The 114374-nt window shown below is 39.9% G+C and overlaps 5 protein-coding genes across 5 annotated transcripts in view; 3 read left to right on the top strand and 2 right to left on the bottom strand.

The window, feature by feature from the left end:
• Positions 1-13050: 13050 nt before the first annotated feature.
• LOC116521791 (vomeronasal type-2 receptor 26-like) lies at positions 13051-53189 on the bottom strand. The gene is made up of 10 exons (XM_032236446.1): positions 53101-53189; positions 42618-42745; positions 41440-41538; positions 41177-41274; positions 40941-41002; positions 25487-25772; positions 18034-18876; positions 17133-17201; positions 15198-15324; positions 13051-13949 (listed from the first exon to the last, which is right to left on the bottom strand). The coding sequence occupies exons 1-10, from the start codon at positions 53187-53189 to the stop codon at positions 13051-13053; spliced, it is 2700 nt and encodes an 899-aa protein (XP_032092337.1).
• A 2109-nt stretch (positions 53190-55298) lies between these two features.
• LOC116521790 (vomeronasal type-2 receptor 26-like) lies at positions 55299-66495 on the bottom strand. Its single transcript, XM_032236445.1, has 4 exons — positions 66278-66495; positions 65612-65897; positions 56348-56438; positions 55299-56194 (listed from the first exon to the last, which is right to left on the bottom strand). Exons 1-4 carry the CDS (start codon positions 66493-66495, stop codon positions 55299-55301), a joined length of 1491 nt encoding a protein of 496 aa, XP_032092336.1.
• A 12916-nt stretch (positions 66496-79411) lies between these two features.
• LOC116521789 (vomeronasal type-2 receptor 26-like) lies at positions 79412-89910 on the top strand. Its single transcript, XM_032236443.1, has 5 exons — positions 79412-79606; positions 81538-82011; positions 85342-85548; positions 86844-86970; positions 89009-89910. Exons 1-5 carry the CDS (start codon positions 79412-79414, stop codon positions 89908-89910), a joined length of 1905 nt encoding a protein of 634 aa, XP_032092334.1.
• A 6887-nt stretch (positions 89911-96797) lies between these two features.
• On the top strand, positions 96798-104738 carry LOC116521788 (vomeronasal type-2 receptor 26-like). The gene is made up of 4 exons (XM_032236442.1): positions 96798-97625; positions 103214-103441; positions 103630-103756; positions 103840-104738. Exons 1-4 carry the CDS (start codon positions 96798-96800, stop codon positions 104736-104738), a joined length of 2082 nt encoding a protein of 693 aa, XP_032092333.1.
• Positions 104739-113411: 8673 nt separating this feature from the next.
• LOC116521787 (vomeronasal type-2 receptor 26-like) overlaps positions 113412-114374 on the top strand; it is a 7927-nt gene continuing 6964 nt past the window's right edge. The window contains exons 1-2 of the mRNA XM_032236441.1: positions 113412-113434; positions 114352-114374. The exon at positions 114352-114374 is cut by the window's right edge and continues 263 nt beyond it. Of these exons, the coding sequence (XP_032092332.1) occupies positions 113412-113434; positions 114352-114374 (46 nt within the window). The remainder of the gene's footprint in view (positions 113435-114351) is intronic.

The raw sequence follows: 114374 nt of genomic DNA, 5'->3' as shown, positions 1-114374 counted from the left end.
TGGAGACTCTAGAAAGAGTGCAGAAAAGAGCAACAAAGATGATTAGGAGACTGGAGGCTGAAACATATGAAGAACGGTTGCAGGAACTGGGTATGTCTAGTTTAATGAAAAGACGGACTAGGGGAGACATGATAGCAATCTTCCAATATCTAAGGGACTGTGATAAAGAAGGGGAGGTGACAGTTTAGCTTCTAAAGCAGTTGAAGGCAGAAGAAGAAGCAATGGGTGGGAATTAATCAAGGAGAGAAGCAACTTAGAACTAAGGAGAAATTTCCTGACAGTTAGAACAATTAATCACTGGAACAACTTGCCTCCAGAAACTGTGAATGCTCCAACACTGGAAGTCTTTAAGAAGATGTTGGATAACCATTTCTCTGAAGTGGTGTAGGGCCTCCTGCCTGAGCAGAGAGTTGTACTAGAAGACCTCCAAGGTCCCTTCCAACTCTGCTATTATATTATATTATATTATATTGTATTGTATTGTATTGCATTGCATTGCATTGCATTGCATTGCATTGCATTGCATTGCATTGCATTGCATTGCATTGCATTGCATTGCATTGCATTGCATTGCATTGCATTGCATTGCATTGCATATATTAGGCATATTCTAACCAGGGTTTCAAATAGTAATCTTTTAATAAGTACATATGAGGATTGTGAGAGGCCACATACAAGAGGACTGATTGAAAGATTTAGGAGCCAACATACAGTATTTCTAGGCTTGGCTCCCTCTCACAGTAATTTTTTTCTATCTCTCTTTCTTGCCTTTAAATAATTTTACCTTCTTTTGCCAGCAGTTCCTCCTCCTGGTTCATAGCCTGACATATTCATTAAAAGTAGCAAACATTTTTCAGCACTCTAATTTGTAGACTAAGAACAAATCTAAATGAATCTCATTTAATCAGTGAGGATATGAGTTGAAATGATGTGTGTGTGTGTGTGTGTGTGTGTGTCCATCCGTCCGTCCGTCCCCTGGTATATATGCATCTTTCTATATTGTTTAATGCTATTCCTACTATTCCAGTTGACTGGATTTACGTATGATCTCAGAAAGATCCATTTTTGCTGTTCTTTCTTCTATCTCTCTTCTGACACCCTCTGCATGTCACCTTTGCTGATGAACGTATGGCCCATTTGTTTGTTGCTGAGTCCTCTCCTGTGCCTTTCCATCCAACAACTTAGTAGTTTCCAGGAATATATGAGCCTTTGCCTTATAAACATTTTAGGAACATTTTCCTCACTTCATCTGGATTTAGAGAAAGTCTACAGTGAAAGCAACTAGAACTGTGTAAGTTCATTGCACCCATCTACTAGTCCTTCACATTAAAGCCAAACTCTTTCTCTTCTTAAAATTGTCTCCAATGATAATTAAGTCAACATAGATATTTTATGGGGCTGGAGCTTAAAGCTTATGAAGAACAGATGCAGGAATCATTTATCTAGTCTAGTGAAAAGGAGGACTATGAGTGAAATGATAGTGTTCCAATATTTGAGGGGCTGCCACAAAGAAGAGGGGGTCAACTCTTTTCAAAAGCACCCAAAAGCAAAACAAGAAACAATGGATGGAAACTAATGAAGGAGAGAAGCAACCTAGAAATGAGGAGAAATTTCCCAACAGTGAGAACAATTAATCAGTGGAACAGCTTGCCTCCAGAAGTTGTGAATGCTCCAACACTGGAGGCTTTTAAGAAGAGACTAAACAGCCATTTTTCTGAAATGATATAAGGTGTCCTGCTCATGCAGAGGCTTGGATTAGAAGACCTCCAAGGTCCCTTCCAACTCTGTTATTCTGTTAAGGTTTTTCTTCTTTTGCCAATTTCACATCTGTTGCCTATGAATCTCTAGAACTATTTCCTATAGGAATCTAAGACATTGCTTATTATCAGTTCCTAACCCAGAACAGAGATTTAGTACAAAGCTGATTGTGGTGTTTCCATAGATGCAGGAATACATAAAAAGCTAGTGAAATAGCAATAGCACTTAGACTTATATACCATTTCATAGTGCTCTTACAGCCCTCTCTAAACGGATTTACAGAGTCAGTATATTACCCCCAACAATGTGGGTACTCATTTTACCAATCTCAGAAGGATGGAAGACTGAGTTAACCTTGAGCCTGGTGAGATTTAAACTGCCGAACTGCAGCTATCAGTCAGCTGAAGTAGCCTGCAGTACTGCACTCTAACCACTGTGCCGCCTTGGCTCTTGCTATAGCAAAGATTCATCACAAGGATGCTTCAGAACAATACTATTTATTATGAACAGGCGAGTTTTACAGTATACATATTGATTGCATATTTTTTTAAAAAAATAGTGGTGGGCCAAATGCAGTATGTGTAACACAGGTTGGAACTAATTGTTCAATTGTTAATTTGATATTTTATAGATATTCTAAATAGGAACATAATGTCTTCTGACACTGAATCTAAATTATTGGGGAAGTCACTCCCTCTGAAACAGGGGGATGAAGGAGGAAAAATGAGCACCTCTAATCTTGTAGATACTAAAGTCATTCCCCACATACAATTACTAAGCATCCTCTTCAAAAGATCCCTTCTCCTGTCACATATATGTATGCAATTTGCTTTCTATCTGTGTGCTACAATTCAGCTATTACAGGCTGATGAATGGGATGGGATGGGATGGGATGGAATGGAATTGAATGGAATGGAACGGAACAGAACAGAACAGAACAGAACAGAACAGAATAATAGAATTGGAAAGGACCTTGGAGGTCCTCTAGTCTAACCCCCTGCTTAGGCAGGAGGCCATACACCACTTCAGACAAATGGCTATCCAACATCTTCTTAAAGACTTGCGGTGATGGGGCATTCACAACTTTCGGAGGCAAGCTATTCCACTGATTAATTGTTCTAACTGTCAGGAAATTTCTCCTCAGTTCTAAGTTGCTTCTCTCCTTGCTTAGTTTCCACCCATTGCTTCTTGTTCTACACTCAGGTGCCTCGGAGAATAGTTTGACTCCCTCTTCTTTGTGGCAACTCCTGAGATATTGGAACACTGCTATCATGTCTCCCCTAGTCTTTCTTTGCATGAAACTAGAGAAAGAGAGAGAGAGTCACAGAGAGGCAGACAAGTGGTCTATCTTTAGATTGATATGAATGAAACCTGGAAGAAACTATTTCTGAAAATAAATAACCATCATTTTGTTCATGTATAGATATAGTAGAAATCCTTCAAAACTAGTTTTTCAGGTGGAAGGATCACTAAACCCTTAATGCCTATCACCATACTGACACATTTTCCATGCTCCTTTACTTCATCTTTTTCATTTTCCAAACACAAGAATGGCAATCTCATGAAAACTGACATTTATATTCTGAATCTTGGATTACCTGTGGAATTTTGTAGATGCTCAAAATGTTTGCCATGTGAAGGCAGATGTCAGGTCCTCCAATTGCTGCTACAGGAATGTTTCCAAAGCCACACTTGTAGTTTGGGATGAATGTGCTGTGTGTGAAGAGAAGTTCCATTGAGGCCAAGAAAGTCCTACTTGGACTGAAATTACTGTTATAGATATTGAACCCAAATGTGAGGTTAGGTAACATCTGAAGGGTTTCATTGATCTCCTCCACAGCAAACACCAGGGCTAGAACATTTTGATAACTCTGAAAGAGAACCCTGCCATGAAAATTATCCTTGGTTTTGTTTTATTAAATAATGCAATACTTGTTTTCAATTTTGTTTCAGTATCATTTCATAAAGTGTGTTTTACTATGCTGTGAACATACAAAATTAAAATATAAAAAGAAAATATCGGTATGATTCCAGGAAATAAATAAAATATAAACAAATAAATAAGTTCAGCAGACATGCTTTTGGTTTTCTCTGCACCAGGAAAAAATGGCTTTGCCTTTAGTTTAGATGAATTCATGTTCCCCAAACCAATTTCAAAATAGAGGTTTCTGTTTAAAGCAGTTAAAGAAGTTTTGGTAGCTTGAAGTCAGGGGAAAAAAGTGACTTCTGACAATGGGATCTTTAGATTACAGTGACTGTTACAGACAGCTAAATTCAGTTGACCACATTTGTTCATTGATTATTCTAAGATTAACATAGTAACCTGACAGTTGTTAATAATAAAAAGTCACAACTGTAAGTTGGGCAGCCAGAAATGAATAATGAATAAGTCAATAAGAATTAGCTAATTAAACCAAGTGAGAAAAGAAGATATTTTAAAACAGACGAAGGCGCATGTGAATATAATATATTCTGACATTTGAAAGTATATTACCCTTGTATTGGGTGAATGACTGTTGGAGCAGAATTCATTTCACAGAATAAAAGAGAAGCTTACATCACTTCATCTTGAAGTTCATTTGAAGGATGACGGTCAAAGAGAATTGGACTGGAAAAAGTGTAGACTTGAGAGACAATTCCAGCAATGATGATATCTCCAGGATGACTGTACTTGTGAAGAATAGGAAGAGGCTTAATAATGTTGCAGTTAAGAATAGGAAATTTGCATGTTGTTTCAGGCATTGATACTAATATTGAAACCATGGTCATCACCATCTTGCGTGACATTCTTCTGTTGCATACTAAAATTATCTTTTGCATTGGCATTTAATTTTGTGCCTTTGTGTAGCGCAGTCTGCTGTCACTCAACACTGTGCTAGAACCTTAGTTGTTTGCCTCTTATGAATAGGTGGCAGAAATTGTTGCAACTGGAAATTGGGTATGGAAGGACACCAACAACCAGTGTTGAACAGAGTTTTATAAACGACATAACCCGATATCTACAATTTGAGCATCACCAAATACCATGTCTTGACAAGTTTGGTTGAAAACAGAATGTTACTCTCTTCTTTATCAGTGGTGAATCTGATAGAGCATTCAGATCCAGATTTGATTGTTGTAGTAAATAATAAACTCAATTTGGCACCTGATAATCTGGAGATCTAGTGGGAATCATAGTTAATCTGATAATTATAGAGGAGATAGTCATATGTGTCTCTTCAGCTAAAGGAAATAAGTAACATGAAAAGAATGTTATTGGGTCTCCTTTACAATGGCAGAGAATGGGCTATAAAAAGTAGTGAAATATTATTTTTAAAATATTTATTTATTATTTATTTATTAGAATTTGTCAAACAAAAATGAGAACAAGAATAAAAGAAAAATATATAATGACAGGGACGATAGACACGTTAGTGCACTTATGCACACTGCCTCTAAAGGTAAAGGTTCCCCTTGCACATATGTGCTAGTCATTCCCAACTCTAGAGGGCAGTGCTCATCTCTGTTTCAAAAGCCAAAGAGCCAGCACTGTCAGAAGATGTCTCTGTGGTCATGTGGCTGGCATGACTAAATGCCAAAGGCGCACGGAGTGCGGTTACCTTACCCCCAAAGGTGGTTCCTATTTTTCCACTTGCATTTTTACATGCTTTCAAACTGCTAGGTTGGCAGAAGCTGGGACAAGTAATGAGAGTTCATTCCGTTATGTGGCTCTAGGGATTCAAACCGCTAAACTGCCGACCTTTCTGATCGACAAGCTCAGCATCTTAAATATGAAGTAAGAACCATGGAAGTCAATTTGCAACTGAAACTTTGAAAATATGTAGCTGAGGCAATAGGATCAGGTAGAGCATTCCAGACTTTAACAACTATATATACATGCTTAGATAAAAGCACAAAGACAGAAAAATTAAGACATAGAATGTGTGATATTTATTAATTTGATATAGGTGAACCATGATTAGTGTAGGTTTAAATAATCTGATAAATGAAATAGTGTGGATTATATATTTTTTAAAAGAAATTCTATTAAAGTTCATTATAGGACAAAATACAAATACAAACTAAAGATAAGACAAATAGAGAAAGAAAAAGAAAAGATGTTAAGATAAGAAACTACCAACTTTTTGCAGTGAAGTAGAATACAAAAATATATACAACTTCAACATTTTGCCTTACATTTTAGTTAATTCAATCAATTTGTTTCACACAAAGTCAATCTAATTATCAAAAGTTAAAAAACAAAGTTTCTGGTTTAACAGAGGAGTTTACTAAATGACATGTGTTGTGTACTGAGATCGGTGGGTAAAGAATGGTGGTGAAATGGAACATAAAGCTAACAGGGTTTATTTCTAACCAATGGTTGCTGAATGAGGCAGCTAACACATGGCCTCTCAGCTGTCAGCAACAGCTCTTTGTATATGGAACTGTCAGATGGTTTAATCAATCAGAATGCAGTGTGCACTGGTGGACCAGAGTGGAGACTGTTAGGAATATAATCAAATGGTTGGGTTGGCAATATATAAATCATGTAACAATGCTGTACCTGTTTCTTTAAATCATTTTGTAAATGTGATTGGTTGCTGTTTCCTCAATTGGCCATAAGATGGAGCCAGAATCACTGTTAGATGCTGATCTGATCTGAGTGTTTGGAAGCTGGCTGTTAAAAGTGCCATATAGTGATCAGTGTGAGCTATTGTAAGTTTTGCAATTGCTAGCAAACTTTGTATACTGGACTGTTTGTATGATTATGGACTATGTTATTTAGATTATCCCTTAACTGAAAGACGTTGATGACTGACTGTCTTAACTGTGTATGACTTGGACTGTTTGATGGATTCCTCTATTTCCACAAAAGTAAAAGCCTATTTAAACTGCAGTGTCTCTGTATGCTGGTTTGTGTGTTCTCCAACACTACTCTCACAACGCTTCACTCGCTCTCCCAACGAGGAGCTTACCTAACAGAGACTATGTACTCAGCACTTCTTCCCACCTAGCATCGCACATGCATAGTCCTTTAGATATTCCGGGTGATTCTGGACTTGCCTGGATCTTCTTAGTCTGCCTTCAGTGGTCGGCAAAGATGATTGGACTGGTTCCAATCCTGGATCAGATGGAGTCTGCATCATTACTGCTGCAGCAGGCACTGAAGTTGGCAAGGCCTGGCACAGGTCTAATGGTAAGTCTCCACTGCACCCTTCCTTGTCAGTTTCAATGGCTCTGATGGGTTTGTGTCTGTGGCGGTTGTCAATAGAGCATGCTGGGGCCTCGGTGGCTGGGCCTCTTCTTGTTGCTACCAGGGCCTGGTGCTGCTTCAATTCTGGAGTTGGTCCACAAGCTGTTGCAAGATCCTGCCATTTTCTAGTTCCACCTTATAGGAGTACGACCCTGTAATTCCTATAATTGGGCCCAGTAGCCACAATGGGCTGCCAGCATAGTTTCTGGCATAAATTGTAACCCCTGTGGCAAACTCCCATATCCTTCTCCCTAAGTTCTGGAGTTTCTCCTGGGCATAATTGAGGTGCAACTGATCTAAGGTTGTTCTTAGTTGGTGGCCCATTAGAACCATGGCAGGGCTGTGATTTGTTAGGGGGCACGGTGTCATGTGCTGCAGTAAGAGGTACCAGGCCATATTGGTATGCCCATCCCCTGGACCCATTTTCCCTTAAAGAGTCCTTGGCCAAATGCACTGTTCCTTCAGCCTGTCCATTACTGGATGGATGGAAAGGAGTTGTTACAGTGTGGCGGATTCCCTGGGCTGCTAAAAATACTTCCGCAAGGCCTGGGTTATGGCTTCCGAGGTTGTAGAGGCCATGAGGACAACTTCCACCCATTTAGAGAATGCATCCACTAGAACTAGGAAATTCTGTCCCTGGAAAGGGCTGCCAGGTCCATGGTCCCCGAGGGGTTTCCCAATTCCTAACGGAGGCCCTGGGGGTTGCTGGTCTGGCTTCCTGGCATTGAGAGCACTCTGAAACCCACTCAGTTATGGCCTGGTCCATGTTGGGCCACCAGGCGTAGCTTCAAGCCAACACCTTCATCCTTACAATTCCAGGCTGACCCTCATGTAAGGCTGTCAGAATTGCCTGTTGTAATGTCACGAGTACAATGACTTAGTTTCCCCATAGCAGGCATCCCTGATGCACTGAGAGTTCATTCTACCTAATTTTAAAGGGTTGAAACTCTGAGTTTACTGGTCCATGTGGACACCCACTTTTAACCTCAACCCAGTCAAGTACATGGGACAACACATGGTCTTTCATTGAGGGCTTTGTGATGCCCTCTACTGTTACTAGGTTGCATAGCTCATCAATCAGAAACATGTTGGAGTGTTACAACATCCTAAAGGAGTCCTAAAAATTCTACCCAAGGAACTGCAAAGTGGCACATTCCCCTTTTCAACTTGAGCCCTATGTCCTTAAACCGACCTAGCACTAGCCTCAGGTGCTGTAGGAGGTCTGTGCGATTGGCAGTGGAAACCAGGATGTGATCAAAATAAGAGATGGTGCCTAGTATCCCCTGCATCAACCTTTTCATGAGACTCTGGAATATCCCTGGAGCCACATGGACTCCAAATTGGAGTCAGCGGCACCTGAAGGCTCCCTGGCGCATGACTATCATCTGAGCTTCAGTGGTAATGTCATCCACAGGGAGCTGCTGGTATGCCTGGGCCAAATCTAACTTTGTGAAAAATTTCCCTTTGCCCAGTGAGTGCAACAGGTGTTGCACCACTGGGAGTGGGTAAGCACTCTCTTTCAAACCAAGGTTGAGTGTGCACATATAATCTGTGCACAAGCATACTGACCCATCAGCCTTTAGAGGCATGACAAGGGGCATCTCCCACTTTGTGTGGTCAGTGGGCTCTAGGATGCTTTGGGCTATAAGCCATTCACTTTTCCGCAGAGCGTGAATGGCACCTGATGTGGCTTCAAATGTATAGGGGTGATTTGGGGGTCCAAATTGAAGGTGATGGGGGTCCTGTATATTTACCCATGCCCCCTACGAAAACAGTAGCAAATTCTTTAGTAAGCAAATCCAATTCTGAGTGACTCCACTGATACCAAGTCCCAGGGACCTGAATCAGTTGAGACTCAAAAGGATAGGGAAGGTTCCTTTGACTATAACAATCTGAAGTCGGCCCACAAAATCTTTAAATTCCTCTTTAAATTTGTAAGTGCCAAGGATGGGAATTTCATTTCCCTGATAGTCTCTAAGCCTCAACAAACACGGTTTCATCCATCTCTTTGATATCCTGGGCACCAGCCTTTTAATGGTGCTACAGGACAACAAGGCTGAACCCGAATCAACCTCCATATGACAGGGCACTCCTTCAATTTGCACTGTCAAGTAAATCTTTTTCCCTGGAATTAGGCTTGCTTGGCCAATGACTGTTTCAGCTGGCTCCTTTACAATTGCAAAACAGTCCTCACTACACTTGGGGCTATACCTTTGCTGTCTTTTGGGGACAGTTTTACCCCCGGGAAAAATGGTGGCTGGTTGGGCAGCCTTACAGAATTTTGCTAAGTGATCTTTCCACCACATCATAGACAGCTAGCATTTTTATACCTGCAAGCTGTCCTAAGGCGATTCCTCCCACAGCATCAACAGGGCATTTGATTAAAGTTTTTCTCACCAAACTGACCCTTCCCTGGTGCAGCCTTGAGGTGGTTGAGGTCCTCATCTGTCAGGACTCCGGGGTTGCTTCTTCGTAATGCCCATCAATAGGCTTGAAAGATGTGGTGGAGCTGGTCTTCCTTTGGAGTTTAGCCAGTGACAGTTCTGACATCTCTGCAGCTCAGGCTTCATCCAGCACAGCCTGGATCATCAGGTCTGGCTTAGCCAGAAGGTGGCATTGTAGGTGGAAGTCTCTCACTCCACAGACAACTCTATCTAAAAGGAAATCCCTAAACTGAAAATACAGGGCTGCTGATCTGAGAGCTGCCACAAATTGGCTGATAGATTCGCTCTCAGCCTGGTTCCTATGATGAAGTGCATGTCTGTGGGCAATGTGAGATGGAGCTGGTGCATAATGGTCCCTCAGCTTGGACAGTAATACATCCCAGGGCCCTGAAACCACTAGTTGTGGGGCAACTAGAGCCCAGGCTGTCTCAAGTATTTCACTGCCACAAACGCTTAGAATATAAACTTGTTTACGGGTATTAGGCAGCTCTTCATAGTTGTTGGCTACTAAAAAAAAAAAAATCAAAGCGCACTATATGACCATCCCATGTTTCAGCAGTTGGGTTAAATGCCACAAACATATTTATCATAGCCATGCTGATGGCTTGGAAGTTTAAACTGATCTGTCTGAGGGGAAAACATTTGACAGGCACAACTTCTCATCATTAATTGAATGATTCATTCAGCTCTTCTTGTGCTTCAGCTCTCAGATTGTCAGTGAATTGTCTTACTCAGCTCGTTCAGTTCGTCCATTCTGTTGCCTCATTCATGATCCCACCTTCATCACCTGTTGTTGTGTACTGAGATTGGTGGGTAAAGAAAGAAGACAAAATGGAACATAAGGTTAATAGGGTTTATTTCTAACAAATGGTTGCCAAATGAAGCAGCTAATACATGGCCTCTCAGCTGCTGGCAACAGCTGAGCTGCTGTTTGACAGTTCTTTATATAGGGAGCTGTAAGATGGTTTAACCAATCAGAATGCAGTATGCACTGAGAGAGGAGGAGCCAACGTCACAACGAGATGATGTGTGATCTCAATGCTCTGAGATCGCCGCCAACACTTTTGCTGCTGGGTGGTCCAAATGGACCTAAACTGTCCCGCAGAGATGGTGAATGGGAAGAATACGTCCTGCTGATCTCAGGGAAACTGCAAAGTCCCTGATTGATCCAGGAGAAGTTCTTTTAGCTGGCGACAAAAGCACAGCCCCCAGGATGATGAGGTTGAGACGGCTCCGAAATGGAAGGAAACGGAAAGAGAAAGTTTTTTCAGCTGATACAAAAGGAAACAAAGAAAATTGTAACAACAGAGGGAAAAACAACACTGCTACTCGGAGGCTGGAGGTTTTTTGTATTGGAAACAAAACACTTTTACTTTCCTCACTGATTATTCTGGCTTGGCACTTCAAAGCCTCACTATTTGTTTATAGAGAGTGATAAGAAGAAAAGCATACAGATGTTCCTTTGAAGTATATCTTTAACCAGAGAAAAGTGAAAATTAGACCTTATTGTGAATTTATGCTTAATCTTGTAAAAACCTTCCAAGCCAGTCCAGCAGTGTTTGTCAGCTGGATATAATGGCACAATTTCAACAGCAGAAAGAAGTTTACAAAAGATAATGTTTGAAATTCAGAAATTATTAAATACATCTGAGAGAATGGAAAAGAAGTTGGAAAACCTAGAGCATTTAACAGCAAAATATGATGAAGAAGTTGGAGATGTTTATCAAGTGGAAAAAGTGGAGGTTACAGTCCTAAACACCAAAGAGAAAAATGATCATCGATGGTGAATGGTCTGTGTCTGGAAATGGAAAGAGTGGAATATGGAAATGGGGAGTTAGATGGATGGGAACTCTACCTCAGATGGCAAGACATAGAAGAAAAAGAAAAAAGAATTTATGGATTTAAAGAGAGAAATGTTATCAGTAACATCATTGATAATACCACAGATAATTAAAGATAAGCTGATCCATGAAACAGAAGAAGAGTATCGAAATTATATGAGGGACTTAATAAGCGAAGAGCTGCAAAGAGAAGTCCATGCAAATTTGATTAAGGAGATGATTAGAGGACTGATACCACAAATGGCAGAAAACATGAGACTGTTTTCCTACTACAAAGATACAGGTTGATAGAGGAAAGTGTATAATCAAAAACTAGTTAAACTTAGTGAAATTTAGTGGCAATAGATATATTTAAATAAATAATTGATAATTATAATAATGTATACATATGTATTGCTATGATAAGTAATAATTGGATATGAATATTGAATGATACCTATGAAAGGAAGATTAGAAATTTTTTGGATATATATAAAGGTTAATTAAAAAAACGAAGTTAAATTTAGTTAAGCTTTGATTATTAGGGGGGAAATGTTATGATAAAGGATACAGTCAAATAAAGGAGGGATAATGATAACAATGTATGTGTGTGTGTGTGTGTGCGCGCGTGTGCGCGCGCTTGCATGTGTACACCATAAGGAAATTGGATGTAAATTGTAAACAGTGATTTGGAAAGGAGAAATTTTTGTTACTAAATATTATGGATGTTTAACCAGAATAGGCCATAAGGATTTAGTGTTATTAAAGGATATTAGAAATAGCAAATGAAATGCCAGTATGTGGTTATGTTTTAAATTTTGGTATATTTTAGGATGAAGGATGTTTAAACAACTATAGTCAAATGAAAATGGAGATATGATGACGGTAACATGTATAAATATCTGAGTTAAAATACTTGAGTTAATATGAATTATGCTTGATGACTGTGGAAGAGATGCACAAAAGTCTTTTGTAACCAACTGATACACTTTCTACAGTATGTAAAGAAGAAGAATTCTTTATGTTGTGTTTGTTTTTAAAATTTTAAAAAATAAAAAAAGAATGCAGTGTACACCGATGGACCAGAGTGGAGACGATGTTCACAGCAATATGGAGGGTTTGATTTGATTTTTGATTTGATTTGATTTGAAGTTTATTTGTATGCCGCCCTTTTCCCTGGGGGGACAAACTTTTAACATATAAGACAATACATAATTAAAAATACATAATTAAAAAACACAACATTCATACCATTTGGACGGGTTACAATCTTAGCTCCAGGCCTGACAGGATAGCCAGATTCTGAGGGCTGTGCGGAAGGTCTGGAGGGTGGTGAGGGTACGAATCTCCACGGGGAGATCGTTCCATAGGGTCGGAGCTACCACCGAGAAGGCTCTCCTCCGGGTTTATTCAAAAAGAAAATAAAAAAATCAAAGGTTGGGGGCTGCAAAGAGGCATTGAGGGAGAAGACATCGAGGTAGGCTGCGACTTTGGTGAGAGAAAGAACAAGAGCTGAGCAAAATTGAGATGGGAGCTTCTTGCAACTGTCTGCAGGACTGGGGCCAAGACATGATTTCCCTCCCTGCCAGTCAGGCAGTGAGTGACTCGGAGGGGAGGGCCAGTTTCAGCCAGTTCTCCAAACTGAACAAAAAGTTAGTTACCAGTTCTACCAAACTAGTACGAACTGGATGAATCCCATCACTGCATTCCACTATGTAATTGCACATGCCATAAGCTCTCTGGTTTAAATGTATACATGAAAAAAGTATCAGACACACATATAAAGAGGGATGATTTATAATTTTCTTTTCATTAACTGATGCTTATCGTTCAGTTCAGGTCTAATTACAATGATAAAACACTTTGGGAAAAAGATACACACTAATAATCCAGCACTGGAGGAGATCATGGAGAAGATCTCCACAGCCAACATATATTTTCCCCTAGTGCTTAAATAAGTTGGAACAAAGCAAAGCCAAACACTGCAAAAGACCAACATGCTGAAGGTGATGAATTTGGCTTCATTGAAACTGTCAGGTAACTTCCTAGCTAGAAAAGCAGCAGAGAAGCTGATCATAGCCAGGAGGCCCATAAATCCCAAAACGCAGTAGAACATGATCGATTCCTCATTGCACTCCAGGATGACTTCTTCAGACATTGACTTCATATCAACATCTGGGTATGGTGGAAAAATTGTCCACCATACTATGCAAATAGTGGTTTGAACAAGGGAGCAGGAAAAAAGAATAAAAGTGACCATTCTTCCACCCACCCATTTCCTCATTTTGGAGCCGGGTTTGGTGGCCATAAATGCTAGAACCACTACAAAGGTCTTGGACAATACACAAGAAACTGCCACAGAGAAGATGAGCCCAAAAGCTGGTTGACGAAGGAGACACAGAATTTTGTTGGGTCTCCCAATAAATAAAAACACACAAAGGAAGGAAAGTAGGAGAGAAACAAGAAGCATGTAGGTGAGATTCCGGTTGTTGGCTTTAACAATAGGAGTATCTTTATGTTTAATGATAATGTTAAGCACCAAAGTGGTCATAAAACAAAAACAAAGAGAAAGGGCAGTAAGACTGATCCCCAGGGGTTCTTCATAGGATAAAAAGCTAATCTGCTTTGGAAGGCATACATTTCTTTCAGGGTTTGGATAATAATCATCTGGGCACAGAGAGCAATCAGCCATGTCTGGAAAAGAAGAAAAGAGAGATGTACGTAAATCTGGCTTATAGACAGTTTCATACTGAACCCTTAATTCATTCTCAATTGAAATTGTCCATTCTGATCTTCATCAGGGCCATTTCAAGGCCAATGGGTATAACTATAATAGCAGTGGTATGATTCAAACAATTTAACAAACAGTTATCTTCCCTAATGACCAGGTGAGTAGGTGACTTAACATGTGACTTAGTGGGCGTGCCCAATGTGACTCAACCACATCAATGGAGCCTCGCCTCAGGCGGCATCTCACCTGGCATCCTGGCCAATTGCCTCACCTTCAAATTTTTTATGCAAAATGGAATTGCTTGAGAAACTGGGACTCCAAGACACTTGGGTTTAAATCTGATTTAAACTCATCTAATCCACCTCCATGAGTCAGGTATCAAAGTTCTACACAACTTTCTTTAATTGTACCAACCATATCCTGTTACTACCATCTATTAGAACTCCACAGATAATCCTCAACTTGCAACCACAATTACAACAGCACTTTTGTTGCTAAGTGAGTCAGTCATTAAATGAGTTGTACCCAATGTTATGACCTATTTTGTCACAGTTGTTAACAAAACTTGGTTGTTAAGTGAATCCACTTTGCTTGTTGGAAGCCAATTGAAGACGTCACAAATGATAATCATTTGACCCAGGACACTGCAACCACCATAAATGCATGCTGGTTGGCAAGTGTCTAAATTTTGAACACACAACTGCAGGTCTTCATAAGTGTGAAGACCAATCTTAAATCACAATACAACATCCTGAGAAAGGCTAAAATGAAAATAATAGTAGATGAAACTGCAGAAGGTAGGGATAATGTGATAAGTGAACAGCAATTTCAGCTACTCCAAATTTATTCCAATGATAATATAATTTGTTTCTACTAAATAATAAAAGAAGTCTTCTGATGTACTTATGCTACAAGTGTCCAATTTAAAAATATCTAGTTGTGGGAAATATGGAACATAATATTCCGATTACTTATGATCAAACTGGTTTCTGGATGCTTTTCCTTCTAGACAAATCTTCTTTCCCACCGGCAATCCTTTGTAAAACTTCAGTGAGTTCTCCGAACTGCACAAAATGTTAACAACCAGATCACCCGAATCGCACTTCTCACTGAGAAGTGAGATTCAGCTGGTTCGCACTGAACCAGCTGAATCTCACTTCTGTATAATAGGTACTATATGCTTATCCCCATTATATTATGAATCTCCCTACCCTTCTCCTTTGATATTTTCCCCTCTGGACATGGAAGACAATCATAACAGCAAAATGACTCCCCTTCTTTCTTGACCTTGCTGTATCCTGCCTGACAAGGATCATTACATAAAGAAAAAGGTGGTGCCTATCAAGAAATTTTTTAAAAAAAGCTTTTTGATATAGAAATTTCAAGCATTATAAAAATTAAAATGCAAAGCAATCAAGAAATATTCAACCTATATCATTCATAAAGATAAGTAGAATTTATTTTCACACAGTCAGAGCCCCAAATTTGTCTTGGAACCAGGTTTTGTAGTCTCAAAGAAGGCCAGCATAATTTTGGCTGACCTCCAGAGAAGTTCCAGCTGAAGGGTACTAGAGCATAAAAGGAACATTTTATAGGCTTTAAGCATTATTTGGCTGATGGAACTTGAATCATTGAATTGAATTGAATTTCCTTTATTTGTATTACGCCCTTTTCCCTGGGGGGACTCAGGGCGGCTCACAATTCAAAAAGGGAATATTCCCTTTGTCTCATATTCCTTCTGTCTGCCTGGAATGGATTGAAATAAGTGAGGAGAGATGATATCTCCATTAATCATGTTTGAAGCCATGAAGGGCTTTAAAGGTTGACACCAACACCTTTAAGTGTACATCATAGCAGACTGGCAACCACAGAATAGTCATATTACATATGCCAAATAATCTCGTAGTCATTTACTAGATGCTCTGCTTCATTCTGCATTAGTTAAAACTTCTGAATTTTCACCAAGGGCAGCTTCATATCAAGGTATAATCCATAGGACAGGTCATGAGGATAACTGTGACAGTTATTTCTATACCAAATATCTCAAATGTAAACATTCAGAGAGGTCCTTTTTTCCCTTTCCTCATGGGATTTCTACAGATAGTGCTATGAATTTTCCATAAAAAATGTGACATTTTTATGCTGTATAAATGAAGGCAGAGAAACCAAGATTCATACATCTAACCTGAGGAAATCCTATTGGCCACCTAATGGAATCCAGAAAGATATTGAAGAATTTGTCAGGTGGAGCTGTTGGATCTATTCTTCCAACTTTGACCCTACGAAAGGACTGGTTTGGGAATGTGATCCAGTTGATAATATCAAATCCGCCAATGAATTCTCCATTTTCATTAAAAGTGATCTTTTCACCAACACTGTTGTTGAATGAGACACTTCTTAGAAAGGAATGAAGCTGTAATACATGATAGAGATAAAAAGAGGGAGGGAGGGAAGGAAGGAAGGAAGGAAGGAAGGAAGGAAGGAAGGAAGGAAGGAAGGAAAAAAGGAAGGATGGATTTACACTGGATATTGCTGGTTTGCTTTTATTTCAGTTGTAAATTAGGATCAAACAATACAACAATCATTTGAAAAAAGTATAGAAGCAAAAATTAATAAATACAATGAAATGATAATGTATGAACATAGAATATAAATATATCTATACCTATCTATCTACACACACACACACACACACACACACACACACAAACACACACTAGCACAAACATATTACTCATAATCACCTCACTTAGAGGTTATTTCTGTTCAATCATAATTCAGATAATTCAATCATAAATCAGGTCCAGGTAGTTCTAATTCTTTCTTTTGACTGGCTATGATGTGGGGAAATTTCAACATCTCAGAGGTGACCCAAAGTGATCCAAAATTTCAATTTCCTCCTCACCAAGTTATTTTACTATATCACAGATCATTCCCTACAAATGGTTAGAAAGGAGGGCATTATAACAGGCAAACTTTTTTTGCATTTAGGGACTATCTGTATTGATAAAGTGCATAATGTGCAGATGCTTCTGTTCTTTAAACATATTTGTTTCATTACAATCTTTACAATCATTACAAATAAATTTGACAATTTCATCAGGACTTTTTCACTGTATCATACTGCATCCTTCATTCCCACTTACTGACAGATTATTCAGGAAAAATAAAGGGTAGCAGTTACTAAATATGTCCAACATATTTTCTGTTTCAATCTAGAATAAACAGGAGTTATCAAGGACTCCTAGAATAAACAACATAGAACCATGGATTTTAGAGACATAAAAGCAAAGTCTGATTAAGTTTTCAAAAATTGATTTCTGAGTATAGAATAAACCTGGCATTGAGAAATAATGAGTAGAACAGCAATGCAAGTGAACCTTAATAGAAGGTCTATGATGAGATTCATGAAGAACATCTTCATCAGGAAATGCCTTGAAAAGTTGGCATACAAAAAAGTCTGTGTGATTCACTGCAAACATTCCAATCAAATCTTCTAGAACAAAAGGTTACCAATCCTCTGATCCAGCACGTAATGGAGAGAGAGAGGATGATCTCCTTCCATCTACTTATAGACTCATCTTTATGACAGCTAGTTTGATGGACTGAAGAATATTCAAAAGGTTCTTGCAGGAGTTTTGTAGAATGCCTATTATAATTTTAATATGAACAGATAGATAGATAGATAGATAGATAGATAGATAGATAGATAGATAGATAGATAGATAGATAGATAGATAGATAGATAGATAGATAGATGATAGATACATACACACATACACACATACACACATACACACATACACACATACACACATACACACATACACACATACACACATACACACATACACACATACACACATACACACATACACACATACACACATACACACATACATACACATAAACACACACACACTCAGATGTATGTATGTGTGTGTGTGTATGTATGTATATTCCAATTCAGTAAGTCATAGTCTATTTCGCTTTTAGAATCATATCATTGTCCTAAAATATGGTGCAGTTCTCTGCTTTAGATCTTACCTGCCATAACACTTGATTTGGAAACTGCTGCCTTCTTTCTTTCACTAATATTCTTTGCCTGGACTTTGATAAATACAGAGATTGCAAAGAATGTGCCACAGCAAGTACTGCATTGTAAATATTATAGCTCTGGCCACTCATGCGTGTTTCAAAGACAGATGTGGGAAGGGTCTCAAGTCTCTCCTGCCCAGTACATTTGTTCTCTGTTTCAGGACCGGTGAAGAAACAGTTGAATGCCTGTTCCCAGAAATCTTTCCTAAAATAATCATGCTGGTTGTTGATTGGACTTATGCTTTCAAGAAACTTTGGAAAGTCTTCAATCTCCTTTGTGTGAACTGCAAAGGATAAAGCACCTTGCAAGAAATGGATATCCCACGATTTATGAAAGGATATCAAAGTGTACTCTGTCTGAGCTGTTGTCACCCAGATTTTTGTCTTCTTTGGTATATCATCCACTTCTGCCAATTGCAAGTACATTCTCAGAAAAGTTATGGACCTACTTTCACCATATAAGACTATGACATTGGCTGTGCTCCTCATTAGAACTTGGTATATTTGGAATCCATCATCTATTACTTGGTTATAATCAATGTAAAAAGCTACATAAGGAAAGTCTTGTATGAAATCAAAGCAGATGCCATGCTGAGAAAACATGGGAAGAACCTGCTGGACAAATTTCTCTCCATTGTCATCATTCACAGCAAGAACTCCAATCCAGATCCACCTAAAATGCAACAATAACTGGAGAAGAGCCGTATGCTGGTGGGATTCATTTGGAAACATTTGTTGGAGGAAAACTGCTTGAGTCTCTTCATCCATCACTGGTGCAGAACCATATGTCAGCTAAAGGAAGTAAAAAACAAAGATTGTTGTGAGCCTCTGAAACTGTGTACATACAATTGAATCGTAGGGTGTCCTTGAGCTTATATACTAAAACATGCTTCAAATATTTGCATTTATTTCCACATCTTTATGGAACAAAAAGGGAAGGGGCAGCGTGTAGCAGAGTTTAATGTGTGGCTAAACGAGTGGTGTAAAAGGGAAGGCTTTGATTTTATTAGTCACGATGTCTGAAGCTGGTCCAATGAAAAAGTGTACAAAAGAGATGGTTTGCACCCTTCCAAGAAAGGGACTGAGTTACTTGGCATGAAATTCACAGATTTTCTGGATAAACATTTAAACTGAACAGCGGGGACAGAGAATTAATTGATACAGAACATTTCTGTCTCCAGCAATCTAAAATGCATAGGGTTATCAGTGCATGTAACATAGATGTTTGTGCGGGTAAGATTTTCAGTCCTGCTGCCAAGCAAAACCAAGCATTTAATAGTGAGTGCCATACCATGTGCACAAATCATATAAATGGCAAGAAAATAGGGGCAGTCAGGCATAACATAGGTTATGTAGACAGTAAACACAGGGTCAGTCAGAATGGACTCAAATGTCTAAACACCAATGCACGATGAGGAAAAAACATGGTGAATTAGAAATTCAAGTAAATGAGGGCAGATATGATATTGTTGCCATTACAGAAATTTGGTGGGGTGAAACCCACAAATGGAACATACAGCTAGAAAGATTTAAACAATTTAAAAGAAATAGACCAAATAAAAGATGAGGTGGAGTTGCACTGTATATAAGAAATAACTACATCTCTACAGAAATGGAGCATAACAATGATGAAAACTATCTTGAATGCATTTGGGTCAATATTAAAGTGGGGAGGTAAATGACATTGCCATATGTCTATACTATATACCGAACCAAGCAGAGGAAGTAGATGAACTTTTTGCTAGTCAGCTAACTAAGGTATGTAGGAAGCACACCACAATAGTAATGGGGGATTTTTTAGCTGGGAATCAAACTCTGCACCAAGTGGAAGATCCAACAGGTTCCTAACAAACCTAGCAGACAACTTTATTTCCCCAAAAGTAGACAAGGGGACAGGGGGATCAGCCATTTTGGATTTAATTTTCACTAACAGGGAGGAAGTGATAGAAGGTGTTTAAGCTACAGGAACTTTGGGGAAAGTGATCATGCAATATTGGAATTCAACATTAGGCAAAGACAAGTAGTAGAACAAAGTCAAACTAGAATCTTGGGCTTTAAGAGAGCTAATTTCAATAAACTTAGAGAGAGCTTCGTAAGGATTCCATGGATGAGAATCATCAAAGGGAAAACAACTCAAGAAGTTTGGGAAATTTTGAAAAATGAGATTATAAAAGCCCAGTCTAGCACAATAATAATGAAGAAGAAAAATAACAGATCCTCAAAGAAACCAGCATGACTGCATAAAGAACTCTCTGACAAATTGAAAGACAAAAAGGATAAGAATAAAAAGTGGAAAGAGGGGGACATAACTAAGGCAGAATATCAGCAAATAGCCCGAGACTATAAAGATGAACTGAGGAAAGCTAAGGCTCACAATGAAGAAAGGCTAGCCAAAAAAGTAAAAAATAACAAAAAAAGCTTCTTCCAACATGTTAAAAACAAGAAAATAGTTAAGGAAACAATTGGTCCATTGCTGGGAGAAAATGGCAAGAAGGTTGACAAGCAACAGGGAGAAAGCAGAACTATTTAACTCATTTTTTTGCATCTGTCTTTACACAAAGAGAAAATACAGTCCAACCCATCAAAAACAGCACCACAAAAATCAGATTAGGAACACAAGTAGGAAAGAAAATGGTAAGTGAGCACCTGTCTACCCTAGACGAGTTCAAATCACCAAGACCGGATGGATTACACCCCAGGGTTCTGAAGGGACTGGCAGATGAGATATTAGAACCACTGCACTATATCTTACAGAGATCCTGGAGGACCAGGGAACTGCCAGAGGACTGGAAAAGAGCTGATGTGGTTCCCATCTTCAAAAAAGGAAAAAAAAATACATCCAGGAAACTACAGACCTATCGGCCTGACCTCAATACCAGGGAAGATTCTGGAAAAGAAAATCAAACAACAAATTAGCAAACACCTAGAAGTAAACAAAGTAATAGCCAAAAGCCAATATGGGTTTGTCAAAACAGATCATGACAGACTAATCTTATCGCATTCTTTGACAAAGTGACAAAATTAGTGGACCAGAGGAATGCCATCGATATAATTTACTTGGACTTCAGTAAGGCATTTGATAAAGTAGACCATAACCTACTACTAGATAACGTAGAAAAAAAGTGGGTTAGACAGCATCACCACCAGATGGATTCGTAACTGGCTGACTAACCACACTCAATGAGTAGTCCTCAATGGAACTGCATCTACATGGAGGGAAGTATGCAGTGGAGTATCCCAAGGCTCTGTTTTAGGCCCAGTACTCTTCAACATCTTCATCAATGATTTGGATGAGGGGATAAATGGGAAACTCATCAATAGCAGTAGACTTATAGCAGTAGACTTATATACCGCTTCATAGGCCTTTCAGGCCTCTCTAAGCGGTTTACAGAGAGTCAGCATATTGCCCCCAACAATCTGGGTCCTCATTTTACCCACCTCGGAAGGATGGAAGGCTGAGTCAACCCTGAGCCGGTGAGATTTGAACCGCTGACCTGCTGATCTAGCAGTAGCCTGCAGTGCTGCTTTTAACCACTGCGCCACCTTGGCTCTTTGGCTCTTTGCTCTTTGCTGCTTTTAACCACTGCGCCACCTTGGCTCTTTGCAGATGACACCAAGCTGGCAGGAATAGCCAACACTCCAGAAGATAGGTTTAAGATACAAAAGGATCTTGACAAACTTGGGCACTATCTAATAAAATGAAATTCAATGGTGAAAAAAGTAAGGTTTAGGCAAGAAAAACAAAATGCACACGTACAGTATGGGTGGTACCTTGCTCAATAGTAGTAACTGTGAGATGGATCTTGGAATCCTAGTGGACAACCATTTAAATATGAGCCAGCAGTGTGCAGCAGCTGCCAAAAAAGCCAACACAGTTCTAGGCTGCATAAACAGAGGGATAGAATCAAGATCACCTGAAGTGTTACTACCACTTTATAATGCCTTGGTAAGGCCACACTCGGAATATTGAATTCAGGTTTGGTCACCATGATGTAAAAAAGATATGGAGACTCTAGAAAGAGTGTAGAGAAGAGCAACAAAAATGATTAGGGGATGGGAGGCTAAAACATATGAAGAACGGTTGCAGGAACTGGGTATGTCTAGTTTAATGAAAAGACGGACTAGGGGAGACATGATAGCAGTGTTCCAATATCTCAGGGGCTGCCACAAAGAAGAGGGAGTCAAACTATTCCCCAAAGTACCTGAGGGTAGAACAAGAAGCAATGAGTGGGAACTAATCAAGGAGAGAAGCAACTAAGAACTGAGGAGTAATTTCCTGACAGTTAGAACAATTAATATGTGGAACAGCTTGTCTCCAGAAGTTATGAAAGCCCCAACACTGGTAGTCTTTAAGAGATAGAGGGAGTAAATAGCTGATGTCGTGACGACACAATGTGCGATCTCGGAGCCCCAGTCGATACTTTTGCCGCTGGATGGTCCATCTGGACCTAAACTGTCCCGAAGAGACGGTGACAGAGAAGATTACATCTTGCTTATTTCAGGGACATTGCAAAGTCCCTGATTGATCCAAGAGAATCTCTTCTTGCCAGCAACAAAAAGCACAGCTTCAAGCTGCTGAAGTCAGGACAGCTCCACAACAGGAGGAAAGCGGAAAGAGAAAGCATGTCCATCTGGAGAGGAAATTTTATTTTTATAAAAGACTGCCAAAAAAAGATTGAAGTTAAATCAAATTGGTAAAGAAAAGGAAATAAGCGATGGAATCAGCATAATTGGACAGTGTTATCTTTTTTTATTTTTTTCTATTGATGGAAGTTTTGCAAATATTTTTTTACTTTTACTTGGATTTTCTTCTTCTATTTCTTTTTATCTATGGATTAATTTTTTTCCTTTACTTCTACAATATTGGTTGGGATGGATTTTTTCTTTTTATTTGGTTTCATTTAAGAACTTAATTTCTTCCAAGCCTGAAACATAAGAAGATTTAAAAGGTATATCAATAGGGTAGTAATGTGAGCGGGGAAAGAAGTTACACTGCCACTTGGTGGTTGGAGGTTGGAAACATTGTTTTTTTTCTTTTTACCCTTTGATCATTTTGACCTTGCACTTCAAAGGCTTCAGCTTGTTTATAAAGAAGGGCATGGATTGTTTACGCAGGTGCTCTCTGGATGTTTGTTGCTAGCTGGAAAGAAGTAAAAACAAAGATTTGTTTTTAAACCAGAGTGGCTGTGTTTATTAATTGGAAGGATGACACAAATTGAAAAAAACCCATAACATTGCAACAGATTATGTCTGGAATTCAAAGGTTATTAGAAACAACAGAGAGAATTGAGAAGAGATTGGAAAATGTTGAAAATATAAACTTTAATGTGGCAAAACCTGATGGAGTAATGGAAGATACTAAGCAAATAGAAGATATTCAGCAAATGGAAAAAGTGGAGGCTGGAGTCCTAAAAACCCACGGGGGAGATGAACAAAGAGGCAAGATAACCGTGGATATTGACAGTGAACTGAGTGTGGTTGGAGATAGAAAGAGTGGAATAAGGAAAGGGAGGATAGATGGAAAGGTGTTTTACTACAGATTTCAAGATATAGAAGAAGAAAAAAGAGAAGAATGGATGGATTTAAGGAGAGAAATTTTGATCAAAACATTACTGATAACCAAAGATAAACTGATTAAGAAGCTGATGGAGGGTTTTGAGATTTTACAAGATATGTAATAAGCAACAAGTTGCGAAGAGAAGTCCAAACAAATTTGATTAAGGAAATAACTAGAAGACCAACTTCACAAATGGCAAAAGAAACAGGACTACACTATTACTGGAAAGACACGGGTTGAGATATGAAAGTTAATAATAAAGCACTAGTTAAATTTAGTTAAAATTAGAGCTTTATGTTAAAAATGTAGTGATAATGATAAAGTTAGGTAAATAATTGATAATGATAACAGTGTACACATATATATTGGTTTGACAAGAAGAAATTTGGTATACATTTTTAAAAGGTGAAAAAAGGGGAAAAAGTAAGTTAAACATAGTCAAACTATCGCTAAATAAATGACTGATAATGATAATAATGTAATAATTTGTATTGATAAGATAAAAGGGAAAATTGGATATAAATTGTATACAATGATTAAGAAAAGAGGTTTAAAAATTTTGTCAAAATTAGAGCATTATGTTAAAAATGTGGTGTTAATGGATAAAGTTAGATAAAGGATAACAATGTATATATATTGATAAGAGGAAATTTGGTAAATATTTAAATGGTGAAAAAAAGGGGGGGAAAGTAAGTTAAACTTAGTCAAACTATTGTTAAATGAATGCCTGATAATGATAACAATGTAATAAATTATATTAACAGGATAAAAGGGAAATTGGATATAAATTGTAAACAATGATTAAGAAAAGAGGTTTATTTTTTTTTGTTATTAAATATAATTATTATTATTTTTATTTTGAATGTGTTATAAAGGTATAATGTGGTTAGATGATATTGAAAATAGATAAGGGAATGCCACTATGTGGTTTTGTTTTAATTTTGGAATGTTTGTTATAAAGGGATGTTAAAATAACTATAATCATATAAAGGATGAGGTATGATGATAACAATATATGTGTGTGATGTAAAATAGATAATTTGATATGAATCAGAGGTGATGACTGAGGAAGAGATGCACAAAAATTCTTTGTAACCAATTGACATACTTTCTATAATTGGTAATGGAGAATAATTTTGTTTGTTTTTTATTCAAAAAATTAAAAAATGGGAAAAAAGAAGATGTTGGATAGCAATCTGTCTGAAACAATATAGGGCTACCTGCCTAGGCAGGGGATTAGACTAGAAGACCTCCAAGGTCCCTTCCAACTCTTGTATTGTATTGTATTGTATTGTATTGCATTGCATTGCATTGCATTGCATTGCATTGCATTGCATTGCATTGCATTGCATTGCACTGCACTGCACTGCATTGCACTGTATTGTATTGCATCATACTCATCAAAGATGCTTTTTCAGCTCTGACTGGATGGTGAGGAATATACTTCTTGCATGCAGCTAAAACATGGCACAACATAGGAGAACAAAAACATCAGGACTAGAGTCGTCAGTCCATCTGCATTTAGAAGACGAAAGGCCACTCTTTTGAAGGTAGCAAAGTTCACATTTTGGACAAAGAGAACCACTGGTTTGAAAAATGGGCCAAAGAGGCTACCTATGTCAAAAGCCATCTCTCAACAGAGAGGGAGGGATGCAACATCATCTGTCTCCAAGCTACAGCCCAGTCCTCTCAACAATTCCAAGAAAGCTCCACACCCATTTGCACCACTCAGGTGACCCTGATGGCCACAGATAAATCTCCAGGTGGCCTTAACACCTCACTAAAAGAATGCAAATGACCAGCTGTCTGCAAGGAGTATATAACCTAGTCAGTCTTCACTCTTACCTGAGGAACTTTGTAGATGCTCAGAATAGTTGCACCATGGAGACTGATGTCAGGACCCACAAGGACAGCAGCCAGATTTTTCGGTACCCCACATTTGTAGTTAGGAATGAATCTGCCCTGGGTGAAGAGAAGCCCCATGGAAGCGAGGTAAGTCCAACCTGGACTAAAATTGCTGTTGTAGATGTGAAAGCCCAGTGTGACATTGGGCAGCATCTGAGGATTTTCATTGATCTCCTTGAGAGCAAACACTAAAGCCAGAATGTGCTGGTAGTTTTGATAAAATATTCTGTAACAAGAATTACATAATGCATTGAAAAGAGTCTGCTTCAGATGATGGCATGTCCAATCTTCTAGATCTATATCTCAAAGAAAGAAACTAAATTTTCCTACAATTATATCAATTTAAATATTAATCATCGGTAATAGTTCCCTCAGATATTATTTGTTTGCATCATGCTCAGAAATTTATATTCTCGACCTAGACTGAATTAGATATAGTTTGTCATAATGGATTTATAATCTGCTTTCATGCGGCAATTAAATGTACATTGAAAATAAATCAAAGTATCCTATGTTTGAGAAAATGGTATTTCTGGGTATTATAGCTCAGAGGAAAAAATCTTGAGCATCATATAATTAAACAATTGGACTCAGAGCTGGAAAAATCAATCAATTAGAAACATACATAAGTCCGTCTTGAATTTCCTCAGAAGGATGTCGACTGAAATCAGTGGGATCAGAAAATGACAAGAACACAGAAATGATGCTACCAATGCTAACCTCTCCAAGCTGATGATATGTGTGATGGATAGGAACAGGTTCATCATGGTCGCATTGAATATTAGGATTCTGGCATGCCACTTGAGGCATTACTATCAACAATGATACCATCAATGCTACCATCATCCATAGAAGTCTTCTTTTGGTATACAAATGTTCCTGTCTGCAACATGATTCTTGAAGGTGTCCAAGTAGAACAGTCTGACATGGCCTCATCAGCTGTTTTGCAGGCAGTGATAGACAGTAATATCTACCACTGTTTATACTCACAGAGTTGTAAGGGCTTCTAGTTTGAATGTCATGGAAAACATTGCCAAAGCTGTCATGGTCGGCTTATTGTTTTGCCTTGGAGTCCCATAGGATTTGGAAGTTAATTTCATAATAATAGAGAGACAAGTATCTGTATGGAGATTTCTTATATTCACAACTCCCCCCCCCCAAAAAAAATGACAGCCCTCTGAGAGATGAAGTGATGGAAAAAAATAAACAAAAGCACTATATATCTCAGTGTAGAAATGTGGAAACAGAAATAGAAGTAGATAATAATAATAAAAGTAGATAAGAGTAGATGATAATCCACCAGTTGCTGTCGTAACTAGTTGACCAACTACGTTCAACATGTGGTCCTCAATGGAACTGCATCAACATGGAGAGAAGTATGCAGTGGGGTACCCCAAGTCTCTGTTTAAGCTCCAGTACTCTTTAACATCTCTATCAAATATTTGGACAAGGGGATAGATGGGGAACTCATCAAATTTGCAGATGATGGCAAGCTAGCAGGAATTGCCAACACTGTAGAAGATAGACTTAAGATCCAGAAGGATCTTGACAGACTTGAACATTGGATGCTATCTAACAAAATGAAATTCAATGGTGAAAAAAGTAAGGTTCTACATTTAGGCAAGAAAAACAAAATGCACAGGTACAGTATATGTGGTATCTTGCTCAATAGTGAGGGGGGGATCTTGTTCTCCTAGTGGACTCAAATGTGAGACAGCAGTGTTCTGCAGCTGCCAAAAAAGCCAACATAGTTCTAGGTAGAATTAACAGAGAGATAGAATCAAGATCAGGTGAAGTGTTAATACCACTTTATAATACCTTGAAAAGGCCACACTTGGAAAAATGCATCCAGTTTTGGTCACCACAATGTAAAAATTTTGTTGAGACTCTAGATAGAATACAGAGAAGACCAACAAAGATGATTAGAGGAGTGTAAAACATATGAAGAACGGTTAAAGGAACTGGGTATGTCTAGTTTAACGAAGAAAGGACCAGGGGTGACATGATAGCAGTTTTCCAATATCTCCGGGGCTGCCACAAGGAAGAGGGCGCAAAGATATTCTCCAAAGCACCTGAGGGCAGAACAAGAAACAATGGATGGAAACTAATCAAGGAGAGAAGCAACTTAGAACTAAGGAGAAATTTCCTGACATTTAGAACAATTAATCAGTGGAACAACTTGCCTCCAGAAATTGTAAATGACGCAACACTGGAATTTTTTATGAAGACACTGGAAAACCATTTGTCAGAAGTAGTTTAGAATTTCCTGCCTGATCAGGGAGTTGGATTAGAAGACCTCCACGGTCCCTTCCTACTCTTTTATTCTATTCTAAGATTGATTCTATTGTAATAAAGCTGACACAGATTTAGGAATAGAACTAAGAATTACAAAAGTAGAAGACAGGATGTTTTTTGAAATGTGTTTGAATATTAATAGCACGGTTTGGTAGTTAGGCTATTGGTTTTAATCTCTAAGCTTGGCAATTTGGTTCCAAACTTTTCATCACCATTAGAGAAGACATTGTTAGTGCCTTTTCAATTTTGAATTCAAAACACACTGATGCAGGGGGAAGAAGGCGGGGCTTAGCAGTGAGAAGATGGAGTTTCAGGCTACTCCTGAAATTCCTCTATACCAAAGGATTTTTGGACGGGTTCTTTGAACTCTAGCTGTCCCGGAGATGACAGTGAAGGTGGGGAGAGACCCAGGACCCCAGAGATATCCGCAAATCTCTGGGGGGGGGTATTAACTCCTCGTGCCAATTCCTTTTTGGATTAGCTGCGTGCTAACTGAAACTGCAGGTTGCCCCTAAGAATGGAAGAAGTGATGTCATCTGGTAAGCTGATTTTATTATCCAAGAGAGACTGTTCGTGTTAAAAAATTAAGCTAACTGAAACCAAAGAACAGGAAGATTTAGCGGCGAATTGGCTCTTTCTAATGGATTTATGACTGGTGGTTACTTTACTTCTTAAATGCTTCAAGAAACTCCGTGACATCCTCCCCCCTCTGAATCTCCCTAAGTGGATCGTAAAACCTATCTCCTACTAATTAGCCTGTCACGATTCGACATTTTTATTACTTTACTACCTAGTTCTGTTTACAACTAGATAAGACTGACACCCTGTAAGAGACTAAAAAAAAAGTGCTTCGAAGCCTGTGGGGGGGGGGGAAAAGAGAGCTTCTAATTTTTAACTACGACACATCATGGCGTCCCAAAATACCTCTAAGATTTCATTTCAGGCTCTTTTCTCTGCGTGTAGAGGACTCTTTGATTCTTACCAAAAACTGGAAAGAAAACTTGACCAACTGATTCTAAAATATGAAGTTAAAACTGAGATCGTTGAATGCTTAAATGTTCCTGAAACACAAATGGAAAATGTGAGAAATGGTGTCTGGTCTATCTCAGAGGAAGAGAGGAGTGGGGGAGCTATAAAGACGACTCATTTAAAGAGACAGAGTGCAGGAGGAATGGAAAATCCACCCTTGAGAATTAAAGTTAATTTGGGAAATTTTATAAGCCTAGGACAACATTATTATTTCATCACCGACATTCAGAATCCAAAGGTGCCGAAATATTTTTGTTTGGATTTGCTTATGGAAACATTTGGTAAATTTATCCAACAAATGGCTATTGGACTGAGGAAATCTTGTTGTTGGAGGGACACAGGCTGACAGATGGGACAATACAACCTAAAATTAGCTAAATCGGATTACTTCAATTTGTAATAGATATAGCTGAATAATGACTGATATGGATAGCAATATATATAATTTGGAACTGGCTGATAGATTGATGAATACAATTGAAAACTAGTTAAACCTAATTGCTTTTTCTTGTAACAGATATTGCTGAATAATAATTGATATTGATAGTAATGTATATAATGTGGAGTTGATATGATAACTAACAAGTGGGTATGAGAAAACACCTTTAGATTATACATAAAGAGTATTAACTATAATAATTAGCACTATTAAAAAAACTAAATAAAATTCATACAATCAAATGTTAATCAATACTGGGGAAATGTTATGATATATGGCATAATTGAATACTATGGATGTTTAGCTAAAATAGGATATGAGGATTTGATGATAATAGAGGATTTTACAAATAAGTAAATGAATTGCCAGCATGTGTTATGGATTAATTCTTTAGCATAGCTAAGGATGAAGGATGTTTAAATAACCATAATAATTAAAACTGGAGGTATAATGATGTTGATATGGTAAATATTCGAGTTAAGATATCTGAATTAATATGAATTAACGGAAGAGAAGCACCAAAACATGTTGTAACCAGTTGATATACTTCTTTTTTTTTCATAATAGACACCTGTGTTTTGTTTTGTTTTCCTGATTGTCGTTTTTGTCTTTTTTTGTATTATCTACTATCTTTTATTTTAATTTTTATTTTCTATTTGTCCTTTTTTCTTTTTTCTTTCTTTTCTTTTTTGACTTTTCTCCCCTCCCATCGGTGTGGGTAGGTATTGTTCAAGATTATTACTCCTACCAATACTTATAAATAATAATTACAGTTAAATGAAAATGGATATATAATAATGCTTGAATTAATATGAGTTATGTTGGTTGACTGTGGAGGAGATGTACCAAAACTTATCTGTAATTGATTGATATATTAAGAAAGATGCTGTACCCGTTTTAAACTAAAATTAAAAAACATTTAATAAAAAAAAAAACACACTGATGCAGTCTCTTCAAATGGTGATGAAACATTTGCAATCAAGTTGCCAAGCTCGGAGCTCAAACCAACAGCCTAATATGATTATTTTAATTATTAATTAAAACTACTCTTTCACTCCCCAGGCCTGACAGCTCATATTAACAGAGATAACTTGCAATTTAACTGTAATATAGAAAGTCATTTTTCCAGTTTATCTTCTTGAACTGAAGTGATTCTTTAGTAATTCTTCCAGTTTATAATATTATATATTTAGAAAATTAGAAAATTATGATAGGCATTGTCAAGAAAAAGAAAAAATAAATTAAAGCCAAATAAATATAAATTAATTTTGCTGTTTGATATGTAGGAAACACATCATAGTAGTAAAGGGTGATTCTAATTATTTGACATCAAACTGGAAAACAAACACTGCATCTAGTGGGAGATCAACACATTCCTGACTAACTTACTGACAACTTTGTCATCCAAAAGATAGAGGAGGGAACTAGAGGGGCTGCCATTAATGGATCTAATGAGCCACAATGGGACAGTGGTTACAGTGCAGTACTTCAGGGTACTTCTCCTGACTGTCGGCTGCTGGCTGCCTGAACATTGGCAGTTCAAATCTCACCAGGCTCAAGGTTGACTCAGCCTTCCATCCTTCCATGGTGGGTAAAATGAGGACCCAAAATTGTTGGGGACAATATGCTGACTCTCTAAACCCCTTAGAAAGGGGCTGTAAATCACTGTAAAGTACTATCTAAGTCTGTTCTATTGCTATTGCTAATTCTTACTAACAGAGAAAAAGGTGGTCTTAGAATGGGTTAAAATTGCCAGAACTTTGGGTGAATGTGACCATGTCTTATTGGAATTGAATATAATGCAAACACAAGCAACAGAACATAAACCTTTTCTCAGACTTTAATCCAATGCAAATAAAAAAAAAATCCAAGGTACCATGCAATAAATAATGTAACTAATTAACATCTGGGAGAAAACTCAGTTCTTCACATCCTTGAAGAAGATAAAAATCATACAGAGGGAGCTTTTTCATAAGGTGGACACTGAAACCGATAAGTCCTACGTAATGAATCTAGGAAAACTTGTCGCAGCTAACTTGCTGCAGCCAGGTGATGATAGGAAAATTCCAAGCAAGACAAGAACTACACTAATATGGAAGAAATAATGGAATAGGATAATTAAACAAAGGAGTGACAAATGAAATGCAAATGGTAAAAATTAAAATATTTTAAAATTACTTTAAATATGCCCCATGCATCTATGTAGTAAATTATACATTTGTCATGTATTTTCACATTATAAGCTATCTGGGCATCAGATATAACGTATAAACCATTTGTTAATTTGGCAGTAATCCTATTACCTTCTTTTTCAATTATACAGTTATCTCCCCTAAGGGTTACTACATAGCCAATATTAACTAGAGCCCTTATTGATAATAAATTAAATTTCAGTTTAGGTACATATAACATTGGTAACTTCACCTTTAGGAATGAACAACATGCATTACCTTCACCAGCCGCCTTCACCTTCCATCCTTTTGCTGAACATACATGTTCCTTGCTCGTGGTCATTTTTACAAATCTTTTTCTATCTCTAGCAATGCACTGTGATGCTCCACTATCAATAACCCATGAATCATGGTTTATAGGTGCATTGCTAGACATAGCCAAAGTAGACATCGCTAAGTTGACATTAGCATTTTTTCTAGCCCTTCCGACATTCTGTTGTTTTGCCTTTTTACAGAACCTAGCTATATGTCCCTTAGCCCCACAAGAATAACATTTTTGAACAATATAGGCAGTAGAAGGTGACTCCTCATGTTGTGTTGGCTTCTATTTCAATTGTTCCCTCTCCATCCTTCTTGACTCTTCCAAAAGTCATACAGTAATTTCAGTCAAGGTTAGTTCATTTCGGGTTAGGACTTCAAGAGAAGATATAAAAACATCATAACTCTCATCCAGTGAGGAGAATATGATATAAACTTGATGTAGCTCAGAAAAGATTAGTTCTTTTTCATGTAGCTCCTGAAAAACCCCTTTCATAAAGTTTAAATGAGCTAACATATCTTCACCTTTCAGAAGACGTGCCCTAAACAGTTTTCATGTAAGATGTATGTGTGCACCTACAGTGTCATGTACATAACTCCTCTTCAAATTCTCCCAACATCTTACAGCAGAATTTTCCCCGCAAATATAAATTAATTGTTGGTCATTCAGTGTTAGACCAATAATATACAACGCCTGTTCACTGCATCACTGAAAATCTGCTATTTTCTTGGCATCATAATCATTATCTGGATTCCAAGCAGTTACATCGGGTGGATTCTGTACAGCATCCCATAAAGCTTCCCTATGCAGGAGTACACTACATTTCATAGACCAGGAAACATAGTTTGTTCCATCCAACTGGGTTATCATCAATAGAGTTGTTGATGGGTTGTTCGCCATCTTCTCCAGGATAGTAACAATCACTAAGATAAACAGCTGTCTGTATGCGGTATTGGGTATCAACACCAACTCTACTTTAGCTACGTCTGGTACATTCTGCGTCCATAACCAATATTAGGTAAGCTCCCCGTTGGGAGAGTGAGTACGTACAGAGAAATGTTATGGGAGTTGTGTTGGAGAACACACAAATCAGCATATAGAGACACTGCAGTTTAAATAGGCTTTTAATTTCATGGAAATAGAGGTATCAGAGTCCATCAAACAGTCCAAGTCATACACAGAAGAGACAATCAGTCTTCAATGTCTTTCAGTTAAGGGATAATCCAAATAACATAGTTCAGTATCATATAATCAGTTCAGAAATCAAAGTTCGTTAGCAGTTGCAAAACTTACAATAGTTCACGGCACTCAGATCAGATCAGCCCAGCATCTAACGAACAGAGAGCTAACAGTCATTCTGGCTCTCTCTTATGACCGATTGAGGAAAAACAGCAACCAATCACATTTTAGAGTATGCTTTAAAGAAACAGTTACAGCATTGCTGTATGATTTATATATTGCCAACCCAAACGTTAGATTATATTCCTAACAATATTTAAATTGAATAGTTGATTTGGCCCCCAGTGAACTGTCCTGTGGTGAGTTGGACATTGTGAGTTGTCCTACAATGAGTTGACTGTAACAAATGACTGTGGCACGTTGGCTGTCCCATTCCGCTATGTAATTGCACATGCTGTATACTCTCTGGCTTAAAATTATCAGACACACATATAAAGAGGGATGATTTATGATTTTCTTTCATTAACTGATGCTTATCGTTCAGTTCAGGTCTAATTACAATAATAAAACACTTGGGGAAAAAGATACACACTAATAATCCAGCACTGGAGGAGATCATGGAGAAGATCTCCACAGCCAACATATATTTTCCCCTAGTGCTTAAATAAGTTGGAACAAAGCAAAGCCAAACACTGCAAAAGACCAACATGCTGAAGGTGATGAATTTGGCTTCATTATAACTGTCAGGTAACTTCCTAGCTAGAAAAGCAGCAGAGAAGCTGATCATAGCCAGGAAGCCCATAAATCCCAAAATGCAGTAGAACATGATCGTTCCTCATTGCACTCCAGGATTACTTCTTCAGACATTGACTTCATATCACATCTGGGTATGGTGGAAAAAATTGTCCACCATACTATGCAAATAGTGGTTTGAACAAGGGAGCAGGAAAAAAGAATAACAGTGACCATTCTTCCACCCACCCATTTCCTCATTTTGGAGCCAGGTTTGGTGGCCATATACAAGAAACTGCCACAGAGAAGATGAGCCCAAAGCTGGTTGACGAAGGAGACACAGAATTTTGTTGGGTCTCCCAATAATAGAAAAAACACAAAGGAAGGAAAGTAGGAGAGAAACAAGGAGCGTGTAGGTGAGATTCCGGTTATTGGCTTTGACAATGGGAGTATCTTTATGTTAATGATAATGTTAAGCACCAAAATGGTCTTAAAACAAAAACAAAGGGAAAGGGCAGTAAGACTGATCCCCAGGGGTTCTTCATAGGATAAAAAGCTAATCTGCTTTGGAAGGCATACATTTCTTTCAGGGTTTGGATAATGATCATCTGGGCACAGAGAGCAATCAGCCATGTCTGAAAAAGAACAAAAAGAGTTGTATATTCTGGATTATACAAACTGACATACTCAGTGACGTGCGGTAAGCTTTATGGCTGGTGAGGCAAGCGGGCAAAAGCCACCATATGTCTACCACCCTATGTCTGCCAGCACTGGGACTTCGGCGGGGCTTCCTGCTCTATGGTGGACACAGCGGCAGGGCTTTAAAGCCCTGGCGCTGTGTCTGCCATACACGCGGGACGCATCCTGCTCTATAGTGGACACAATGCTGGGGCTTCGGCGGGGCTTTCCAAAAGGGCAGCATTCCGAACGCAGCATAAGCTGCGGCCAGGGCAGAGGGGAAAGCGGCGGCAACGGAGGAAGCAGCAGCGGCAGCCAATGAAGTTCCTGTGACGCAAAGTGTCCCGCCACTGCCGATGCCACCGCCCGCCTGCTGGCCCAGCCTGCAGCCAGACCAGCATGGTGCTGGGCTGGCTGCAGGCTGGGCAGCAGGCTGGCGGTGGCATCGGCGGTGGCATGAATGTCGGCTGTGGTGGCGGCATGAATGTCGGCCGCGGCGGGCAGCATGAATGTCGGCCGCGGCGGCTCCGGGCCACATTGCGTCGTGGGAACTTTATCGGCCACTGCTGCCATTTCCTCCGCTGCCGCCACTTTCCCCTCTGCCCTGGCCACAGCTTATGCACGTTCGGGAGTGCTGCCCCTTCAGAAAGCCCCATCGAAGCCCCAGCATTGTGTCTGGGTTGCAGGACACTGTTGTGCTGAAAATGTGGCACAAGGGAGCCTGGTGCGACCCCTTGCAACCCCATTTTTGCTGCCAGAGAGCTGCAGGATGACCCCCGAGCCCTATTTTGGCTGCCAGAAGGCACCTTGGACCATTGAGTTTTTAGGCCAGCATCTGGTCACTTTGTAACTTATGGACATGCATATGCAAAGTTTAAATGATCCCTGCCCTGGCTGCGGCTTATGCCGCTTTCGAGTGCTGCCCTTTTGGAAAGCCCCGCCGAAGCCCCAGCATTGTGTCCGCTATAGAGCCTGCAGTCAGCCCAGCACCATACCCGGGTCTGCAGCAAAGGAACTTGGCAGCTCTCACCATGCAAAGTGGAGAGTTGAACTTGCTCGGAGCATGACCTTTTCCAACAGAGGAGCGTTTTACAAGCAAGGCTCCTGTTGCTAGATTGTGCAGTCGCTCAACTGCAAGGCATGATTCACTGCCCCAGATCAGGAGGCGGGAGAATCACGTACCTCTTTGGCATACGAAATTTTTTCACTTTTTAACCCTTGCTTAACTCTTAAAAGGCAAGAGTTATGCAAAGGAGGCCCATAGTTCTCTCGCCTCCTCTCCCTACAGTTAAACACCAAGCAGACTCAAAGTCCTTGTGACTTGGAATCTGGCTGGCAGCAACTAACCTTGGCCTTTTAAATTAGTTTTTAAAAAAATCTTTAAAAATTTTTCCTTTTCCTCATGACTGGTGAGGCTATGCCTCCCCTGCCTCTAGTGACTGCACGTCCCTGGACATACTGAACCCTTAATTCATTCTCCCTTTCGATCTTGAGGTGGCAATTGGTAATTGGCTACAATTACAATAGATACTATAACCTTATCCTCATTATATCTTGAATCTCCTACCCTTTTCCTTTGATATTTTCCCCTCTGGACATGGAAGACAATCATAGCAGCAAAATGACTTATCTTCTTTCTTGACCTTGCTGGTACCCTGCCTGACAAGGTTGCGTTACATAAGAACAAGGTGGTGCCTATCAAGAAATACAAAGAATAATATTTTTGATATAGAAAAATAAATGCAAAGCAACCAAGAAAAATTACAATTATATCACTCATACAACTAAGTAGGGTTTCACTTCACATGGTACAAGCTCCAGCAGTGGCATAAAACCAGAGGTTTAGGGTCCTAGAAAAGGCCAGCATGATTGGGGCCATCTTGACCTCCAGAGAGAGAAATTCCAGTTGAGGGGTACTAGAGGAGAAACTCTCTTGAAGGGCAGCTCCATGTTGAGGCATTAGCCATATGAGATGTCATGATGAAAACTGATAAATAATTCTATACCAAATATTTCAAATGTAAAAGTCTTCTTCTTTTTACATTTTCCCAGTGGATTTTTACAGGGCTTAACCAAGAGATGATCCTATGAATTTTCCATCATAGAGGGAGACTTTTTCTGTATAAATGAAGCATAGAAACCAAAAATCATACTTCTAACCTGAAGAAATCCTACTGGCCACGTGATGGAATCCACAGAGATACTGAAGAATTTGTCAGGTGGAGCTGTGGGATCTATTCTTCCAACTTTGACCCTAATAAAGGAATGTTTGGAAATTGTGATCCAGTTGCTAATATCAAATCCATCAATGAATTCTCCATTTTTGTCAAAAGTGATCTTTTCGCCAACACTGTTGTTGAATGAGACACTTCTTAGAAAAGGAATGAAGCTATAGTACACGATAGAGATAAAACGAGAGAGGGGAAGAATTATACTGGATATGGCTCAATTTGCTTTTATTTATTTTAGTTGTAGATTAGGACAACAAAATAATACAACAATCATTTGGAAACAAAGAATAAGCAAAAATTAATAAATACAATACATTGAAAATGGATACACATAGAAGATTATGCTGGACTTGTTGTATTCGGGTCTTTTTCCCATGTAAGATGACATTGTCTTGGCAATGTTTTGGCGAGGTCTCATTCGCCATCTTCAGGCTAGTGTTTTTTGGCTTAAAGCTCTGACCACGCTTTAAGCCGAAAACACCAGCCTGAAGATGGCGAGTGAGACCTCTCCGAAATGTTGCCGAGACAGTCCTCAATCTTACATGGGAAAAGACCTGAATACTACAAGACCAGCACACCTACACCCAAACATAGAAACACAACACAAATGTAACAAAGGCAACAGTAAAAATAATGGCTTTCTGTCATGATGGTCTCTTGCAACAAGCCGATAGACAGAGAATGGAAGCAGTAGCTTCCTCCCATATTTGGGCCTACCGGGTTGTGACACTAAATACATACCTATTTCCCTGGCTCAGCTGATAAAGGAGGAGAAACTGTGGCTTAGTGGTTAACACAACTGCTTAATATGTAATACAAGCACAAGTTCAAATCCCAGTAAAGGTATGGCTAGCTGATGAGAGCTAAATAGCTTGAAATAGATCTATTTTAGTTCTCCCTTATGTATTTATCAGCACAAATGCAATATATATATATAGATCTATACTAGTCTCCCTTATTTATTTATCAGCACAAATGCTATATATATATATATATATATATATTATATATATATATATATATATATGTGTGTGTGTGTGTGTGTGTGTGTCTGTGTGTGTGTGTGTGTGTTCGTGTGTCTGTGTGTCTGTGTCTGTGTGTGTGTCTGTGTGTGTGTGTGTGTGTGTGTCCTGTTGTGTGTCTGTGTTCTGTGTGTCTGTGTGTTTCACTCCTTTACTCATTGTCAATTAACCACATATACATAATATCTATCTATCTATCTATCTATCTATCTATCTAGCTATCTATCTATCTATCTATCATTGATTTTTATCACAATCATCTCACTTAGAGGTTAGGCCCAGCTAGTAGGAAACAGGTATTTGTAATTCTTCCTATTGCCTGGTTATATCTCAGAGGTGACCCAAAGTGACCCAAAATTTCAATTTCCTCTCTCACCAAGTGATTTTACTATGTCAGAGAACAATCCCTACAAATGGTTAGAAAGTAGGGCCTTATAACAGGCGAGCTGTTCTAGCGCCTTTAGGGACTATACATATTGATAAAGTGCATAAAGTGCAGATTTTTGTGTTTTCCTTTTTTTTTCCTTATAATCTTAGAAATTTGACAATTTCATCAGGACTTTTCAGGTGGCAATTGGAGGCAAATATATATCAGATATGCAAAAGTGTTTGAAAATGATCAGATAAATTAATACTTTCCACAAAATCCATAAATTACATTCTAAAACCATGCTTGTTTTCTACAAGTATCCACTACCTCCTTGTTCCCCTTACTAACACTTTATTCAGGAAAAAACAAGAGTAGCTATTACTAAATATATTATAATAATGAGAACAGAGAATGTAAAAAGAACACATCCAACACATTTTCTGTTTCCTTCTAACAAGGATCCGTAAACAACATAGCACAATAGATTTTAGTGGCATGAAAGCAGAGTAAATTTAAAAAAAAATGACTTCTGAGTGAAGAATAAGCCCAGGCAGAAAGAAATAAAGAGCAGTACAGGAATGAAAGTGAGCTTTAATAGAAAGTCTATGATGTGATTCATGAAGCACATCATCATCAAGAAATTTCTTGAAAAGTTGGCATACAAAAAGGTCTGTATGATTCATTGCAAACATTCCAATCAAATCTTCTAGAACAAAAGATTATCAGTCCTCTGATTCCAGCACATAATGGAGAGGGAGAGAGCGATCTCCCTTCATCTACTTATAGACTCATCCTTATGACAGTTAGTTTGATGGACCTGAAGATTATCAAAAAGATTGTTTTTGTAGAATGCTTATTATAATTTTAATATGAGCATAGAAATATTCTAGTTCAGTAAGTCATATAGTCTATGTCACTTTTAGAATCATATCAGTTTATAAAATATTATTTACTAGCTGATAACCCAGTGTTTGCCCAGGTATTTATTTATCCTAATTCTGTATTAGGTTGGAGCCCCCTTGTGAAGTACTGTGAAGCCATTATCATGGCAACTCCACTGTGCTGTACAGTAGATGTCATTTTAAGGCACAACAGGCTGTATCCTAACACCATACTAATCATACTAATGCACACTATCATTGGAAAAAAGTACTGTGATTTGACACTAGATATATTTCATTCCTTTTCATTTCAGTGGTCCAGGCGTTCCAGAGTTATGTTGGAACACACATAAACAGAGAAACAGTTTCTCTGGCCTTCCAGCTCCAACGGTCCTTGGAGGAAGCAAACTACCTAGACCCCTTCCAGTCAGGCTTCAGACCCGGCTGCAGCACAGAAACCGCTTTGGTCGCATTGATGGATGATCTCTGGAGAGCCAGAGATGAAGGACATTCCTCCATCCTGGTCCTCCTTGACCTCTCAGCGGCTTTCGATACCGTCGACCATGGTATCCTTCTGACGACTGCGGGAGGTGGGAGTGGGAGGCAACGTGCTACGGTGGTTCTCCTCCTACCTCTCGGACAGGTCGCAGTCGGTGTTAGTGGGGGGGCAGAGATCGTCCCTAGGCCCTAAATTATGGGGTGCCTCAGGGTTCGGTCTTATCCCCTACTATTCAACATCTACATGAAGCCGCTGGGAGAGATCATCCGCAGGCACGGGATTAGATACCATCAATATGCGGATGATACTCAATTGTATCTGTCCGCCCCGTGCCAACTCAATGAAGCGGTAGATGTGATGAGCCGGGGTCTTGAGGCCGTTATGGGCTGGATGAGGGCTAACAAGCTTGTGCTCAACCCAGAAAAGACCGAGTGGCTGTTATGTTTCCCTCCCAAAGATCTGACTAGTATACCATCACTCAGGCTGGGGGGTCAAATTGTATACCCCTCAGAGAGGGTTCGCAACTTGGGAGTCCTCCTGGATCCGCAGCTGTCATTTGACCACCACCTAACGGCTGTGGCCAGGGGGGCATTCGCCCAGGTTCGCCTGGTGCGCCAGTTGCGACCCTACCTGAATCGGGAGGCGCTCACAACAGTCACTCGGGCCCTAGTGATCTCCAGGCTGGAATACTGCAATGTGCTCTACATGGGGCTGCCCTTGAAGAACATCCGGCGACTTCAGCTAGTGCAGAACGAGCCGCGCGAGTGATTGGGGTGTACCTCGATTCACCGCATAACACCTATCCTCCGCGAGCTGCGCTGGCTACCTGTCGATCTCCGGATGCGCTTCAAGGTGCTATTAATCACCCATAAAGCCCTACATGGCAGTGGATCTGGATACTGAGAGACCGCCTTCTGCCAATTACATCCCTGCGACCAATAAGATCACATAGATTAGGCCTCCTCCGTATACCATCGGCCAGCCAGTGTCGGCTGGCAACCACAAGGAGGAGGGCCTTCTCAGCAGTAGCCCCGGCCCTTTGGAACGAGCTCCCTGTGGAGATTCATACCCTCTCCACCGTCCAAGCCTTCCGCACAGCCCTGAAGAACTGGCTCGCCCGTCAGGCCTGGGGATAAGGATAGTTGCCCCTCCCGAATGTTGTATGGATGTTGCTTACTATTTTTAGTATATGTCTCTATTTTGTTGTCTGTATCCCCCTTTCCTAGTTTTATGTGAGCCGCCCTGAGTCCCCTCAGGGAAAAGGGCGCCTACAAATTCTAATAAAACTAAAAAAAAAAAAAAAAAAAAACAGACAGACACACATGCACAGACACTGAGGGGTGTTAGGGGTGTCTTATCCCTACAGTATTTATTTTCAGAGAGTAAGTCATCTGTGTACCAAGTTTGGTTGAAATTGCTCAAGGTGTTCCAGAGGTATGCTTGAACATACACGCACACACAATACACACATTTTACTTATATAAATTAAGATTTATGAACATATGTTGATAATACACATATGGTGGCATTCTCTGCTTTAAGATCTTACCTGCCATAACACTTGATTCGGAAACTGCTGCCTTCTTCTTTCACTAATATTCTTTGCTTGGACTTTGATAAATACAGAGATTGCAAAGAATGTGCCACAGCAAGGACTGCATTGTAAATATTATAGCTCTGGCCACTCATTGCGTGTTTCAAAGACAGATGTGGGAAGGGTCTCAAGTCTCTCCTGCCAGTACATTTGTTCTCTGTTTCAGGACCAGTGAAGAAACATTTGAATACCTGTTCCCAGAAATCTTTCCTAAAATAATCATGCTGGTTGTTGATTGGACTTATGCTCTCAAGAAACTTTGGAAAGTCTTCAATCTCCTTTGTGTGAACTGCAAAGGATAAAGCCCCTTGCAGGAAATGGATATCCCACGATTTATGAAAGGAAATCAAAGTGTACTCTGCCTGAGCTGTTGTAACCCAGATTTTTGTCTTCTTTGGTATATCATCCACTTCTCCCAACTGCAAGTACATTCTCAGAAAAGTTATGGACCTACTTTCACCATATAGGACTATGACATTAGCTGTGCTGTTCATGAGAACTTGGTATATTTGGATTGCATCATCTATCACTTGATTATAATCAATGTAAAAAGCTACATAAGGAAAGTATTGTATGAATCAAAGCAGATGCCATGCTGGGAAAACATGGGAAGCACCTCCTGAACAAATTTCTCTCCAATGTCATCATTCACAGCAAGAACTCCAATCCAGATCCATCTAAGATGGCAGCAATAGCTGGAGAAGAGCCGTATGCTGGTGGGATTCATTTGGAAACATTTGTTGGAGGAAAACTGCTTGAGTCTCTTTATCTCATCACTGGTGCAGAACCATAATGTCAAGCTAAAGGAAGTAATAAATAAATATTGTTGTGAGCCTCTGAAGACTGTGTACATACAATTGAATCAGACAGGGTGTCCTTAAGCTTACATACTAAAACATGCTCCAATATTTGCATTATTTCCGAATGTCTATGGAGATTCTCAAACATCCAGGACATGGTTTCCCAAAGTTGCTTTTTCAAAAGGTAACTGGACTTTCTGGCTTTTCTTTGAAGACGTTTCACTTCTCATCCAAGATGCTGCTTCACTCTGACTAGATGGGGGGGAATATACTTCTTGCAGACAGGTTAACTCATAGCATAACATAGGAGAACAAAAACATCAGGACTAGAGTCATCAGTCCATCTCCATTTAGAAGACAAAAGGCCACTCTTGTAAAGGTAGCAAAGTTCACATTTTGGACAAAGAGAACCACTGGTTTGAAAAATGGGTCAAAGAGGCTACCTATGTCAAAAGCCATCTCTCAACAGACAGGGAGGGATGCAACATCATCCGCTTCCAATCTACAGCCCAGTCCTCTCAACAATTCCAAGAAAGCTCCATACCCATTTGCACCACTCAGTTGACCATGATGGCCACAGATAAATCTTCAGGTAGTCTTAACATCTCACTAAAAGATGCAAATGACCAGCTGTCTGCAAGGAGTATATAACCTAGTCAGTCTTCACTCTTACCTGAGGAACTTTGTAGATGCTCAGAATAGTTGCACCATGGAGACAGATGTCAGGGCCCCACAAGGACAGCAGCCAGATTTCTGGGCACCCCACATTTGTAGTTAGGAATGAATCTGCCCTGAGTGAAGGGAAGCCCCATGGAAGCAAGGTAAGTCCAACCTGGACTAAAATTGCTATTGTAGATGTGAAAGCCCAGCGTGATATTGGGCAGCATCTGAGGATTTTCATTGATCTCCTCGATGGCAAACACTAAAGCAAGAATGTGCTGGTAGCTTTGATAATATATTCTGTAACAAGAATTACATAACACATTGAAAAGAGTCCGCTTCAGATGATGGCATGTCCAATCTTCCAGACCTAGCTCTTGAAGAAACACAATTTTCCTACCAGTAATAGCAATTTAAATATTAATCATAACTAAAAAGTTCCTTCAGATTTAGTTGTATGTACATCATATACACAAATCTATATCTCTACGTAGAATGAATTAGTTATAACATGTCATAATAGAGTTTTGATCTACATTGAAAATACATCAAGGTATCCTATTTTTCAAAAATGGGTGTTTCTGGATTTTGTTATTATACTTGAGATTGAAAAAAAAAATGAGCATCATATAATTCACCAGTTGGAATCAGAGCTGGAAAAATCAACCAACTAGGAACCTACATAAATCCATCTTGAACCTCCTGAGAAGGATGTCGACTGAAATCAGGGGTATCAGAAAATGGCGAGATCACAGAAATGATGCTACCAATGCTAACGTCTCCAAGTTGATGATATGTGTAATGTATAGGAGGAGGCTCATCATGTTACATTGAATATTAGGATCCTGGCATGCCACTTGAGGCATTCCTGTGAACAGTGATACCATCAATGTTACCATCATCCATAGATGGCGCAGTGGTTAAATGCAGCACTGCAGGCTACTGCTAGATCAGCAGGTCAGCGGTTCAAATCTCACCGGCTCAGGGTTGACTCAGCCTTCCATCCTTCCGAGGTGGGTAAAATGAGGACCCAGATTGTTGGGGGCAATATGCTGACTCTCTGTAAACCGCTTAGAGAGGCCTGAAAGGCCTATGAAGCGGTATATAAGTCTACTGCTATTGCTATAGATGGAAGCATTCAGAGAAGCATTGTGAGAGTAGTGTTGGGAACACACAAACCAGCATATAGAGGTACTGCAGTTTAAATAGGCTTTACTTTCATGGAAATAGAGGTATCAGAGTCCATCAACATCCAAGTCATACACTTGATAAGGACAGTCAGTCATGCAATGTCTTTCAGTTAAGGGATAATCCAAATAACATAGTCCATAAACATACAAACGTCCGGGACCAAAAGTTTGCTAGCAGTTGCAAAACTTACAATAGAGCACGGCACTTTCTAACAGCCAACTTCCAAAGCACGCAGATCAGATCATCCAGCATCTAACAAACATAGAGCTAAAAAGTCATTCTGGCCCCTCTTGTTGGCCGATTGAGGAAAACAGTAACCAATCACATTTACAGTATGATTAAAGAAACAGGTACAACATTGTTACATGATTTATATATTGCCAACCTAACCATTAGATTATATTCCTAACAGAAGGAAAATTGCCCTGTCTGCAACATGATTCTTGAAGGTGCCCAAGTAGAACAGTCTGAAATTACTTCATCAGCTGTTTTTCAGGCAGAGATAGAGAGTAATATCTACCACTGTTAGTACTCTCAGAGGTCTAACGGCTTCTACTTTGAATGTCATGGAAAAATTACCAAGACTGTCATGGTCAGTTATTAATTTGCCTTGGAATCCCATAGGATTTGAAGATACAAAAGGATCAATTTTATAATGATAGAGAGACAAGTATCTGTATAAAGATTTTTTATATTCAAAACTAAAAAAAAATGAAGGACTTCTGAGGGAGGGAGTGATGGGAAAAATCAATGAAATCACTATATATATGACATACAAATGGAAAAAGAAATAGTAGTAGATAACAATAAAAGTAGATAAGAGTAGATGATAATCCACCAGATGGATTTGTTACTGTCTGATCAACTGCACTCAATGTGCAGTCCTCAATGAAGGCAGGCCTCATTGTGTTCACATAGAACATTGTGATCCTGGGATGCCACTTGAGGCATTACTGTCAACAGTGATACCATCAATGTTACCATCATCCATAGAAGTCTTCTTTTGGTATACAAATGTCTCTGTCTGCAACATGATTCTTGAAGGTGCCCAAGTAGAACAGACTTGACATGGCCTCATCAGCTTATTTTCAGGCAGAGATAGACAGTAATATCTACCACTGGTTATACTCACAGAGTTGTAAGGGGCTTCTAGTTTGAATGTCATGGAAAACATTACAATGCTATCATGGTCGGGTTATTGTTTTGCCTTGGAGGCCCCATAGGATTTGGGAGATACAAACAAGTTAATTTCATAATAATAGAGAGAGAAATATTTGTACAGAGATTTCTCATATTCACAACTCAAAAAAAAAAAAAAGGAGAGAGTCCTCGGAGAGATGAAGTGATGGAAGAAATAAACTAAATCACTATATATCTCAGTGTAGAAATATGGAAACAGAAATAGAAGTAGATAATAATAATAAAAGTAGATAAGAGTATATGATAATCCACCAGTTGCTTTTGTAACTAGTTCACAAACCATGTTCAACATATAGTCCTCAATGGAACTACATCTACATGGAGAGAAGTATGCAGGGGGGTACCCCAAGTCTCTGTTTAAGCTCTAGTACTCGTTAACATCTTCATGAAACATTTGGACAAGGGGATAGATGGGGAATTCATCAAATTTGGTGATGACGGCAAGCTAGCACGAATTTCCCAACCTGCAGAAGATAGACTTAAGATTCCAGAAAGATCTTGATAGACTTGAACATTGGACACTATCTAAGAAAATGAAATTCAATGGTGAAGAAGTATGGTTTTACATTTAGGCAAACAAACATTAAGCAAACAAACAAACCCCGAAATGCACAATGTATATAGTACCTTGCTCAATAGTGGTGACTGTGAGGGTGATTTTGGTCTCCTAGTGAACAGTCACTTAAATATGAGCCAGCTGTGATCAGTAGCTGCCAAAAAAAGCCAACACCAGTTCTAGGCTGCATAAACAGAGGGATAGAATCAAGATCACATGAAATGTTAATATTACTTTATAAAGCTTGGTAGGCTACACTTGGAATACTCAATCCAGTTTTGGTTGCCAGGATGTAAAAATTATGTTGAGACTCTAGAAAGAGTGCAGAGAAGAGCAACAAAGATGATTAGGGGACTGGAGGGTAAAATATATGAAGAAGCATTGCAGGAACTGGGTATGTCTAGTTTAATGAAAAGGAGGACTAGGGGAGAGCTGATAGCAGTGTGGCGATATCTCAGGGTCTGCTACAAAGAAGAGGGTGTCAATCTATTCTCCAAGGCATCTGATTAGGTATAGTAGGTAGAATAGAAGCAGTGGGGGGAAAACTAATCAAAGAAAGAAGCAACTTGCTTCCAGAGGTTGTGAATGCTCCAACACTGGAAGTTTTTAAGATGAGATTGAATAACCATTTGTCTGAAGTGGTATATGGGTTTCCTGTCTAAGCAAGGGGTTGAACTAGAAGACCTCCAGGGTCCCTTGGTTGGTTGGGTTTGGTTTATTGGATTTATATGCTGCCCTTCTCCCAAGGCACTCAGGGTGGCGTACAACTATTAAAAAAACACGTATTACAAAAGTTAAAAAAAAATTAAAATAGAATATCACAAACAAATCCAATTAGGATTAACAATAACATTTTTAAAAAATCGATTAAAATTAACAATGATCAATAATTTGTTTTGTTTTGTTCCAGCCAGGCTGGCTTGCTGGAAAAGCCAACTTTTTAGGGCAGTGTCAGAAGGACTGGAGGTTGGGGATTATACGAGGCTCCAGGGGTAGCTCATTCCAGAGGGAATGGCACTCCCACAGAGAAGGCTCTCCTCCTGGGTGGTCGCTAGCCGACACTGTCTGGCTGACGGCATCCTGAGGAGGCCAACTCTGTGGGATCGCACTGGACGGTGGGGAGGCTAACCGGTGGCAGTAGGTGGTCTTGCAGGTCTCGCAGGTATCCTGGGCCTAAGCCATGGAGCACTTTAAAGGTCATAATTAGTACCTTGAATCGCACCCGGAAGACAACCGGCAATCAGTGCTGCCTAAAAGGGGTGTAACATGGAGCACCTAGGTGCCCTTATGATACCCATGCAGCCGCATTCTGGACCAGTTGAAGCCTCAGGGTGCTCTTCAAGAGCAGCCCCATGTAGAGAGTGTTACAGTAGTCCAGGCGAGAAGGACAAGGGCATGAGTGACTGTGCACAGAGCATCCCGATCCAGGAAGGGGCCCAACTGATGTACTAGGTGAACCTCCCATTATCTCCCATAGACTGGGCTGGCGACTCCCCGGGGGAGAGCCTTCTCTGTTGCAGCTCCAGCCTCTGGAATGAACTCCCTGTGGAGATCCGGACCCTTACTACCCTCCCGGCCTTCCGCAAAACCACCAAGTCCTGGCTGCTCCAGCAGGCCGAGGGGCTTGTGAAACATCCAGCCCACGGAAATTGTGAATGTTGCGTCTTTTTTTAAAGTGTTGTCTTTGTCTATTTATCCCCCTTCCCTTGTCTGTTGTGAGCCGCCCGGAGTCCTCTGGGAGTGGCGGCATACAAGATAAATAAAATGAAATGAAATGAAATGGTAAAAGGACCCCCTTTTACCAGGTTCGCCTGGTCAGGTGTTCTTCTAAACTAAGCCGCGTATCCAGGAGGACGCCCAGATTGCGGGCCCTCTCTGATGGGGCTAAAATTTCTCCTCCTATCATCAAAATGGAACAAGATGCAAAATCAGGATGATGGAAACCACAAACACTCAGTCTTGGAGGGATTGAGCTTGAGCCTGTTCCTCCCCATCCAGATCCACATAGTCTCCAGGCATCGGGACATCACGAGGGCATCGTTTGGGTGGTTTGGGGTAGAGATGAAAAGTTGGGTATCATCAGCATATTGACGATACCATACCCCAAAACCATGGATGATATCACCAAGTGGCTTATATATGTTGAACAGGAGGGCGAGAGAACCGATCCCTGAGGCACCCCACAAGTGATGCGCCTTGGGGTCGATCCCTGCCCTCCAGTAAACAAAACTGCAACCGATCCGACAGGTAGGAGAACCACCATAAAACAGTGCTCCCCACTCCCAACCTCCTGAATCTTTGCAGTAGGATACCATGGTCGATGGTATCGAAAGCCACTGAGAGGTCTAATAGGACCAGGACACAGGAGCAGCCCCTGTCCCGGGCCCGCCAGAGATCATCGACCAACACGACCAATGCCATCTTTGCTGTATCTGTGCCTGAAACCCGAATGAAACAGATCCAGGTAGACAGCTTCATCCAGGTACTGGGGAAGCTGACATGCTACCACACTCTCAACAACCTTCGCTACAAAGCGAAGGTTGGAGACCGGATGATAGTTGGCTAAAGAAGCTGGGTCCAGGGAAGGCTTCTTAAGGAGGGGCCTCACCACCACCTCCTTCAAGGCAGTGAGAAAGAACCCCTCTCTCAATGAAGCAATTCGCAATTCACAATATAATGAGCTTATATACCGCCCAATCCTGGAGGACTCCGGGCGGCTTACAAATACGAAAATAAAATAGCTTCTGGGGGAGGAGCCTGTCGCCGACGGGAGCTCAACGGAGCTCCTCTCAGAGTTCTGGTCTGTATATCTTATAAGATCTATAGATATCTCCCCTTTCTGGCAGAAAGGGGCAGGGAGAAGGTCAGTCGTTAGGATCTCTTTGTAATTCACAGCCTTTTTTTCCGCTGTGAATGGAGAAGAGGTTCAACATTAGCTGAGCTTTTACTCCAGCCAGTTCTTCGCAGCTGCTTTTTTGCAGCCCTAGGCAGATTGCCCCCCCCCCCCAGGACAAAGCTAAGCTATTTAAAAATTAATCCGGGCGGGGACCATTCCTGAGGAATTTCTTCTATTACTATCCAAAATACCAGCTTCAATTTTGTAAAAGGCTCCCTTTTCTAGCTGCGTCACAAGATGGCGATCTTATAGCTTTTGTGTTTGATGTGACGTACTTTGTCAGCTCTACTCTTCTGAAGGCTTCTCCGTATTAACTGTTAAAAGATTAACTGAGGGGAGCAGAGACGTTGATTGTTGGCTTGCTTGATTGCTTGTTTTTATTTTTATTTTTTGGAATGGCTCCCAAATCTAAGCAGAAGCGCTTCCTTAATAACACATCTCAAAAAATTGCTATGAAGTCGCTGCCCTTGCCTCCTACGCCCTCCACTGGAGATTTGTTAACACAAGAATTTCTTCTCAAAACGAATAATTTCAGACAGGAATTAATCAATTGATATCGGATTTATATGATCAATTTGATGCTAAAATTGCTCAAGCAAAGGAGGATATGATCGGAGTAATGACAGTTATGACAGATTATATTGCTGAAACGGAGGATAAATTGGAACTTTTGGAAGAAACCAACTCTAATTTGACATCCAAAATCCAAACGTTACAACAGGAAATTGAAAATGCTCAAAAACAACTTGTCATGATAAATTATAATAAGACTGCGTTTGCAATAAGAGTTAGAGGACTGCGTGAAAAGGAACAGGAGAATTTGAAACAGATCTTCTTTGAGGCTCTTAGCCGCTCGTGGGAAGTCCGGGACTTAACTTTGATTGGCAGATCCAAAAAAATTACCGCCAGAATTCGTGGGTAGCAAAACAGCGACAGCTTCCGAGGGACATAATTATATATTTCACCACAAGGGAATCCAGAAATGTGATAATACAGAGGCTTTACAACAAGAGGCTGAGAATTGATGGACAGGACTTGATTGTTTTTAAAGAAATACCATCTCAAATATTAAGAGCAAGGAGAGACTACATTTTCTTAACTGAAGAACTCAGAAATTCTCAGATTCCATACAAATGGGAAGTCCCTGCTGGCATTACAGTTACATTTGAGAATCAAAAACATCGCTTTAACTCTGTCTGTGAAGCCCGAGAATTTTATTACAAGACTTTGAAGGCGGGACTTCCTGATTCATCCGGACCTGGAGAGAGACAAGGAGAAGGAGAAGACAAGCAGCGGGACACGTGGCCACAAGGCGGAGGGTGTTGCTTTCCTCTTCCGGAAGGGCAGAAGAGTAAAGAATAAAGACTTAGCGATGCTTTTAAAACTTCATGATTTCTGCCTGGTATAAAATGGAAAAGTTGTACATCGATGATGAGATATGGAGGCTGAAAGAAGCGCTGCTGATTGTGGACATATATGTATATAAGATTTGTTTGAACTCTAACTCAAATTGCGCATGAATTATTTTCCTAGGCGAGGAGAGCGGAGATCGCGATCTTCTTGAGTTGTGGTTTGGAACGAACGGAGTTGGGAGCTGCGTGGGAGATGGAAGGGTAGCGAAAGCTTAACTAGACTACTTGGGGCTAGAATGCAAGCTGATGTTTGTATGAATTGCTATTTCAATATAAGGTTAAGAAAGATTAGTCAGAGAGTCTCCAGGAAGGTGGAGTAAATATGTGAGGAGCAATGGATGCGGATAAAATATTATGTGGACATGGGTAAAGGCAGGGTGGAAGGTAAAAAATTTACACGTGGATGTGGGTAAGGACAGAATGGGAGGTGTTGGAAATGAAAATGAAAATAAAATAAAATTACACACAGGGGAGAGAACATACATAGTTAAAACGCACAATAGACAGTTGGCTTTACTGGGGGTTGAACCTGGTTTAAAAAAATCAGCAACCCCAGCCTGTCGAAACAGCCAGGTCTTGTGGCTTTTTGGAAGGCCACGAGAGTGGGAAGGGTCCGGATCTCTGCTGGTAGCTCGTGCCACAGAGCCAGAGCAGCTACAGAGAAGGCTCTCCCCCGAATGGTCACCAGCTGGCATTGTCCGTTGACTGGCACCCGGAGGAGGCCTAGTCTGTGAGTTCTTATCGGACGTTGGAGGGTGGTACCAGGAGGCGGTCTCTTCAGATATCCAGGTCCAATGCCATGTCCGGCTTTAAAGGTGATCACCAGCACTTTGTAGCGGCGTCCTGGAGACCAATAGGGGGCCAGTGCAGCTCGCAGAGGATAGGTGTAACATGGGTGTACCAAGGTACACCCGATATCGCTCGCACAGCTGCATTCTGGACCAACTGTAGTCTCCGAACACTCTTCAAGGGCAGCCCCATGTAGAATGCGTTGCAGTAATCGAGACTTGAGGTGACGAGGGCATGAGTGACCATTTGAAGTGCCTCCCAGTCCAGATAGGGCCACAACTGGTGCACCAGGCGGACCTGGGCAAAGGCCCCCCTGGTCACAGCTGACAGATGGGGTTCTAATGTCAGCTGTGGATCCAGGAGGTCACCCAAGTTGCGGGCCCTCTCTGAGGGGTGCAAGCTTTCACACACCTCCCAGGCTAATAGATGGAGAGTCTGGACTGTCCTTGGGAGGAAACATCAATAGCCACTCGGTCTTGTCTGGATTGAGTGCTAGCTTATTTACTCCCATTCAGACCCTAACAGCCTCCAGGCACTGGCACATCACTTCCACTGCTTTGTTGGTAATCGCCTGGAGCCAGGCTCGTATCACCTCCCGGGAAGCCGAGACTAACCAAATGAGACACGGGTCCAGCACACAAGTGGCAGCACTGAGTCTCCCCATAATCCTGCCCATGCCCTTGGGGGTCACAGGGTCAAACTCATTCCAGATGGTCTCCACAAGATTCATCGCCATCAACTCACCCGAATCTATCCTGTCAGAGTCCAAGCCTGTCCAAATCTGAGTGATTTTATCCTGCAGATACTGAACAAATTCTTCAGCCCTACCCTACAAGGGGTCTTTCCCAGTTCCTTGGTTAAGTAAGGAGCGTGTCACCCTAAACAGTGCGGCTGGGCAGTTATCTGCAGACGCGATAAGAGCAGGAAAATGTTGCCATTTTGCCGCTTTTATCGCCACTAAGTAGTATTAATATGAATCTTACTAGTGTTTCGATCAGATTCGGACCGGCTAGCCCTCCAACCACTCTCTAGGCATCTTTTCCAGCGTTTCATCTCCCGGAGCTCCTCGGTAAACCAGGGAGCTACATGGGATCAACACCGTGTCAGAGGCCGCAAAGGCACAACGTGATCCAAAGCCCCAGTGGCCGCCCTATCTCAGGCTTCCACTAGGGCTTCGGTCGAGTTGTGAGCAAGGGATTTAGGAAAAGTCCCAAGCTCATTCAGGAACCGTTTAGGGTCCATCAGGCGCCTGGGGCGGAACCATCTAGTCGGTTCCACCTGCCTGCGGTGAGGGGTAGCAGTATGGAAGTCAAGCCTGATGTGGAAATTATCTGACCATGACAAGAGTTGGATAGAAATATCCCCTAAATCTAGATCATTCATCCATTGCCCAGAGACAAAAATCAGGTCGAGCGTACGTCCCCCATTATGGGTGGGGTCTTCAATTAACTGAGTTAGGTCCATAGCCATCATGGAAGCCATGAACTCCCAAGCTGACTCAGATATATCACCAATGGAAGGCAGACTGAAATCCCCAAGGATCATAAGCATGGGGAAATCAACCGCCAACCCAGCTAACACATCCAGCAGCTCCAGCAGGGCCAATGAAACGTAGCAGGGAGACAGGTTCATAACAAAAAGGCCCACCTGAACTCCAAGACCCCATTTCACAAAAAGGGACTCACACCCATCTATCTGAGGCACAGTGACCTCATGAGGTCTGAGACTTTCCCTAATAACTACTGCCACCCCCACGCCCCTGCCCTTGGCTCTCAGGTGGTGAAATGCCCAGAAGCATGGTGGGCATAATTCACTAAGGAGAACACCCCCCTTATGGCCCAACCAGGTCTTCATAATGCATGCCAGGTCTGCTCTACCCTCTTGTATGAGGTCGTAAATGAGGGGAGCCTTATGTACCATGGACCTGGCATTAAGCGACACCAGCCGGAAACCAACCGCCCCATTTCACTCAGGATGTTCCGGCTATGAAGCAGTAAATCGCAGCTCAGGGGTATCCCTGAGGTCCCAGGAAGTTCTCATAGCTAGACCTGGAACCAACGATGGGATAGGGTACCCCCTGCAAGCCCTGAGAAGCACAATCATCTCCCCGAAGCTCTCCTCAAATGCAACAGGACATCATCTTGGGCATGCCAACTCTTCCAACTCTTTAATACTATTCTAAGATTGATTCTATTCTAATAAAGCTGACACAGCTTTAAGACTAGAACTAAGAATTACAAGGATAAAAGACAGGATGTTTATTAAAATGTGTTTGAATATTAATAGTCAGGTTTGGTTGTTAAGCTGTTGGTTTGACCTCTGAGCTTGGCAATTTGGTTGCAAACATTTCATCACCATTTGAGGAGACATCGTTAGTGTATTTTCAATTTTAAATTCAAAACCCACTGATGTAGTCTCTTCGAATGGTGGTGAAAAATTTTCAATCAAATTGCCAAGCTCAGAGCTCAAACCAACAGCCCAGGGATGATCGTTTTAATTTTAATTTCTAAATTCCCTCGTGTAATCTACATTATATAGTCACTTAGAATATAATAATATTTACAAATATATACAATGTTGTCATATTTGTTGTAGATAATACAATTCTTACACAGTATTTTTGTGTCCATTGTCCAACCATTTATACCCTCTATCCCACACTTTATAATACTCCAATTCATCTCTATCCTTCAGTTCCATGGTCAACCTATCCATCTCTGCACACTCAAGTACCTTTCTTATCATTATTGCATCTGAAGGGATATTATTCTGCTTCCAATTTTGAGCAAATAAGATTCTTGTTGTGGTTTGTATATGTAATATATATATATATCGATTGTTTTCCACATTTTTTCACCTAATATGCCCAATAAGAATAGTTCAATTTTATCTTTTGTTCTGTAATTTGTTTCATTTCTTTATTTTAAGCCAATACTTTCTGGTTTTGGTACAGGTCCACCACATATGGTAGAAAGTTCCTTGTTTATAGCTGCATCTCCAACATTCAGGTGAACAATTTGGAAACATTTTGACCAGTCTCGCTGAAAGGAAATGCCAACAGTAAAACATTTTATATAAATTTTCCTTACAGGCTGTTGACATTGTCAATTAGTAATTTTTCTCCCATAATTTATCCCAGTGAGCTAATTCAATACTATAGCCAAAGTTTCTTGCCCAACTTATCATCATCTCCTTCTTCCATTTTACGTATATCTTAGACATTAAATGTATGCGTTAGTAATCATTTCCCCCTGTCTCTTGCAATATCTTGTCCAATTCCATTTGTTTTCCATAAAAGCCATGCTGTTCTACATATATTTTATATCTTCTCTTAATTTGGAGACAGAGCCCTCACCCTATCTCTATTCCTTGCTTTTTAACTCCTGCTCACATTTTACTTCTCCTTGATTATTTTTAATTATTAATTTAATTTAAATCTTTAATTTAAAACTACTCTTTCATCCTCCAGATCTGACTGCTCATATTAACAGAGATAACTTACAATTTAACTGTAATATATACATAGAAAGTCATTCTTCTAGCTTATCTGTGGAAGTGAAGTACCTCTTCAGTTACTCTTCCAGCTTATAATATTATTTATTTAGAAAATAAGAAAATTATGATAGGCATTGATCAAGAAAAAGAAATAAAGAAATCATAGCCAAATAAATAAAAATAACTTTGCTAGTTGGTTAACTAAAGTGTGTAGGAAACATAACACAGTAATAAAGGGTGACTTTAATTACTTGACATCAACTTGGAAACATCAAGTGAGAGATCAACACATTCTGGACTGACTAACTTTGTCTTCCAAAAGGTAGAGGAGAGAATAGAGGGGCTGCCTTAATGGACCCAATGAGCCACAGTGGCACAATGGTTAGAGTGCAGTACTGCAGGGTACTTCTCCTGACTGCTGGCTGCTGGCTACCTGAAATTTGGCCGTTCAAATCTCATCAGGCTCAAGGTTGACTCAGCCTTCCATCCTTCCAAGGTGGGTAAAATGAGGACCCACAATTGTTGGGGACAATATGCTGATTCTGCAAATCCCTTAGAAAGGGCTGTAAATCACTGTAAAGCACTAAATAAGTCTGTTCTATTGCTACTGCTAATTCTTACTAACAGAGAAAAAAGTGGTGGTAGAATGGATTAAAATTACCAGAAATTTGGGTGAATGTGACCATATCTTATTGGAATTGAATATAATGCAAACACAAGCAAGAAAACATAAACCATTTTATTAGACTTTAATCCAATGTAAACAAAAAAATCCAAGGTATCATGCAATAAATATATGTAACAAATTAAACATCTGGGAAAAAATCAGTTCTGTCACATCCTTGAAGAAGATAAAAAGGTCAGAGCCATCTTTATCATACAGAAGAAGCTTTTTCATAAGGTAGACACTGAAACCTAGAAGTCCTATGTAATGGGTCTAGGACTACTTGTTGCAGTCAACTTGCTATGGCCAATTCACCACAACCTACTTGCCCCAGTCAACTGGCCATGGGAAAACTCCCAGACGGACAAGTATTACACTAATATTGAAAAAATAGTGGAATAGAATCATTAAAGAAAGGAAGAACAAAATGAAATGTGAATGATAAAAATTAAAATATTTTAAAATTATTTTAAATATTTAAATTGAATATTTGATTTGGCCCCTGATGAGTTGTCCCACAATGAGTTGACTGTAACAAATTGGTTGAGGCTACATGTCCCATTCTGCTATGTAATTGCACATGCTGTATACTCTCTGGCTTAAATGTATTCTTAGAGAAATTATCATCCACATATGTAAAGAAAGATGATTTATAATTTTCTTTTCATTAACTGATGCTTATCGTTCAGTTCAGGTCTAATTACAATGATAAAACACTTGGGAAAAAAGATACACACTAATAATCCAGCACTGGAGATCATGGAGAAGATCTCCACAGCCAACATATATTTTCCCCTAGTGCTTAAATAAGTTGGAACAAAGCAAAGCCAAACACTGCAAAAGACCAACATGCTGAAGGTGATGAATTTGGCTTCATTAAAACTGTCAGGTAACTTCCTAGCTAGAAAAGCAGCAGAGAAGCTGATCATAGCCAGGAGGCCCATAAATCCCAAAACGCAATAGAACATGATCGATTCCTCATTGCACTCCAGGATTACTTCTTCAGACATTGATTTCATATCAACATCTGGGTATGGTGGAAAAATTGTCCACCATACTATACAAATAGTGGTTTGAACAAGGGAGCAGGAAAAAAGAATAACAGTGACCATTCTTCCACCCACCCATTTCCTCATTTTGGAGCCGGGTTTGGTGGCCATAAATGCTAGAACCACTACAAAGGTCTTGGACAATACACAAGAAACTGCCACAGAGAAGATGAGCCCAAAAGCTGGTTGACGAAGCAGACACAGAATTTTGTTGGGTCTCCCAATAAATAGAAACACACAAAGGAAGGAGAGTAGGAGAGAAACAAGGAGCGTGTAGGTGAGATTCCGGTTATTGGCTTTGACAATGGGAGTATCTTTATGTTTAATGATAATGTTAAGTGCCAAAATGGTCTTAAAACAAAAACAAAGAGAAAGAGCAGTAAGACTGATCCCCAGGGGTTCTTCATAGGATAAAAAGCTAATCTGTTTTGGAAGGCATACATTTCTTTCAGGGTTTGGATAATGATCGTCTGGGCACAGAGAGCAATCAGCCATGTCTGAAAAAGAACAAAAAGAGTTGTATATTCTGGATTATACACACTGACATACTGAAGCCTTAATTCATTCTCCATTTCGATCTTGAGGTGGCAATTGTTACAATCACAATAGGTACTATAACCTTATCCCCATTATATCTTGAATCTCCCTACCCTTCTCCTTTGATATTTTCCCCTCTGGACATGGAAGACAATCATAGCAGCAAAATGACTTCTCTTCTTTCTTGACCTTGCTGTATCCTTCCTGACAAGGGTCATTACATAAAGAACAAGGTGGTGCCTATCAATCAATCAATAAATAATAATATTTTTGCTTTAGGAAAATAAACGCAAAGAAATATTACAATTATATTACTCATAGAACTTAGTAGGGTTTCCCTTCACGCGGTACGAACTCCAAGCATGGGCATAAAACCAGAGTTTTAGGGTCCTAGAAAATGCCAGCATGATTGGAGCCATCTTGACCTCCAGAGACAGAAATTCCAATTGAGGGATATTAGAGGAGAAATGGGACATTTTATAGGCTTTAAGCCTTTTTTGCTGATGGAGCCTGAAGCATATTCCTGGCTGGCTTGGATTGCAATACCTGGGGAGAGATGATCTCTCAGGTAACCTGTTCTAATCCATGAAGGGTTTTAAATCTGACACCAGCACCTTTAATTGCACATGACAGCACACTGGCAACCAAATGAGAATAGAATAGAATAGAATAGAATAGAATAGAACAGAACAAATTTGTCATGTTATATATGCCAAATAACCTAGAGGACAATGACTAGATCCATAATGGCCTACCTATGGCACACATGTCACAGGTGACACACAGTGCCCTCTCTGTGGGCCCATGAGCCATTGCCCAGCTCAGCTCCATCATGCATGTTCATGAACCTCCCACTGGACAGCTGGTTTTTGGGTCTTGGCCGTGCATGTGTGGGGAGCAGGGTGCATGCGGGAGACACATGCACATGCACAGGGGGTTGGCATCATGCAGGGAAGCCACACACATCTATCTGTGGCACGCATCTATCTGCAGGCAGGGGAGCCTTTACCCCAACTCAGCTCCACCATTCATGTGCACCTCCCACTGGGCAGCTGGTTTTTGGGTCTCTGCCCCACATGTACTGGGAAGTAGTGCACATGTGGGAGACATGCGTACATGCAAATCCGGTTAGGGGTCACACAGGGAAGTTGCACATTGCTGTTTAGGGGCAGTGTATGCATAGGTAGATGGACACATTGCATCATGGGTGCATGCACATACACTTTTGGCATGCAACAACAAAAACATTAGCCATCACTGGATTAGATCCTCTGTTGCATTCTGCTCTAGTTAAAACTTCTGAACTTTCTGTTAGGTAAGCTCCCTGTTGGGAGAGTGAATACGTTGAGTGAAGTGTTGTGAGAGTTGTGTTGGAGAATACACAAACCAGCCTACAGAGACACTGCAGTTTAAATAGGCTTTTACTTTTGTGGAAATAGAGGTCTCAGAGTCCATCGAACAGTCCAAGTCATACACGGATAAGTCAGTCAGTAATCAATGTCTTTCAGTTAAGGGATAATCCAAATAACATAGTCCAGTATCATATAATAAGTCCAGTAAGCAAGGTTTGCTAACAGTTGCAAAACTTACAATAGCTCACGGAACTCAGATCTGTTCAGCCCACCATCTATTCAAACACAGAGAGAGCTAACAGTCGTTCTGGCTCCCTCTTATGGCCGATTGAGGAAAACAGCAACCAATCACATTTTACAGTATGGTTTAAAGAAACAGTTACAACATTGTTACATGATTTATATATTGCTAACATAACCGTTAGAATTATATTCCTAACACTCTCTTCAATGGCAGCTCCATGTTATGGCATCCATGACCTCCATATGAGAGGTCACAAGGGAAACTGTGAGAAATATTTCTATACCAAATATTTGAAATATAAACATCTATTTTTAACTTTTTCCCCATGATATTTTTAAAGGGTTTAACCAAGAGATGGTGCTATGAATTTTCCATCAATAGAGAGACATTTTATGTTGTATAACTGAAGGCAGAGAAACTAAAATTCATACATCTAACCTGAAGAAATCCTACTGGCCATGTGATGGAATCCACAGATATGTTGAAGAATGTGTCAGATAGAGCTGTTGGATCTATTCTTCCAACTTTGACCCTAATAAAGGACTGGTTTGGGAATGTGATCCAGTTGATAATATCAAATCCACCAGTGAGTTCTCCATTTTTGTCAAAAGTGATCTTTTCACCAACACTGTTGTTGAATGAGACACTTCTTAGAAAGGGATGAAGCTACAATACATGGTAGAAATAAAAAGAGGGAAGAGAGGGAGGTATTATACTGGATATTGCTAGTTTGATTTTATTTATTTTAGTTGTAGATTAGGACCAAACAAATAGTACAACAATCATTTGGAAACAAGAATAGAAGGAAAAAAATAATAAATACAATAAAAGGAATGAAGCTATAATATATGATAGAGATAACAAGAGAGAGGGATTGAGGGAGGGATGGTGGGAGGAAGGGAGGGAGGAGTGTGTATACTGGATATTGTTTGCTTTTATCTTAATTATAGATTAGGACCAAACAAATAATACAACAATCGTTTGAAAACAAAGCAGAAGCAAAATATCATATTCCTACAATAAAATCTAAACGTATAAACATAGAATTAAAAAATGAAACAAAAACAAAATCTGCAAAATTACACTTTGTAATGCAAATAATATATACATAAACCTTGATTTTGCTCACAATCACTTCACTAAGAGGTTATTTGTGTTCAATCAAAATTCAGATATAGAAAAAGGCTACAATGAAATGTTTACCTCAGGTCCAACTAGTAAGGAACACTCATTTCTATTTCTAGAAACAGTTATTTTTAATTTGTTCTATTGCCTGGCAATGGTGTTTCAAGTGGGGAAATATGTACTTGTGTCTTAAAGGTGACCCAAAATTTCAACTTCCTCCCCACCAAGTTATTTTACTATGTTACAGAATATTCCCTATATATAGTTAGAAAGTAGGGCATTATAATAGGCAAGTTGTTCTAGTGCCTTTAGGGACTATCAATAAAGTGCATAATGTGCAGATGTTTCTGTTCTCTTAACAATTTTTTTTCATTACAAACTTTATAAATTTGATAATTTCATCAATGACTTTTTCAGATAGGCAATTGGAGCAAATATTTATAAGGTACACTAAAGCACTTGAAATAATCAGATAAATTAATACTTTCCATGAATTTCCTAAATCCATAAATCACATTCTTAAATCATGGTTGTTTTCTACAAACATGACACATTATTCAAGGAAAAACAAGAGTAAATCTTACCAAATATATTATAATAATGAGAACAGAGAATGTAAAAAGAACACATCCAATATATTTTCTATTTCCTTCTAGAATAAACAGGAGTTAACAAGGATCCATAAACAATATAGCACAATAGATTTTAGTGGCATAAAAGCAGAGTCTGATTGGATTCGACAGGAAGTTCTCCAGCTGGAAAGAAGTGGGGAATGTGAGCTCTGAAGAGCTTCACATGAACCCTGGCTGACAAACTTACTCCGGTGATCCTTGTTTGTATCAGAACCCCCCTGGAGGATGGAGATGAAGGAGGGCAGCATCTCACTAGACCCAGAGGGAGGCAACAGGTCCCTCGTAGGTCAGAGATTTGCCTTACGAAATGGAGTGGGGGCGGCAGCCTGCAATATGGCTGACAAGATGCTGACTTCCCATCTAAGAAAATGAACAGGAGGATGAGGAAGAGATGAAAAACCGGTAAGAAAATTTATCTAACCCACATCCATAAATCAAACCTGGTAAAGGCAAAGAAATCTTGAGAGCATAAATAATATTGATGGCTAGATCGGGATTTTCTCTAAAAGAAAGAAAGAAAGAAAGAAAGAAAGAAAGAAAGAAAGAAAGAAAGAAAGAAAAGAAGAAAGAAAGAAAGAAAGAAAGAAAAGGAAAATGGAGGGTTGAAACACCAGCCCCCCAAAAAGCTATTTTGCTTGAAACAACTTCAGATAGAAAAGGAGAAAGCAGGGAAGTGAGAAACCCACTCAAATATAAACTCTAAATTGATTTTGGATTTGAAATAGAAACCAAACATTCTGAAGGATTTACTTCGCTTTGAATCAACTCCAAAAAATCAAGAAAAAACAAACACTTCTTCTCACCGATAACTGATAACCTAACCTTGACTGTATGGGAAGTTTTAATTAACCAACTGCCATAAATCAGCATTTGGAAAAGCAGGAGGCAAAACAGAAACATACCCGAATCTGGCTGTTTGCAAGTTTGTTCCAATTGATACATTTTGAGCAGCTGTGGTTGTCTGGAAGGTGGCGGGGAATGAATAATTATAGAGTCAAGAACTGGGAAATGTGACGGTTTTTTCCCCCTCTTTCGTCCTTTTTTTTCTCGGCAAAAGATTAAGATGGCCCCGGTTTCTCTTCTGGTCTCACAGTAAATGAAATTTAAGGTGGACCAGAACCTCAAAATAAGACTTGTATAACTAAATGCAATTTTGGAACTGGACATTAAGAAAGGACAAAAGACCAAGATGGATCCTATTCCCCTTTCCCACGGCAGCTGACGTAGATAAATTTAAGGTGGATCAGAACTCTGAAATAAGAACTGTATAACTAACTGTAACTTTGGAACTGGACATCATGGAAAGCTGGGGATTTGAAGAACTACGTGAAATTATAAAAAAATACATAAATCATTAAAATCAAGCCTAAATAGAATTCTGAATCCACAGAAGCAGATATCTAAAGAAGAATTCAAAGAAGAAGGGGGGCAAGACAACAAAGGGATAGAAATGGAGGAAAATGAAAAGCAGACAAAGAGCTCCATTAGTCTGGGCAGTGGTATATGGATAACTGTAAAAAGAGGAGGTGTCCCAACAAAAGGGAATAAAAAAGCAGATAAAAGAGGTTGAGGTTATTAGTGGCATAAGGAAAATTGAAGTAGGCGGTTGTGCCCCAATAAAAAGAAATATAAAATATCCTTTTGATGGTGGCCTGGGGAAAATTGAAGAGAGTGGATGTGTCAAAAGAATGAAAAGGAAGAAGACAGGAACAGAGAAGTGGGACAAAAGACTTACTAGGAAAAAATAGACAACTAGAATATGAGAAAATATAAAGCTAAGGGTTTTATTCCTAAATATGACAATAAAATGTTGCTAATTGGTTGAATATAATAATCGAAAGATAATTAAACAAAGGTTAAATATATGGAATATGGATAAATATGATACTGATATGGGGAGGTTGTAAAACAGAGGTTTGTGATTCACTTTTATACATGATAATTAAACTGAGTTGTGAATTGACTGGATATGACAATAGAACAACTAAGCATGGGTTAAAATATATGAAACATGGACATATGTAGAATTTTTAAGATGATGAATAAAGTGAGATGTTTACCTCTGTTATTCTGTATAATAGATTACAGGAATTGTAATGGACATTGAACAGCGAGGATTGCCATTTATAGACAATTAAGGGTAATCTAATCTAATATATGGAAAATGGAGAGGGAACATGAAATGCACCTACAATGGAAAACTATTGAGATTTAAAGACAGAATCACTAACTGGGGGTACGTAAGGATGTATAATTATATAATAGATAATGATGAGAATAGCTGGGAATTGTAACCAGGAATACATCTCAGCCAAAATTAGGCTGGGGGAGGGGGTATTAAAAGTACAATGACTATATATGTATTGTTTTTTGTTCTATTTTTTTTAAAGGAGGAGAATACATGTTAAAATTAAATATGTATATTGAAAAGGAATTATAAATACCATCAACATAAAATGGAGCTTGCTCAGAAGCTGAAATACACCAAGTAAATGAGATGAAGAGTGGGAAATAGAGGAGAGAGGAAAGGGAAGAAGAGAGGGATAGGAGAGAGGGCAAAGGGGGGAGAGGAGAAGAGAAATGAGGAGTGGAAAGGGGAGAGAAGAGAAGGAGAGAGGAAGGGGAAGTAGAGAAGAGGAGGATGACAGAGGGAAGACAGGAGATAGGGAGGGGAAGGAGAAAGGGAAAAGAAAGTGATGGATAAAGTACAAATATGGTGTATGGAGAGCAGAAGAGCCAATAATTTTTTTTGGGAGTTGATGGTAAGATGAATTGATGTAAACATTTAATAATACAGTATTATGTTGGCTATGTAATAGTATACATGTGATTATATGTTATGAAAATGAAAAAAATAAAAAAAAGTATAACAAAAAAAGCAGTCTGGTTAAATTAAAAAAAATGACTTTTGAGTGTAGAATAAACCTGGCAATGAGAAATAATGAGCAGAAAAGCAATGCAAGGGAACCTTAATAGAAGGTCGATGATGAGATTCAAGAAGAATGCCTTGACAAGTTCGCATACAAAAAGGTCTGTATGATTCACTGCAAACATTCAAATCAAATCTTCTAGAACAAAAGGTTACCAAGACTCTGATCCAGCATGTAATGGAGAGGGAGAGGACCATCTCCTTCCCTCTACTTATAGACTCATAAAAAGTACTGTGATTTGACACTACAGATATAATTCATTCCTTTTCATTTCAGCAGCCCAGCATGCCAGAATTATTGAGTTGATTTACACACAAACAGAGACACAGACAGACAGACACTCACACACCGAGGGGTGTTAAGGGTGTCTTACTCCCACAGTATTTATTTCCAGAAAGTAAGTTATCTATTTACCAAGTTTGGTTGAAATTGCTCGAGGTGTTCCAGAGTTATGCTGGAACACACACCCATGTGCGCGCCCACACACACAAAAAAACACACAGAGCCATTTTTACATATATAGAGTAAGGTTTATGGATGGATGTTGCTACCACACATATGGTGCAGTTCTCTGCTTTAGATCTTACCTGCCATAACACTTGATTTGGAAACTGCTGCCTTCTTTCTTTCACTAATACTCTTTGCCTGGACTTTGATAAATACAGAGATTGCAAAGCATGTGCCACAGCATGGACTGCATTGTAAATATTATAGCTCTGGCCACTCATGCGTGTTTCAAAGACAGATGTAGGAAGGGTCTCAAGTCTCTCCTGCCCAGTACATTTGTTCTCTGTTTCAGGATCGGTGAAGAAACAGTTGAATGCCTGTTCCCAGAAATCCTTCCTAAAATAGTCATGCTGGTTGTTGATTGGACTTATGCTCTCAAGAAACTTTGGAAAGTTTTCAACTTCCTTTGTGTGAACTGCAAAGGATAAAGCACCTTGCAGGAAATGGATGTCCCACGATCTATGAAAGGAAATCGAAGTGTAATCTGTCTGAGCGGTTGTCACCCAGATTTTTGTCTTCTTTGGTATGTCCTCCACTTCTGCCAATTGGAGATAAGTTCTCAGAAGTGATAAAGATTCAGTTTCACCATTTAAGACTATGACGTTGGCTGTGCTGTTCATGAGACTTTGATATATTTGGAGTCCTTCACCTATTTGATCATTAAAATCAACATAATAATCTACCTTAGGCAACTTTTGTATGAAATCAAAGCAGATGCCGTGCTGGGAAAATGTGGGGAGTACCTCATGTACAAATTTCTCTCCCTTTTCATCATTCACAAGAACTCCAATCCAGAGCCAGCTAAAATACAGCAATAAATGGAGGAGGCCCCGGCATTGGTGGGATTCATCTGGAAACATTTGTTGTAAAAAAACTGCTTCAGTTTCTTTATCCATGATTGGAGTAGAGCCATATGTAAGCTAAAAGAGGTAAAAAAATCAAAGATTGGTATGAACCTCTGAAAATGTGTACATATAATTAAATTTTTGGATGTCCTCAAGCATATATACTAAAACATGCTCCAAATATTTGCATTCATTTCCAAATGCTTATGGAGATTCTCAGACATCCAGGTCATGGTTCTCCCAAAGTTGCTTTTTCAAGAGGCAACTGGACTTTTTAGTTTTTCTTTGAAGATGTTTCACTTCTCATCCAAGAAGCTTCTTTAGCCCTGCCTGGATGGTGTGGACTGGATGGTGGGACTGGATGGTGGGGTACATATTTCTTGCAGACAGCACAATATAGGACAACAAAAATATCAGGATTAGATTCAGCAATCCATCTGCATTTATAAGACTTAGGCCACTCTTTTGGAGATAGCAAAGTCTACATTTTGGACAGAGAGAGCCACTGGTTTGAAAGACGGGTCAAAGAGACTGTCTATGTCAAAATTGAACAGCCCTCTCTTAAAAGAGAAGGAAGGATCATCTATCTCCAGTCTACAACACAGTCCTTTCAACAGTTCCAAGAAGCCTCCACACCCATTTGCACCACTCAAGTGAGCCTGATGACACAGATAAACCTTCAGCTCATCTTAATGACTCACTAAAATAATGACCAGCTGTCTGCAAGGAGTATAAATCTTTCCATTCCCCACCATCCAGCCAGAGCTGAACAAGCTTCTTTGATGAGAATTTGATCCATTTTTAAGAGGTCCCCAAGGAGGCGTGCATGAGGGCACCATTGTGCCTACTGTTCCTGTCCTACCATCCCATTTATATGTACTCTTTTTTGTGTTTATGGCTATGTTTGTTTATTTATATCCATTTATTTGTGCCATTCTTCAGGCACAAATACTTGTTTCCTTGTACTTGTTGACAAACAAACAAACAATAAATAAATAAATCCAGAATGTTTAGTTGCCTCTTGAAAAAAGCACCTTTGAGATATTTATTTCCAAACATATTCAAGAGTAAAATCAATATTTTTGTGGAAGAACTCTCATTGTGTTTGTTGTCCGTAAGGAAATGTAAAACAGACACACAGAGAGAAGAACTATACTAGAAAAGGGAAAATGACTGCTGAATCTGAATTTGGTGCCTTGAATTGCAGAATATTTACATATGACAAACACATTCTCGTCAAAGTTGTCCTTAGTCTTTTGTCAATCCAAACAAGTGGAAATGAATGTCTATGAGTCTTAAATCTACTTTATTTCTTTCTACTCCAATCTTTCCAGAGTATGTTGGAGATGCTATTGGCCTACAGAAGGAAGCACCCATGGATGCTCAAGACACTTAGAACAGCCTAGCTATTGTCTTCTTCAAAATTCCAAATTTCTCTGCTTTTCTACTGGAGAGGAATAGAGACTTGCTGGATTAGAAGTGAAGGAAGGTTTTCCAAGGCTTAGAGGACATAGAGACTTTATTACACCTGGAGCAGGATCCCTAAGTATTGGATTTAAGCTGCTTGATTCCCTTCTTATTATTTTGAAATAGACATACAAGGCAGTTCTTCTCTCTATTTGCTATTTAGATAAATCTTTAAAACTTGCTTAATGGGTATATATCAAAAAGTTGTATACAAACTGAACATACCCTGCATCATAAAAGCTAACATGCTAAGCTTGTTCATTCATCAGTCTTACCTGAGGAATTTTGTAGATGTTCAGAATAGTTGCCCCATGGAGACAGATGTCAGGTCCCACAAGGACAGCAGCCAGATTTCTGGGCATCCCACATTTGTAGTTAGGAATGAATCTGCCCTGGGTGAAGGGAAGCCCCATGGAAGCGAGGTAAGTCCAACCTGGACTAAAATGGCTATTATAGATGTGAAAGCCCAGCGTGACATTAGGCAGAATCTGAGGGTTTTCATTGATCTCCTCAATGGCAAACACTAAAGCCAGAATGTGCTGGTAGTTTTGATAAAATATCCTGTAACAAGAATTACATAACACATTTAAAAGAATCTGCTTCAGATGATGGCATGTCCAATCTTCCAGACCTATATCTCAAAAAAAGAAACTCAATTTTCCTACAGTTAAATCAATTTAAATATTAATCAAAGCTAATACAGTTCCTTCAGAGTTTAGTTGTATGCACATCATGTACACAAATCTATATTCTCTACCTAGAATGAATTCCATATAATGTGTCATAATAGACTTTTGATCTACATTGAAAATAAATCAAAGTATCCTATGTTTGAGAAAATGGTATTTCTGGGTATTATAGCTCAGAGGAAAAAATCTTGAGCATCATATAATTAAACAATTGGACTCAGAGCTGGAAAAATCAATCAATTAGAAACATACATAAGTCCGTCTTGAATTTCCTCAGAAGGATGTCGACTGAAATCAGGGGGATCAGAAAATGACAAGATCACAGAAGTGATGCTACCAATGCTAACGTCTCCAAGCTGATGATATGTGTAACGTATAGGAGCAGGCTCATCATGTTTACATTGAATATTAGGATCCTGGAATGCCACTTGAGGCATTCCTGTCAACAGTGATGCCATCAATGTTACCATCATCCATAGATGTCTTCTTTTTGTATACAAATGTCTCTGTCTGCAACATGATTCTTGAAGGTGCCCATGTGGAACAGTCTGACATGGCCTCATCAGCTGTTTTTCAGGCAGAGATAGGCAGTAATATCTATCACTGTTTATACTCACAGAGTTCTAACGGCTTCTAGTTTGAATGTCATGGAAAACATTAACAAAGCTATCATGGTCATGTTATTGTTTTGCCTTAGAGTCCCATAGGTTTTTAAGATACAGGCTAATTTCATAATGATAGAGAGACAAGCATCTGTATAGAGATTTCTTACATTCACAACTCAAAAAAAAAAAAAAAGTGAAAGACTTCTGAGGGAAACATATCCCATGACAAATCAAAGGGATTCTTAGAAAATATATAGAGAAAAAATGCTGCAATCTGTTATGTACTGTATATGTCCTCTGAAAGTTTCCCTCAGTATAGAATTCTTTTCCTCCTTTCATGAATAGACTATTTTTCCTTGTTATAGTTAGTCCTTGACTTATATTCAATTCAATTCAATTTCAATTCAATTTATTAAGTTTGTATGCCGCCCTATTCCCGAGAGACTCAGGGCGGCTCACAATAAAAAGGGAGGGGATACAAAAAAACAAAAAAAAACAATTTAAAATTCTACAACAGCCATAACCTCGAATGGGGCTGGATAGTTCAGCAGCCCCAGGCCTGCCGGAACAGCCAGGTCTTAACTGCTTTGCGGAAGGTCGGAAGGGTAGTGAGGGTCTGGATCTCCATGGGGAGATCGTTCCAGAGGGCCAGAGCAGCCACAGAGAATGCCCTCCCCCGAGGGGTCGCCAGCCAACATTGGCCGACAGATGGAATTCGGAGGAGGCCTAATCTGTGGGATCTAATAGGTCTTTGGGAGGTAACTGGCAGGAGGCGGTCTCTCAAGTACCTAGGTCCGATACCATCTAGGGCTTTAAAAGTAACAACTAGCACCTTGAAGCATGTCCGGAGACCAATGAGCAGCCAGTGCAGCTCGCGGAGGATAGGTGTAACGTGGGTTTACCGAGATGCACCCGCAATCGCTCGCGCGGCTGCGTTCTGGACAAGCTGAAGTCTTTGAACACTCTTCAAGGGCAGCCCCATGTAGAGCGCATTACAGTAGTCCAGTCTTGAGGTGACGAGGGCATGAGTGACTATCTGAAGGGTCTCCTGGTCCAGGTAGGGCCGCAATTGAGCCAAGGTGGCGCAGTGGTTAAATGCAGCACTGCAGGCTACTGCTAGATCAGCAGTTCAGCGGTTCAAATCTCACCGGCTCAGGGTTGACTCAGCCTTCCATCCTTCCAAGGTGGGTAAAATGAGGACTCAGATTGTTGGGGGCAATATGCTGACTCTCTGTAAACCGCTTAGAGAGGGCTGAAAGCCCTATGAAGCGGTATATAAGTCTACTGCTATTGCTAAGTCTACTGCTATTGCAATTAGCAATTAGGCGAACCTGGGCAAAAGTCCCCCTGGTCACAGCCGACAAATGATGTTCTAAAGTCAGCTGCAGATCCAGGAGGACTCCCAAATTGCGGGCCCTCTCTGAGGGGCATATAATTTCACCCCCCAGGCTGAGATATGGAATAGCTGGACCATCTTTGGGAGGGAGCATCAATAGCCACTCGGTCTTGTGGGGATTGAGCGCCAGCTTGTTCGTTCCCATCCAGACCCTGACAGCCTCCAGGCACTGGCACATCACTTCTACCGCTTCACTGAGTTGGCACGGGGCGGACAGATACAACTGTGTATTGTCCGCATATTGGTGATATTTAATCCCGTGCCAGCGTATGATCTCACCCAGTGGCTTCATGTAGATGTTAAATAGGAGGGGGGACAGGACCGAACTCTGTGGCACTCCATAATTGAGGGGCCTAGGGGTCGATCTCTGCCCTCCAACCAACACTGACTGCGACCTGTCCGAGAGGTAGGAGGAGAACTACCGAAGAACGGTGCCTCCCACTCCCACCTCCCGCAACCGTCGCAGAAGGATACCATCGTTGATGGTATTGAAGTCTGCTGAGAGGTCAAGGAGCACAAGGATAGAGGAGTGACCCCTATCCCTGGCTTGCCAGAGATCATCGATCAGCACGACCAAAGCAGTTTCCGTGCTATAACCAGGCCTGAAACCGGACTGAAAGGGATCCAGATAATCGGTTTCATCCAAGGACCGTCGGAGTTGAAAGGCCACCACTTTCTCAACAACCTTCCCAACAAAGGGGAGGTTCGAGACTGGATGATAGTTACTCAAGATGGCTGGATCCAGAGAAGGTTTCTTCAGGAGAGGTCTCACCACCGCATTCTTTAGGAGGTGTGGGAAGGACCCCTGCCAGAGAGAGGTGTTAACTATCCTCTGGATCCAGCCACGTGTCACCTCCCTGCTGGTCGAGACCAGCCAGGAGGGACACGGGTCCAGTATACAGGTGGAGGCACTCACTGCTCCCATGGCCTTGTCCACTTCCTCAGGAGTGACAAGTTGAAACTCGCTCCATAAAATTCGCCCAAAACCTTCCCCCGGTACCTCGGCTGGTACTGTGCAATTGGAGTCCAGATCTGTCTGAATCCGAGTGACTTTATCCATTAGAAACTGAACAAATTCCTCAGCCCTACCTTGTAAAGGGTCATCCGCATCCCTCCCTTTCAAGAGGGAGCGGGCTATTCTAAACAAGGCGGCTGGGCACGATTCAGCAGATGCAATAAGAGCGGCAAAATGTGCAGATTTCGCCGCCCGTATTGCCACGAAATAGGTCCTGATAAAGGCTCTCATCAGTGCTCGGTCTCGGAGTTACTGGCTCTCCAGCAGCGCTCTAGGCATCTCTTTTGGCATTTCATCTACTGGAGTTCCTCAGTGAACCAAGGAGCTCTCCTGGATCCACTACCTCGGAGAGGCCGTAAAGGCGCAATCCGGTTTAGAGCCCCCGCCACCGCTGTATTCCAAGCAACGACTAAGGACTCTACCGGATTGTGGACGAGAGTGTCAGGCATTTCTCCAAGCGCCGTCTGAAATCCCATAGGGTCCATCAGGCGCCTGGGGCGGAACCACCTAATCGATTCCTCCTCCCTACAGTGGGGGATCGGTCTCAGAAAGTCAAAGTTATAACCATACATTTAGTGACAATTCAAAGTTGCAATGTCCTGAGGTCATGTGATAAACTTTTGTTACCTCTGACAATCAAAGTCAACGGGGAAGCCAGATTTACTTAACTTTGTTACTAACTTAACAATTGCAATGATTCACTCAACAGCTACAGTAGGATGGAGCAAAACTAACTTAACAACTGTCTTGCTTACTGATGGAAAATTGGGACTCAATTGTGGTCCTCATTGTAATGAAAATTATAACTCTGGCTATCTTTAGAAATAGAAGATTATAATCTGCTATGATTATCTTAGTATAGCAGGGAAAGATAATATAATAGAATGGAAAGTATTCCTACAAACATGTATTGCACCATTTATCCACATTAATATTTTCAGTTTTGCATCTTCTTTCCTCTAATTTAAGTGATTTTAAGATGAATCATACATACATTCCTTTGCTAGGTTGCATATTAAGATATTTTGAATTATAAGGAACAAACATTGGAAAACCAATATGCTGAAAAAATGGCAAAAATATGTCTAAGTGATATAATAAATTAACAATTTTGAGACCATCAAGTAGTTGATTTGATGGTGATTTGAAAAAATCTAATTCATAATAAGAAATACAAGTAAATTGGCGGGTAGATAAAATAGATGGATAGATAGATAAATGGTAAATGATATATGGAGGGATGGATGGATGGATGGATGGATGGATGGATGGATGGATAGATAGATAGATAGATAGATAGATAGATAGATAGATAGATAGATAGATAGATAGATAGATAATTATGTTCATTGGTCAGCACAACTTTGGATAAAGGATGAAGCAGAAGAGAAGATACATTTAATTTCTTTTCATTATATTATTGAAATGTAAAAACAGGTTGCAATGAAAATAGATTTATGGATAGAGAGCAAATGTTTATGACCCAGCATGAAATTCTTTTGTAAAACGCAGTTAAATGTATGAGATTCACAAACAAAATATGTTTTCATTTTAAAGAAGCCTAACAAATCCAAAACTGATATCCTATAATACTATGTTAAATATATATTCATAAAATGGCAGTTAGCTTTTGCTATATTTAAGTAGGGCTTTATAAATTGAAAGTATAAAAACCATGAAAATGTCTCTACAAACATTGAACATTATTGGAGTCAATATCTGAAATATCCTAACAGGAACCATGACACCTAGATTATCAATTTCAAATTCAAAATGAGTGTTGGAATGGGGAAAGGATTAAGTTAAAGGATCTTGGAAAATGGTGAAAATGTAGCAACTTAGAATAACTTTATTGCCATTTTAAATGTATACTAATCGGCATACATTAAAATGAAACTTCATTGAATACAGCATGTATAGGTATGAAGGTATATGCATAATTTTGCATGTATTTATTTTGTCATGTTTATGTAGTGTATATTAGAGATGGTGACCCTTTGAGAGCAATATGCAATGAAATTTCATTTTAATGTATGCCGATTAATACATTAAAATGAAATTTCATTGGATACAGCTTTCAAAAGGTCACCATCTCATATTCATTGGTTCCAGACAATTACATCTTCATTCATGAAAAATTCTTTCCCTTTTGGAGCCTGGAGATCTCTTTCCAGCTCTAACTCTCTGAAAGGATTTGTTTGGAAAAGTGATCACGTTGATGATGTCAAATCCAGCTTCCCCTTCCTCATTCAAGAACATTCTCTCTCCAAGTGAATTGTTAAAAGAATAAAAGAGGGGAACACTGTATTCAAGTTTCATTGATGTATTCTTCCCATTCCTATAACAATTATTAAAAAGAAATGTGATAATTGATATTTCATAGATATGTACATGGATACTCTATTATTAATTTGATATTATTTTAGGGTAAGATACAAATGAACCAAAGCAAAATGAAAAGAGGCTATTAGGATCAATCAAATTCCTTCCATTATGATTCAGTAGGAGAAATACTGTATTTTTCGGAGTATAAGATGCACCCTTTTCCCTCAAAAAAGAGGATGAAAATCTGGGTGCATCTTATACACTGAATACACAATTTTTGGCCTCCCGAAGCTCTCCTCTTTGCAAAAATAACTGTGTATAGTTCTGGAGGCTTCCAGAGTGCTCTTAGGGGCTGGGGAGGGCACAAATGGGTAAAATATCTGGCCGTCTTTTGCTCATTTTTGCCCACCCAGCCCCCTGGAGCACTCTACAAGCCTCCTAAAGACTATGCATGCCCTTTTTGACAAAAAATGGGGCCATTTTTGCAAAAAAAGAGCTGTTTTTGGAAGGTCTGCAGAGTGCAAAACCTTTCTTTTTAAATTTGCCTCTTCAAAATCTTGGTGCGTCTTATATCCGGTGTGTCTTATAGTCCGAAAAATATGGTATATTTGATAATCTGAAATAAGACAGATTTCCTTTAGCCAGATTTGAAAATTTGAGTCTCATGCTTCAATAAATAGAAGTGAGATAGAGATTATTGCAAAGCATATATTATCGTTAGATGAACGGATGGATGGATGGATGGATGGATGGATGGATGGATGGATGGATGGATAGATAGATAGATAGATAGATAGATAGATAGATAGATAGATAGGTAGATATATGCCAGAGATGGGTTCCTACCAGTTTTGCCAAATCAGTAGTGATTGCTGGCCGGCCATGCCCCCAAACTGGTCCCCCTGTTGCCACTTGCTTGCCTCGCCCCACCCAGTCTCTGTTCTGGAATTTACCTGCCAGAAGCACTGTGCCCCTGATCCAGGGGTGGGTTCTTACTGATACTTGCTGGTCCTTGCGGACCGGTTGGTCGGTGAACCCAGAAGTAATTAACTTCCGGGAATGCCCCCTCTATGGTGCAGCTAGAACTGGCCACCCGCAAAGGACCTCCCCAGACTTGTTTTGTTGAGCACTGGGTGATTGACGGTAGTTTGCGCCGGCCATGGCCGCTCAAACTAGCACCAGTCGCCCTGTTTTCAACAAAGCAAGCCCGGGAAGATCCTTTGAGGTCGGCCAGTTCTAGCTGCCTGCGCCTGGTGCTGTGCCTGAGGTGAAGCCCCAAAGCCCCCGCCTCCACCGGAATATCTGCTGCCGCCTCCTCCTCCTCCAACAGCACTGCCGGATTTGCTGCCCGACGCCGCAGCTGAGGTGAAACAGCCAAAGCTCCTGCCAGCACCCCCGCCTGTGGCAGCGATGCCTCCCCCTCCGCTCAGAGCACCTGAGCTGGGCCCCACGTTATCCCTCCCCCCTCCTCCTCCACCATGCTTTTTAGGAGCCATGAGGCCGTGGGAGCCAGTAGGAAGGCAGCGGAGGGGGCGAGAGCAGGAAAAAAGGCCTCATGGCTTCTCAAAAGCACGGTGGAGGAGGAGGAGGAGGCAGCGGCAGGGGTAATGTGGGGTGCAGCTCAGGTGCTCTGAGTGGAGGGGGAGGTGTTGCTGCCATGGGCGGGGGTGCCGGCGGGAGCTTTGGCGGCTTTATCTCAGCCGCAGCGTCGGATGGCAAATCCGGCAGTGATGTTGGAGGAGGAGGAGGCGGCAGCAAATATTCCAGTGGCAACAGGGGCTTTGGGGGTTTACTTCAGCCTCAGTGCTGGGTGCAAGCGGCTAGGACTGGCTGCCCACAAAGGGGGCTTACCAAGTTTACCCATCTTCTCCAAGAAGCAACTACATTTCTCTCTTTCTTTATCCCCTACATTACTTCTTTTTCAGTTTGTACTTTGTACATGTCCCTAGGTGGTATCTTTTTGCCCACTTCTATTTAAGGATGGAAGTCCTCCCTAGGAAAATGATTGCACCTGGCATACTATCTTTTGTTAGCTGATAGTAATATTTACAAAAGCCCTTTCTCTACTTTTGTCTCGTTATTTTCATTCCCCTTGTTAGGCCCCGTTTTCCCACTCTGTTTTTCATTTGACTCATGGCAGCTGTTGGCTTCTTTAAAGACAATGGGGCCTAATAATGAAAAATGCTTCTTTCTTAAAAGAAAAAAGCAAAAAACCCAGAACTTCATGACTGGGGATAAGAGAAAGGGTCCTTGGATATGATTATTCTGCACTATCATGCTCATATTTATAAAACTCAGTGCCTCTGTGAAAGGTAAGGATGACTACTGCATTTGTGGTGCAATCATAACATTGCGTGTGTTGAAGTTGTTTTAACGTAAACCAAAGATAATTTCATATCTGGTCACATGGGTGGAAAGCCACTCCCACAAAGGAGGCCACACCCACAGAGTAGGTTCCAACAATTTTTGAAACCCACCACTGCCCTGATCTGTCTACCAGGTAAGCTAGCTGCCCCTGCCCCTTCCCTGTGGCCCTACCATGCTTCCCTGCTTTCCACATGGCCTTCCCAGTATCCCTGTGGCTAGCTTGTGAAGGCAAGAAAGGGGAAGGCTGCGTGGAAGGCAGGGAAGCATTGCAGGGTTGCAGGGAAGGGAGCAAGCAGCCTACTCCCTTCCCTGCAGCCCTGCCATGCTTCCCTGCCTTCTATGTGACCTTACTGCAGTCCCCATGCCCATTTGCCTTCTGAGGTTGGTGTCCAGCCCAGCCTGACCAGTGGGTGGGTGGGCAGCCCTTGGTGGAAATGCAGGTGCTGTGCTGTTGCTGAGTGGGGCAGTGGCAGTGGCGGTAATGCTGCAGGAAGGAAAGTGGATATCCCGGGGCTGCTGCACATGTGCTCACCATGTTTCTGCAAAGGCAGAACCCCCACTGCAGGGCAAACCAAAGAGGGGAGAAGGATGCTGCAGAAAAGGCTGCCTTCCACCAGGACCCACATTCCTATCATGCTGGCTCCATGAGGCTTTAGGCTCTGAAGGAGTCCACTGGCCTCCCACCTGGCCACCTGCCTGCTTTCTTTGCAGAACAGCCCATCTGACTGCTGGCACTACTCTGGGAACTCAACCCATGGAGTCCAGCACTCTGGGGGAAGGAGACTCGGCCATGGCACCGCTTCCTGCTTGCAAAGAAGCAGAGCAAGAGGTGGAAGCCATTGGCAGCAGATGGGGGCAGCCCCTCATGCAGGGAGCAGGCCAGGCCCGGCCACGCCACTGCGGAGCCCTTGGCACTTTCCCTTCAGCCTGGGTGGTGGTGCTTCATCTTTCCAAAGACCAGGTTACAGCACTTGTAGTCATGCAGCTAGCCAGAGTGGGACATGGAGTGGGCAGAGATGTCAATGCATCCCCCATCGAGTGATTGCCATGCCTTCCCAGCAACAGGCAGGCAGGATCTACCTTGCCAATCTTGCCCACCACCTCCATGCACTGCACTTGGAAAAGGCTGCTGCTCTCCCTCCCTGCCTGGCTGCAGGTATCCACTTGCCCTCCCAGAGCACCAATGCAGGACCGCCATTTGCTTTCTTCCTTCTCTTGACCTGGTCTTCGCCAAGATGAAGCACCACTGCCCAGGCTGAAGGAAAAGCACCCCAGGCTCTGCAGTGGCATGGCAGGCCTGGCCCACTCCCTGCATGAGGAGCTCCACCCACGTACCTGCCAATGGATTCCATGCCTCTTGCTCCGCTTCTTCACCAGCAGGAAGCGGCGCTGCAGCCCAGTCTCCTTCCTCCAGAGTGCCAGACTTCATGAGCCAAATTCCCAGAGTAGCACCAATGGTTGAATGGGCCAATCTGCAAAAAGAGCAAGTAGGTGGCCAGGAGGGAAGCCAGTGGGCTGCTTCTCCCACCACAAAAAGAAAGAAAGAACATCCCACCGTCTGTTGGTGCCACTGCAGTTGATCCGGGCAGGGGAACAGGCCCCTGAAAAGCAGGGTGTGCTCTGCCGCTGCTGCAGGAAGACTCCCCAGTGCAGCCCAGTTGCAGGATGTGGGGATATTCTTTCTTTTGATGGCGGGAGAAGGAAGGAAGTGTTCCGGGAGGGCAGGCACCAGGCTACTGCACATGTGTACCACCTGCCCTCCTGGAACATTTTTTTCCTTCTCCCGCCACTGAAGGAAAGTATATCCTGCCATCCCTTGGTGCTCTCGTGGTTGAGCTGGCTGGGAGAATGGGCCCCCAAAGGGAAGCATATGTTTTGCCATTGCTGCTGTCATTGCTGTTGCCAAGCACGTCCATGCAGGATAAATCCCAGGAAGGGCTCCATCTATGTGTTTGTGTGTGTGTGTGTGTGTGTGTGTGTGTGTGTGTGTGAGAGAGAGAGAGAGAGAGAGAGGGGGGGGAAAGGGAAAGGGAAAGGGAAAGGGTAAGAGAGAAAGAGAAAGAAAGGAAGGAAGGAATGGAGAGAGAGAAAAGAGAGAGAGACAAAGAAAGAAAGAAAGAAAGAGAAAGAAAGAGAAAGAGAAAAAGAGAAAGAAGGAAGGAGAAAGGAGAAAGAGAAAGAAAGAGGGAGAGAGACATGAAAGAAAGAAAAAGAAAGATAATTTATGATCACAACTGAGCCCCAATTTTTGGTTTCTAAGGAAGAGCGTTGTTAAGTGAGCTTCACCACATTTTACAAGTTGGTCATGGCCACCCGGTCACATGATCACCAAGCCATGCCCACAAAATAGGCCACACCCACAAAATAAGTCACACCCACAGAAACGTTAGTAAAATTTTTGAAACCCACCTCTGATATATGCATATATACTATGCATATGCAAATACATATGCAAAGAGAGAGAGAGAGTGAGAAAGAGATGTATTGCACTAATGAAAATGTTGATCTTTTGGGTTAAAAAAGTATAACCTCTCCTTGCTTGCAGCATCTGGAGCGGGATCTCTTTAAAGACAAACAAATCATGGCCATCGATTTGGAGCCTGTTATTGTAAAATTTTTGAGTAATCGCATTTCTGGATTCTCTTGTGAAAAAGTATATAATTATGTCTCTTGGAAGCTGTCGTTGCTCTGCTACACGCGAATTCTGGCGATAGATTTTTCGAATATTCCAATCAAAATTGAGTCCCGGACCTCCCACCGCTTGGCTGAAAGCTTCTACAAACGTCTGTTTCAAGTTCTCTCCTTTCTTTTCGGGCAGTCCTCTAACTCTTATTGCAGACGCCTTTCTGTTATAATTTATCATTGCAAGTTGTGTTTGAGTATCTGTAATCTCTTGTTGTAATGCTTGGATATTAGAAGTCAAATTAAAATTAGCCCCCTCCAAAGTTTCCAATTTCGTCTCCATTTCTTCAATATAATCTGTTAAAGTAGACGTGACTTCAAACATATTCGCATTTATCTGGGCAATTTTGGTCTGTATTTTATCGCATAAATCCAACACAAATTCTTTAATTTCTTTTCTAAAGTCATTAATTATTTGAAAGAGAAGCTCCTGTGTCAAAGAATCTCCAGTAGATGGCGTAGGAGACAAAGGCAGCGATTTGGTAACAAGTTCTTTAAGCACGAGGGGGGAGGATTTTTTTGCCTGTTTAGACCTGGGAGACATTATAGATAAAATCTGAGAATAGACAGATAAACAGTGTCTTCAGCTGGTCAGTTCTCCATAAATTATTTGTAGATTTTGCTCATTAATGAGTAGCAGTCTCCGGGGAAATAAAGCCAGTTAATTACGTCATCAATCACCAACACAGTAAAAACGCCATTTTGTATCCCAATTGCGCAGAGAAGTTCAAAGGAAGAACAAGGCTGGTGTTTAGATAGTTAAAAAAAAAAAAACACATCACAGAAATGAGACCCGCTCGTATTATCTTAAAAACAATTTATCATTGTCCTGAGTGTGGGAGTCGGCTGTCTAGGGCTGCAAAAAGGCAGCTGCGAAGAACTGGTTGGAGATAAGAGCTCAGTTACGCTGGATCTATTCTCTGTTCGCAGCCCCCAAAAAAAGGAAAAGGGCTGTGAACTACGAATAAATCCTAACACCTGAGCTTCTGCCTGTCCCTTTCTGCCAGAAAGGGATGATATCTATTGATCTTAATTAGATATACAAACCAGAACTCTAAGAGGGGCTCCGTTGAGCTCCTCGGCGACAGGATCCTCCCACAGGAAGTCCCGAAAATGTTGATCTTTTGAAGGTTACAATATTTCACTTTGGAAACCATCCATAATGTCATCCCTGTGTGTCTATGTGGATGTGCAGTGTGGTGTAAATTAAAAAAAAAACCAGTGTTTTCACACTGAAGGGTTCTTTTAATATTCTTATTACTGTGGGTTTTATCTTTTTTTTTTAATTCTCACACATAAAACATGCCCATTGTTTCTTCTTTAAGATGAGTTTGAATGAAAAACTCTGAGCATGTGATTATCTACTGTACCTTGTAATTATCCAATTAAACACGAGGTTCTTCATTTGTTTTCCAAATCCTTGAGAGCATAGGAAGAAAAACATGAACAAAGGCTCAGGATGCTATTAATATTCCTTCAAACATTCAGAGCTGGGGCTGTAGACAAACACGTTTCTCCCCTTGAACAGTAACACACTGTGCAGTTTGGTCTTTGAAACAATTGAGAGAAACATGGCAGGTTCTGTGATTTGGAAATATGCATTTGCAATGATCGGCCACTCACCAAGAAAATATGCACTTGCCAAAGTGGAAGAGGGCCCATTTGTGTACAGAAGGAAGATTTTCAGTCAATACGGTGGTATTTATTGTTTTATTATTGGTATCAATGCCTGGGTAGTATGTAAGATCCCCAATCATAATTGCAATGTTAGTAAACCTCTCTCTATTCATCATAAATATATCCAGTCTGGAGATCTCAGAATTGCTGGCATTATTTCTCAGCTTTATGTCTTTTCCAGTCCTGTTAATTTCATTCAACACCCTACTCTGGAACTTCTTGATGATTTTGTGTAAGTGATTTTATGTTTTTAACCCAGTGTTGAATCAAATGATTCTTAAGGCAATCTCTACTACAGCTACCATCATCCAGTAATGAACAGGGTGCCTTAACCCTTTTAACCATTTAATCCTTTCGTTTAACAATTAACATTCTGCTGTGGAAACTCTCTGTTTCGGCATACAATCTTCTGCGAATGATAATGAATGATATTACAGAGTTTTGTGTTCAGTTGATAAACAATCAAAGGATAGCAGAAGGGCCCAGATTGTGTTTGACTGAAATATATGGGTTAAAGTTTAACTACAGGTTGTGGTGGCTAAGTGGCTAAGATGCTGAGTTTGTCAATTGAAAGATTGGCAGTTCGGCAGTCTGAATCCCAAGCGCCACTTAATGGGGTGAGCTCCCATTACTTGTCTCAGATTTTGCCAACCTAGCAGTTTGAAAGCATGTAAAAAATACGAGTAGAAAAATAGGGGTCACCTTTGGTGGGAAGGTAACAGCGTTCCGTGCGCCTTCGGTGTTTAATCATGGCGGCCAAGGGACCACAGACAGTCTTCAGACAGTGGTGGCTCTTTGGCTTTGAAACAGAAATGAGCACCGCCCCCTAGAGTCGGGAATGACTAGCACATATGTGCAAGGGAAACCTTTACCTTTACTTGAAGTTTAACTAAGATTCCTATAATTCCTTTTTCCATAATAGGTTTCACAAGTAACATCCTTAGCTCCTAGTTATCATCCATTATTAAGCTGGTTTGTGATACTGTAAATTCTACATAAATGTACAATTCAAATTATATTTGCTAAAACAAAGACAGTGCTTGCTTGTTCAAAAAAGCCCAAATGGGAGAAGCTTTTGCATTTACTTGGATGATATCAAAATCATTTGTTTTTATATATATATATATATAATTTATGAAATGCTCAGTATTAAGATGATTAAAGCATAAATAGGATAAATATTTTTGGAACCATTTACTTTTAAAACACATGCAGTTTTCAATTGCAGGGTACTGTTTCAGAGTTACCAACACATCCTAGCATTAGCTTTTGCTATAAAGGAAATCAATGAAAATCCCCAGATTTTACCCAATGTCACCATGGGATTCAACATCTATAACAGCTACTTCAGTCCAAGTTGGATATACCTTGCCTCAATGGAGCTTCTCTTTGCTCAAAATAGATTCATCCCAAATTTCAAATGTGGCATTCAAAACAATCCAGCTGCAGTCATTGGGGGACCTGATATCTGTCTCCACATGGCAACCATACTGGACATCTACAAAATTCCCCAGGTATAGTGTACTTTTGACACATATTAACTGAACAAGCCATTTACTATTCTTGTGATTGCTTGACAGCAATGTTGTAGCTGAGGTTCAGGAAAGGGTATGATTGAAACAATCAAAAAGCTTACATTATGCCAGAAGAGAAAATTCTTGATGAGAAATATACAATAAAGTTTCCAATTTGTGAAACAGACGTGTAATTTGCTTTCATTTACAGTTAGAAAGACCAGTTTACTTGGTATGTATTTTATGCTTCAGTCATCTAATGACTTCATTCCAGAATCCGTTTGTGGATTCAGTGCATCATTTTAGTCTCAACTCTCTGCTTGAAGTTATGACATCGCAAATGCAAACAGCTAAAAAAATGTCCATTTTTAGTGGAGAAAAAAATATTTAATTCAGATTTAGATTGCCTTTTGATTGAGTGCATAATTGATTGCAAGGAAAGGGATCTGTAATCTATATATTAATATTTCTGTATATTTAAGTGTTATCTTTTGCATACAATTACCAAAAGTCTTGGCCCTTTAGACAATTATGGAACAGTTTGCTAAAAGACATGTTCAAGGCATGCAAGAAAATCAGCCCAAATACAAAATCATAATTTTTTTTTGCATAGGATGCCCAATCTGAATCTAAGTTCTGTTGCATGAGTTTTTAAGCCTTTCAACCTCACAACATTTTTATGCTTATTGTGTTATCTTGGGTAAAGATTCCAATTTATTTTAATGAGAGCTTCTTCCCAGGGCAAAAGCCCTCATGCATCCATATTATAGGACTGTGGTATGAAGCCTTCACTAAAATTTGCTATTTATTTTTCAAAAGAAACTGCTGCAATTGTTCAGGTGTAGTTGTGTGTGAGTGTGAGTGTGTGTGTGTGTGTGTGTGTGTGTGCGCGCTCATGTTCTTCCAGATTTGGCCTTGAGCAGTAGAACATATTTAAGAAGAGACTGGACAATCACTTGAAATCTGAAATGATATATGGCCGTGATGGCGAACCTGTGGCACACGTGCCCGAAGAGGCAGATGGAGCCATGTTGCCTGATACATGTGTGTCATTGTTCCTCTTCCAGGTTTCTGGTGCACATGCACATGCAATGATCAGCTGGCCTTCATATGTGTGCCAGTGCCAGTGCCAGAAACTGGAAGAGCTGGCCTTCCAGTTTCTGGTACATGCATGTGCGCCAACCAACTTATCATCAAGCATGTATGCATGCCAGAAACCAGGAAACCAGCTGCCTGGTGCCCATGTGCATGCCAGAAACCAGAAGTTTATTTCCCAACAACTCCTCTTTCGGGTTGCAGCCCTGACAAGCACACACGCATGTGCGCTCCCTTTTCGGCACTCTGTGTCGAAAAGATTTGCCATCCCTGATATAGGGTCTCCTGCTTGAGCAGGGGACTAGATTAGAAGACCTCCAAGGTCCCTTTCAGTTCCATTCTCATGGATATGTTCAAGTCAGTTTCCTCCTAAGGCTGATTGGCTTTACTTTTTGCCCAGATGTTTTCTGCACCAATTCATTCTAAATGCCAGATAATGAAAATTATCTAATTTGTTGACAACCATCATAGGAAGACACATAAGTATATTCATAAAACTTCCCAACTGATTTTTGAAAATAGGCATTATAGTTTAAAAAGCATAACACTATTTAGAGAGCAAGTTTGGCATAGGGAGTACGGCATTGGGCCTGAAACTGGGATATGTGAATTTTAGTCCCACCTCAAGGATGAAGCAGAGTGACCTTGGGCCAGTTGTTCTTGTTTTACCCTAGGAAGCAGAAAATAGCAAACCACTTCTAAAATCTTGCCAAATTCTCCAGGCAATCATCGGGGTCAACCCTAATTTCAAGGGAAAGGAAAAAAAACCCAGCACTATTAAGATGGAAAAACAGTCTTACACATTCTTCATTCTTCCCTATCATTTTTTTTCTTAGCTGACCTATGGTTCTGCTCCAATCATGGATAAAGAGATTCAAGCAGTTTTCTTCCAACAAATGTTTCCAAATGAATCCCATCAACATAAGGGGCTCCTCCAGTTGTTGCTATATTTTAGGTGGATCTGGATTGGTGTTCTTGCTGTGAATGATGACAAGGGAGAGAAATTTGTACATGAGGTGCTCCCCACATTTTCCCAGCAGGGCATCTGCTTTGATTTCATAGGAGAGTTCCCAAATGTAGCCTTTTACAGTGATTTTACAGATGTGATGGAAGAAACTTACAAAACTTACTCTATAATTGTGGAAAGTACAGCCAAGGTGATTGTCTTATATGGTGGAATGGAATCCATGAACTTTTTGAAAATGTTAGTGCAGTATGCAGAACTGGAGGATATGTCAGTGAACACAAAGATCTGGATCATGAATGCTGAAATGGATTTCACATCCATATCTATTCAAAGAGATTGGGATGTAAGTTTCCTCCAGAATGCTTTATCTTTTGCAGTTCACTCAAAAGAGCTGCCAGGCTTCCAGGAATTTCTTCTAACCAGAAATCCAACAACAGCAGAACACGATGGGTTCCTAAGAAATTTCTGGGAGCATGCATTCAGGTGCTTGTTTCACAGCTCTGATCTAGATAAAAAATATGGCACAATCTGTACAAGAAAGGAGAAGATGGCAACCCTTCCTGCATCTGTGTTTGAACTTAGCACAACTGCCCACAGCTATAATGTATACAATGCGGTCTATTCTGTAGCGTATGCTTTGGAGGCAATGCATTCATCAAAACACAAGCACAACCTTATTGTGGGGAGAAGACGACCAAAGCTTCAGAACCAACAATTGTGGCAGGTAATGTTTTGAGCAGAGATATGCTGGAGATCTGCAAGTTCAGTCTATGGGCCAACTAGAAGGCTCACTCTAAAGAAAAGTAGGATATCTAAGGGCTATATCTATCACTGTCCATTTTACACCATCTTAAGACCACAGAGGACATTGGAAGCAATTATATATTAATATGTCTAGAATTTTTAATTAGATACTCCTGTATTTTTAATTGTCCTGTCCTGTCTTTGACTGAAATAAGCATATGACTTGATTATACTAACACTACTATATACTGTTTTGTACTGTTTTTTGTTACATTTGTACAACAAATGTAACAAAAAGGCAACAGTAAAAATATTGGGTTTCTGTCTGGATGGTCTCTTGTGATGAGCCGAAGGACAGAGAATGGAAGTAGTGATCTTCCTCCCATATTTGGGCATACCGGGGGTTGTAATTATATATATATATATATATATATATATATATATATATATATATATATATATATGTGTGTGTGTGTGTGTGTGTGTGTGTGTGTGTGTGTGTGTGTGTGTGTGTATGTGTATATGTGTATATGTGTATATGTGTATATATGTATATATGTATATATGTATATATGTATATATGTATATATGTATATATGTATATATGTATATATGTAGACGTAGATGTAGACGTATATGTATGCATGCATGCATGCATATATATGTGTGTGTGTGTGTGTGTTTTATTTGTGCTGATAAATAAATAAAGGGAGACTAGTATAGATCTATTTCAAGCTATTTAGCTCTCATCAGCTAGCCATACCCTTACTGGGATTCGAACCTGTGCTGTATTGCATCTTAGGCAAACGTCTTAGCCATTAAGCCACAGGTCTCCTCCTTATCAGCTGATATATATGATAGATAGATAGATAGATAGATAGATAGATAGATAGATAGACAGACAGACAGACAGACAGACAGACACAGACACAGACACAGACACAGACACAGACACAGACACAGACACAGACACAGAGACAGACACAGAGACAGAGACAGATATAAAGATATAAAGATATAAAGATATAAAGATATAAAGATATAAAGATATAAAGATATAAAGATATAAAGATATAAAGATATAAAGATATAAAGATATAAAGATATAAAGATATAAAGATATAAAGATATAAAGATATAAAGATATAAAGATATAAAGATATAAAGATATAAAGATATATAGATATATAGATATATAGATATATAGATATTGTAGTGTTAGTATGCCAAATAACACTCACTCATCACAAAATCTCCAGAACCATAAAGCTTGCAAATTTGAAATTTGGCATATATGTTCCTCTTGGCTTCTAATTTAATTTAATTTATTAGATTTATAGGCTGCTCAATCCCGGAGGACTCTAGGTGCTCACTAAGAAAAGATTTTTCAAAATGACCATCATATCATTAGTATTGCTTATACAGTAATTAATACACTCTAATTCTAAGGAGTTCTACTCCCCCTCCCCATCTGAAAAGGACTCTGTTCCAATTGCTAGTTGCCTTATATTAACACACTCTGATGCTAAGGAGTTAGACATTCTACTCCCCCTCCCCACCTGAAAAGAACTCTGTTTCACTGCCAGTTGCCACACATTCCGTTACCTCAGTTCAAACTGGCAGACATTCCATTCCTTCACTCAAGAGCAGTCTGGGGCTCCTTACAGTACTAAACATCGGTACCTCACCAAAATGTCTATGCCTTCCACCTATGAAACTGCTTCCAGATTCAAGGTGGCAGGAGTGATATTTCCTTATGTGTTTCAATCACTGACCACCTCTTAGCCAGCAGATTGTGAATCAAATTTCTCCTGTATAGCCCCATCATATAGTTTCGTCATGAAGCATGGGTATCCAGCTATTCTCCTTATATAGACTAGACCATTGGTTTGATCAAAATTTTAGAAAAATGATTGAAGACATCCCCTGCATTTATAACATCTCTCGTGCCCTTCAAACAAAAAAAAATATCCAGATATTCATTACTACATATGGCTCACACACTGAAGGAGAAAATGAACACATAATAATAAGAGCATATCATTACATACGAGTGTTTGGAAATTGATTCTCCCCTTTCATCAGTTCCAGTGTAAGAGCTGTTGACAATACTTTAGAAATGAAGTCCTATAGATAGGCATTCATATTCTCATATTATTCTCACTATTGCTCAGAAGGATATCTTCTGGAGACAAATGCTTCCCTCTAGATCAGGGGTGTCAAACTATGTTTGTTCAAGGACCAGATCAGCATTGCAATTCTCCATGTGTGACTCCCCTGCTCCCTGTTTTGGCTGCTAGAGGCACCACAGGGCAGTCCTTTGCTATTTCTAGGCCAACCTTGAGGACCAGATTTAAGAACCCCACAGGTTGGATCCAGCCTTGGGGCCTTGAGTTTGACACCCCTGCTCTAGATTGAAACTCAACAAGGGAAAAAAAAAACATTTTAACAACCAGAATACTCCTTTTCCTTATGTGACATCTTCCAAGGCCTTCCATTACAAAATGATATATTTCAGGTGCTTATGAAACTCAGAGTTTATTAGAGAGCAGAGGTGGCGCAGTGGTTAAATGCAACACTGCAGGCTACTTCAGCTGACTGCAGTTCTGCAGTTCGGCTGTTCAAATCTCCCGGCTCAGGGTTGACTCAGCCTTCCATCCTTCTGAGGTGGGTAAAATGAGGACCCGGATTGTTGTTGGGGGCAATATGCTGATTCTGTAAACCGCTTAGAGAGGGCTGAAAGCCCTATGAAGCAGTATATAAGTCTAACTGCTATTGCTATTGCTATTAATGAATCATGATTTAAAAATCTAATAAACAAACACCATATGAAATGGACTTTGACCAGAAATAGAATGATAAATGAGTGTTTTCTATTTTATCTTTCCTCTCACCCTTTTCAATTTAGCTTAATCTTTTCTTGAGAAAGGTCTCATTTAACAACAGTGTTGGAGAAAAGATTTCATTTGACAAAGAAGGGGAATTCATTGGTGGATTTGATATAAATAACTGGGTCACATTCCCAAACCGATCATTTTTTAGGATCCACGTTGGAAGGATAGATCCTATGGCTTCCCCAGACAAATTCTTCAATGTTTCTGAAGATTCCATCATGTGGTCAAAAAGCTTAAATGAGGTAAGGTCTGAGTAGCTGTGCTTTTTTAATTTAAACAACATTAAAAACATTATGGAATGAAATTTGTTTCTTAGCCCCTTCCCTGGGAGAAGAAAATTCTCATTTTACATTAAATATAAAATATTTTTATCATTTTTTAAGGCTGATTTCCTAGGAGTAGAAAAATGATTCATATATATCTATTGTTTGTAGTTAGATACCAAATATTTTATAAATTGCTACAATTTACATGAGCAAAAAAGCTTCTTTTTTAGCTCTATTTTCTTTAGCTCTTATTTTCTTCCTTAGGCACTCTGAAAACTTGGTTTTGAAATTTAGTCTGCAACCATATGTATATATCAATGTATGTATATTTTTTGGCAAGCTGTTTCCCTTACATATTCAAATTGATATCCCCTATAGGATATATCAGGGATGTGGTGGCTCAGTGGCTAAGACACCGAGTTTGTTGATCAGAAGGTCAGCAGTTCAGTGGTTCAAATCCTTAGAGCCACGTAATGGAGTGAGCTCCCATTACTTGTCCCAGCTTCTGCCAAAATAGCAGTTTGAAAGTACATAAAAAATGCAAGTAGAAAAATAGGAACCACTTTGGTGGTAAGGTAACAGCGCTCTGGGTGCCTTTGGTGTTTAGTCATGCTGGCCACATGACCATGGAGACATCTTGGTCAGCACTGGCTCTTCAGTTTAGAAGCAGAGATGAGCATTGCCCCTAGAGCCGGAAACAATTAGCACACATGTGTGTGGGAACTTTTACCTTATCTTATATTATACATCAGCATGCAGGTCCCATCACCCTTAAAAAAATTCAGCCTCTATTTTCCTGGATGAGGACAATATATAATATCTCCAAATCTGTAAATCAGTGTTTATTTGTTTGTTTGTTTTTTAAAAAAAGCTTGATAACTTTAAGATCTGTGAACTTCAACTGCCATTTTCGCTGTGGAATTCTGAGAATTAAAGTCTAAAGATCTTAACATTGCCCAGTTCAAAAAACAAAACAAAAAACCACTGATCTAGGAGATAGGTTGGACAACGCAGTGGATTTTGTTTCCTAGTCCAAATGTACATAATTGTTCTGCAAGTTGTCAACTTACCTCAAGGATTTTATTTCCCATGAATTCATTCTCAGACTCTCATCTAACTATTCATAAAAGGCCAAAAACACAATAGATAATGGAGGTCTGTTTTTTTAAAATATACAGGAAAGAAATATGTATAAAGAACTGAAAAGGTGTTTTCTTTCAATGAAACTTCAAAGGAAACTTGCCTTCAAATATTCTCAATTTTTTGGATAGGCACATCCCCTTTCTTTGTGCAATGATCCTTGCAAAACAGGGCATAGCAAGACCAAGAAGGAATCAAGGCCATTTTGCTGCTATGATTGCTATCCATGTCCAGAAGGGAAAATTTCAAACAAAGAAGGTAAATATTTTTGAGAAGTAATGGAATAAGCTTATTAACAGGGCTAATCATTTGGATTATTTCTTTATTTTGATTATTTATGTGACTACCAATGTCATACAAGTGACTCTGGGTAATGTACAAAGGTTAAAACATATGTGTGGAAATTCTCTTGCACTTAAATCTATGCACCGTGAAAAGGATTGTGAAAATAAAATACATACATATTTGTAACCAAGAATGATATACAGATAATACATAGTACCTATCTTTCCCTGAAAATAAGACCAAGAAAGGCAGCAGGTCTTAATTTTCAGCAGGTCTTAATTTTCACTGTGTGTGTGTGTGTGTGTGCAATGCCCCTGACCTTCTTTTCACTTTGGAGGCTTTCAGGAACTTCTTCGGCTGGCAAGGCCAGCAAGTTGTCAACTTGCTGAAGACAACTTTTCTGAAGGCCTCTGCAGCCAATATCAGAGCTCCAGACTGATCCAGAGCTCTGTTATCGGCTGCAGAGGCCTTCAGGAAAGCCTTGCTGGCTGCAAGCCGCTGGGTGAGATCATTCGTCGGCATGGGATCAAATACCACCAATACGCGGACGATACCCAGTTGTATCTGTCCGCCCCCTGCCAACTCAGCGAAGCAGTAGAAGTGATGTGCCAGTGCCTGGAGGCTGTCAGGGTCTGGATGGGAGTAAACAAGCTGGCACTCAATCCAGAAAAGACCGAGTGGCTATTGATGTTGCCCCCTAAAAATGGTCCAGATATTCCATCTCTCAGCCTGGGGGGCGAAATTCTTCACCCCTCAGAGAGGGTCCGCAACATGGGTGTCCTCCTGGATCCTCAGCTGACATTAGAATACCACCTGTTGGCTGTGACCAGGGGGGCTTTTGCCCAGGTTCGCCTGGTGCACCAGTTGCGGCCCTACCTGGACCGGGAGGCACTTCAAATGGTCACACATGCTCTCGTCACCTCTAGGCTTGATTACTGTAATGCGCTTTACTTGGGGCTGCCCTTGAAAAGTGTTCGGAGACTACAACTGGTCCAGAATGCGGCCGCGCAAGCGATATCAGGTGTACCTAGGTACACCCATGTTACACCTATCCTCCACGAGCTGCACTGGCTTTCCATCAGTCTCCGAACACGCTTCAAGGTGCTGGTCGTTATCTTTAAAGCCCTACATGGCTTGGGACCTGGATATCTGCGGGACCGCCTCCTGCCACATACCTCCCAATGACCCATAAGATCTCACAGGCTGGGCCTCCTTAGGGTACCATTGACCGGGCAATGCCAGTTGGTGACTACTTGGGGGAGGTCTTTCTCTGTAGCTGCCCTGGCCCTGTGGAATGATCTCCCCGCAGAGATCTGGACCCTTTCCACTCTCTCGGCCTTCCGGAAAGCCATTAAAACCTGGCTGTTCTGGCAGGCCTGGGGCTGTTGACCCCAAAGTATGGTCCAGCCCCATTTAGAACGGAGTGCATGGTGTGCTGTTTTTAAATCTATCTTTTTTTTCTCTCTGTATTTTTTATTTATTTATTTCTGTACTGTAAGCCGTGAGTCCTACGGGATTGGGCGGCATATAAATGTTATTAAACTTGCAAAACTTGCAAACTTGCAGAAAAAAAATGGACCAGCAAGGAAGATGTCTGGGTGTGTGAGGTCAGGTTGCAACCATCTGAAGGTAAATAGTAGGGAAGCTCCCCACACATCTCTACCCTTACCCTATCTTAATTTTTATCTGTGCACCCTGGAGTGGGTGTGATCTTAACCGGAGCTTATTTTGGAGGGGGTAGGACTTATATTAGGTGCACATGTAAAATTCAAACTAGGACTTACTTTCAGAGTAGATTGTATTTTTGGTGAAACATGATATGTGATATCCATGATGAAATGCATGACAGGTAAAAAGTTTTTCTAATCCTCAGTGAATATGGTTTCATATTTAAATGGTTAAATAGTCAATGTCACTGTTGATAATTAACTTCTCTCTCTGAGTTATGCAATACTAAGGCTTGATGAATGAAAAATAATGCACGTAATTGTTTTTTTTCTTGTTTTTTTAGATATGGAAGACTGTTCTCATTGTCCAGGAGGTCATTATTCAAACCGTGACAAAGATGCATGCATTCCAAAACACATAACTTATTTATCCTATGAAGAACCCTTGGGGATCAGTTTAGCTATTTGTGCTCTTTCTTTTTCTTCTATCACAGCTCTCATGCTTGGGATTTTCACTAAACACAAAAACACTCCCATCGTCAAAGCTAACAACCGGAATCTCACCTACACTCTTCTAGTTTCTCTCATCCTTTCTTTTCTTTGTGTTTTATTATTTATTGGAAAACCTAATAAGATTGTCTGTCTCCTTCGACAACCAGCTTTTGGAATCATCTTCTCCATGGCAGTTTCCTGTGTGTTGGCCAAAACTTTTGTTGTGGTCCTAGCTTTTATGGCCATTAAGCCAGGATCTAGAATGAGAAAATGGGTGGGAAAAGCAATGGACAGCTACATTGTTCTTTTTTGTTGCCTTGTTCAAACCAGTATTTGCATCACATGGCTGGCACTTTTTCCACCATATCCAGATTTTGATGTGCACTCAATGTCTGAAGAGATCATCATGGAGTGTAATGATGGATCAGTCACTATGTTCTACAGTGTTTTGGGTTTTATGGGTTTCCTGGCAGTGGTCAGCTTCTCTGTTGCTTTTCTAGCTAGGAAGTTACCTGATACTTTCAATGAAGCTAAATTCATAACTTTCAGTATGTTGGTCTTCTGCACTGTTTGGTTGTGCTTTATTCCTACCTATATAAGCACAAGGGGAAAATACATGTTGGCTGTGGAGATCTTCTCCATGATCTCCTCCAGTGCTGGCTTATTGATGTGTATCTTTTTCCCCAAGTGTTTTATCATTGTAATGAGACCTGAACTGAACAATAAGCATCAGTTAATGAAAAAAATGTTTTAAATTTCAGCTACTGTATGTCAGCATCAGTATATTATAAACGCCCAATTGTGAAAATCTTTAAAAAGAGTTATTTTATAAAATTATGATTTTAGGCTGAATTGAGGAAATTGCGAGCCTTATTATTTCTGGTTCCCATTTATTTTGTTATTTTCAACTCCAGTATCATTTAGTGCTACAATTTATTTCCTTCCTTCCTTCCTTCCTTCCTTCCTTCCTTCCTTCCTTCTCTCTTTCCTGCCATGTGACATATGTCAAGAATTCTTATCCATAAATGGAATACAAGTTTTATTAATTCACACAGTGAGCTGACTTTCATGATTTGCAACTTACTAATTGTATTTTAAAATAAAATATTTCAATTATTAATTAATAATTCTTGATCTTTTAAATTACCACTCTAATCCACACTGTTTATCTCAATGGAATGACAAATCTTTAATAAGTCAGTGTAGTTTAGTAAATAAAATGTTGGACTGAATAACTTCATATCCATTCACACAGGAGCAGCCATGCTTCCCCAGCCAAATTATCATATAGTTGTTGTAAAGAAAAATTGGAAGAGGCAATGCAATCAAGAGTGTGTTGAGGTCCTAGAGGCAATCTAACCAGTACATAAATAAATACGTCTTGTGTCAGCATTCCAAATAATGCACCCATAGAAACTAAAACTTTGCCTGAGACAGGAAAATTCCTTAAAGAACAGTTTATTGGATACATCATATTGGCACTACTGGTGAAAACTGACTCTAGAGCTCCTGTGGCTTTCACCTAATTAAAAAGTAAAAGTTGAAGTAGACAATGGCCTACTTAATGTTCTGTCTTAGGCCCAGTGCTCTTCAATATCTCCATAAATGATCTAGATAAGGGGATGGAAGGGCAACTCATCAAAGTTACAGATGATAGCAACCTGGGGAAAATAGTTAACACATCATAACAAACTCAAAATTTGGGAGGATCTTGATAGATTTGAACACTGAGCCCTATCCAACAAAATGCAATTCAGTAATGAGAAATATAGGGTTCTGCATACAGTATAGGCAAGAAAAACCAAATACACAGAGACAGAATGATTTCAATAATTTTTTTCTTGATATGATTCACTGCATATCGTCTCTGGGGTACCTGGCATGTTTTCTTTTGAGATGCAGTATGCTTTTTCTGAGTGGAAGAGTTCAGAATTCTGGGTTACAATTAAACATTGGTTACATGTTTCTCTCTTTGAAACCCTTGGGATTCCAAGGCAAATGAAGAAATAAAAGATATTATTACTATTCCCCATGATATTCCAGCCATGGTTGGAAGCCACAAAGCTCTGCGAGTTTATTCAATAGTATGTTGCACTGCCTATTTCTGTCTGAAAAGCAGAAGAAGGAATCAGGTCTCTTGGAACTATTTGGAGACATTCAAGTATCATGTTGCAGGCAGGGATATTTGTATACAGAAAGAAGCCATTCATTGAAGATGGTCATATTCTTGCAATCACTGTTTCTGTTAATGCTTCAAGTGATGTGCAAGAAATCTATCCATCAATGTGATTTGGATGAGCCTCTTCCTATTCGCCACACATATCATCAGGTTGGAGATGTTAACATTGCTAGCATTATATCTGTATTCTCAACATATTCTGACCCCATTGATTTCAGTCAACATCCTTCTGAGGGATTGCATGATAGACTCATGTAAGTACATCATCATTTTTTTTCAAGCTCTGGGCCTTGCTGTTCAATCATATGATGATCAAAATGTTCTCTTGTAATAACAAAGACTCCTAAAACAAACACACTAAATAGGGGGCCTTGGTTAATTTTGGTGAATTCCCATGTAATTGATGTAAAGAAAAAAATTAAGAAAGTCATATCTCTATTATAATAAATCTCATCCAAATATTTATAAACATAGATATTGCTGCAGATTAATTTATAAATCTGTAACTAAAACTAGGGAGAGGCTATATTTCCCAAAATAACTTTAATCATTTGATACTTACAGTGCCAAAATTAATCAATTTCCTTGTGCATATAAACAGTTTTTAGAAGATAGCATTTGACATTGGGCCTTTCTCATGTATTTAAAAATAATACTTATAATTTCAAGACAGTGTTCATCTCATATGACAAAAAAAAGGACTCCAGATATTGGAGGAGTATACAGCTGTTTTGTTCTGAATTTTCCAGGATTCTAGGAAAATAGTAACTATTTTGCAGTAAAGTACATCAACTTATTATACTACACCTATGAAGCAGACCCTTTTTAATGTATTATGTAATTTTTGCTACAGAATATTGTTTCAGAATTACCAGCACATCCTTGCCTTAGCATTTGCTATCAAAGAGATCAATGAAAATTCCCAGATCCTACCCAATGTCACTCTGGGCTTCCAGATTTATAACAGCAATTTCAGTCCAACTTGGACTTATCTTGCCTCAATGATGCTTCTCTTAACTCAGGGCAGATTTACCCCTAACTACAAGTGTGGGGTCCCAAAACATTTGGCTGGAGTCATTGGAGGACCTGACATCTCTCTCCATATGGCAACTCTTCTGTGCATCTACAAAGTCCCTCAGGTAAAGATAAGTTGAAGATGTATGGCACTACCTGAAGAAATCTAGACTGTTAGCCTTTATAATAAAGTGCAAATTCTATACAACCTTTTGATAGATGATCAGTTTTATGTTGTTTGTGAAATATACCCAAATAATAGAAATAATGTAAGATAGGTGAACTCCAGGTCTCGGGAATACTTCTCATCCTGCTGCAAAGTTCCTTTGTATCATTCAAACTATGCACAACATTTTGATATATACTCCATAAAGAAGCTTTAAAAGTGACTAATAGTCATTGTTGATGAACTAAATGCATTTGGCACATACTGTATTTCAAATAATTGTAATATATTATTTATAGATCTTCCCCATTGATATTTAAATCCTTCTGCCCTTGATTTTTATTTTACATTCTCCTTGACCAAATTCTAGTGCTTCATGATGAATTAGCCATTTGTTTTTGCCTATTATTTCTCATCTATGACATCTTGCGGTGACAGGCATAAAGGTGTTTCTGACAACAATATGGCTTTGTATCTATTCCATAGTCTCAACTATGTCTAACATAATGATTTTTAAAACATAAATTAATCAGTTTTGGGTTTCCAAATTTTTTACTACCGGTTCGTTTGTGCACTCTTCTGAGCTTGTACACATGCGTGACGCTACTACTGGTTCACCTGATCTGGGCCAAACCAGGAGCAACCCACCTGTGAAATTAATCTTAACTTTGTCATAACACAAATATCCAGATCATCCAAATTTTAGGCCATATCTTTCTAACTCCAAAAGTCATCTATCTTTCAGCCTGCCAAATCTTGATTCAAATCAAGCGACAAGCTGCAGGGTGCAATATCAAACCTGGAAATCCCCATATTCCCTTTCCTTTGCATTTTGTAACAACTTTTGTTTAACTCACTGTCTTTTCCTCTGGTACAGAAATTAAAGTATCATCTTCTGCCACTGTTTAAATGGTGCATCAGCTGTCAAACACAGGTACTGATTGAAACAAAAAAACTTCTTAAGCAAGGCATTCATTTTTATTACTGAACTTCTCAGTGTTGACAATTACTGCAAATCAAAATGAAAATTGCAAAGCAACAAAATCATGAACTATTAACTAAGCCAGCATAAAGGTAAAGGTCCCGTGTCCAGTCATATCCATCACAAAGGGATGCTTCTCATCTTTTTTTCTTAGCCCAGGGACTCATCATTGTCTGAAGACATTTATTTAAAAATATTTTATTTTAATTCAAGCATCATCTTACATTTAACAGTGTGTTGTCTGGGTACATATATTTTGTGCAAATATTTTATAAAATAATAATTACAATTTACAGCCATATTTATTATTTTATCTATTCTTAACTTAATAATACTACTTATATACCATACCTAATACTATAACAATCCTCTTCTTAATTTATTTAACTTTGTTAAAACATTTTCTCTATTTCACTCTTCTGCTTTTTTCCATTTTTCATATTTATTTTCTAACCATTGATAAAAGAATTCTCATATGTTATAATAATCAGATTGTTCCTTCCCTTTAATTTAAAGTGTTAATCTATTCATTTCTGCACATTCTAATATTTTCCTAATCACATTCTCATCCATAGAGATATCTTCATTTTTTCAATTTTGTGCAAATATAATCCTAGCGGCAGTTAATACATGAAATATCAAGTATACATTTTCTTTACTGTAAAATCCTCAACAAAAATAATTCAGGTTTCAGATCTGAAGACATTTCTGTGGCTGTATGTACAGTATGACTATCTGCCAAGGTACATGGAACATTGTTACCTTCACACCAAAGTGCTACCTATTTATCTACTCACATATGCATGCTTTGAAACTGCTAGATGGACGGGATCTGGGACAAGGAAAGGAAATCAGCCAGTCATGCAACATTTGAGTGTCAAACCTGAGCTGTTAGTTTTTGACTGAGCCATTGCAGGTCCCCAAATTAGCATAAAATTGTGAAAAGGAAAAAGGGAAGTATGTTAAATTACAAGAGGGAGAGATTACATTAATTGATTAATTGATACAGAATATTTCTGTCCCCAACAATCTAAAATCCATAGGGTTATCAGTGCATGTAACATAGATGTTTGTGCAGATAAGATTTTCAGTCCTGCTGCCAAGCAAAACCAAGCATTTAATAGTGAGTGCCATACCATGTGTATGAATCACACAAGTGGCAAGAAAATAGTCAGGTTACGTAGACAGTAAATACAGGTTCAATCGAAATGGACTCAGATGTCTATATACCAATGCACAGAGTAGGAGGAATAAACAGGGTGAATTAGAAATTCAAGTAAATAAGGGCAGATATGATATTGTTGCCATTACAGAAACTTAGTGGGATGAAACCCACAAATGGAACATACAGCTAGAAGAATTAAATTATTCAAAAGAAATAGACCAAACAAAAAAGGAGGTGGAGTTGCACTATATATAAGAAATAACGACATCTCTACAGAAATAGAGCACAACAATGATGAAAACTATCTTGAATACATTTGGGTCTTGAATGCATTTAAAAACAAGAAAAAAGTTAAAGAAACAATTGGTCCATTGCTGGGACAAAGTAGCAAGAAGGTGACAAGCAACAGGGAGAAAGTAGAACTATTTAACTCATTTTTTGCATCTGTCTTTACACAAAGAAAAAAAACAAACAGTCCAACCTATTGAAAACAGCACCACAAAAATCAGATTAGGAACACAAGTTGAAATAGGGAAGAAAATGGTAAGTATCTACCCTAGATGAGTTCAAATCACCAAGACCAGATGGATTACACCCCAGGGTTCTGAAGGGACTGGCAGACGAGATCTCAGAACCACTGAACTATATCTTTCAGAGATCCTGGAGTCCCGGGGAACTGCCAGAGGACTGGAAAAGAGCAAATCTTCAAACAAGGAAAAAAATAGATCCAGGAAACTATAGACCTATCAGTCTGACCTCAATACCAGGGAAGATTCTGGAAAAGTTAATCAAACAATGAATTAGCAAACACCTAGAAGTAAACAAAGTAATAGCCAAAAGCCAACATGGGTTTGTCAAAAACAGATCATGACAAACTAATCTTATGCCATTGATATAATTTACTTGGACTTCAGTAAGGCATTTGATAAAGTAGACCATAACCTACTACTAGATAAAGTCGAAAAATGTGAGTTAGACAGCATCACCGCCAGATGGATTCATAACTGGCTGATAAACTGCACTCAACATGTAGTCCTCAATGGAACTGCATCTACATGGAGGGAAGTATGCAGTGGAGTACTCCAAGGCTCTGTTTTAGGCCCAGTACTCTTCAACATCTTCATCAATGATTTAGATGAGGGGATAAATGGGGAACTCATCAAATTTGCAGATGACACCAAGCTGGCAGTAATAGCCAACACCCCAGAAGATAGGCTTAAGATAAAAAAGGATCTTGACAAACTTGAACATTGGGCACTCTCTAACAAAATGAAATTCAATGGTGAAAAAAGTAAGGTTCTCCACTTAGGCAAGAAAAATAAAATGCACAGGTACAGTATAGGTGGTACCTTGCTCAATAGTAGTAACTGTGAAAGAGATCTTGGAATCCTAGTGGACAACCATTAAAATATGAGCCGGCCTTGTGCAGCAGCTGCCAAAAAAGCCAACACAGATCTAGGCTACATAAACAGAGGGATAGAATCAAGATCACGTGAAGTGTTAATATCACTTTATAATACCTTGAAAAGGCCACACTTGGAATGCTGTATTCAGTTTTGGTCGCCACGATGTAAAAAAGATGTGGAGACTCTAGAAAGAGTGCAGAGAAGAGCAGCAAAGATGATTAGGGGACTGGAGGCTGAAACATATGAAGAACGGTTGGAGGAACTGGGTATGTCTAGTTTAATGAAAAGAAGGACTAGGGGAGACATGATAGCAGTGTTCCAATATCACAGGGGTTGTCACAAAGAAGAGGAAATCAAGCAATTCTCCAAAGAACCCTAGGGCAGAACAAGAAGTAATGGGTGGAAATTAATCAAGGAGAGAACTTAGAACTGAGGAGTAATTTCCTGACAGTTAGAACAATTAATTAGTGGAACAGCTTTCCTCCAGAATTTGTGAATGCCCCAACACTGGAAGTCTTTAAGAAGATGTTGGATAGCCATTTGTCTGAAATAGTATAGGATTTCCTGCCTAGACAGGGGGTTGGACTAGAAGACCACTAAGGTCCCTTCCAACTCTGCTATTGTATTGTATTGTAATGAACTATGCAAGCACACAAAAAAGTATTTCATTAATATTATTACAATTTTCATAAATTCTTCCCTTAGCTGACCTATGGCTCTGTTCCAGTCATGGATAAAGAGACTCAAGCTGTTTTCTTCCACCAAATGCTTCCAAATGAATCTCACCAACATAGGGGTCTCCTCCAGTTATTGCTCTATTTTAGATGGATCTGGATTGGAGTTCTTGCTGTGAATGATGACAGTGGAGAGAAATTTGTTCATGAGGTGTTTCCCATGTTTTCCCAACATGGCATCTGCTTTGATTTCATACAAGAGTTCACCAATGTAGCTTTTTATAGTGATTTTACTGATATAGTAAATGAAGGAGTTCAAATATACCAAGTTCTGATGAAAAGCACAGCCAATGTGATAATCCTGTACGGTGAAAGTAGGTCCATACCTACCCTGAGAACATTCCTCCAGTTTTCTGAAGTGGAGGATATTCCAAGGAAGACGAAAATCTGGTTGATAACAGCTCCAACAGATTACACTTCAGTTTCCTTTCACACATCTTGGGATATCCATTTCCTTCAAGGTGCTTTATCCTTTGCAATTCACATAAAGGAGATCCAAGACTTCCAGAAATTTCTTGAAAGGATAAATCCAAGGAATAATCAGCACGATCATTTTCGGAAAGATTTTTGGGAACAAGCGTTCAATTGTTTCTTCTACCATTCTGTGGCAGAAAAGTCAGAGAAAAAATGTACTGGCCAGGAGAGGCTTGAGACCCTTCCTACGTCTGTTTTTGAGACACTCATGAGTGGCCAGAGCTACAACATTTACAATGCTGTCTATGCTGTGGCACATGCTTTGCAATCTCTGTATTTATCCAAATCCAGGCACAGAACAATAGTGAAAGAAGGAAGGAAACAGTTTCACAATCATGTGTTGTGGCAGGTAAGACTTTCAATAGTGAAATGAAGAAACTTGGAATGATTTATATTCTTGCAGGCATCTGGTCTTTATAATTTAAATCCCTCCATCCTCCACCATTCAGTCTGAACTGAAGAAATTTCTTGGATGAGAAGCAAAATGTCTTCAAGAGAAAACAAAGTCCCATTGCCTTTTGAAAAAGAATCTTTGGGACAACTGTGACCTGGATGACTGACAGTATCCACAGTCAATATTTTGTGATGGTATGAAAATTAGGTGTAAAGATTAAATTAAACAATAGCTTAACTAACTGAAGTATTTATTTCATCATATTGAAATCACAAAAGGCATTCTACAAAATTATAAACACATCTCTTAGAATTTGCTTTTTGCTGTGGTCCACTGGCATCCTGTGTAACTGGCAGCAGAGTCAGACAGTGAGGAGGTTGGGGAGGAACATGGGCCAGTCCTGGAGTCAGGGGAAGGCTCAGATGAGGGCTCTGCATCAGAGGCAGAGAGGGAGCCAGGGACATCTGGGAATTATATGCTGCCTCCGGACTGTACAGTCAGACATAAGCGAGGCAAAGGAACAGAAGGAGCCTGTTCCCAGTGTGCACATGCGCAAGCTACCAGAAGGCAAGAACATTTAAGATAAAAGGAGTGACTTGGGAGTAAGGCTTGGAGATGATTGGCCCCTCCCATAAGACATAAAAGAGGAGCAAAGGTATGTGAGCCTGTGCAGGAAGCAATTTTGTTTGTTATGGTAAGTTTAAACTCTGAAGCTCCATTTTGACTCTGTGCTCCATGTGGCCTTGCAAAGCTAATTGGCAATTAGGTCTTTAGCAGCATTTCAAGGGAGATAAATGTGGCTGCTTATCCCGAAAGACTGTAGCAGACTTCTGTCAGACTCTTTACAAACTATTTGCGATTCATTATGGTCTGTGAATGAACTAAATTCACAGCTATTGAAATAAAAAGAGGGTTTTGGGGATTAAGGGTGTGCTTTTTACTATCTCAGGAAGCCTAGGTCAGAATACTTTTGTCCATGAAAGTATGTAACTGCCATCAGTCCAGTCTGTAAGTAAAAGGAAATAGGTGATCTACTAACTCTAGATCAGGGGTGTCAAACTGGCAGCCCACGGGCCGGATACATCATGTGCAAGACTCACCCCTCCAAGTTTCCACGAAGGGGGAAAATCTTGCAAAACCTCACATGACGGCAACGTGACATGGCAATTTTGATACCCATGCTCTAGATGATGCACTCATTGTTTTGTTCTAAATGTATGGGATTTTTTGAAAGCTTGCATTTAGTCAGCACTTTTCTTTCCATTGCTGAAAGTATAGTTATGCCCTCACTTTAAGGCATTTCCTGATGAGGATCTTCTCATGCAAACCCTAAGTAGAAGAGGAAGGGCTGATAATATTTTGACATTCTTACTTAAAGCAGGATACTAGAGTGGTCCTTTTCCATCAGGGATAATGTTTCATAGACCATTTGAGACTCACTTGCATTTCTACCCATAGATATTCACAACAACAATGTATAACATAACAATGTCTAATTTTAGAGCTAATGAATGAAAAAGAAATGGAACAAGGTTCTAGAAGAGACAAGGGAAGGAGTGAAGCTATTATTTTTAACAACGCAGGGTCTTAATAAAAGAGAAGCAAGGCAGGATGTCATTTTGCATATACTGCTTTCCAGACATAGGTACTACTAATTGGGGAAAGAATCATAGATTCCAAGATGGGCTTTAGGTCATCAAATTCAACCCCTACTCAGTGCATGATTTCAAATTTCATCACAATCAACAGACATTGATTCTGCCTTTTCTTTAAAAAAATCAGAAAAGAAATGGCCTTTTGTCATTAATTTATACTGCTAAATGTCTTCTACTTAGATATCATTTATTAGTTGAATATTGTATTCTAAACTTATTTTCTAATGAGAGAAGCAACCTAGAACTAACCTAAGAGCCGAGGTGGCGCAGTGGTTAGGGTGCAGTACTGCAGGCCACTTCAGCTGACTGCTATCTGCAGTTCAGCGGTTCAAATCTCACCGGCTCAAGGTTGACTCAGCCTTCCATCCTTCCGAGGTGGGTGAAATGAGGACCCAGACTATGGGGGCAATATGCTGACTGTAAACCGCTTAGAGAGGACTGAAAGCCCTATGAAGCGGTATATAAGTCTAACTGCTATTGCTATTGCTAACTAAGGAGAATTTTCCTAACAGAATAATTATTTAGATTTAGATTTAGATTTTAATAGCATTTATAGGCCGCCCTTTTCCCTGAGGGGACTCAGGGCGGCTTACAATAATAAAGGAAGGGGAGTGAAGACAAAACATAAAAAGAAATGTGCAATAACTGAAAAATACTAAAAACACAACATTCTCTCAGCATTCGGGAGGGGCGGAAGAGTTTATCCCCAGGCCTGACGGGCTAGCCAGATCTTGAGGGCTGTACGGAAGGCCTGGACTGTGGTCAGGGTACGAATCTCCACGGGGAGATTGTTCCATAGCGTCGGAGCAGCAACTGAGAAGGCTCTCCTCCGGGTAGTCGCCAGTCGGCACTGACTGGCGGATGGAATACGGAGGAGGCCCGCTCTATGCGATCTGATGGGACGCAGGGAGGTTATTGGCAGAAGGCGGTCTCTCAAATAGTCAGATCCACTACCATGGAGCGCTTTATGGGTGGTAAGTAAGACCTTGAATTGCACCCGGAGATTCACAGGCAGCCAGCGCAGCTCGCGGAGGATAGGTGTTATGTGGGCGAACCGAGGTGCGCCCACAATCACTCGCGCGGCCGCGTTCTGTACTAGCTGAAGTCTCCGGGTGCTCTTCAAGGGCAGCCCCATGTAGAGCACGTTGCAGTATTCCAGCTTAGAGGTCACAAGGGCTCGAGTGACTGTCGTGAGAGCCTCCCGATTCAGGTAGGGCCGCAACTGGCGCACCAGGCGAACCTGGGCAAATGCCCCCCTGGTCACAGCCGATAGATGGTGATCAAAACTCAGCTGTGGATCCAGGAGGACTCCCAAGTTGCGGACCCTATCTGAGGGGTATAAATTTTGTCCCCCCAGCCTGATTGATGGTACGGTGGTCAAATTATTGGGAGGAAAACACAACAGCCACTCGGTCTTGTCTGGGTTGAGCACCAGTTTGTTTGCTCTCATCCAGTCTTTAACAGCTTCCAAACCCTGTTCCATCACGTCCACCGCTTCATTGAGTTGGCACGGGGCGGACAGATACAGTTGAGTATCGTCCGCATATTGGTGATACTTTATCCCGTGCCTCCGAATGATCTCGCCCAGCGGTTTCATGTATATGTTGAATAGGAGGGGGGACAAGACCGACCCCTGTGGCACCCCACATGTTAGGGGCCTCGGGGACGATCTTTGCCCACCCACCAACACCGACTGCGACCTGTCCGAGAGGTAGGAGGAGAACCACTGCAAAACAGTGCCGCCCACTCCCACCTCCCGCAGTCGTCGCAGAAGGATACCATGGTCGATGGTATCGAAAGCCGCTGAGAGGTCAAGGAGAACCAGGATGGACGCAAAGCCTCCATCCCTAGCTCTCCAGAGATCATCGGTCAATGCGACCAAAGCAGTTTCTGTGCTGTAACCTGGTCGGAAGCCGGACTGGAAGGGGTCAAGATAGTTTGCTTCCTCCAAGGTACGCTGAAGCTGGAGGGCCACCACTTTCTCAACAACCTTCCCCACATAGGGAAGGTTGGAGACTGGACGGTAGTTATTAAGAATAGCTGGATCCAGAGACGGTTTCTTCAGAAGGGGTCTCACCACCGCTGCCTTAAGCTCAGTGGGAAAATGCCCCTCCCGAAGAGATGCCACAGCAACCGCTTGGATCCAGCCTCGTGTCACCTCACTGCTGTTGGCAACCAGCCAGGAGGGACACGGGTCCAGTACACAAGTGGAGGTACTCACAGCTCGCATAGCCTTGTCCACATCCCCAGAGGCAACTCCCTGAAACTCAACCCAGAGATGGTTTGCCAAGTCTTTCCCCTGTGTCTCAGCCGGCTCTGCAAGAGTGGAGTCCAGGTCCGCTCGAAACCGGGCAACTTTGTCCGCCAAGAACTGAACATACTCCTCAGCCTTACCCTGTAAGGGGTCCCCCGTCTCCCTCCTATTTAGGAGGGAGCGGGTTATCCTGAACAGGGCGGCTGGGCGGGACTCGGCGGACGCTACCAAGGAGGCAATGTATGTTCTTTTTGCCGATCTTAGAGCGCGAGTATACTCCTTGGTGCATGCTGTTACAAGTGCCCGGTTCAATTCGGACCTGTCTAATCTCCACAGGTGCTCTAGGCGTCTCCTCCGGCGCTTTATCTCCCGGAGCTCCTCGGTAAACCAAGGAGGCCTCCGGGGGCCGCTGACCCGGAGGGGCCGTAGTGGCTCAATCCGGTTTAGAGACCCCGAAGCTGCCGAGTGCCAGGCAGCGACAAGGGTCTCAACCGAACTGTGGGCGACAGTATCTGGAATAACCCCAAGCTCCGTCTGGAACCTAATGGGGTCCATCAGTCGCTTGGGGCGGAACCACCTGGTCGGTTCCTCCTCCCTACGGTGGGGGTTTGGCCTCCGGAAGTCTAGCCTCAGTAGGCAGTGGTCTGACCACGACAGGGGTATGATCTCATTACCCCTCAGACCAAGATCGTAACTCCACTGCTCCGAGAGGAATACGAGGTCGAGCGTGTGACCCGATGAGTGGGTTGGGCCTCGAATTACCTGAGTCAAGCCCATGGCTGTCATGGAAGCCATGAACTCCTGCGCTCCGTCAGAGCGTTCACCGAGCGAAGGCAAGTTGAAGTCCCCCAGAACTATGAGTCTAGGGAACTCAGCTGCCAGCTCGGCTACTGACTCGAGGAGCGAGGGGAGGGCTGCTGCAATGCAGTTGGGAGGCAGGTACGTAAGCAGCAGACCCACTTGACCCTTGAGGTCCAGCTTCACCAGCAGGGACTCACACCCGACAAGCTCCGGAGCAGGGATCCTACGAGGTACTAAAGACTCCCGGATTACAATAGCCACACCGCCACCCCTTCCCTGGGCTCTCGGCTGGTGTAGCACCTGAAATCCGGCTGGGCACATCTCTACGAGGGGGACTCCTCCCTCCGTGCCCAGCCATGTTTCAGTAATACATGCCAGGTCTGCGCCCTCATCAGTTATCAAGTCCCGGATGAGGGGGGCCTTATGAACCACAGACCTGGCATTTAGCGACAGCAGCCTGAGACCAGGGTCCTGATCACTCGCGCCATCTGACCTTGGAGTGGGACTCCTAGGGCCGGAAGGAGGGATCTCTGTAATATAGCGAACCCTCCTTCCCCAATGATGGCCTGCCCTAAAGTCCCCGCCGTATCTGCCTCTCCCTGTTATCCAGTAGGACATCACTGTAGATTTAAAAAAGGGACTAGACAAACATTTGTCTGAAATGATATAGAGTCTCAATATAAAGTCTATACTATCAAATTAATACATTTTAAATTTTATTTCATTAATATGAAATTTTGGAATGATTATGGAATTATTTGGTGTTTTAAAATTTTCTTTGTTTAAAGAAACATCTTCTATAATTTGTCTCATTCTCTCTATCTATATTTCAGCTTCATTCTTTTCTGAAAGGTATTACATTCAATAACAGTGTTGGTGAAAAGATCTCCCTTGATAAAAATGGAGAATTCATTGGTGGATTTGATATTATCAACTGGATCACATTCCCAAACCAGTCCTTTCGTAGGGTCAAAGTTGGAATGGTAGATCCCACAGTTCCACCAGACAAGTTCTTCAATATCACCATAGATTCCATCATGTGGCCAGTAGGCTTTAATCAGGTTAGTTTTTTGATCCTAGATTGGTCAGCCTTCATTTATGTAGCATAAAATATCTTCACCAATGAAATTCTCATAGCTACATCTGCTTATCAATCTATTAAAGTTTGTTGATTCTAAAGTAAGAGTATCTTTTCAAGCATTTCCATTCTCCTCCGTATCTTAAAATATTCTTCTTCATTTATTGATAGGCATTACCTCTATCTTTATGTAATGATCCTTGTGAGACAGGATACAGCAAGTCCAAAAAAGAAGGGCAATCTTTTTGCTGCTACGATTGCCATCTGTGTCCAGAGGGGAAAATAACAGAAGGGAATGGTAGGAAATTTCCAAGTATAATGGGACTAGGGTATAACAATGTGCATAATCCACTATATCAATTCTACTGTGCTCTTTTTCAGACATAGATGATTGCTCTCCATGTCCAGATGATTATTATTCAAACCTCCATCGAAATATGTGTATTCCAAAGCGGATCAACTTTTTGTCCTATGAAGAATCTATGGGGATCAGTCTAACTGTTCTTTCCCTTTGCTTTTCATTGAAGACAACTTTGGTGCTTACAATTTTTGTTAAATATAAAGACACCCCCATTGTCAAAGCCAACAACCGGAATCTCACTTATACTCTCCTTGTTTCTCTCCTCCTCACTTTCCTTTGTGTGTTTTTATTTATCGGGAGACCTGGTAAGATTGTATGTCTCCTTCGACAATCTGCTTTTGGACTCATCTTCTCTGTGGCAGTTTCTTGTGTATTGGCCAAAACCTTTGTTGTGGTTCTAGCCTTCATCGCCACCAAACCTGGGTCCAAACTGAGAAAATGGGTGGGTGGAAGAATAATCAGTTACATTATTATTTCCTGCTCCCTTGTTCAATTAAGCTTTTGTGTTGCATGGTTAATAATGTGCCCACCATACCCAGATTTTGATGCATACTCAATGTCTGAAGAAGTCATCCTGGAGTGCAAAGAAGATTCGGTCATGTTCTGCTGTGTTTTGGGCTTTATGGGTTTCCTTGCACTGGTTAGCTTCTCTGCTGCTTTTCTAGCCAGGAAGTTACCTGACAGTTTCAATGAAGCCAAATTCATCACCTTCAGCATGTTGGTCTTCTGCAGTGTTTGGTTGTGCTTTATCCCAACCTATCTAAGCACAAGGGGAAAATCTGTGTTGGCTGTGGAGATCTTTTCCATGATCTCCTCCAGTGCTGGATTATTGGTGTGCATCTTTCTTCCTAAGTGTTTTATCATTGTGATGAGACCTGAACTGAACAATAAACATGAGATCATGAAGAGAAAGTTTTAAACCTTTGTCTGTTTGCCTCTGATTATTTACATTTGCCCACATGTTTTAATCATGCTTGAAAATATTTTTGGGGGAGAAATGTTTTAGGTAGAATTGATTAAATAAGCAATATTCTGTCTGTACTATGTTTTTGAAAACTGGTGTGTTTGTGTGTATTTTCTAGGATCAAACCAAAATATGAAGCTAGCAAAATATACAAAAATGTTAATTCACATCTGTGAATGCAAATTCAAAAACAATTGATAGAACTGAAACATCACCAGTGCCTCATAATTTCCATATACTCTACTACAAACTAATTATTTTGGAATTTATATTTTCTAATTTTTCCATCTCTTGCTGTTTGGTTCACATGTTCTAGTTCACATCCTTGATGAGCAATCCAAATTCCTTCACATTGAAGCTTTATCTTCGATGATGTATAGGATCAACATTACAGAATTGGTGTTAACCTAAACAATATTTTCTGAATGCCATTTGTCACAATTGGTGAATAAAGAAAATGTGAATGTACTTTAGAAAAGAATGTTTCTTAATGACCTTCTGATTGTATCCTACTTTTCTAAAGAGGTCATCCAAACTTCCACATACCTTATTTTTTGGAATATAAGACACACCTTTTTCCCTCAAAAAAGAGGCTGAAAATCTGGGTGAGTCTTATACACTGAATACAGCATTTTTTGCCTCCTGAAACCCCGCCTCTTCACCAAGATGACCATGCATAGCTTGTAGGAGGCTTTCAGAGAGCTCCTGGGGGCTGGGGAGAGCAGAAATGAGTTAAAAATTGGCCATTTGTTTGCTCAAATTCCCCCCCCCTCAGCCCCCAAGAACACTCTATAAGCTTCCTAAAGGCTATCCATGTCCTTTTTTTTTTGACAAAAAACAAAAGACAAAAAACAGATCCGTTTCTGTGAAAAATGAGTCATTTTTGGGAGGTTTGCAGAGTGCAAAAACTTTTTTTTAAAATTTGCCTCTTTAAAACCTTGGTGTGTCTTATACTCCAATGCATCTTATACTCCAAAAAATACAGTAATTATGCTATTTCATCCGAGAAATGTAAGTGACCTGGATCTTTACTCAGAAGGCACCTGCAGTAAGAAGGAAAAATCTGCAAGATGTAGCAGCTGCTATTTTAATGAATGCATTCCTCCTCCTCCTCCTCCTCCTCCTCCTCCTCCTCCTCCTCCTCCTCCTCCTTCTCCTCCTCCTCCTTTTTTTCTTATTTTCTTCTCCTACTGCTTCTCCTTTCTGTATAATTTTCTCTTCTCTTCCTTCTCCTTTTGCTCTCTTTACTATAAAGTGACTATTTTCACCATAGTTTACAAATACAAAGTCCCCTAACTTATGACTAGAAACTTAGCTAAAATTTCTCTGGTGTGGAAGAGAGCCATGCCAACATGAAGGAAATTTGTCTTTACATTTGTTTTGTAACATTTAAAATAACCAAAATAATCAAGCTATGTCTTGAAAAGTTTGGTATAATTGAGATTCGTCAATATTTAGACAAAAGTCAACCAGAATTTCCAGGAGTATAGCTTAGACTGAGCAGCACCAGAATAAGAAGAAACTCTGTTAAAGAAGAATACAAGTAGGCCTCAACTTACAACAGTTCATTTTGCAACTATTCAAAGTTATAATAGTACTGAAAGGATTGACTACTATTTTTAAACATACCATGTAAATGTTAACAACACTTCATGTAAATGATTATTCCTGTATTTTCTTTTTTTTTATTAAAAAGTTTTTTTTAATTTTTAATTTAAAACAAATACAACATCTTTCTTTACATGCTATAGAAAGTATATCAGTTGGTTACAAATAAACTTTCGTGCATCTCTTTCACAGTCAACAAACATAATTCATGTTAACTCAAGCATTTTAACTCAAACATTCATACCTATCACCATCATCATATATCCGTTTTCATTTGACTATAATTATTATTAAATAATAATGATAATGATAATGATGATGATGATGATGATAATAATAATAATAATAATAATAATAATAATAATAATAATAATAATAATAATAATAATAATAACTCCGCCGTTGCCGGTCCCAAGCCCGGATGAGAAAGGAGGAAGGTTGGGAACAGGTTGGCTGTTCTAAGACTAAGCTTAGTCTAAGACCTGGCTGTTCCGACAGGCCTGGGGTTGCTGATTTCCAAATCAGGTGCAACCCCCAGTTAACCGAATGTATGTTGTATTTTTTAAATTGTTTGTATTGTTTGTATTCTCCCCCTGTGTGTTATTTACTTCATTTTGTATTTGTAAGCTGCCCGGAGTCCTCCGGGATTGGGCGGCATATAAACCCATTAAAATTGCAAAATTGTGAAAATTGCGAACCATTAGCACCAGTCACTGCTATTTGTAAAGCATTTTTGAATGTTCAGTTGGCTGAGTTTCATGTTTAATGAATAAAGTGAATAATAATAATAATAATAATAATAATAACTCCGCCGTTGCCGGTCCCAAGCCCGGATGAGAAAGGAGGAAGGTTGGGAACAGGTTGGCATCTGGTCCCGTAAAAAAAACCCCGCCAACCCATACAATATGGTGAAAAAAACGAATAAGAATTCCATACCGCATCGGTCGTCGCGCGGGTTAACAAGGGCCGTGGCGGATGTTGGGGTCCCTGGACATCCGTCGACAAGTGGGCTACAAGTGGACCAGCCAACAAAACGACAAAAATATAGTGCAGATGAAAACCGTGCCATAATGGCCTGTTACTACAACTCAGAGCCAGAAAAAAGAGGATATTTAAAGCGAATGTATGAATTATGGAAACAACAATATCCAGATTCAAATGTTAGTGAACAACGACTAGCAGATCAAAGGTGATTTATTATACGGAATAAAGTGTTTAGTGAAGTTGAACATGAGGAAATTCAGGCAAATTGCAAAACCCAAAAAACAATATCACAAGCGGAAATAACTGATATTCAAGACACAACTAAAGACACTATAGTAGAACTCCCAGAAGAAGCTCTCAGGGAGGAAATAACATCACCACCACTAGAACCAGTTATCACTGAACCAACTGATGAACTAACTCAAAAACAAAAAGAATTGAAGGATAAGATCATGGAGCATTTTCTGCTTAATGAGGAAAGGCAACGTTTACCATCACTAAAAACTGTGCCTAAGAAAATTTTGGCCCCTATCATGAAAATGGTTAATGCAGTGTTTTCAACAATTGAACCGGGATCCATCTTGGAAACAAACCAGTTAATGTACAGCGCAGCTGTAATAGTCACTAATGAACTAGGCATTAAAATTAAAGTACCTAGTCACACAACAGAAAAAGCATCAAAGCCAAAGTGGAAAATCCGTCTAGAACAAAAAATCAAAAAATTAAGGGCAGATGCTAGTAACTTAAAGAACATGCATGAGCAACGGCTTAAAAACAACAAAATCATAGATCGGCTAATCAGAAGATATAGATTGGATACAAGAAACATCAATGAAGCTGTAGAGATTGTAAAACAGCAGATAACAGCAACAGCTAGAAAAATTGAAAGATATGAGGCACGAATCATCCAATATAAATAAAATCAGCAATTTCGATCAGACCAACGGCGTTTTTATCAAAGTCTTAATGTGAATGGTGACACCAAAAGTGAAAAACCAGAAAAACAGGCCACAGTTGAATTCTGGAAAGAATTGTGGGAAAATGCAAAGGACTACAACAAGGAAGCAAAGTGGATACATGACTTTGAGAAAAGCATTGGCAACAAACAAATGCAAGTATTAGAAATAACAACTGAGATGATCAAAAATCGAGTTAAAAAGGTAAAGAATTGGACATCACCTGGAAAGGACCAATTACATGGTTTCTGGCTCAAATATCTGACCAGTTTACATGCAATATTGGCCAGGCAACTGAATGAAATTTTACAAAAGGGCCAAATTGATGAATGGTTGACAACTGGAAAAACATACTTGATTCAGAAAGATCCAACTAAAGGAACAACACCTGAAAACTATAGACCAATAACATGCTTACCAACAACCTTCAAATTACTCACAGGCATTATTGCAGATAACATGATGGATTATTTGGAAACAAACAACATCTTGCCAGTAGAGCAAAAAGGCAACAAAAGAAGGAGCAGGGGCACAAAAGATCAGCTTCTAATTGATAAAATGATATTAGAAAATTGTAAGAACAGAAAAACGAACTTGAATATGGTCTGGATTGATTACAAAAAGGCATTTGACTCACTGCCACATAGTTGGATCATAAAATGCTTAGAAACAACTGGCATTAGCAAAAATATTACATCCTTTACTGAAAAGGCGATGAAACAATGGAGAACTGAGTTGGCAGTAGGGAATGAGAGCTACGGAATGGTTAATATCAAGCGAGGAATTTTCCAGGGTGATTCACTTTCACCTCTTCTCTTCATCATCGCAATGATCCCACTATCAGTAATCTTAAAAAAAATGAAATTAGGCTACCAAACAGCCAAAAAAGCTGAAAAAATTTCGCATTTACTATATATGGATGATTTGAAACTCTATGGAAAGTCAGAAATAGAAATCCAATCATTGACAAATACAGTCCGAGTATTCAGCACCGATATTTCAATGCAGTTTGGCATGGAAAAATGCGCCACTGTATCCATAAAAAGGGGCAAAATCACTGCATCTGAGGGAATTGAAATGCCCAATGGCCAACTAATTAAATGCAAAGAAAATGAAGCCTACAAATACTTAGGCATTCTGCAGTTGGATAACATCAAGCATGGAGAAGTAAAAACTATTGTCAGGCGAGAGTACACCAACAGAGTTAGGAAAATTTTGAAATCTAAATTGAATGGTGGAAATACAATCAAGGCCATAAATACCTGGGCAATACCAGTTATAAGATACACAGCTGGCATAGTTAACTGGACACAAGCTGATTTGGACCTTTTGGACCGAAAAACCAGGAAACTAATGACAATGCACTACAGTTTACATCCACGTGGTGATACTGATAGACTATATCTGCCCCGAAAATCAGGTGGCAGAGGATTATTACAAGTGAAGCAAACAGTTGAAGAAGAAAAACATGCACTGGCTGATTATTTAAAAGAAAGTCAAGAACATCTATTCATCGAAGTAAAGAACAAAAATCTACTGAAGGCCCAACAGACAAAACAAGAATACAGAAAAGATGTGATAAAATCAAGAATGGAGAGTTGGCAGAACAAAGCACTGCATGGTCAATTTCTGGAAAAAATAAAAGATAAAGTGGACAGTGAACAAACTTGGTTATGGTTAAAAACAGGTACATTAAAGAAAGAAACAGAGTCACTAATCCTGGCTGCGCAAGAACAAGCTATCCGCACAAATGCCATTAAGGCCAAAATCGAAAAATCCTCTGATGATGCCAAATGCAGACTTTGCAAAGAAGCTGACGAAACTGTTGATCACATACTCAGCTGCTGTAAAAAAATCACGCAGACTGATTATAAATTGCGGCACAATTCAGTAGCACAAATGATCCATTGGAATTTGTGCAAAAATTATAATATTAAAACAGCAACAAACTGGTGGGAACATCAGCCTGAAAGAGTCACAGAAAATCAGATGGTCAAGATCTTGTGGGATTTCCGTATACAAACCGACAAAATACTGGCGCATAATACACCAGACATCACACTGGTTGAGAAAAATAGGGTCACAATCATAGACATCGCAATACCAGGTGATAGCAGGGTCGCCGAGAAGGAACATGAAAAAATCGCAAGATACCAGGACTTAAAAATCGAAATTCAACGACTATGGCACAAACCAGCAGTGGTAATTCCAGTGGTAATTGGCACACTGGGTGCTATTCCAAAAGCACTGGAATTACATTTAAAACAGTTAAAAATTGACAAAATCACCATCAGTCAAATGCAAAAAGCCGCACTGCTTGGATCTGCACGCATATTGCGAAAATACGTTACGACGTCCTAGGCCCCTGGGTGGGGCCCGACTAGTAACCAATGCCAAATCCAGCGAAACAACTGGCCGCTGTGATACAATTGTATAATAATAATAATAATAATAATAATAATAATAATAATAATAATCAGATGGTCAAGATCTTGTGGGATTTCCGTATACAAACCGACAAAATACTGGCGCATAATACACCAGACATCACACTGGTTGAGAAAAATAAGGTCACAATCATAGACATCGCAATACCAGGTGATAGCAGGGTCGCCGAGAAGGAACATGAAAAAATCGCAAGATACCAGGACTTAAAAATCAAAATTCAACGACTATGGCACAAACCAGCAGCGATAATTCCAGTGGTAATTGGCACACTGGGTGCTATTCCAAAAGCACTGGAATTATATTTAAAACAGTTAAAAATTGACAAAATCACCATCAGTCAAATGCAAAAAGCCGCACTGCTTGGATCTGCACGCATATTACAAAAATACGTTATGACGTCCTAGGCCCCTGGGTGGGGCCCGACTAGTAACCAATGCCAAATCCGGCGAAACAACTGGCCGCTGTGATACAATTGTATAATAATAATAAACAATACATGCCCACACCAGTGGGAAAAGAAAAAACCAAAAAACAAACAAACAAACAAACAAAAAAACAAAGAAGACAAAAAGAACAAAAGACAAGGCAGGGAAAAGAAAAAAAGAAAAAAGAACACAGGTATATATTATAAAAAAAAGTATATCAGCTGGTTACAACATGTTTTGGTGCATCTCTTCCATTAATTCATATTAATTCAAATATCTTAACTCAAATGTTTACCATATTGACATCATTATACCTCCACTTTTAGTTAACTACAGTTATTGAAACATCCTTCATCCTCAACTATGCCAAAGATTTAATCCATAACCACATGCTGACATTTCATTTACTTGTTTGTAAAATCCTCTATTAACATCAAATCCTCATATCCTATATTAGCTGAGCATCCATAATATTTAATACCAAAAATTCCATCTTCCATGCAATGTAGTTTATTATCATTCTCCCTTCTTTAAGTAATTGTATCGTATATCGTAACATTTTCCCCATATTAGTTAACATTTAACTATATATATTTTATTTTATTTTTTAATAGTGACAATTATTGTGATTAATAACCTTTGTATATGGTCCAAAAATATTTCCAACCTTCCCTTCTCATATCCAATTATTATTTATCATATCAACTCCACATTATATACATTACTATCAATATCAATTATTATTCAGCTATATCTATTACAAATAAAAGTAATTAGATTTAGCTAATTTTAAATTGTATTCTTCCATCTATCAGCCTATGTCTCTCCAATAACAAAACCTTCTTAATCCTATTGCCATTCGTGGAATAGATTTACCAAATGTTTTTATAAGCAAGTCCAAACAGGGATATCTTCGCACCTTTTTGCTCAGAATGTCTCTGATGAAATAATAACGTTGTCCCAGGCTTGTTAAACTTTTCAATTTGTTTTTAATTCTCAAAGGTGGAATTAAAAATTCTGCAAGTGATGTTTCATAAAGTGTAGATTCTTTAGTGCTTCTCATTCCTCCTGCACTCTGTCTTTTAAGATGAATCTTCTGTATGGCTGCCCCCCTTTCTCTTTCTCCCTCCGAGATAAAACAGACGCCCTGCATGTCAGCAAGTTGAAAGACTTCATTTCTCACATTCTTCATTTGTATTTCAGGAACATTCAAACATTCAACGTTCTCACTTTTTTCTTCATATTTTAATATCAAATAGTCCAATTTTTTTCCAAATCTTTCATATGAATCAAACAACTTTTGAAATGCAGAAAAAATATTTGAAACGAACCTTTTGATGCCATGTTGTGATGCAGTTAAATGCTCTAAAATATTTGCAAGTAAAGACACGCTGGGAGCTGTGCGATCTTATCTGATCTTAGACCAACACAGCCAAGCAATAAAAGTGTCAGATCGTAAAAGGCCAATTTGTAGTAAATTAGTTTATAACCCACTTAAGAAGAGTCAGGAGGTAGTCTTTAAAACATTTAAAATAGGGTAACCACCGCCCATAAATCCATTGAAGAAAAACCAATTCGCCGCTAGATTCTTCTGTTCTTTGGTTTCAATTAGCTTAAATTTTAGTGCAGACCATTCCTCTTTGAGTAATAAAATCAGCTTACCAGATGAATTCACTTTTACCATTCTTAGGGGCAACCTGCAGTTTCGGTTAGCATACAGCTAATCCAGAAGGAGTTGGCAGGAGGGGTTGAATTCCAAGCTCCCCCAGAGACCTGCGAACGTCTCTGAGGTCACTGGATCTCCCCTCACCTTTCACTGTCTCTTCGGGACAGCTAGGGTCCGAGATGACCCGTCCAAATTCCTTCGGAATAGGGGAATTTCAGGAATAGCCTGAAACTCCGTCTTCTCACTGCTAAGCCCCGCCTTTCCCCCCGATTATTCCTGTATTTTCATCTTGCATCTTTATCTATCTAGGCAATTTTTCTAATTTTAATAAATGTTTGTTGATAAGAATCACTGAATATTGTTTCTGGGATACCTGATATGTTTTCTTTTAAGATGCAATACACTTTTTCTGAGTGGAAGAGCTCAGAATTGTTATTATAATTAAACATTGGTTACATGTTTCTCTCTTTGAAACCCATGGGATTGCAAGGCAAATGAAGAAACGAGGGATATTATTACTATTCCCCATGATATTCCAACCATGGTTGGAAGCCACAAAGCTCTGTGAGTTTATTCAAAGTTGCACTGCCTATTTCTATTTGAAAAACAGAAAAAGTCAGGTCTCTTGGACGTATTTGGAGACATTCAAGGATCATGTTGCAGACAGGGATATTTGTATACAGAAAGAAGCCATTCATGGAAGATGGTCATATTTCTGCAATCATTGTTTCTGTTAATGCCTCAAATGGTGTGCAAGGAATCCATACATCATTGTGACTTAGATGAGCCTCTTCCTATTCGTCACACATATCATCAGCTTGGAAATGTTAATATTGCTGGCATTATTTCTGTATTCTCAACATATTCTGACCCCATTGATTTCAGTCAACATCCTTCTCAGGGATTTCATGATAGACTTATGTAAGTACACCATCAATTTATTTTCAAGCTCTGAACCTTGCTATTCAACCATATGATGATCAAAATGTTCTCTTGTAATAACAAAGACTCCAGAAACAAACACATTCAATATATTTTCTATCAATTCCCATGTAAAGTTGAAAAAACCCCAAAGAAAGCCGAATCTCTATTATAATAAATCACTTCTAAATATGTATAAACATAGATGTTGCTGCAGATTAATATATAAATCTATAACTACAACTGGGGGGGAGGCTATATGTATTTATCATGATAACTTTAATCATTTCATACCTACAGTGCCAAAATTCATCAATTTCATTGTGGATATAAACAGTTTTTAGAAGATGGAATTTGATATTGGGCCTTTTTCATGTATTTAAAAATAATTCTTATAATTTCAAGACAGTGCTCATCTTGTATTAAAAAATAACTCCAGATTCTAGAGGGGTATATTGTTCTGAATTTTTTAGAATTCAACTTATTATACTACCAAAGGTTTAAACCTGTGATATTGTGAAACAGACCCTTTTTAATGTATTATGTAATTTTTGCTACAGAATATTGTTTCAGAATTACCAGC

This window comes from Thamnophis elegans, chromosome Z (genome assembly GCF_009769535.1).
Source record: "Thamnophis elegans isolate rThaEle1 chromosome Z, rThaEle1.pri, whole genome shotgun sequence".
NCBI classification, from domain to species: Eukaryota; Metazoa; Chordata; class Lepidosauria; order Squamata; family Colubridae; genus Thamnophis; species Thamnophis elegans.
Note: the sequence above shows the minus strand (reverse complement) of the source record. Positions and strands in the feature narration are given on the sequence as shown.

Excerpts from the sequence above, each read along its gene's own strand:
- LOC116521788 (XM_032236442.1), top strand. The coding sequence starts at position 96,798 with ATGGATAAAGAGACTCAAGCTGTTTTCTTCCACCAAATGCTTCCAAAT. Across the intron at positions 103,442-103,629 it reads GGCCAGTAGGCTTTAATCAG|GCATTACCTCTATCTTTATG; the intron begins GTTAGTTTTTTG and ends ATTTATTGATAG. Across the intron at positions 103,757-103,839 it reads GAAAATAACAGAAGGGAATG|ACATAGATGATTGCTCTCCA; the intron begins GTAGGAAATTTC and ends GCTCTTTTTCAG.
- LOC116521790 (XM_032236445.1), bottom strand. The coding sequence starts at position 66,495 with ATGGTAACATTGATGGCATCACTGTTGACAGGAATGCCTCAAGTGGCA. Across the intron at positions 56,439-65,611 it reads ACATCTACAAAATTCCTCAG|GAAGGATACAGCAAGGTCAA; the intron begins GTAAGACTGATG and ends GACCCTTGTCAG. Across the intron at positions 56,195-56,347 it reads GAAAATATCAAAGGAGAAGG|ACATGGCTGATTGCTCTCTG; the intron begins GTAGGGAGATTC and ends GTTCTTTTTCAG.
- LOC116521791 (XM_032236446.1), bottom strand. The coding sequence starts at position 53,189 with ATGGAACTGAAGGATAGAGATGAATTGGAGTATTATAAAGTGTGGGAT. Across the intron at positions 41,003-41,176 it reads GGAAAGATTTCTGGGAACAG|TCCAAGCAAAGAATATTAGT; the intron begins GTATTCAAATGT and ends TATTTATCAAAG. Across the intron at positions 25,773-40,940 it reads CGAATCAAGTGTTATGGCAG|AATATTTTATCAAAACTACC; the intron begins GTAAGATCTTAA and ends TTCTTGTTACAG.
- LOC116521789 (XM_032236443.1), top strand. The coding sequence starts at position 79,412 with ATGGGATTCAACATCTATAACAGCTACTTCAGTCCAAGTTGGATATAC. Across the intron at positions 82,012-85,341 it reads CTATTCAAAGAGATTGGGAT|GTCTCATTTAACAACAGTGT; the intron begins GTAAGTTTCCTC and ends TTCTTGAGAAAG. Across the intron at positions 86,971-89,008 it reads GAAAATTTCAAACAAAGAAG|ATATGGAAGACTGTTCTCAT; the intron begins GTAAATATTTTT and ends TTGTTTTTTTAG.